The sequence below is a fragment of the Eleginops maclovinus genome, chromosome 6, assembly GCF_036324505.1.
Source record: "Eleginops maclovinus isolate JMC-PN-2008 ecotype Puerto Natales chromosome 6, JC_Emac_rtc_rv5, whole genome shotgun sequence".
Lineage (NCBI taxonomy): Eukaryota > Metazoa > Chordata > Actinopteri > Perciformes > Eleginopidae > Eleginops > Eleginops maclovinus.
This window is the reverse complement of record NC_086354.1, coordinates 17,312,246-17,452,005: the sequence shown is the minus strand read 5'-3', so window position 1 is coordinate 17,452,005 and position 139,760 is coordinate 17,312,246. Positions and strand designations below refer to the sequence as shown.

Genomic DNA, 139,760 nt, shown 5'->3' with positions numbered 1-139,760 from the left:
AATTGAGTGATTCAGAACAGGGCTCAGACACGCCGCCCCTGCGACTCTATCTGACTGGGATATTATCGGAGTGGCTGTCAGACGAGGGTCCAGAGCGGCTTGGGAGGAATGCAGGCTACAACTGTGGGCCAGCAACAGACCCTCTGCACACTGCAGAGCCTCAATTCTCCCCCTCCTTATTCCCCCAAACCACCTCAGGCCAATCAGTCAACAGGACCCCAGGGGCCATTTTCAAAAACAATCACTCTCTCTAAGTAGTCAAGAGGTGCCAGGGCTAATTATAAACAAACTATTGATGTTCTAGCAAAGGATTGTGCTAGACTGTGCCAGTGCAGTAAATGTTTGTGTGTGTGTGTGTGTGTGTGTGTGTGTGTGTGTGTGTGTGTGTGTGTGTGTGTGTGTGTGTGTGTGTGTGTGTGTGTGTGTGTGTGTGTGTTAGGGTCACATGAAGGTTCTGCTTGACAGAACGTTCAATTGGCCATTTAACAGACCTCACCCGAAGTGAACGTGCCGTGAAGACGGCGATGGACTCTAAATGACAAGTGCATGGGTTTCTCGAAAACAAATAGCAAGAAACTGTAAATGTCCTGAGCATGATCAATACATTTTTGTTATTGTTCAGGAAACAAATCCAATATTTTAATGCACTTGAAACTAAGTACATTGAGTAATTAGTGTAAGGTACGGTCACATTTTTCAAACTTAAAAAAGGGACAGCAACGCTCAGTATGGAAGTATTCCTAATAATAATAGTGGAAATAAATCCTGAAATTATAGATTTTCAGAATGAATCAAGAAAAATAGTGCATCGTTCAAATATCTGCCTTCTGACAAAGCTACGTGTTTACAGCCTTGCTTGCTCCTCCTTGAGGCTGGATTCGACAAAGTGAAGTTTGAGTGTAAATACTAAGTAGCATGGCAACATGTTCACATTAACAATGATAACACAATGACAAATTTAATGTGTTGTTCCCAGCTTCATGAAAATATGGCCAGCATGTCTTTATTTAATGTTGTTGGCAAAAAGACAAGCACAAAAACTCACAAACAAACAAAACACATCAGTTCTAATGGGTTTTTTTACCTTCAGCAATATTGGTCATAAGCAAGATTTGACATGAATGTGGCCCTATAGATGAAAAGTTCAACTAGAGGAACAAGAAGGGTACCAGATTTCACAGCAATCCATGACTAAAAACATGTATCACTCACATGGTGGCAAAACAGGAAAAGTCATAGAGCCTCCGAAGACATTTGGACACATCCTCTGGGTACCATGAATGTTTGTGCAACATTTTATACAATCCGTCTACAAATTGTTCAGATAAATCAGTATGCAGCAAAGTGATGGACTGACAGATGTTGCCTCTGAACTATGCTGCTGTTAAGGCTATAAAGTTGTGTTAAATAATAAAAAAAATCTAACCTTAATCTTATCCTCTGTCTCAGGACATTAACTTCAGAGTGACACCGAGTGAATCTGGTTTCACCGCTGAGTGTTACCTACTTTAAAATAATGTATTTAGGTCTAAATCCTGTGATAAGGCTGCATGCTGCTGTTCTGTGTGACGGAGACAGAGAGCAGAGTGACGGACGCTCTGCAGAGCCAGAGAGTTCCATCCTCCTCCGGTTAAAATAACAGCCTTTCCCTAGGAGCTATCGCACTATGACACATGGTCTGATCCAAGAGAGCCGTATTTATTTTCGTTTGGGCTACATTTCTTTCCTTTAAGTAATGAATTAAGAAAACACAGGGCCTGGCGCTGCGATGTGGAGATGTGTGGGAGAGAGCTTTGTGCACTGTCTCACTGCAAACGGGAAAGGAATTGAGTTGAGCGTGAGGTTTCCAGGGATAGCAGCATTCCCATCATCCTTTCATCCTCTCATCCTTTCCTTTCTTGACCCTACAACCTTTCTCTCTACTGAAGCCATGTTTTCAGTCCTCCGTCTCACAGCAAAACTTGGGAGGACTGGATAAAGTGGGAGACGGAGAGATGTGGTGTTCAAGTGAGTGGGGGGGGAGCAGTCTGAAACACTTAATGGTAAAGAGAAGACAGCAATTGTGTGTCTCTACATGATATTATATGAAACTGCATGGGCTTTTATGTGTGTGTTTAGGATATCGGCTAAGGTTGGCAACAGGTCAGCCGAACACCCTCTACAGAACACCTTCTGCAGAAGGGTTAAATAAATGTTAGTGATGTGATAACCAGGCTGTTTATTGAGGGGCCTCTAGCAGGACAGCTAGTAGGCCCACTTCGGTTTCCTCTTTGATGATGTCATACCGCCAGTCCACCAAATCCGGCACGTCTTTGTTTCGGTCTTATTTTTTTATCCGTCCTCATAGATTGCTTCAGAGTTTGACAGAATCAAAGAAGCACCCAGCAGAGAGACACTCTGAGGTTTTTTTTTACTTGTTAAGTTAAAAAGCCAAATACTCTGCACTAGAAGTGTCAGCTGTTAAGACCTGTGAAGTGTCCAGTTTTGCAGAAACACTTTGTGACAATTGCTTTAGAATGACTGTAATTCAACACTTGACTTGCTCTGAATCCAAGGCCAGGATCCTCTTAATCTTGCCAAATAAGTCATAAGTCAGTTGGCCTGTTTCCTCTCTGTTTAAATGAACAAATTACAAGTATATTTTCTTTCTCTTCAGACCCTGAAGGATGACAGGAATTCAGCCACTTGGGGAAAAATGTTAACCAACACCTTTCAGCTGCGATATCTTTTGTCAATGTTACATTGCAATTACCACAAGGAAATCAAATGGCAGCAATAAAAATGATTTAATAAACCCCACCAATTGGGACTCGTGACAAGTCAGAGTTTGCCATCTTAAGCCGCATTTCCAACACATGGTAAGATACAACTGACACAACTCTTCTTTTATATTCCACTGCGGATAGAAACCCCTTGAGTATAGGTGGATTGACCCGGTTTTCTCGCCGTAGCAATTGAAAGTGCCTTTTAGTTCTCCCGTAGTATCAATACACCCTAATATAAGAAACAAATCCTTCACATTAAATGATCCTTGCCATTAACCCTCATCTTGTATACCTGTACATGATTCAATCATCAGTCAAAATATGTTACAGAGAAGCCTTTATCCATAATAAGTACAGATAAAGAAATACTGATATAATAATGTCCATACAATATTTTTCATGTAAGTTGTTGATTTATTTTTTGATGGGTCACACCCACAGTAGATTCACTTTCCACATCACTGATCTGACTCAGAGATACCACAGCAGAGAACAATAGATGGCATTCACCTGAAATGCTAATAAAACAATTTGTCACTTCCCACTGTACTTCATTCTTAAATAGGTTTTCCTAAAGAAACGCTCCACAGAAATACCCCCCTTAAAAAATGTGCCAGTCCTGGTTTATGAGTCACTGTATGTCTTCACTTTCTCCTCCTTTTTCCTGTTTCCCAGTGAAAAACACAGAGGGGTGAGGCCTGGAGGTGAGATGCAGTTCAAAGTTTAAAAGGGCAACACTGAGAAAAACTGGCAGGTGTTCAACAACTGTGGTACATTTATGATAACACTCAAGTTTACTTGGTGCTCTTGAACACTGCCTGCAGATTTAGCATAACAGAGAAAGAAAGGCAGAGAGAGATATGAAGTGTGTCGGCTGTCAAGGTCAGTTTGTCAGTTTGTGTTCTGACTCCTTTTACTCTGCTAACGTGACAATAACAAAGTCATACAGTGAAGCTGCAGCAAACAGCACAATGTCTGTGTGTGGACTGGGTCCGGCCAGTTGGATTGTGCAGTGTAAGTGAAAGCTTGACCTCATAACTGCTTAGTGTTAATACTGCAGGAATTCACTGGAATTTTGTTTTCATAAATGAGGACAGGAAAGGGTAACAGTGGAGGCATAAATCAGGGTATTTTTTTTCTCTCTCCTCAGAATAAGTGACTGCATGAGTGTAATAATAAACATATCAGGCAGAGATTGATGTTGGATGGGCCTGACTCAGGGCACGTAGTGGATAATCCACGCACGGGCTGTGCCCACGTTGGACACCAACCCGCCTCACAATTCCCACATTAATCGGGGGCGAAGCAGGAAGAAATGACAGACATAATTTCCCTGTGATCAAACATGTACATTAACACTGTTGATGCAATCTGGCACAAAATAATTGAATGTGGTGAAATTGGAAACTATTTTGAGGTATTTCCTCTCTTCAGAGTGCCAGGGCCGATTAGCTTAATTAAAGAGGGAAAAACAGGAAGTTTTAAAGTCACGTCTATAATTAATTGGTCGCCTCAGCCAAAAGGTCTGCCTGGTCAGGGCAGCCTGAGGAAGCAGCTCTGTTGTTGTGCTCAGTTACTGGGTTCACATACGACTTAATACAGTTTACGCTTCTGGGAATGTTTCGAAAATGGAAAGCTTCAGTTTATTTTAACATGGATATTATTTTTGTAGTTCCGGCCATTACTTAAAAATATTTGCTGACAACTAGGAATGCATTAACATTGTTAAAGTAATTCCAAAGAGTTAAGAAACACGAGTAATAAGGCAATCTAAATAAATCTAATAAACTGGTTAAAGTATGCCTAGTGTTGCTAATCATTCCTAATTGCTCAGGAAAAGAGGAGTGTGCACAAGTCTGACAACGTAATCGTTGTAGTAGCCTTATTAGCTATTGTAGTTTTACTGTCAGAAGATGATCAGTTGAGGAACAAAAAACTAAAATCAAGTTTTTGTTCAATATATTCGCTTCACTCACCGTTGTGATGGCTTTATGTTGCACGGCTCGTGTGGTTAAAAAAGTTGTTTCCACATGCATTAGACAAAGAAAAAGTGCCTTAACAAGAGTCAAATGGATATTAACAAACTCAAATAAAATGAGAAGCCTGGTCTAGACGTTTATGTTACAAACTTGTGTTAGATGTCTTCTGTGTGTAAAGTTTATTGTCAGAGCTGGCTGAAAGATATATAGAAAATGTGTCGTTTTTTATAGAGTAAAAGAAAAAAACATGGGTTGAAAAGAATCTGACTTCAACGTCTGGTGGGATTTTAATGAGCTGCTGTATCTTCTGTTTGGGAGCCTGCCATGTGTCAGACTGTTATTTATGTTAGATGCTCATTTGGTTATCTAGTGTTCGTAAGAAGTGTCAGTGAAGAGATGCCCAATCAGCGGGAAGGAGAGGAGCCTCACTGGTTGGCTTCACTGCACGGCTGTGCTGCTATCTTGAGCTTGAGATGAACATTTATTACATTCAAGGTCTTCAGAAAGCCAAATGGTGTTTACACAAGCATGCCTCATTCTAAGATCCAAACCTCTAAGATGCGGAGTTGCATTCTGGGTAGGATGGGGCTGGTAAAATCCCATCAAAGTTTTGGTTGACATGAATGACTAACGCAATGACTGCAAGCAAATTCTCAAGAAGTCTGGAGACTTTGAGCTGAATAACTGATATAAGTCGGGAAGTTCCCCCCCTACCTCTTTATCCAAATCAAACACAGACACACAAACATACAAGAGCATCATGGAGAAAAGACAGAAATCACCAGTCCGTGGCACTTTCTGTTGTTTTGCCCTTTTCACACTAGACCAAACAAAAGAGATAATGGCAATAAAAAATGAAGAAAGATTTATACTCAAAAAATGTATTCAACACAGTATATCTCTCATCCATCTTAAAACTGATCTTTTGTCTGCGAGTTCTCTCACAATCAGGATTGACTTCTGATCATACATCATCAGGAGAGAATTTGCTCTCCCTGTCACCATAATGATTAGCATATTACTTGTTGACATATGTTTAATTGATTAAAACAGTCCTGCTGTGATTTCACTTCGTTTTGTTTTCAAAGGCCGAGGTTCTGACAGAAATACTCCGGGAAGTATTGCATTTGGCGGCGAGCTCGGGTTCCCATACGCAAGAGTGCTGAACTTAATTCAAAACGCCTTGGACACAAGGCTGACTGCTAGTAGGAGAGGAGAGATAGCTGTAACCTTGCGTTGAACCCCCACAATCTCAGCATATTCTTTGGATCACGGCAGCAGAAAAAGAAACCTACACGAGTTACATGATTTAGTGGCTGAGTTTCAAAGCCCAGACCCCTATAGACAGAGGCTTGGTAATTACATAACATTTCCATAGAGAGCATAGCTTTTACTTGACAAAAATAGCACAGCTTTTTCTAAAAATGGAGATTGTTTTGATAGTAAAATTGTGCCGAGCTTGTCCCACACATTACCTAGTTTACTTTGTTGTGAATACTCTGAGCATTAAAGAAATGTTTTGTTAAAAGATAATTTAGTGAAAAGTGAGGAGAGAAGAGTATTAGAAACATCTCCATAATATCAGCCATTTTGTGGTTAAATGTTTAATATTAAGGATTTCTTTAGAGGTCAGTTTCAATCCACATGCCACTGCCATCAACAGTCAGATGTTTGTTTTCTTATAACATTAAACATCAAATTTTCTGTTTTTCTTCAACAACCTGTCATCAGCTCATAAACGCAGCAACAACATGGCATATGTATACCAGCAATGCATGGATTGATTTCCACAACGCTTTTTTGTGCAGAAATTCCTGTTCCATATTTACTTCACTTTGGTGACACCCTGACTTTTCCACTTGCACCACACGGACGTTTTTTATTTAACAACCATTTCAGGAATTTCACACAATCATGTTGGATCATCATCAGGAGGATTTGTAATCATTTCGGCAATCCTGTAACTTTTTTCCTCAGGTGCAGTGAAAAGGTCAGTATTTAAAGCTTTTTACTTTATAGTTGTACTTTGTTTCCACAACTTCTTTAGATGTGCAGCTAGCATGGCTGTAAATAAGAGCTCGGTGGTTAGCATTAGCAGCTTTAGCTGAGTGAAAACACAGAAAAGAGTAAAACCCACAGAAATCCCAACCACACAGACAGGAAAACAAACGAGGTGTCTGTGAGGTGCAGTGCAGACAGGAACATCCCCCATAAAATATACAGCCTTACCTTTTGCCCATTAGAGCATTTTATCCAAGGCATTGTGGCTATGGTTTTGTGAAATGCCTCTAAACACCCAAACAGGTGTTTTGATGGGAATTTATTAGGTCACATATCTTCATCTAATAGGAATGATAAGGGTGTGATTTGGCCCACTCAAAGAGGTGCCACAAAGCTAACAGGAGGCTCAGGGAGATGTCAATCAATTAGTCTGTACACGCCCACACAGTCCTGAAAAGAGGTCTAATCAGCCGTGTTAAATCAAAACACCTGTGTGGATGTTTGAGTTGCTGTCACTGAATCATTACTTAACCAAAAACAGTCCTAAAATCATTCTGGAATAATACTTTTATGCAAAATCTGAAAGTTTTGGGTTCAAATCCAACAAATGTAAGTAATACTTTTTTGTCTTGTTGTTTGTTTTATGATACAAAAAACGTTGTATTTAGTCTCTACTCCTTTTTTATTCAAATTGGATTTTGTTAGGAATTTATGATCTAACAGAAATGTTCCACGCTGCCGTCATTCTAAAACAAAATGTCTACAACTCTCCATAACAATGCCCTCCTGTTTGTGTGTTTGTGAGTGCCCATTTGGCACACTAGTCATAGCAGAAAGTCCCTGGCCGTCTGCACCTCTAGGAGGAACAACAGATTAAACAAACACAAAACTTGACCAGCTTATTCACTGGCAGGCCAGGCATTTAATCCCTTTATTTGCACATCAGAATGGAGCTATATTTACTGTGCAACAGATGCTAACATATTAAAGGGGGAAATATACATGGGTGTTATTTCTCTGCAGCACCTTTTTGGGACTCATCCACATTTAATATAGTTTACACTATAAGGTACAAAATTCAATCATGGTGGCTCACAAGTCAGTATTTTTTCAGCATTTACAGCAATCCCTGCATTCATGTTATCCTAAATTAGATTAAGTCCAGTAGGTTTTAGAGTGGGAGGTGTACAGTTTTTAAAGTTGGGACAAAGGTATCACTTGACAAATTGACATTATACTTCCAATTATAATAGTCGAATGTTATGAAAAGCAAAGTACACTTTTTACTACAATTATTTTAATAATAAACTATTGCTCTTAATATTTCTTTAATCCTGACTGTAATATATACATTTTTTGCAGTTATGGACATTTTTGTTCGCTTTTTGTTGCCAGCTTTCTAGTGACTTTTCCTTTTTAAATAATAATTAAGCTCTTGAGTTTTGTATGTTCATGTACATTCAGCCCTCTCCTCCTATTAGGCCCTATTTCTATTACAACTTCCTGACATTCTTGACACCATACTCACTCACAGACAAGTAAAGCACTTTACTCATCCAGATGTGTCACTTGTTCCAACACCCAACCTTCCCTGAACCCACTCCAACTGTTTCTGTATGTAATGCTGGCGACACATAGTGATGCAATCTCCACATGTCAGTGTCTTTTAGTGTTTAGCTGCTGTATTCTTACTAGAGAGAGAAGGAGGGGCTGAGTGTCTCATTATTAGTTTTTATTTTGCATTGACAGGGGAGATTATTTCACGCCTGTGTTTGCAACAAACTTCCTGTGATTCAACTGTAAGATATATTTATGACCGGGTGGAGGAGTGCCTTTATTCTTTCCTCTATAGTCATGGATATGTTTGCTAACTGAGAAGGCTGTATGTACATAGCATTGAGAGCACATTTTAGCTTTCTATGAATCTGACAAGGCAGTTTAATAAAAGAATAATAACCAAGACCAGTAAATGATTTATAAACATGTCACATTAGAGATCTTTTGATGGTACTACAAATCTTGAGAAGTCTCAACAAGCAGGACAGCTATCATGATGTTAAGTGTTTTTTCTCCCAGAATGTGCCCCTGTGTCTGTCGAGGAAACCCAAAAGGGCTGAGTCAGAGATCCCATCTCTTCCGGAGGCAGGGCCAGCCTTTGAAAGGCAGCATGGAAAGATCAACGGGCATCTCCTGGGGGAGCCACCGGGCTTCACTGTGCTGCTGCCCCATGGCCAAACAGCCCTGGGGCCTATAGCGTGCTGCTGCTGCTGCTGCTGCTGCTGCTGCTGCTGCTGCTTGGTTAGCTTGTGTTGTTTACTTTGGGAGGACTTTCAACCCTGTGCAGCTATCTAGATCTATGCTCTTTCCCTCTTTGTCTGTCTATGTCTAACTCAAACTGCCTTTTCCCCTTCTTCCAGTTTTTAATGGCATATTATTCCCAATCTCATAGATATTGTCCCAACCCTGTGATAACATTCACAGTTACTTTCCATCATTTTACAGTTACTTACTGTAAGCTTGCCCTTTGCATCACTCTGTGCGAACGTGGCGGTTGATGTGACCCTCAGCTCTGCGAACATCCATCCACATAAGAGCGCAGGGAGGATTTCTGCACTGTTGTGTTTATATTTCCTCCCTCGCAGCACCATGGATACCAGTCAGACAGTGCCAAGGTAGGACCACCTCATAAATTCAGAAACCTTTAAATATTTGCCCGTGTTTTGAGTTCAACACCAGTTTGCATTTACATATCTGAAGGTGGTTTAGTAATTTATCTGTGTAGAAGCTTAAGGTCTTAATGCTTGGTGGTCTCAGTGTGTGAATAGGGTTTTAAATAACACCCGGCAGCCAATAAACACATGCAAAACATTTCCATTTGCCATATGCAGCCAAATTCAACAATGAAACAGAAAAATAAACCTTTATGGTGGATGATCTTTAGCTAAAACAAATGGCCCCAGGAGTATTGTTTTGAAAAAATGTCAAAAAGTTTAATCTTTTGCAAAAGTGAAAAAATAGTCAAACTACAATGTCCATCCCCAAACTGTGACGTGGCTGTTGTGTTGTGTAGCACATTCCTCTACACTCAATAAAGTCAACTAAATCAATGTGTCAAAGAGCAGACAGATAACGCTAAGCCCAGACATAAATCTTAACCATCTCTGAAATCTTTTCATGTGGTATTACTCACAGGCCATATTCGCTTAAGTACAGTAAACATTGTGACAGGTACTTTGAGCTGCTGGTTCAAGAGGACACAGGAAAGTTGATTGTGCTTTGAGCTTTCAGGGGCCGGCAGAGAAAAAAAAACTCTTAAGTAAAAAGCTGTCCGGAAGAATAAAGGCTTGCTTTAATGAAACATAAGCAGAGTGTGGAAGCAAACCCAGAAAAAGCTGGAAATCCAAACCTGCAACAATCATTTTTGGTCAGAGATGAAGCTCTCTTTTTGTCCCAATAAATCCTCACCTTACATTAGCTAGTCTTGATTTTTTCTTTCTTTGTGTGCATCACTCCCAATCATGAAAACATCTGAGAAAATAAAGCCAGTTTTGGTTCCACCAGGGAGAGAAAGGGAGTTAAAGCATGTCTCTGATTGCCTCACAAAAGTATGCCTGAGTAATATTAATATTATGCAAGAACAGGATTTCTTCCACAGCTTTAAAAAGTACTGATTATTTTTCTTTTAAACACAGGCTAACTGTAAATCATTTGCATAACGAGAACAATTTATTGGACTGAAATTTAAATATTATAATTTGTTATAAAAAATAAAAACAACAGCAAAACAGGATGCTAAAAATAAACATGATATTTTCCAAGAAATAAAAATAAATCCAGAAGAACGAAATGAATGACATGCCCTTTTTGGATGAAGCAAGTTTTGATGTAAAAAAAAAAAGAGAAGGAATAAACCTCTTTACGCCAAGTTTCACATGTAACTCAGATTGCCTTTAGGTTTAAATAGATTCATGATTGTGTTGTTTTTAACTCCTCACGCAACACAGCTGGAGAAAATCAATGTGGAAAATGAAACACAACCTCTTGAATTTTGATTTTACATGTGACCCATGCATCTGTGTTTAAAATCAATACCAAACTGAGCTTCTATTCTGCTGAAAATATTGCATTGTAATATAACTCACTAGCTTCACTTTCTTAAAACTGTCCACCTCAATACGTTAACCTACTGGGTCATTGCACTCCATTATTTCCTCAGGGGAATTAGTCAAAGTCTTCAGAGTAACATGAATTTGTTCAGAAAGGACCTCATGCTCCGCTTCGGTCTAATTTTAGTATAAAATGATGCAATTGTACATGCTTGCATTGTGAAAGGAACACAGTTTATAGTGAGTCAGGTAGTGCAGCCATTAGTCTTCTTTTGCAGTTTATGTCTTGTAACATAAAGGTAGGTAGGCCCACAGCTCTTCTGGGTGTGCTTTGTTCAAACAAGCCATCCAACTGCTTTACATGTAAAATCATTTGTGTAGCTTTGCTTTCAGAATAGTACCTTAATGCTACCTAACAGCTGACAACATTTCAGTATCAGAAATTAGTCTGAAAGAGTTGATTATTTGCATTTTTTTCAGTTAATAATCAAACAAAACCACTTGACGACATAGTCATTTATACCCTGTTTAAACCAAACTAGTTTCAGTCAAATACAGTAAGAGCTTTCAGTGGAAAACATGTGCAACACTACTGTACTACAAACAACCACTTATGAAGAAAACAAAATTAGAAAAAAGACATCAGAATGGTTTAACTTCTACTCTATATTGATATCTTTATTAACAATCATAGCCATGTTTTTAACAATGGAAGATTTTATAAATATTTTTTTTGCTTTTGATTCATAAAAGTTGTCTTGGAACTTGTGGCATGATTCCAGTTTTGGAAAGAAAACAAAAAAAATAATCTAAATGTCCTTAAAGAATATAGCGCTTTACGAAGCAATGGTATCCAATCAATAGCTTTTTCTTCAGAGAGGAAATCCAGTATGTACATGATGGCTTTATTTTAAGAAACGAGAGCTGGTGTGCCATGGTGTGCCATGGTGGATGGAGAGATACGAGTGCATGGCAGGTCCAGAGAGCATCCGAAGCAGGCCATCTGATTGATCATCTGGCCTGGTGATTCCCTTTGTTTTGTTAAGGCAACAAGATCCCCAAAACCAACCTGGAAAACAATCCCAGCTATTCCACGCTCGGTTCAAGCTTGCAGTGTGACTGAAGGTCGCTTCTCCCTTCTTTTCCCTTCTGTCCGACTCCTTACATCAGCGAGGAAAAAAACTTTGCCCCCCGAATACTTCCACACTACATAGCATCCAGACAGAGGAACCGGGGAAGGCTGTCCTCCCAAAGATTTAGATGTTCAAGCTAAGGCCATGGGGCACCAGGGTTCCCCCCTCACTGAAGCTACATCTGAGGACTGGGACAGACCCACGCTGGTGTACAGGCTGTCCTGTCCCGGGTACTTCCCCGCTGAGCCGGAGCCGGGTCCCTCCCCTGAGCTGGATAGCACAGATGAACTGACCTGCAACAAAGCAAATATGCAATATTAGCCTAATTGTATTTTCAAAGCAGACATCAGTTACCAAGAAAAGGCTTAATTTGGAATGTGATTCATGTTTCCAAAAAAGCACCAGATTCTGAGCATTGTGAAGCTCATCTCATTATAATATCATGGTGACATAGCAGTAGTCAGCTCTACCAAACAGTCTTTCTAGCAATCTTATTAACAAAACACCTGCTCTAGCAAATGCTTTAGATTTTATTCATTTCAAAATATTCAACCCAGAAGATGCATCAAGAACAATGTATTTAGGTTAGCTGAAGTATACATAGTGTAGTGTTATACAGTATAATACAATATAGTATAATTATGGTATATTTGAAATGATTTGTTTATTAATAAAATATCATGCCACATCACACGTGTCCAATAAAAAAACGTGATTCTTTAAATTGAAATGGAGCAGGTTATATTTAATTAAAATGTATCAAAATAAAGAGAATAAATTCAAGTGTTACCCCTGACACCTGTCCGGGGGGAGAGCTGGTTTTCGAGCAATCTTCAGAATTAGATGAAGATGTGGATGTGGGAGTCATAGAGACAGCGTTGTTATTTCCTAAAAGAATAGATGACACATAAATTGTTAAGATCATGTTTCAAATGGCAATTTTTTTGATGAATATCCAGGAAACATATATATGAGCAATCATTATATTTGACTTACCAGAGGATCCCTTAGATTTATTCAAGGTCTTCGGTTTTCTTTTTCTCGTCTGGATTCCCTCTTTTTTCATGGCAAGAGGCCGAGGTACCTGCAGATAGATAATTTTTGGAAATAAATGATTATTTTGGTTGTGGATGCTTTGATTAATTAAAGTGCGTAATAATACGTTTTAAAGAAATGTGAAAGTAAATCTGGACTCACCCCGTGTAATTTTGTGTAGAGCCCACACGCGTTACACACCGGCTCTCCCTCCGCGTTCCTCCGCCACAAAGTGGTCGTGCTGGTTTGACAGTTGGCACAGGACAGGCCGATTCTTCTGGACGTTGACTGATGATAAATCGTAACATCCAATTAATTATTATACTCAATCCCAGAGATAATCCTGATTATTAATAGACCTGTAAAGACTTGGAGTGTGTTTGAACTAAACGTTTAAAGTGTGTTTTAAATGAAAGCCACACTCAATTAGATCATCAGCATCATGTTTCCTAAAAATAATACAGGCCCGCCATTTAAATTCCATATACGCACGGCTTTTTACAGGTTTCTTTATTTTCAAGGAGTCTTACGAGACATCAGACTTCCTTGTAAAACTGTGCGTAATGTAGGTAATGGCACCAGGAAACGATTAGCCCTTTTCGTCACCCATTCAGATTAATTTACCAAACAGAAGCAATGTGACAGACTGAATAATATGTTAACAAATATCTCCAAATAGCTATAGGTGGTTTCAATACAAATAAATCAGCTCTTTCAATTCATTTAAAAATAAATGATGGGGACATTTTACTTATATATTCAAATCAATGAATGGTTGACTGTTGACTGAAAAATGTATATACCAAAATGTTTCTTTTTTTTTTTTTTCATCTGATTTTTCATGCTCTGTCACACATATAATATTACCAAATTTAAAAGAGAAGGTTCGAATATCACATAAAGATCAGACACTATGGCGATAAACTCCAGCCATTGTTTGAACGATTAGGCAGGAAATTGAGCGGTTAAGTGCTTACCGTCCGTTTCTGTGGTTTAATTAATGGCCGGCTCAGCCCATTCATTTTGCTGTAAAGGCCGCAGGCGTTGCAGAGAAAGTGGCCCGTGCCGTCGCGCCTCCACAGCGGCGTGGAGATGGAGCCGCAGTTTACGCACTCTCTGCTCTCCCCCATGTCGTCCAGAATATCTGTAATTTAACAGAAGGCTTAAATCAGAAAAACGTTTTAACATGAAAATTGCACACAGAATCTTCCTAAGGGACTGTGTGACTCGGACATGTATAATCACATTTAAGCTAATTAAATCAGATCCATGGATGTTACATTTATGTTTTTAAGAATTTTAGATGTTTTTGTTTCTATTTTTATTCTTTGGTTATACAAATGGCAGTTATGGCTCTAGGCAAACAAAAATGCCTATTTTTCATTTGCGTATACTCATGCACATGCCTGTTTTGGATCAATTCCTGTACAATTTTACACACAGTTGGGGTAGAATATTGTTTTAATCTCATGACCTCTGGCCTCTACAATGCGATCTGGTTGTGTGTGTACAGGAGTTTCAGTTATTTTCCTAAAAACACATGAGCACATCTGAAATTAAATCATTATCTCTGTCGTTACTCCATTACATTTGTCCCAGTCTATTCTTACCTCCATTTGGTCCTCGGATCAGGGGCGCACCTCTGCTCTGCAGAGTGTGCAGCATGGTGTTATCAAAAGGTCCCCCGGTCCAAGGCGAGGGCAGCTGGGTCAGCTGCGGTGCAACATAAGGAGAGTATGGACTCGCGTAGGTCCCACTGAGGGGCCGAGAGAGGCCGTACTGATCCCTGCTGCTCACATTCAGCGTGTTACTGTAGCCAGTGTCCCTGGGTGTCCCGTTATTCATGGGCGGGCTTGGAGGGTAGTGGAACCGACTGGAAGTGTGCGGGCTCCCGGTGCTGTATGATGGACTCTCCGGGGCAGACTGCGACCAGACCGAGTGGCTGGAGACGGCGTGGCTGGGCTGCGCAGAGCCGCTGGCCTGCAGGTAAGAGAGGCTGGGTATCATGGAGCCCACCCGGGAGCTGGGCACATACACCGGGGAGTTGGGGTTGGAGTGCATATAACCACCAGAGGAGGAATCATATCCAGTCTGGCTCTGCGCCGCGGCGATTGCCAGTGTTTGGTACATGTCGCTCGGGTCCACCAGCAAGCTCGCCTTGTGCGCTCCGCTGGAGAGGACGAGTTTGCTACCCTGGTCTAAATCCGTAAACAGCGGGATGTCCTCCACAGTGGTTAGGGTGTTGTTATGGTGTCCGAAGTGAACGTAGGAGTGTAGTGATCTGCCGTCGGAGCGGCGGTGCCCCAGTGCGTCAAGGTCGATCGGAGGTGTCCTCAGCTCGTCCCTCCTGTCCCCGGGCAGGTAGGTCTGCTCAGCCGGCGACCCTGGGCTGCTGGATACTTCTCGCTTGACCATGGACCAGCTGTTTTCGCCCAGGTCCATCCAGGAGCACTTTCCATACACCGTAGTGGTTAATAAAAATCGTAAGGGAGTAGTCTACCCTGGAACAAAAAAAGAGTTGGAACCGTTAGGATTGTGAGAAAATAGAAGAACATGAAAAGTTATGGACAACAACTTTAAAGCTGTAAACACCAGGATATAAACTGGCCAAGTTCTATAGCTCTGACGCTCAGCTTGTTTTCATCTTTTAAAGTCCAGCTTACATTTCCACAGTTTAAAGTAAAAAATACTATCCGACTACACACTTGACGGCACGTTCACTGACTCTGTATCATCTCCAATAAAACACATCCAATCCCATCAAGCGCTTTAAGAGGCACTGGATCCGTCAAATCTCAGTCCTCCCACACACGCACACAACTACACACACAGACACACACATATAACAGATAGGAAACAAAACGCAATATGTCTTCACAGCAAAAGAGATAACTGTTTGATAAGACCCAAAAGAGATAAGGGCCGAGAGGCAGGCTGGAGCGATAAAACAATACCCCACAATGATGATAGGTCCTGTGCGTAAAATGTGTAAGCAGCTCTGTGGCATATGGGAGAAAATACAGTAAAAAGGGGAAATAAAGAGGCATTAGTCGCTTTCCACCACATACCTGCTATTTTTGTGCCATAGGTCGCACTCAAAGTTCCTAATAGTGAGCTGCTGCTTCTCCTGGAAGTAATGGGAAACGTTAGTGCGGTCTGACGAGGTTTATGAGAGGAGGCGCTTCTGCTGGCTGAGGCTACAGGAGGAGGACCAATCAAGAGAAGAGAGAGGCTGAAAACACGATGGGGGTGCCAGCCTATAACTCCTCCAATCAATCACACCGAGGAACAGAGAGGAAAGAAAAGAGACTTGATCATGTCTGAAAGCTATAATAATTTGCAAATGTAATCAGGTTTAAGAAAGTTTTAGACAGCTTTGTTTTGGACCGATGAAGCTCCACCCACATCCCTTTTTTGTCTTGCTTTTATTTCATCAACCATGTTTATTATAAATAACCAAAGGGCTATCGGTCCCAAGTCTATTATATTTGTATTTCATCTTCCAGCATTATAAGCTTTTATTTTTCTCTACAATGCTAGTTGAATAAGTTACTGCCATTTTTTTCAAAACCATCTGCTGATTTAAATAGTGAAATCTTACTAAATGAATGTACTTAATTACAGTTTGGTTGTATACAATTGCATTGTACTTTTACCTTACTTCAATCAATTGTATTGTACCATAGTTTGACTTTCCTAAATGTGTACAATTTACTGCACTATATTTACGTTTCACTTTCCCAATTATTATTTTAAATAAAAACCATATGGCTATTATTTAAACAGAACAAATTATTACACTTTTAATTAAAGTTTGACAGTTAAAATCCCCCCTAGCAGGATCAACTACATCAATAAAACTACAAATACAATTTAACAATACAATATATATGGGTTTAAAATATAACAATTTGGGTTTATCTGCATAACACATGGTTACATTGTCATATCACAATAGCTCTATATTTTTTTATAAAGCAGAATTCGGCAGGAGTTTTACTTTTAATTGAGTATTTTTACACTCTTTATTTTCTACTTTTATCTTTGGTTTTATTACTTCTTCCACCACTAGCTGACAATTACAACTGTATTGGGCTGTTAACACAATTTAAAAAATGTTTGATTGTAAACTGCTGGCTTAATTTACAATTATGAATGGATAGGTTTTTTTTTTGTGTACAGCCGTTTATGAATATTAATCTATAATTAGTTTTCTTAAGGAGTTTTGTGAATCCAAGCCTCATTCATGTGTATAGCCTATTTTTTATTTCCTCTCCCATTCTGATCTTTATTCAAAATGAATATCTTGTTTCCGGCGAATGTCTTCCTCTTTGTTTATTCTCATATGTTCACCACAGTGATCAATAAATCCCCTGGCTAATTAGTTTATTTAAGTCAGACGCTTTCATTCAGGATTAAATGGCTTGAGCTGTGTAGAAGCACAAACTCTCCAGCTCGCTTTGAACCGCGATGATTCGTTCAGCCAGAATATACATAGTGCTGAGTGAAGCGATCAAAAGTAGCGCGAGGTGTCAATTGAATCATTCACTCATTTAAAGGGCGTCCTCGTGCGTGTTCACAGAGGTTAACAAATAGTTTATCACACTCGCGACCATTCAGCAGGTATGTGTGTGTGTTTACATTTTGTCTGGATGGGAGATAGCTGAGCAGTAGAGAGATCTGAGGAACACAGCATTTAATGAATATTACTAATACTACTACGACTACTGAGTGCTCCATCTTTACTGTGTTCTTTTATACTAAGCCAATGGGCCAGTACAGTCTGCAGGGGAGCGTCATGGCTCCTGTAAATAATATTGAATGACACATGCTATCAGAGTCTGCACTGGAAGCAGAGACAGTTGAACTCATCGAGAAATCGCTATTTAACTCCTATATTTTAAATATGCAGTACTGTATTTACTATATTATATACCCTTGCATAAACGACAAAAATGCAAACTGCATGGGGAACTAGGCCTACTTTTTTTTTTACCAAGTCGGTAATTGAAGCTGCAGAACTGCACTCAACATTTAATACTAAGTATTTCTTATGTTATTACAGTGTTTCTCATGGTCTTTCTATTTTTCTCAAATAAAAACTATTTTTGACGAATCTAAAATTATTTGTATTACCGCTACAACTGCTTATATTACAACTTTTATTTTTGTTATTATTTTGCTGCTTTAAATTCTGCTATGCTTTTGGATCCATATGTTACATGATATTGTGATTAGCCTTCTGTCGCTGCTTCTTTTTTATACCATACCACTGATCCTATTATCATTTATTATCACAAATACAAAGAACTACACAAACTATTGCAATTGCATTCAGTATTACATGTCATATTGCTGCTATTATATGTGTTGTACTGGAGGCTGCTGAGGCTTGCACTACACTAACTATATTTTTTAATTTTGCACATGTGTCATCCATATAAATTACTGAGGGGTCATTGTGGAGGGAAGCATAATACGGCAGCTGCTGTTGACACATGTATGCAGTACTACTACAGTGAAACACACCGACACATGGCATTGTCTCTAGTGTGAATATTTCTGGTGCTCTGGGTGTCTACATTTAGATACAACAATGTTTTGAAGATGTGTGCTTGTGTATGGAAATCAATATAAATACATGCATCTGATTTTGGGATGCATTTCCAAGTCCCTACATTACTTTAATATTATATTTACGCATGCTGCAACAGTGCACTGTTCTGCAGGTCTGATGGCCACTGCATGCTCTTAGTTTTAGCAGTACAAACTCCTGACAGCCAGAGAGATTCTGGAGATGCGGTTTTATCAGAGGGAGTAACCAAACCATGCGCTACTGTCTCCCATCCTATCGTCTCAGTGAGTTGTCAGAGAGGTGCGAGAATACAAAATCCTGTTGTTTTTACTTCTCTTTTCTCCCCCCACCCTCGACTCCTCTCAGTTCTTACTCATGGCTCCGGAGCCTCGAGTTGATAAATGAGGTGTTTTCGCAGTGATGTCAAAGTGTGCTGCTCTGACACACGGAGCCTGTGGGGAGAAGTGGCAGGACGCCGCCCTGTCTCCACATTTATCCGCAGACGGTCAAACACTGCGGGCCTGCCCCACTGTCAGCCACGGTAAAGAGACGCAGGCCAGTAATCTAATTATCTTTACCATAAATTAACTGGGAAAAAAGAAATGTAGCAATGTTTGTAATTATAGGCTTACAGAACTCCCGTTCATGCTGCCCAAAAAAATATAAATAATTATTATAATAAAACAGTCAAGTATAATTAAATTAGATTAACATATTGGATTTTAATTCGATTAATAATGGAGGAATATACAATATTCAACCCGGAATTAGTTGAGGTAGAACACAAAAATAAAAAAAAACAACAATAAAACATGATAATAAAAATAGTAATAGTAATAATAATCCTAATAATTATTATTATTTAAAATCTTTGTTTCCAAAATGATTTTATTTTTTTTATATTGATTTTTTTTTACCGAGAAAACCATGGCCACAGTTTTATCTGAATGATGTGTGTTTCTTTCAGGAGGGTTGCAATGTAATGGCCGACCCTCTTCAGGTGTCAGTGCCTTATGTACCGACTTGATAATGATTATCTCCAACACTCCAGCTCTTGTAATGGCCTGCTCCTGATTAGCCAATTCTGCTGCTATATGCATGATGTTATGGAGATAACAAGGAGCAGGGGGGTACGCTGAGATTTGGTTTTATGCACTTAAACAAGGATAAATATCACCTGATTGCCCATATGAATAATTAAGGATTGTGAAGTAGTGCTAACTCTTTTTTATTTTAAAACTAGTCTGATTGCTGACTAATGTATTTGTGACAAAAACACAGTTCTGATTTTCCTTCTCTGTAGTGTAATAAAGGCTTTGTGGACATTTTACACGCCCTAAACACACGGATTCTCTGATGTCTCGATTGTGATTAATGAGAAGCGACTATAGCCACATGTAAAACATGCAGGAAAGAGACTCATTTCATCATTTTAATTACCACTCAGCTGATATACCGTATTTTATTTTATGTTTTACACAATGCTTGTATTTAGGATCATACATGGTGTAATAGGCTCTTAATTAAAATGCCAGGTTCATTTTAATTGTAGATTAGGGACATTTGTTTAATAAAAGGGTATTTTTGTTTCCATCAAAATGAAATTGAAAATTATTTATCCAAATTATAGTTTGGTTTTATTTATCTGCTGATAAAACAAAATCTGTTTTTTAAAAACAAAACCATTTAGATGTTATTTAAATATCTGGTACACACTGATTGTATTCTATTTTATTTGGTGTCTGCTGTGATTATTATGGACAATATGAGGTAGCTGGTGAAGTTTGATAACGCCAAAATATTTGTATTTATTATTCAAAACATTATTTTAATCTTTGGGATTGACATGAGGTTACACACGTTCTTAATTCATCCTGATTCAATTTGAGTGGGTTTTAAGGAGATATTCATCCTAAAAAATGTCCAAACAAAATATTCATGCTATAATTAAATAAATAGCTAATATATTAGGGGAAATAAACTAACAAATGTGATGGGTTGTGAAATTGGTAATCTTAAAACAAAAAGCTTATTTTTCAAACACTAAACTTATGAACAAAGCTCAATGCAAGATACATCAAACCAATTCAATAACTTCACAAGGAAATCTCTGAATTTCTGCAGTTCTTAAATGAGCAAAAGTAAATATGAAAGTAATTGCCTGTATTTACTACCCCCATGTCTAGCTGCTGAACCTTTAAATCATTGACCTATTTGCTCTTATTTTATGGAAGATACAGTTAAGTTTTTATACCTGGACAGGTCTGTTTCTCTCTGGCCTTCTACTGCATGGCAGCCTGACAAGTGCTGCTGGAGCAAAGGCTGCTGGGAGGCCGGAGTGTCAGACTTTCCTGTTTGAAGTGGTAGATGATTAAACGGGCCATGACAGGTGTAAAAGCAACCTTTGTCATCTCGGACATGTACCGTCCTTGCTTCCTCGGCTCGCCCACAACGGAACGCCCTGCTCACCTGCTGTGTGTGTGTGTGTGTCTGTCTGTGTGTGTGTCTGTGTGTGTGTGTGTGGGGAAGTCAGTGTCAGAAGTGTATTTTCTGGGGTGATATGGTGAATAACAAACATATTCCTGATCATTTGAATAGTATAAGCTTGCTGTTTTTGGGGTTTAAGTGTTAAAGGAAAATCATGAGCTCCCCCATATGATGGTAAACACTCCTGGGGAACCGATGTAATCATATCTGTGTATTGAGAGAGATGGAGGTACATCTATCTGTTGTTATGGGTTATCATTCATGTCTCATCAGCAGCTCCAGTTTATCGCTTCAGTGTTATGATATCACATCAGACTTAAGGGTTCATCTGACCTTTTCTCTTAACTCTAGCTCTAATCGTACATCAGCTATAGCATTTGTTATTGTTTTATGAACTTTTTCTATCGTTTGTGCTTCTCTCATCCTCAAGGACCATGGATATCAGCGGTAATACTCCAGATTAAAAAAAAATAATACTGGGGTTGTAAGCACAAATAATTCAGTCTAAGATTTGATATGAAATATAGGGATACTGTTTTCTGTTATTCCCTTGAGTTAAATTCAAGAAAGCTTTGATAGGACAAACAGAGGCTAAGCACATTTTGCTGTAATATTAGGGATTAAGTGGATTAGTAGAGCAAAGTCTTTCTGCATGTAATTATAATATTAATTTGCACACTCTTCAGGTTGTGCTTAGTCATATTGGATGTGGGATTAAGCTGATAAAGAGAAGGAGCTCCTGCCACAAAGGATTATAAAATAAATTTGAACGCTTTTAAAGCTGTGCTATATTTTAGATGTGGATTCTACTATCAGCAGCAAGTTTCTGGCAAAAGCCAGAGTCCATACACTATTTTTAGATGTTTTATAATCTGGATGATAGACAGAGAGCTCGACTCATGCTTTTATTTTTGACAATATATTCTTACGGGAAAAAGAGGTTTGCTGTATTTCTGAATGAACAGACCTTGAAGTTCAAGAAAAAACTGTTCTGCACTTAACTTTTATCTTATTTTTTTACATTTTCATAAAAGCCAGATTCTGACTCATAATTTTGGTAGCAGTATTCTCAGTGTTTCTGGGTCTTCAGGGAGCTGTGATCTGCCACTTTCAGGTCCATGTCAGAAGGATCCTCGCCTGGAAAGAGCCAGTAGTCAGATAACCCCCCTCATCCTTCACCTATAAAATGTAAGTGTTTAAAAAGCTATTAAAAGAAGATAAGGGTAGAGGTGTACAATTCAACACGCTTAGCCACTAATTGAATTTACAATGTGATCACCACAGTGGAGCTATATTATGTGTTAAAGGCAAGAAAAACACCTCAAGAGAAGCATCTCTGGGCCACAGTTGCAGAGAACCGGAAAAAACCAGACACTGTAACAAAACAAATACAGATTAGACTCTTTGTGCCCAGGAAAATTAACAATCTGATAGCTCAATATTAAGCAACGTTAGACTTGTATACATATTATCATCTTACTTTAGGCAAAAGTTAAATAAGTGTATTTTCCAAAATGTCTAACTATTTCTTTTAAACTCCTTATGACCCATCAGATTTGTCAAGGTTTGGGACACCGGGACCCAGAATAAAATACACTGAATCTCAAACACCAAATAATTTCAACTGGGATAAACTTTATACCTTAGAGACGTATATGAAATGTTTGGAAAAAACCTTGTAAAGAAGGGAAAAGTTGTTATTGATTAGAAAAGGAAAGTTTGGAAACCACTACACAATGAATGATTCGAGATGAAAGAGGGATCAAGTGTTGACGTAGAGTTTCATCTATGACGCCCGGCTGCCTGTCTTTCTGTCTCTGGAAAACAGAGCCTCATCTCATGTGTAGATTCAGAGGCTGTGTTATTGTTTCCACGCTAACGTCTCCATCCTGTGGAGCCAGGCCCTCTCTATGTGTTTTGTCTCATGAGAGAAGGTCATCTCTCCAGTACACTTTGTGACTTTCCCTGAATCAGCTGTTTGGAGCCTCAGCTCAAGAGAAAACAGCCTTGGGTAGAGGTGACGTCACTGATAGCAAAACACAGACAATTTGGATGTGAGGGGCTGGTAGTGGTGGTGGGAATGGGGGTACAAAGGGTTGGGTACTTGGGCCTGGTACTGTAGTGGATTATGTACAGAGCAGCTGGCGGACCTTGCAGGTCTACTTCTGCTTTCAAGGTCTTATGAGGCTCAGCTGCTTGTTAGGAAGATATGAGAGGAGTAAGTGGTGCACTGAAACAATCACCAATTGTCAGAATCTAAATCATGAGAAGATGCAGTAATATAGGTGCCAATTTTGGATGTTGATCAAGCATAGAGAAGGTTAACATAATACAAATAATTATGTGAGTTTCAAGGTCCTGGTATGGTGTCTCGCTGTCAGACTATTGTGGTTTACTGGGACAATTGAAGAGAACAGTGCCCTTGTTGGAGTTATTAGTAATACCATGTGTTGTGACAAGTCAAATGCACATCAATTCTCCAACTTCTGTATTTTCTGTATACTTGCTATTCTGAATGCATAATCGCGTTCAAACTAAACACTCTGAACTCTGAGTTCTGAATAATATGTGGAATGCTGGACAGTTCACATCCTCAGAGATTGCCATTGTGCCTCCTAGCTAGCTAGCCATCTAGCAGTGGTGATCGTCATTCCAGTTAGGGCAAAAAGCATCCTTGTGCCGTTTGAGACAAAGAGGTCTCAAGAATCCAAATGGAGACACAGTAAACATTTCTGCTGTGAAAAATGCCTTTGCAAAAAAGTTCAAAGCCAGACATAATTTGCTGTAAAGTTTCCTGACCTTCTTCTTCTTTCTGAGTGGATAGCATTTCTGTCATTTTAAAATGCCACAACAAAACAAAATTAGACATATTTTTCACTATCCTTTGGTCGTGTCTCATCCGGTTGAGGTATTACTGTATCTGAGATTATTGCCTTGACCTCACACAATTAGGGTAAATTGATTTTTTCGCCTACTTGCAAGATTACAGAATTTATCTGCTTATGTATCGAGATATCACTAGAGGTATAAAGCGATAAACGTTGTTGGGTAATTTGGGTTAACCAACTTTCTAAATGTATGCAGAAACATCAGCAAGATTCTAAACATTGTTTCAAAGAGACTGGCTCTCGAAGCAGGAAGTGTCACAGTTCGGCCTTGAACTTTCTGTAAATACACTTTCTTCCAGGTGAAAATGTGTTTAAATGTGTCTATAGCTTTTCAGTCAGAAGTACAAATAGGCCCACTGAGATCTGATAAGATTTGAGCTTCACTCAAAGAGGTCTGGAGCTCCACCAGACATGGCCGACTTTGCATTGCGGTTGTCCTTCTATGACCGTACAACCTCGCCTCCCACAGTTAACACAAACGCAGACTAAAACACACACTCACACATTTCCCCTTCCGCACACATTAAACACACTCAGACTGACATAGAGGTTTCTGTCGCCCTCTCCTCCACTTTAGTCAGTTGCCAGACAATGAAAACATTGAGTGGCAGTTTCTATGGCGTGACTGAGGCTTTTGTTTGACTAAAAAACATATGCATTCTACATGCTCCAATTATGGTTTTATCAGATCGCTGTCAAACACACCAATCATGCGCCTTCATTGTGCCCTCTCTTGCGGTGTGTACTGTACCAAGCGGTGCAGTGGCTCGCTGTGTTTGCCTGTTTGTCCATGGTGGGAGTATAATATCTCAGACGGGTTTGAGTCCCCGTTGGCGGAAAACACGTAGTCAAAAAACAATGTGTCACAAACCCTCTACTTCACAGTAACAGATTGGTTTCGAATGCAGAACTACCTTGTGTGAATATTTCCGCAAATTTCAACAGCAGCAGTGTGGACATTTTCCCGTAGCCAACAAACATAGAGTTTCTGCTTTGACCGCCATATCAGGGTGATCTGCAGCACGTACAATTAAATCCCTCATTGTGACTTGCACTGTACGCCTCAACAAAAGAAGCCAAGAAAGACATGGCTGATCTTTCTTACCATTGGCTCAAATCTCACTTCCGTTCACTATCAAAATCACGTCCACATTGCCAGTTAGTTATATCACAAGAATGCTGTTATCTTGACTTGAGTTATTTACCATAACATGTGACTATATGGCACACATGTAGCTAGTTGGTAGATATATATGAACTACAGAAAGAAACAAAAATGTATTTTTGAACTTCAAAAGGAGAAGTCTTTTTTGACCTCAGCCCTTTGACACAAAGACAAACCCTGCCCAATCTGTGTAGTTTGTTTAATAGACACCGTTAGCAGCTTAGGTGCTTAGGCTCCACTAAATCCAGTGTTTACAGCTCTGCTAGAACGCAGCCTTCTATGATGCATCCAGACAGACGTTGCTGAGGTCTGGACCAGCTGATATTATCCATGAAACAAGATTAACATAACATGATAATGCTGCAGAATCAAGGCGAGGATGGAGCGGCTGTCAGAGCCGTTATCTTTAGTGTGACTGCATGACACAATACAAATTGGTAAAACTACATCTGTGCTGCAGCAATAAATATGACAACAGCATGATAGCCAGCTTTTTGTCCATTGTACTCTACTGCTTGATTTGGAAGCTGCAACATGAAAGACCAGCTGCCTAGGTTTTGACTTCTCCGTCTCTAAGATTTCTACCTTCTTTCCAATACATTGGAGGTAAATGGGATTTCCTTTGTAGTTGTCCGAGTATTAACATGTTCATTTAAAAAAAAGTAGACAGCAACATCTCTTTCCAGAATTTTTGCCCCCATTGATTTAATAATTGATCAGTTAGGAAATAATATAGCTATATTCACCAACAAAAAAAACAAAAACATTATCCAAACCTATTTATTTAAACATTGTTCCTGATCTGGAAAACTGTGCAGAACTGTCTCTTTCTGCAAAGTTTAATAAGACTGATTTTTGAGGTTTGCCTATATTGACACATAATAAATTGTTTTCATTAAATCTTATTGGCTTTCTGAAATGTTAAGATGTAACATTCTATGGGGGGTTAAATGCAGTAAGCTTATTAAACACACAAGATAACACATCAAATAGGTGAGAGAGCCTAGGGGTGTTTGTTAACACGTTTCTAAAGAAAGGCTAGCTGTTTGCCACTGATTCACATGTTGTATGCTATGCTCGGCTAGTTACATCCTGGGTCTAGCTCTAAACTAAAACACACAGACTTCAGACTGGTGTCAATCTTCTCATCTAAGTCGAAAAAAGAAAATACATGTGTGTCACAAAATGTTGAGCAATTCTTTTTTTAAACGATACGAATGTTCTGAAAGCTAGTGGCTACTGACAGTGGCTAAAACAATATAGAAAACCAAACCCTTTTCAAACCAGCACATCTCAATACAGACCTGTGAGGATGTTCTAAGGGACTCAAGAAGCATTTATAACTTGCTTATGCGTCTTTATCTTCCTGCACTATATTGGAGATACAGTATAACTCAGCATTGTAGCATTAGCTCTTATCACAGTGTCATTTCCTCATCTCTCAGCAACATGCTTTGCTGTACATGTGCTGTGAGTCATTCATCAGTGTCCTCTACACCTTAGACTTTTGCCCTACAGTAAAGTACCTGCGGCAATACATGTCAAACATCTTAACTTTGTACAAGACATCTTTACGTCTTGTGTTTTATGGCGGAGAGGATAAAGGTCGTCGTTAAGGAAGTTGAGAAGATCCAGTGAGGGAGAGGACGAAACTGCGTGAACACGTCTCCGTAGGAGAGAAGGAAGCAAAGAGGGGTGAAACAGAGGGAGGGAGAGGAAGAAAGAAGAAAGAATTATGACCTTAAGGGAGGCCGCTTTCCAACACCAAGCACGGTGAAGGCCGGTGTGTAAAAGCCACACCGCAAGAGCGTGCGCACATGCAAATACACACCTAGAGGGATTCCTACCTGTGACTCAGGTCAGTGGGAGTCTCATGAGCGAGAGGTGGTAATCAGTAACAGTGTTATATGGCTTTGTTAATAGTTAACATGGCCCCTACAGACTGTGCCCCTGGCCCAAGCACCTGCAGCCCCTTTTTACAGGCATCATCCATGGAAAGAACAAATAGTCTGAATGCTTGTTGGGCACATCGACTTTACATGAACCGTCTCCTCCGACATGCCAACAGGTGTTTGGTGCGAAACACTCCCGAAACAGGTTTGGTTTGCAGAGCTGGGTTAATTATTGGAAGTCAAACTTTGTTATTAGCTCCATAAAGCATCGGCATGCTCTGTACAGCTTTATTGCACAGTTTTTATTTTCCTGTTCTCCTCTTTTCTTCTCTCCCCATCCACTATCCTTCCAGGGTCATAGTAGCAGGAGTGAGTGTTATCTGTTTGAGTCGACTCCTCCACATGGCCTTCTGGCTTCACACACACAAATGAATATTTGACAAACACCTTTGTGAAAATAGCAGGAGTTGATTCAAAATTAGCCCTTGCTTTCCAGCCGGCGGCGGCGTCACCACACACACACACACACACACACACACACACACACACACACACACACACACACACACACACACACACACACACACACACACACACACACACACACACACACACACACACACACACACACACACACACACACACACACACACACACACACACACACACACACACACACATTCATAAATAGAGTCAGCATAAAATCAGGCTCAGGTCGGGATAACCTCATAGTGACCCAGCAGCTCCATCTCCTATAGTGACCTCTCTCAACAGCTGCCGAGTGTGGCCTATTCGTCCCTTTCCCGCTGCCATGTGAACCTCACACACCCAACACGTGTGCATAAATGTACATTCACACCATTACTTCCATATACTTCAAGCTTCAACATCTCCTCTCTTTGTTTTACATTTGCTTTGCGATACCTCTTTTCAGTATTCCACATCCGAGCAGAAATGATCAAGTCTCAAAGTCCAAGAGTTTGATGCGAACGTAATGGCAGTGACATCAAGAGAGCACTAAGGCAATGTTAATGCTTCTCTGTGCGGGCAGATGGAGGTGTGTGTGCACAGTGCAAACAGACCCTTGTACCGAGGAGGCTAAGCTGGAGCACTCTGCAGTGTAAAAAAATCTGGGCTAATGTCTGTTTCTCCCACTAAATTGTTTTTTGATAAGAGAATATCTAGAGATAAGTGTTCTCACTATCCTATCGGAGAACCGGAAGCCCTTTCGATAAATCTCCTCTGTAATCTAATAGGAGTCATGGGTAGTAGCTGCCATCCAGGGAATACCCTCTGCGGAGTTCAAGCTGAAGGGAAGAACTACTCTGAATAAAGAACAGGGCAGAAGTTTGCCAACACTGTCTGCTTGTAAAACACGATAACATCTTTACATTAAACAATCACTACTCATTCAAGAATACTTTGGATTTGTTGACATATTAAAGCAATACTGATAGCGTTTGTCAGTTGCCTAGTGCAGCATAACGTGCAAAAAGTGAAAAAAAGTCGACTAATGTGGTATTTGTAATAAATTCCTGAGGCAGGACCGAGATGCTGACCTATTTTTCGATTTTAGAATTAGAAATACCTTCATGATAACTACCTACACAGAAGATGGTGTATGTAACATAACTCATAAAAGTCATTTTCCAGAATGCCATAACAACAAATACGTGATTAAAGAAGACATACTTTAAACAGAAATATCAACATTACTACAGCACATTTTAATACTGAAATAATTACAGATAATGGTTTTGGATGGGACCTTGACCAGTCTCTTGTTCGAGTGTTTCTGGAAAAACATTTTATTTCATTATTGTTTTCATCTTAGAAGTGTCAAAGTTACACAGAGTTCATTCTAAGCAGTGCTTTGCTCTACAGTCCCACTATTACACAGCGTTGTGTAGCCAAAGCTCGCTCATTTGTTCCTTTGTGCCATAGGCCTCATTGTTGAAAAACACTATGTATATGATGCCTTGTAACCATAAATGTGTGCACTGTTGAACATTTGAAGTCAGTACCACAAACACTGTCCTGCTGTTGTGTTTGAATGTATCCGCAGTTAAAAAAAGTCCTCAATACATTTAGTAGTTACTCCTGTTTGAGAAACATCTGCAGAAAACAACAGTGCCTATCCATGATACAAAATGTGTTGCCTTTTTTTTTATATAATGAACTTATACATTTATGAACCGTTTTTAAATTTACAGCTTCAATTTGAACACAGCTTCAGGTAAGTGCTGTACCCCCGACCCCCCCAGTGTAAGTACATTTGATTTGTTGACCATACAAGCAGTGGTGGACTCAACCTGTTTGAGGGCAGTGCCGAAAAAATAAGAATGAGATGTGATGAGGCACCAGGGAGCATAGATTTTCTAGCAAGTTGGGCGGCCGATATGGCATTTGTCATGTTTTATTTTCTAGAAGGAAATCCTAAAGGGCACTTAATCAAATTTTATCTACCAAGAGCACACTTGTCTTTTTTCTTTTCAAACATGGAAATTGACCCTTGCATCCAGCCAGAGAATTAGAATAATGACGGTTGCCTTTATGGGTTTAAAAAAAGAATCTGAAAAGAAATGAACAATATGCTCCCTTGTTGTAAAAACTACAAAAAAGAGGTCCTTACTCATTCTACTTCCTCACTGTTCTCCAAACATATTTTCTGTGACAACAATCTCAAACTCTAAGCTGGAGGGGAACAGGACCCCCCCCCCCCCCCGGTGACCCGAGCTTCCAGGGGTTGTTGGTGTTAAGTAAACTTTGTCAGCCACGCAACGATCTCCAGCAGAGAGCTGTCTCTGCACTCATCAGGAGACCTTCTCCATGACCCCCACCTCTCTGCCTTGGCATTCCTCTGCCACACCACCTCCCTGACCCACCTTGTCTCCCTTTCTCCCTCCCTCCCTCCCTCCCCCGTCAGCCCCGCCATCCGTCCATCGCCTCGGGTCCTGCTCTCTGTCCCAGCAGCCCGTGCGGCCGGCTGGTGTCTCCTCTGTTGGAGACAGCCTATCAGGGGCCTCACGTCATCTGTCTCCAAGACCTGACTGACATGGCGACCTCGGAGATTACCAGCTATCAGAAAAAAGGGGGGGGGGGGGGGTGCTCCTTAAGTGGATGCTCCTTTCTCTCACCATAACACTGTTTGGGAACAGGAACCTGCTTTAGGCCTCTGAAACTCTGATGTGGCATTTTATCTGTCTGGGAGCTGCTCTGTTGATTTGCTACAAGGTCTGCGGGGACGGCGTGCCAGACAGCGACAGATATCAACTATCATGGTCAGTGTAGATGCATAGAGGAGAGAAAACTTCAAGCTTGTGGGTCTTTGCTGTAAACATCTAGTGAGTTTCTGCTCTCCATTCAAAGGGGTTTGTAATAACAGCACGGAAAATGTGGCCGTCCGCTATCAAGGTCCAGATGCTGCATTCCCAGGCTGCATGCTGAACCCTTTAACCCGAATATTAACAGGCTGGGTTTTATTCCGTGTGAAAAATCTTCCAGTGTAGGTTGAAAATATATAAGGGAAATCAATATTAGTTTTGTCTTTAGTCAGACAAAGCAAAAAAAAACACCTAATCATTACAAATTAAACGGAAACAGCATACCAGCACCTCTGAATCTCGCTTAATAACACATATCTGTTTTTTTAAATGTACAAAGAACGATTTGTGTTAACGGGCCTTGTTTTCCAGAGTGTTTCTTAGCCACCACACGTTTTTCCAAACGTTAGTCCTATGCTAACTAACTGGCTTCTGGCTATGCCTTCATAAAAAGGTATTGATATCCCTGTCTAACTCTCAGCAAGAAAGTGAATAAGGTTATTTCCCAAAAGGTCAAACTACTCTTTTTACTTTTGTTTTCCTGCCATTATCCAAGTACAAAGTAAAAACATGACTTGATAAAGTCTTGCTTGCCACAGGAGGTCTGGCATATAATCTAGCCTCCCATTTTCTACATTGACACTATAGCACAAGCTTCTGGGCTTTGGTAAAAAAAACAAAAAAAACCCTCCTTTCTGCCAGGTGGTATGAAGCTGGGTAACTCTCAAGCTCTTGTCATTGCTCTCTGTCTAGAACATGGAGCCCTGGGATATTTGTGTATCATGTATTGATTTGGAGGTACAACCCTTGGCTGTAAAACAAAGATAAAGAAGTTAGCCATTAACTATTTTCTTTCCAGGGGTCACTCTGAGAACGTTTCACATTGCTGGAAACAAAAAAGACACCAAAATGCCTGCCTGTGTGATGGACTCTGGAATATTGATTTTTCTCTCTCAACAAAAAAAGGCTTTGCAGTCAGTATTTCCCTCTGCGCTCAGATAGGGCTGCTACATTCCTGTTTTCTCCCTCCAAGGTTACTGCCTGCTCAGCGGAGGCGAGCACCTGTCAGATGTACGCTTGTTTTGTTATACAACGTGTCTTTGTAGCATTAGCTGTTTCCATAGAACCACCCTTATTTTTCAGAAAGAAATTGTAGGACACACAAAAAAAGGGTTGCTCTGGGGAATTCAGTAAACTATGGCTTGGGGAGTTTCGTTGTTGTCTTTCTCGGAGTTCACAAGGATTAAACAAAGTTGAACTCTCTACTCACATGTGGCTTGAATACTGATCCCAAAGCTAACCTTAGTTAGAAATCCTCACCTGGCCCCATGCAGGACAGCAGTGTCGTCAACACAGCCTTGTTTGCTTGGTTAGGAGTTAAATGTGATGAGGTTTGCACTTGTTGATTAAGTATGTCTACCCCATTGTTCTATAGCTGCAAACGTGTGAAATGAAGCACATCTAAACAGAGCTCTAGTGCTACATTATTTAAAGAATGTACTTGTTGATTTGGTGCAACTGGTAGGTTTAAAAACAATACATCTAAATTATGAGCATACTAATAGTTATATACAAGGTATGCTTTATCTGATCCATTTAACCATGAATTATTTATGTATTTTAAACCATTTTACGTGACTGGAAATTACTGTTGTGTTAGTGTTTGTAATCTTCCTCATAAAATTAATAGGTTTCAGCATTTCTAACCCCGTCAGGAAATCTTTTCAATCTCAGCATCAAAAGCAATTGACAGTTTACTGCCCAGGCAAAGGTTGCACCTCCACCGTTTTATAGAATTATTAAGTAAGCAATTATGATAACCCACTGTTTTAAAGATAATAGGATGATAAGGTTCTGCCAAACTCACACTGTAGTTTGCCCTTACACTGCTCTTCATGAGGAGGAAATCAATATCTTTTGCACTTAGGCCACTTAGTCCTCTTGACTTGTAGAGTGTTTATTTTACTTGTTGAGCATTAAAAGTTCCAGATGATCCACGTGGAATAAGAATAAGAATCTAAAAATGTGTCTCCTATCTGCACATTGTAATGACCCTGCATGGCTAGTGGTGTTTTATCAAAGCTCATAAACCTTGAATGACTATATATTGATAAAGACTGTTTAAAGTGTCATTGGAACGATAACATTTGCACTGTAAATGTGGCTCGCAGGCTCCAGCCTGCAATCGTGCTGGATGATAAGGATGGCACTGAGTGGGGCTTCAAGCAACAGGTCAAAAGCCATGCAATATGTGGATGTCGTAAGCGAAGTTTTCCTTTGCCTTTCAGTAAAGATGTTTAAATCAACACTGTGGGCCTCAAAGGAATGAACTGTGATAACTCCAGGAAAACAATTACATTTGATGCAATTTCTCCTTAAACAAAGGAATAGAAATAATTTGTGTAAGGAATACTGAATATGGAAAACTACCCTGTTGTTATTCAACTATTTTCAAATGTTTTGGATAGGACAAACATTTAATTAGAAATATGTTTTAAACATACATGTTATTACTAAAAGAGGTATGTGCTTCTTATTTGTGTTCATTGTTTTAATATTATACCCACATATGCAGGACTTTACTGAGTGTTGTTTGTGTAAACGTTCTCCCTCTGCATGCATAAATAACAATTACCCAGCACTAAGGGAGAGATGGACGAGTAGTTTGACACTTTGCCCTGATCAATATCAATAAAGCAATCAGCATGTGAGGGGCCTACATGTTGTAAGGAGGGATCTGTGGGAGAGGATTACTGAGTTTATGGCTTAACTGGAGGTGGGGCTGCTGTTGCTTTCAGGTACACTAACCTACCCTACCAAACTCACAAACACATGTGACCATGTGACGTTTAGGGACATTGAGTGACTTTACCTAATCCCCCTAAGATTTGAGAAAAGCCAATTAGGTCCCAAGTTTGACAAATTTCCCAAGTCAACGCCCATAAAGACTAAAACTTGGTCCCAAAATCAAATCGTGTGGCCCTTCCTTTCTTCTCTGGTAGTCAGAGTCCAGACATCCAGATTGTACTTTGCTCAGTCAGACAATAAACTGAGACAATAAATTCAACCAGACTTCTGAACTGCATGACATGATGGAGAAAGAGAGGGAGAGGACCTTCAGACAGCCAGCAATCAATTCCTTACAACATGGAAGGAAAGCCCAAGCGGCCAAAATAGATAGAAGTATGTCTCCCATTCTCTTTATCCGTGGGGTCTAACTTAATCAGGGGAAGCTGCAGGTGTAGGTTTTTAAAAAGAAAAACAGCCCTAATATTGAGAATTTGAAGTTAGGAAATGTGTTGCAGACGGCAAGGATTTAAGTTCTAATAACTTTGCCCTTTTTGTGGTTGTTGTATGCCTGACGTATAATTCATTTTCCACTGAAACCTCATAAATCCATACAGTGATACTGAGACCCTAAATTACCGTCTAATACAGTTACAAGTCACACCTAGGATCAAAAATATGTTTAATCTAAGTTATATATCAAGCTGGGTAGTGCATTTAAGCTGCTGTATTTCCTGTTTCCAGCCAAGGTGAGGATTAACAACTCTTTCAAACTGAGCTTACTGCTCTGAAACAATAACCTCCAGATGAATGATGGCGTATATAACTAGCGGTCAGACAAAAATAGAATGTGTCTAGCGTGACTTATTGTAAATCTTGTTGATTTGTCCTCTGCCTCGCACGTAAAAGTGCATCTATGACAGCAGGGACCTACAATATTTAGTCGTTGGGAGTACTGCCACCTTGTGATGTGCTCTGAAACCTGCATGTCAAACCTCTGTTGTCAGAGCTTCATTCTACAGTAAATGTGAATATATTATATATTTATTTATATATATTTTTGTCAGGTCATAACTTCAGAACCAGCACCAAGGGCAAAGCCTGAGGGGAGACGCAGACTTCCTCTCCCCGTGGCATGCTGGGTCCACCGGCAGATGGATCTCACTGACCCTTCTCAGTGATCACAGCAGAGACTTGAAGCAGGGTGACAGTCATTTTCCTCATCGTGGTTGCCTGCTCTCCTCTCCAGGGGTCCAATTCATCTCTATCTGCTGCTCAATGAAGCCTGCAGTGCCGAGCCACCATCAGTCACACACTGCAGGGCAGCCGGTGGATTAGCTGCCCCCCCGGTGTTGGAGTAACAACCCCTGCAGTCCAGTCAGCAAACACTGCAGTCCCCCAGCAGCAAGAGCGTCAGGCGTGGCGGTCAAGGATCCTCCCCAGGACCAGGCCGAGGCCGGAGGGGGGGGAGATAGCAGCGTCTCCAGCACCCTGCCTGTCAGTCAGCGTGCGGGGCGGGTCCGTCTGCAGGCTCGTGAGATTCATGAATGGTTTCTATGATTCTTAACGGGATTGTCACAATTAAACATATAAAACAGCCTATTGATATCATGTTAATAATACACACGTGATAATATCATGCTTGTTGACCAGAGCCTCTTAAATCATTTCCGTTTCGTTCCAGTCTCGCTTTGTCTGCCTGCCTCAATGGCCCACTCAACAATTATTGTAATGATGGTGTAAAAAAAGAGATAAAAGAAATCAAAAATACATTTATCTACAAAATATAGAGTAAATTCTTCAATAACGGAGGTGAAAATCTGATATTGTGACGAATTGTTGATTGCCATAAGTATATAGACGTAATAGATAGATGTAAAACGGGAATAAATATGCTGTTTACCGCTCTCCACTCATCAATAAAGGATTTCCAACAACATTTTGGAGCCCAGGATTTTCTTCTATTTAGACACAAAAAAAGCAGACACATTGATAATAAAAACACTCCTTAGTTGCAACCATAGATTAGGTCGTAGCCCAGCTTCTGCAGGGTAATTTACACATCCCTGTGTTATGGCGTGCCAAGCCATACAACTACTAACACTACAGGCGTTTGTCAAGCATTACGTAGTTCCTAGTCTTAAGAGTAGAAAAGGGGAGAGATTATTGGTATTATATAGTTTTGAATTTATTGTATAACTTCAATAATTGCATTAAAGACTGAATAGCATCTTTTTAATGTGGTTAGTTTGAAACTGAAATTCAGTTTCAAACCTTCCACAAAAATTGCAAAATGTATAAATAAAAGAATAACTCATTTAAAAAAGTAATGGTTATAAACCAAACAATATTTGGAAAGAACTTAATTGGTGAATGGGTTGTTTATATAATTATTAGTGTGATGGAGAACATGTAATGTTTTGCAGATAGATAATCTTCTCTTTTGTTTTGAAGGTGTCATATTCATATTCTGTACAAACTGTAAAGTCCACTGAGAGAAATGTATGGTTTTTTCATGTATGGTCTCTGAGTAAAATAAAGTCTAAGTATAGGTGTTATAAAAATAGCAACATGAATGACCTTTTACCTTTTAACTGACATAACTTAGTAAAACAAACATGTCCAGTTATTTCAGTGTTACATTCTGGGTAGACAAAGTTTCTTTAGCTTATTTTTTTAGCGATGCATATTTGGTGTGTGTTTTTGATATGATGATAAAGGGTATCGTTAAGACCTATAGGGTCCTTGTGAATCCGTAACAAATTTCATAATGCAGGTTGGAAATGTGTTGTGTTGTTTTGCCTTGCCTAGTCCACCTGTTTTTGTGTTTAACCCTTTTAGATTTATTTCATTAAAAATGTCACTTTGTGCTAAGTGTAACAGTACGAACAGACCACTCTCAAAGTTTGTCAAGGCAGGAAAACAAAGAGTCATGAAGTAAACCAAGATAGAAGAAAATACATTGAGAAATAAAATAAAAAATATATATAAATACATATATATGTATAAATGGAATGGAGGAACTTTGAGTGGAACTTCCAGTTGAAATTCAGAGAAAACAAGGATATTCTAGAACCTCAGAATGCAGAGAAACACCAAAGGTACCAACTCAGAATCCACTTTGATCACAACTGACAACCAGCCTTTCAAAGAGCAAGACATAAGTACAGCAGTAAAACAGCAGTTAAAAGATCATTTCCCGCAAGAAACAAATATGGAATTGATTGATTTCAACTCTAGTGAGGACGAGCCTCCTGTTAATTTCTTCCTGAGTTCCCTTGAGGAGCAAATCCATGTTGAACTGAAGGATAGCGATGCAAGGCTCACCCAGAGTAAGTCTGAGGGCAGAGTCCTCCTCGAAATACAAGAGGACTTGCTGGCAAACTTCCTCGATGGTCTCCAAGAGCGTAGAGAGGATGTCAAATGCAGACCTGAGCATCAGAGCATGCAGCAGGAGATATGTAGCCTAAAGGCTCAGCTGACTAAAAGTGTCAGTGAGGTGAAGTTCCTCAACGACAAGCTGACAAAGATCTGCCCAATGTTGCGTAACGCACAGAAAGATCTCGTGGAGCAGACCTCCACCATCACAAACCAGCAGATCGCATTTGAGAGCATGAAGGCAGACAAAGAGGCCCTTCAAAGTGAGCTCCAAATAACAAAACCAATGGTGGGTTTGTACAAAACGAACGTGGAGTTGGAGTTGGAGAGTCTTCTTGAATTGGAGAGATTGGAGACCGGGCAGATCTCAGCAGCCCTCAAAAAGACGGAAGATCTCCTGGCAAATGAGCGTCTCAGATTCCAGCAAGAGATCAACACCCTCCAGGATCTCGTGGTGCAGACCTCCACCATCACAGACCAGCAGATCGCATTTGAGAACATGAAGGCAGACAAAGAGGCCCTTCAAAGTGAGCTCCAAATAATAAAACCAATGGTGGGTTTGTACAAAATGAACGTGGAGTTGGAGTTGGAGAGTCTTCTTGAATTGGAGAGAGCGGAGACCGGGCAGATCTCAGCAGCCCTCAAAAAGACGGAAGATCTCCTGGCGAATGAGCGCCTCAGATTCCAGCAAGAGATCAACACCCTCCAGGATCTCGTGAAGCAGACCTCAATAAAGAGAGACCAGCATCTGAAATTGGAGCAAGAGAAGGCAGAAAATTATGCCCTTCAAAGGGAGCTCCAGGATATAAGACAGATGCACACAAAGGTATATATATGTTCATTAATTCCTATTTTGATTTAACAGTTTGTTTCAACAGTTACTTACCTCTACATCATTTTAATTTAATTGTATGTTATTATCCTGTAGGAAACCATACTTCATTCTCACTCTGTTGCTGCTTGAACTCCTGAATTAATACAAATATCTTATCTTATCAAAGACCAAGCTGGAGTTGGAGAGCCATCTTGAATCGGAGAGATCCGAGACCAGGAAGATAACCACAGCCCTGAAAAAGGTGGAAGATCTCCTGGCGACTGAGCGCCTCAAATTCCAGAAAGAGACCACGACCCTCGAGGATCTCGTGCGGCAGACCTCCATGAACAGAGACCAGCAGAAGGCAGACAAAGAGGTCCTTAAAAGTGAGCTCCAAATAATAAAACCAATGGTGGGTTTGTACAAAACAAACGTGGAGTTGGAGTTGGAGAGTCTTCTTGAATTGGAGAGAGCAGAGACCGGGCAGATCTCAGCAGCCCTCAAAAAGGCGGAAGATCTCCTGGCGAATGAGCGCCTCAGATTCCAGCAAGAGATCAACACCCTCCAGGATCTCGTGAAGCAGACCTCAATGAAAAGAGACCAGCAACTGAAATTGGAGCAAGAGACGGCAGAAAATGATGCCCTTCAAAGGGAGCTCCAGGCTATAAGACAGATGCACACAAAGGTATATACAGTATATGTTCATTAATTCCTATTTTGATTTAACAGTTTGTTTCAACAGTTACTTACCTCTACATCATTTTAATTTAATTGTATGTTATTATCCTGTGTGAAACCATACTGTCCTGTTTTTCATTCTCACTCTGTTGCTGCTTGAACTCCTGAATTAATAAAAATATCTTATCTTATCAAAGACCAAGCTGGAGTTGGAGAGCCATCTTGAATCGGAGAGATCCGAGACCAGGAAGATAACCACAGCCCTGAAAAAGGCGAAAGATCTCCTGGTGACTGAGCGCCTCAAATTCCAGAAAGAGACCACGACCTTCCAGGATCTTGTGCGGCAGACCTCAATGAACAGAGACCAGCAGAAGGCAGACAAAGAGGTCCTACAAAGTGAGCTCCGTGCCATTAAACCTATGCTGGCTTTGTCAAAAGCCAACCTGGAGTTAGAGTTAGATAGACATCTTGCAGAGACCAGGAAGATTTCAGCAGCTCTAAAAAAGGCAGAAGATAACCTGCAGACTGAGCGCCTCAGATTCGAGCGAGAGATCACTGACCTCCAGGAGACAGAGAAGTCTAAATTGACCTCTCTCGCTCAACTGGAAGCAAAATGTATTAAGCTCATGGACGCTCTGAATGAAGCTGAGCAGGATCTGCAGACCAATAATCTCCAGTGGCAGGAGGAGAAAACTTTTCTCACTGCAAAGCTGGAGGCATCGCATGTGATCCATCTTGCCCAGCTCAAGGGTCAAGAATCTGAAAATGAGACAATCATCTCTGCGCTTCAGAAGAAAGCTGAAGATCAGCTTAAGAGTGATCGTTTTCTTTGGCAGCAGGAGAAAAAGTCCTTGCTGGAGAAGGCTGTGAAAACCAAGACCTCCTACATGGCCCAGCTCGAGGAGCAGAAACGGGCTACTACAAAGTGTGTGGACAATCTGAAAGAGGCTGTTCAGAAGATGCAGAGTTACTGCACCCAGCTGGACGAGGAAAGGTTGACCATCCTGCGGGACAAAAACACGCTTAAATATGATCAGCTGAAAAAAAGGCAGGAGTGGCAGAAAGCTGAGAGTCACTTAAAGTCTCAGATTGAAAGCCAAGTCCTCCCAACGAAGCAAAAGAAGCACTGGTTCAAGTGGCAGCAGGACAGGCCAACCTTCCCCCAGCCCTCAAACCACATATTGCAGACCCTGCAAAAGAAAGAGCAGCAGTGGAAGAGCTGCAAGTCAACCCTCCTCCAGGCCTCACTAAGGCTTGAAAGGCATATGCAGGAGAAGGAGCAAGAGTGCCAAGAGGAGAATTTATCTGCTTCAGACCACAGACGTGCTGAAATCTCATCTTCAGATGAAAGAACAGGAATGGCAGAGAGCAGAATCCTCCTTGAAGTCCCAGCTGACAGACCTTCAAAGCCAGATCTCAAAGAAGAAGAAGAAGGAGAAACCCTGGTTTAAGGGCTTCTTCTAATTCTAAAATCCTGCAAGTGTTTCTGCTGGGTCTATAAGGCCAGAGCAAAACCTACAGCATTAATAAATTGCAAACAGCATGTTAGGTTTATTTGTCGGTTGATGTTGAACATACATTTTGAATTGCATTTCAGTCAAGTGTACATTAAATTTGAAATCAGTGTAAAAGCATTGACCTGAACAAAAGTATACCCAATTTTTCAAGATTTGAAGTTGGTCCAAATATAAGGATTATTGTCTCACGACACATTTAACACTTGGCTTCTTACTTTCTACACCAAGAAAGGTTCATGACCTCATTCAAAATAAAAAGCAAACTTTGAAATAAAACTGAAACAGATTTGAAGTGTTAAGTAGTGAGTAATGGAGGTCCATGTAAATAGGTTTAGCTATTAAACAAAAACATGGACATTTCCAACAGTTAAGCACACATATTTAACAAATTGGTAAAATTAGGCAATCTTATATCAAACAAACCAAAAACAGTATATCATTGAATGCTGTAGTAATAATATGTGTGAAATTTGAAACGTGTAAGCTACTGCTGTCCAGATTGGTCACAAAGAAGCCAGCAGCGGCTGCCGTTCACTTCCCTGTCTATCACTTTAACAGGTAAACCCATTGTTTTAAAGACAGGTACTTGACTTTAAAATGACACCATAGACATAACACCAGACCACAGCCGAGTGTGCCAAGTCGCAGAGATCTGAGAAGAAATAAAAAGGTGTCAGAGTCTCCCCTGCAGTCACTGATGGAGCGAGAGGGGGACAGCATGATGGATGTCTTGTTATGAGCGGTTGCAAACTGCTGCTGCACGTGAGCCGGCCCAAAGATGTCCAGGTTATGAATGGACTAGTCAGTGAGCGAGAACATAAGCGGCCTTTGGTCATAATTTCTTGAGATGAGAGGGGGGTTGTCACCGCTCACTGGAGAAGATGCATTGCTCTATTTGGGTGTTTCTCATCTTTCCTGGGGTTTTCTTTAACTCCTCTTTGATTAGCATAGCTGACCTATCACACGCTGGTGCTGGGTCATTATTAGGTGTTAGTATTTTCAATTACCTCACACCTCCCATCTCTGCCACCCTGTCTCCTCTGTGAGGCAGACGCTGCACAGCAGGAGAAAAGCTACAAAATGCTAATGTGCTGCTTATAAAAAAGCTAACTACATCTGAGCTCGACGTGGAAAGAAAAGAAAAAACAAGCGAATGACAAAGCGGTAGAAGCTAGAGAAACAAACAGCCCTTATAATGTCCCGTGGTTCATGTAGAACTTTATTTCAGCTATATGATTGTTTTTAAAAGCACTTAATTAGCAATACAGACTGAACGGTTTCCATGATACATGTCGTACTGCATATGTCAAACATTCATGCCAAAGGAAATACTACTGATACATAATCAACAGGACAGTTACAGGTATTGAAAATAAAGTACAAAATAGGCTTTTTCATAACAACCATAACAAGACAACACTACCATAAAGCGTATTAGTGCTTCTAGCTTAAAGTGTTATCATGAAAAATGAAAGGAATCAAAACTGTCCTCAAAAAAGTAACTTTCAGTCGTAAAAGAGGGGGGGGGGGAAATGCTTGTATGCGTTTGCAAATTCCCACATAGCGGAGCAAGCTAGCAATCTTGCTGAGTCTCCACATGGGCAACTGCCTTTTAAAAGAGGTAAGGCAAGTTCTGTCTTTAAAAAATCATTAGCTTTCCTCCCAAATAAAACACTGGTGAAAAGATACTTGACACTTTTGACAACAAAATGTCTTTTTTTCTGTTTCACAAAGAACGAGATAGGCTTACAGAGACCTATTTTAGAGAAAAATGCTTCTACGGATGATTGCTAGAAAGCTATTGCCAACAAAAAGCAAACAGAAAAAACATCAAAAATGTGTCTCAACATTAATATCAAAGCAGAATGTTAGAGAGGTTTTGAGGCTACATATTAGGAAGGCAGAGAAACCTATAAATCCTATCTTTTTGGGCAACAATACAAAATAATTTATTCTATATTTTCATCTTAGTGTTCTAATAGATTGCACTCTCTAGCTTAATAAATGTCCATTTGAGATCAAGGAAATACACTTAAATTAAAAACATAATACAAGATAAAGAGCACCTTATCCCCATACAAGTACTTTAAGATTTTTGGAAGCAAATGGCACAGAGTCGTCAATGGTAAATTAGCAATGCTCGTTGAATTGTGCATTTTTTGTCAGACAATACCGCCAAGTCTTAACAGTTTAACATCAAGTTGTGACGAGATAGAGCAGTGTTTGCACCGTGTGGAGCTGTGTGTACAACAAACACGTACAACAGGGGCAGATCACTGGACAGAAGCTCTGTGTGTGTGTGTGTGTGTGTGTGTGTGTGTGTGTGTGTGTGTGTGTGTGTGTGTGTGTGTGTGTGTGTTTACACCGCAGCGGTCCGTCTTGGTACACCTCTGTAAACAAAGTACAGGTGTGGTGTGCTCCCTAGCAGTTACTCTACCTGTGTTTTAACACTGAGCAGAAGAGGACCTCTAGAGTCAGTGCAGCAAAGAGCTTTTACCCTGACTCAGCTTTTCTTGAGCAAAACTGCCACGACTGGTCTTTAACTGCGAGGACAGTCGGCCTACAGCGTGTCACAACAGCCAAACTGAACACAGACATGAAGCGAAAACACTCACTGAACCTTAAAGTGGAGCAAATAGTAATGTGTAAAAAAAAAACTTGCCATACTGTTGTGAAAAATTAAGTACTTAAAATCCACATCTGGAGCTTCCGATACCAATACACGTGCATAAAGATTTAAAAATACAATAAAAGTCGAGGGCAGCTGGCAATGACTGGGACAGATGCGTGAGACTTTACATCAAAGGTAACAAGCTGACCTCTGCATCACCTCCTCTACACTGACGAATTTGCTCAGAGCTGTTCCAGAAACAGTTCATATCCAGGACTAAGAGGCCAAAGAAGCCAACATAGACTAAAGGAGAGAAAAATAACTTTCAAGTAAAAACTGAGAAAATGACACAGAAAAAAGAACGAGAAGGGGGAAAGATAGGTATAGAAAAAAACCGAGAGCAAGCATCTTCCTTGTTGCAGTGCGGACACACGACAGAACAGCAAAAACTGATGAGAGTCAATCTGTATTTTTTTTCCTTGTAACAGAAATTCCATCTGAAGACAATCAAACCATTAAGAGAGCATTTGCTGTGTCCAATAAGACATTTGAGGACGCCCTTAGCTGGCTGACCCGGTGCTGTGTGGATGGCGGAGCAGCGGCAGCAGCTGGTGTGATTGTGGCTTTGCGGGCGTGGACGCTGTGAGCTTTAAGAGAAGAGAAAAAAAGTCTGTGGGGGGTGAGGGTGTTGGGGTGGGGGGGTCTAGTAAAGAAGGATGCGTCGCTCGATGGCCTTGCGGCAGATGGGGCACTCGCTCATCCGGTCCCCACACAGCTGGCAGGTGCCGTGGCCGCACATGAAGATCATGTTCTTCAGCCGGTCCAGACACACCGGACACATCGTCTGCAATCACAGATCACGTGTGTTGTGATAAAGTCAGTTTAACTTTCAGAAATACAATACATCGGTTTCATTACATATGATATTTTACTCCCTCCTAATGGTTCACGAGCCACAGCTGGGGTGTGTCCCAATATTTCTAATGCAGCATGCCATATATACCAGGGTGTCCTACTGAATCCGAATGCTTTACTGGCTATATGACTCAAAATGCTCAGCTCATAGGAAACCAGTCGACTGAGACGCAGAGACATTGAAATTCCAAAATACGGACTCATATCAACAAGAGGGTCAAGGTGGGATGTTATTACGAATAAGTATATCCCAATTGTATAAATAAAAGCAGCTGCAGTAAGAACTATGTGATTTTGACCTGGATCTTACGTCTCTTTATGGTTAAACAATGTTTTAACAGCTTTAGATTTAAGTGTCATAAATGTGAGGATTTGCCTTGTGTGTGAGTTTAATACAAAAAAAAGGGATATGGGAAATAGCATTGGGCATTGATCTTCTTCTTTTATGATCAAAGAATCAATCCAGTATTTCGGATTTCAAAATGAAAACTAAAGTCAGTTGTGTTTTACTAGCCGCCCTCTGATCTACAGTACCTGCTCCTTGATGTCTTGCAGCTGCTGCTGTAGCTTCTGTACGTCGGCGTTGACGTTGGTGTTGTCCTTGTCTCTCTGCAAGGCGGGGATGTTTCCGCTGGCTGTTTGGACGCAACAGCACAGCGACATGTTGAGGGAGAAATGGAAGTCAGTGACCAGCCAAGAGACTGAACAAATAAGAAGGTTGCGCCGTGGCCACATCAAACTTTAACTCCGCATAATGATAAACTATATGGTCAATTGAACTGAAATGAAGCCACACCGACTATCCAATCTGAATGAGCTGGGGATAAATTCTATTTAAACATGTGATTTGTAAACAAGAATAGATCACAAAAGCATAAACTTTTGAAGGCAGATCGAACTATGTTGGCATTGAATCCATCTTTAAAAGGACTTTCATTCAGAAATGCATACTTTATTATTATCTGAAATATAAACAGGCTCAGGATAAAGTATAGTGTAGGAGCACGGGATGCATGACAGGATAGTCCAACTGCCTGAATAAATTATAAGAGCATTCAACAAAAATTAGCTGGCCTGAGGAGCTGTAAGCACTACTGCATCATACAGACATCAGCATATACTGTGTGTGTGTGTGTGTGTGTGTGTGTGTGTGTGTGTGTGTGTGTGTGTGTGTCACTGAAAGAGAGAGGGAGGGGGATTGAGGGAGAGGGGGAGAGGGGCCAGGGCAGCACTGGGGGAGTTCTTTAAAGGGAGGGGATCATAGAGGTATACTTACACCAACTTAGAGCCAGATTGTTGGGCTGGACAAGATCCTGCGATCCCCCTGCCATAGAGTTAGAGCTCCCTGCTGGGAATAACCAGTCACATTGTTATAGTAGGGGCCGTCCTCACCAGCTCAACAGCTGGCCTAGGGACTGAAACTACTCACTACAGCCTCAAAGGGAGGTCCAGAGAAAGAATTTAAAGAGAAAGCTAGCAGTTGGAAACAGTAATCAGGGAAATAAAGGGAAATAGAGTTTGTTTTGTGTGGAATCAATATTAAAAAGCATAGCGGCACGTGGTTCTTTCTCTTGTTGCCATCAGCCAATGCTAAAGCATGAGTCTAATGCCTGCGCTACATCAGAGAAGTAGGGAGTCAACATAATCAAAGTGGCGGATGATTTTTTCGTGCAATAGACTGGCTTTTTGTAGCAGACATCAACGGTCAGTGTTACTGGGATGAAGGGAGTGGAGATAAACAATCAATGCTGCCCCTTGCATGAGTGTATGCCTGTTCGGACTGCAAGTAAAGATTTGCATGCCAACACAAGCTGACACATGGAGGGATGTGTAATAATTAATACAGGGGTAAACATGAAGTTAGTGAACTTACAACAGTTTCCCTTTTAACTCAACATAAAAATGTGGAAGACACGGAGTAACCACTGGTGAGATGCACCGCTAAAAGAACGTCATGGGCAATAAAACACTGTGTTCGACTTGGAGACAAGAAGATGGGAGTGTGACTTAACTAAAAATAAATACATTTAGACTCTACATTACATTTCATCGGACAGTTTAGGGCTTTGTGTGCAACTGAAAAGCATAAGTCAGGTGTTCTTAAAAAAATGCATCATTCCAAAACTCAAATGATCTGCAAGGAAGGCATTATAATTCAGTGTGGTTATTAATATTCATATATATCATTATGAGAACATATGCTCACAAATTGTGATTAGTCAAACTTTTAGAGGCCACAGGAATAGAACAATGTTTTCAGCTTGTCTGTGTTTATGATTTTAAATGTACCATTAAGTGAAGCTCTGCAAGATTTAGTGTTTCCTTTCAGAAATATTATGATCTGAAACACAAAATCTCTCCTTTTGGAGGATCTTTTTAGCCAATTTTAGACAAGGTAGGCAAGCACTGGCTTCAGACACTGTCGTATCAGACTAGACGCTACAAAAGATGATATGATCACAATGGAGACAATGATTGAAACATGCCAGATCCAGAAGTGGAAAACAGTTTGGAAAATAAGATTAACTGAATCAAACATATGACTTAATTTACACATATGGACTTAATTTACACATTTCTAACACTACAGTCAAAACAAAACAATGTATCAATGATGCAAACAAAGGACTAAAATACATAAGCAAGGCAGCGACAAAGCAAAACATAAACACGGCTAAAGCAGATATTTTGAAAAGAAAAGTGGAAAAATAGAAAAGAAAGAAGGAAAAATAAAAAAGGGAATTAAAAGGGAACGTGTGGAAGATTCACTCACTAAGGTCATCATCATCATCATCATCATCATCATTTTCATCATCATCATCATCATCATCATCATCATCAGCGGCATCATCCTCCATACCTTTCCCACCACAGCACAGAACGAAAGGGGTGCGGCGTTCTACAACAGCCCGGCACTGTACGCACTTCTTCATGAGGCTGGCACAATCTGGGGAAATCAAGAAGAAATACGGTTAAAACATGAACGGGAACGTCCGCTCTTTACAAGTTTTGTTCTGCTAAAATATAGCGGGGAACTTACTCTCACAAGCGCACATGTGACCGCAGGGCTGGAACAATACGGCTGCTTTTTTGTCAGAGCACACTACGCACTCTTCAATCTGTGGAGGGACAAATTCACCAAAGAAACGGTAAAAAGTATCCGCCCTAGATGGTGTATCAATTCCTTGGACTGGTGATAGTCGTTCTGATACCTTAGTTCTCGACTGGACCTGATCCTTGCAGATGAGACACTTTTTGACCCGAGGCGAGCACAAGGAGCATGTGGCGATGTGTCCGCAGGGCCCGAACAGAGTGTCTCTCTTCAGGTCTGAACACACCATACACTCATCGAGCGTCTCGATGTTGCTGTTCTGAGACGGGCTGCGGGTGCCCACCTGGCCACTGGAACATCAAGAGAAAAAACCGTGTGTGAGAGCAGACGAGACTACGAGCATGGGGAAGGGTATATAGGTGGAGACAGAGAGACTGAGAGGAGAACAGAGGCAGAACACGGCAGAGCAGAGGAAACACGGCCCTACATGAAACATGTTTCGCAAAGAAAGGAAATCAATAAGGTCGTTTGATGATTTTTTTTCTGAGATGGAGCTTCTTTCTATTGCTCAGCAGGTGTTACAGGTACTGTTTGTACATGAATATACTTAGAAACAACAAATAATTCCTATGAAATCATCAGTTTTTAGTACCTCTGTGTGACAAAGATTGATTCAAGTTGGAATGTCAGTGTGCTATTCGGCATTCAATCTGAAAATACTAACTAAATAAAAACACATTAAACAGGTTTCATAATCTTATATAGTCTTAGCTATTGCATGAATAAGCAGCATTAGCAAATAACCCCCTCTAAGCTTCAGGCATGCCAGTTGGTGGATTACTTTTCAACCCACAAACAAGCCATCACCTTACATTAGAAAAGTTTTTTTCCCCTTCCTGTTTCCAGTCTATACACTAAGCTCAGCCCACGGCCTCCCGGCTCCAGCTTCGTATTTAACAGACAGACATTAGAGTGCTATCGATCTTCCCGTATAACTCCCGGCAAGAGAAAGCAAATAGGTGTATTTCCTAAAATGTCAAAGCATTCCTTTGAGGGATGTTTACCTGCTCTTCTCTTTGTGACATTTGGCCAGAGCTTTGCAGAGGCTGGGGTCTGGACACAGGTCCAGAGGGGACTGGCCCTTCTTGTTACGAATGGTCAGGTCTGCTCCGTTGGCTGCCAGGAAGCAGGCGATGGATGCTGCGCTCTTCTTCTCCGCTCCCTGGGTGCCCAGGCCCATGATTAACTGCAGAAAGACAGACAGACACACCCTTCAGGCACTTTTTACATGAAATATTGTTCTTCAAGTTGATCCAGTGGGTACACAGTTTCGTCTTAACCTCCCACAGTGGCCTTTAAAACCATTCCAGAGCAAGAGGAGCAGGGAGTCCTGATATTGATATTATTCAGATGGACCGTGCCAAAGTACTATCATTAATTAGCCAATCAAAGACATGCCTTAAGATGGCTGTCAGGCAGTGTAACCACCTCACCCTCACCCAAAATCCCATTAACTGTCCCGCCTCTCCCTCCCTCCTCCAGCGCCTCGCCTCACTCCGCCTACCCCAGCTTCAAACCCGTCTCTCTCCAGCAATTTGGGCCCTCCATGTATGATCGTCTTCAACCAGTAGCTTTTACATCCCTGCTGATGGAGCCACCGGGCCGGCTAATTCAATTCTCATCCTGAAAGGTGGGGGGGGGGGGAGAGAGCTATGGGAGGGTGACCAAACCGCACATATCTCAATTAGGCCTGCTGTCTGTCTGTTCCGCTCCTCCGCGGGGAACCAGGGAGGGCAGGAAGGCGGACAGGAGAGAGGAGGCGGAGGAGACGAGGAGAGAGTGGGAGGCAGACAGAAGGTGACAGGTAAGGGAAGTGTGCAGCGAGACCCTGCAGCCTGAAACCCATCCCTGCAGGGATTAGTGATGTGGTGTTAACATGGAGACGGTTCAGGTCTGACATGGCCCTGTTGGCCCTACGGGGAGACAGAGTCATTCAGGCCGGTCGAGAGGCTGCAGCGAGCTGGTTGGCTGCTTCGCGCTCGTGCTGAATGATGCGCCAGATTAAAGAACAGTGAGGTCCTGTCTAACAGTAAAGTGTCATACGGTTTCAAACATCAGGCACGTACTGATCTTCATACAGTTCCTGCAAAATGCTGCCAGGACAACCCTAAATCATAAGCATCACATGATAATACTCTCAGCACTGGTTGTGTATTAAGTCTTAATCACGTACTTAAAGGTCTCCTGTTATGCTATATTTGAACAATATATTGTAGGGCCATATCTATACAAAACTTGTCTGTAAGGGGTTTTGCTCAAAGTGCTGATTCTGTGACTGTCGCTTTAAATGTGTGCTGAGCTGAAGCCGGCCACGCCCCTTTGCAGCATCACGCAGCTCTCGCTCCTCTGTGATAGTTTTCTACCGGGAGAAGATACTCAGCTAAACTCTGCCGTGATTAAACCCCATATGATGTTCAAAACCACATCACCAAGCATTATTTCTGAAACACTTCTCAGTGTTTACCACTAGAACAGTGACATTATATGTATTATATATACACACAACAACTCTAAGTCCCTCCTGCAGACATCCCGCTCAGAGACACGGAGGTACTGCGAAGGCGATTCAGCTCGCGACTGTATATTGCGGACGATAGGTTGGGACGTGTCATGTGGGCGGGACGTTGCCAGGAGTTTAATGTAAAGCCAGCCCACATTTCGATTATGACGAAGCGAATCTGGATCAGCTCGTTTGTAGCCCCGTTTTTAGAGATGTGGGTAAGGAGGAAAACAGAGAGGGTTGTATTTTCTGACACTGTGAGTGTCCTTACACACCCGAGACACATATTTATGTATAAAAAGCATCAAAAAGTGCATTTTGCATAATAGGGGACCTTTAAGATGCTTATTGCAAACTCATTCTCATGCTATATTTGAAATGTTTCTCGGTCTAGCTTGTGTGTTCTGTATACGTTTCGACAGGTCGTCTCTGCAACATTTGGTACGTTGTTAAAGTTGCATTATTCTGTCCTACACACAGGGTTAGGGTGGAAACGGCAAACATATTCACACCAGTTTTATTTCTCATTTGCCTCAGGGTGATTCATAGTGTACTGCCTATGTCTGGTTAGACCCTCAATAGGAAAAAGCAGGTATAGAAGAGTAATAGAACGAGTTTATAAGATGTATACTCAGCATTTTAAAGAGCCTTTAAGGACAGTAGATCAATAGCAGCTAGACTGAAGTTCTTCCAACACGCTGCATTAGGGTGCAAATGTTAACTGAATCACGTCAACCTATTGGATAACGAGATGTTAATCCCTGACCTCGATGTTTTCAGTTTCTTGTGATAACTGCATCCACGTACACAAGGCTGTTTGATTCAGTGCTGTGATGCCGTATGACACCTGAAGGAACCTTGACCTGGGTAAACGACTGATCATGGAGGAACCGCGAGCCTAATAATGGATGTATACGCACTGTGTTCTTGGAAGGTTCCCAGGGCTCCACTTTGCTGACATCTTGCATATCCTGGAGTTGTCGCAGTTGAGACAGTGTGTGGTGACGCAGTGCCTCGTGAAGTGGTGTGTCCCCGTCCTTGTCCTGCACATCAAGCTTGGCCTCTGCACGCACCAGCAGCTGTGAAGAAAAAGAACACATAAATAAAACACAAAGTGCCAGTCAAACAGGAACTGTAGCAATAACTGTAAAACAACTTTCATTTTATGCTACAATGCAAATGCCACAGTAATGATTTATTAGTCTGCTGATGGCCTGGAACTACCTGAGTGTTTCGCGGCCCCCAATTATGGAGTGCATTTTTTCTTGAGTCCACAAGATGGCAACGTGGCAATCTCAATCCAATACTACGCCAAAAGACTCTAACCAAGACACTGCCTCGGAGAGCGGGTTCCCTACACAGCATCAATCTGAGGAAGGACTTCATTCCACTGCAGGACACCCAGCGGTGTGAATTAAATATGAACTGCACTGATGTTGCTCTACTCCGCTTTGTGTGTAGTCCACATTGAGGGACTGGTAGAGGGATTACCAGAGACAGAACCTTCAGACTGAAGTAAAATTGAGAGGAGAAAAAACTAAAGAAGCATATGGGGGAAAAAAAGGCCCTACTAACCCGGACAATCTGGGTGTGTTGACGCTCCACTGCCAGGTGTAAGGCTGTCTGCTGGTTGACATTCTGGATGTCTAAGCTGGCACTTCCCTTGGAGGTGTGAAGAGGAGAGAAGGAAAACAAATGTGTATATGTTAAAAACCAACAAAATGAATCACACATACAGCCCCCGGAAACCACTTCAGCAGTTTTATTAGTTATAGGTATGTCTTTCAGTGAAATGATTTTTTTAATTGTATTCTATAAACTACTGAGAATTGTTCTCTGTGTTGGAATTCAACAGACACTGGACTGCCATACATGTAGAGATAAAGGTTTAAGAAACATTTGGAGTGTTCTCTTCATTTTTTTCCGGAGCTGTATGTGCTCATAAATACACAGGCAAGTGATCAACGCAGACAAACAAGAGAAAATATTTCAGTGAAAAGGGAATTGTGCAGCACATGGGAAATTGTAACATACTCTGACAATATGTAGCATGACAGAGTCTTCCTTTTGTCTCACCTACAGCGTAGAAACAAAAAAACTCATCCTACAATAACGCTGCACTTGATTGTCATTTCCAATTGCGAACACCTCAGCTGAGGAGATGTGGAGGGGAGATAGGCATTGTGATCAGGCACTGTGTGAAATCCCCAAGTAATAAGACTGGCTGGCTGACTGGCTGGCAGGGAATCTGCAGTGCACCTTCTAGTGTGGTGCAATTTCTGAATAGAAAGCTGAGCCATCACTGCAATCCAGCCCATTGCAGGGACCTGGGAGAAAAAGGCCGCCCCTGCTGCAAGGAAAGCCTGAACGAGCGTTCATGCGTTGGAATGTTGCAGCAACGTGGCTGCCTTGCACCATATCCTAATTAACCCAGTTCTCGCTTGGACAGGTGACTTTGCTGTACACTCCCGTCCCTTCAGAGAGCTAAACCTGCAATCTCAGAAGGGAAAAGACCATGAACCTATGATTGCAGGAGGAGGGGGGATATGATGGCCCAACAGCACTAAAGAATCCCCCTGGAGGCTCTGTGAACCGTATGGATTCAATAAAAAGAAATGGCACTTATAGCAGTTTAAATTGCTCTACAGCTTGCTGGCTGCAGGGAGAGCAGGGGAAGCTGCTCTTAATGTTCTGTAGTCAGGGAGAGCCAGGACTGCGGGCTGAGCTGGTGCAGGCTACGCTTTGGGCTAATAAAGAAAAATAGTCTCTAATAGAGTCAATCTGTTGTAGCATGCACTAAAAAGCTTGAATACATGTATGTGTATGTGTGTGTGTGTGTGTGTGTGTGTATGTGTGTGTGTGTGTCGTTACCTGGTGCACCAACAGCTCAGCCACCTCCACATGGTTGTTGAGGGCAGCCAGGTGCAGTGCGGTGTAACCGTCGTCCTTCTTCTCGTCTACGATCCAAGGCCTCGGCAGTTTAGATAGCAGCACACGCATGGCACTGCAGAGGAGACGGGGAACAGAGTGAGTGTTTGAGCTGAGAAGCATGACAGAATAAAGCTCGATGAAGGTACAGGAAGGGTAGTCAATGTGGTAGTTTAAGATGTAAACTGTCAGAATGAATCTGTGTGTGATAGCTGGGGGCCAGACACAAACTGCTAAACACATGGCAATGTGTGTACCGCTGAGACGCAGCATTTTCCAACACACTTTTACAGCAGAGCATATCCCATTTTCACACATGGGGACAAGAATACTAAATCAACTTAGGGAGGAGCTGCTTTCCAAAGGAGAGTGTTTTTTACATCAAGCTTTGAGCGGTACAAGAGCAGCGTGTTATTTTAGAGAAGCCGCCCCCCCTACCATCTCCTCCGTTTAAAAACAGAAGCCTCTTCTTTCACCTCACAGATGCACAGAAGCGCCCATCATAGGGAGGCAACATGGTAATTACACAAGATCTAGCTGCATAACCTCCCGGGGTAGAACCAGGCAGAGTGGGGGGGGGGGGGGGGGGGGAATCTATTGTTTTAACAGTGCTGTTTAACAGAAGTAGCCTGGTGTGGTGAAAAGAGCCCGTCAGTTCTGTGCCATTGAAGGTCATTTAGAGGATGCCACAGAGAGAAGAGGCTGCTGAGACTACTGTACAGGCTGAGAGGGAGTCACAGTGGGGAGGAGGGGGGCTGACTGTCACCTTTCACAGCGTCATTGACAAATACACTGTTTTACTATTAAAAAATCATTATAATGTATCCAAAAATCCCCTAAAACAACGAATAAGCAGGGAGTAAAAAATAAAAACGGATTGGTTTTATGTAATACTGTTGTAATTAAAATAGATGTGAGGTAACACCCTTTCGCCTAAGCTTCAGCGTTTGACTTTTATTTTACACCCTACTCTTTCTGCTTTAGCCCCCGGACACACATCCAGGCATATGGCACATACTGAAATGAGATGCATCTGTAATTTAGTGTATGAACAGTGCATCATCCTGGGCTATATGAGGGAACACAACTCTTCAATTTGTGGAAATGCTATGGAATACAAAACAAGACCGTCCCTGAACCGTCTTCTTCTTCTGTAGTTAGTACACAGTGTACCTTCAATAAGCTCTAAAGCAGCATGGCTGGAGGGAACACTTCTGACCTTGATTAACCCTGAATAATCATGCAGGGCATATCTTTGAACTGCGACAAAAGGAGGAGGCAGCCGACTCTAACTTTGATATGGCTGAGCAGCCCCCCATGCGAGCACTGGAGTGTTAACCAACACCAGAGAGGTAAGTCTGAGACAGTACGGGGAGGAAATGGGCTCAAGCAAAGAGCACGAAGGCCACAGTCTGCAGGATCAATGGAAACTGTGAACTATTAAGACTTGGGAAAGACAGAAATGCAAAGCAACGCGCTGGCAAGCGAAGGTAATCAGGACGGCTGGTTCCCTGCGGGTTTTTGCTAAACCTACAGCTTGTCTCCCTCCTCCTTGGGTAATGAAAGAGAGCATCATCAGCACACTCTCTTGAGGAAGGCAGAAAAAGGGCCAGAGAAGCAGGGGGGGGCAGTCAGCACCTCTGCATGGACAGAGATCCAGGCTGGTGTACTGCTGCAGTGATGAACAGCGCAGCACACTGATCCCAGGCTCCCTCGCTCTCTTCGCTCTACCTCTCAGTGAGCACACACACACACACACACACACCTGCATTGCTTGCAGCCATCTTCAACCACTTAATGCAGAGGAGCACTGCTTAAATGTGATAGCAACCGCACCCTCTCCGCCTAATCTCACATTCAGAATGTGTCGCCTTTGTTACGAAAGAGCTATTTGCGTGCGCACTGTACATTTTACATCTCAGGGGGGACTTTTGAGTAATTTCATCAGGGGCTCTCCCACCGGGCTGGAGTTGAGACTTAAACAAGCAAATTATTCAAGAAAAGACCTTGCCACATCAGACTCCTGCCTGAAGCTGTAACATTAAACTTATTCCCAGTGGTTAAACACAGCTTTCTGATAGACAGTGCAGGAATGCAGTTTCCTTTCTTTACTAACAGTATCCATTACGTCCCACATAAAGCCTTTGTTCTTTCTGTGCCTATTTCTTCCTCCAATTGGTGCAATGTATAACAGTTGTGCAATCTGGATTGGCTGGGAATATCTCCTATATGTTGAACAACGGGCCAATAACTGCAGGCCTGCAACACTACAGGCGCTCAGTGGCGCCTTCTGCTGTAGGAAGCAGGCACTGGAGAGCTCGGCAGGTGTTTGCTGGTGTAAGGAGCCTTCAATAAAAGTTTTGATTGACAGGCTCCCTGCCACGCTGGGCAAAATGGGCGGACATTAATATTAATGCCCAATACTGGCAATGCTGCATTGCAGTTCAGCTATCTGCTGTTAAGGCAGAAAAAAATAGGGTGAATTAAGGAACTGAGGGATAAATCCCAGTTGTTGTTTTTTTAATCTCTTCGGTAAATGATGTTACCAGTGACCGAGGGGGGAATGAGAGGAACTGCATGTTGGCTCTTAATAGAGCTTGTAGAGTGGGCGATAGAGAGAGTCTGCTGCAGACCTTTCACTCAGCTCTGACTCGACCCGGGAGATAACATTGAGACACTGCAATGAGAAGTGAACAACCCAACTATAAAACCCATGCAGGGTCCGTGTGAATGCAGCAGGACTACGGAAAAGGGAATGGTAAAGGAGAGAGGGAGAAGGGGGAGACGTGATGGAACTGGGTCACCCTGTGAGAGATCTCAAGAGTCCCTCAGGAGTGCTACGCCGGGGCCTGTTGTCTTGGGCTGCAATTTGTCATTGAACAGGACGCTCTCCGACGCCCTCCGCTCTGTGTGTGTTGGCGTTTGTCATTGTGTGGAAGACAGAGGAAGTGTGTGTTCGTTTAGTTGTGTGTGTGGGTGTAGGGGTCGACAGGTCCCTTCTGCTGGCCTCGCCTGGCTGACAGCCATCTGTGTGGTGGTCAGCAGCCGTTATTACAACAGGAAGTGAGAGGAGCGGGATAATAAGTTGGGTAGGACAGGGCAAAACGGGAACAGTCAACATCCAGCCTGAGATTAATGGCTGTGCACAACCATATGGTTACTCTGATGCCGGAGACGTGTTTGGCATACCGTCATAACTCAGGCTTCAAGCTCAAGAGAAGGGATTCAGCTTTGGAGATGCCAAAAAAAGGCGCCACCTTCTTGGGAAAATAAAGTGCTTAATGAAGCCGCTCATGACAATTATCAGTCTTTTATCTTTGAGAGTGCTAATATAATACCAGTTAAATACTCCATACCCCAATACATTACAGTGAAGTTGTGACCTTGGAAAGCAATCCCAACACAAGGTCGACCTACAGCTTTACCGGGGCTTTAAAGTACAATACGCCATCTTCATCAGCAGGTGAACATATATTTGGATGAACCACTTTTTGAACCTTTGGAAAAAGCATTTAAATAATTAGAAAAGATCAGATCAGTCCTAAAATTGTAGAGCATTAAATTGTAAAAAGATCTCTATGACGACAGCGTCTGATATGGTTGTAAGGCTTTGGAAGAAAGCAGGTGAGTTAGCCTTTGGTCTAAATTACTTTGGTAAGAATTGGCTTTAAAAGCATATCTATACTCCCTCTGTCTATATATTCCCTTCCTAACACGATAGGGTTTGTCCCTGATGCAGAGCTCTTATTGGAACAGCCTTTCAAGAGGAGACGACTTCAGGCGATACACGAGGTGTCAGCTCATCGGGGACAGGATCGATGCATTCAGGTCCTTTGAAATAGTGAGGCCTGTTCCTAACAAATCATTCACAAATGCAACACACCAACTCCAACTGAATCCCCCTCCCCCTTCCCTCTTTTCACTGTGGGCAGGGAGGCACTGTTCATCATGTGTGAAAGCTTTTGGAAGTCCTTTAGTTGGAGACATAAAACTTTTCCGGATTTCCCTGATGCAAAACCATATTGCTTGGAATGTGATTGCTGGCTTACATATAGCTTTTTTTATGCCCGTGTAAAAATTGAAACAAGCATTACTTTACACTCCAATGGGAAACTGTCGATCCCAATTACCTCACCAAAAACACAAAACGGATACAGGACATGCCAAATCCTTTAAGAAGCATCTTATCGAAACACAATGATACCTGATTGAATTTCAAATTCCTGGCTTTTACCCCAACCTGACAAGCAATGAGTTACCAGCTCACTTTGTCAGGGCCGTCCCAGAGCTGCCGGCCGCCCTGCTGCGGACGGTGTAAATAAACACAGATATCGTCCCAGCAGTGCAGCAGAGAGCGGAGGACCAGAAACTAGCTGGCTCGCCTTAAAAAAAAAAAAAAAGGCTTTCATTACCATGCCGTGAAGAGAATAATTTCCCCTACAATGTGACCTTCCCATGCCTGCCTGTACCTGAGGCCCCTGAGTGAGCATGCTTTTATTAAAGACTATTTGCATAAACTGGGAAGGGGGGGAAGATGGGCAAAAAGGGCACATTTCTAAGATGTTTTGGTTATCACTATAGCGATTGCCTCTGCATTGAAGGTTGTTTGGGAGATGCCAGGTGCATTTCAAAACATCTCAGGTACAGTTGTCTGTCCATTTAGGAAGTAGGCGGGGACTTTAATTAGCCTTACAGCACCTAGTATTATGGGCTGTCCTGATTCATAGCAATTTATGGAGAAGGAGGCAGCAAGACAGTCAGAGAAGCCCAATGGCGCATTCATGTCCCATTGGTTTGAAATGACCCAATTATCATCTCTTGCTTCTCTCCCTTTCAACTTTATTCTCCGCAGCACCTTGAAAAATACTCATTCCCATCCCCGCACAGGCCATAATACGTCATAATATACATAATTCTCCCTGAAAAGCTCAAACTGACATAAAAGATAAAGCAAAGACATGCAGATTATACTAGAACAAAGAGACACCTAAATCATTGCATCATTACCTGTAAAACAACCGTGTAATAATTGAACACCACGTTTGGCACAGGCTTGGAGCGTAACCGAATAGGTTGTGCATTCATCTTTTCTAAGAGAAAATCTGGAGATAGTTGAACAAATATTAATATACATAAATTGAAAATAACCTTCTGAATGAAAACGACTAAAGTACTTATAGACTGACAGAGGAGTGAATGTGCAAATAACACATTTGCAAAGTGACAAAACCACACGTAGTAGCATCGTGAACGGTTGACTTGACGTAGGACAAAGCTGACAAACCGAGACACCGAAAAAGACAGTTGTAGCTCAAATCACTTATCAGCAAAATGAAACAAACAGACTCGAGTACGCTGTCATCGGGGCCTCCACACTCTCAATGTAATGACAGAAAGAGCTGTCAAACAGAGCAAGGAAAATCATCTCTTAACCATGATCGTTCCATTTTCTACAAACTATAGTTTCTGACTAATACAGAAAACAAATTGTTTTCATGCTGTTGTTTTTTATTGACGGGTGTGTCTCCTGTGAGATACTGAATTCATCAACATGCTGTAACCAAAGCCAGTCAAAAAAAATCTAATCTCCCCTTGTAAGGTCCCTTCCTGGCCTCAGGTTGAGCTTTAGAAAACCCTGAGTTTTAAATTCAATATTTGCCAGGCAGTCTATTTGAGGAGCCACCATCCCATGTGAATCATTTTCTGGCTCACCAGCCCAAGAGCATCAAAATGACTTCTTATCTGTGAAGCAAATGTTTCATTTCTGACCGACAACCACTTTTTAATTGCGAGACACTGGCCATTCTGCTGATTATAAAGTTCCTCTTAGTTTCTATGAAATCAGACTCGCTCCTCGCTAACTGCGAGTGCCTCCAGACAGAGGTCCAAAGCAGTAAATAGAACGGAGGGATTGACTTTGGGTTTTGCAGAGCGGAGGGGAATTCAGGCCAAGCTGAAGGTCCTTTCGATCGACAGCCACTCAGCGGCATGCCACGCTATCCCCGTACGGTCTGAGAGGCTCCCATGATCTACAGTCTCCCCGCAAATCTACCACTTTAAATCACCCCTCACTCCCTGCCTGCCGTCCACCTTTTTATGCCCCCACGGACACCCCTCCTCCCCCTGAAATGCTCATTTCTGTACGGTGTAACCTGCGAGGGTCCCTTTGCACACAGCAGTAACAGCATCGCCCTTTAAACAGGACGGAAAAGTGAGGATAACGACCATCAGATTGTCTACGGTGGTAATTGGCAGACGGTTCCAAAGTGACACAAACAAGCCGCCACGCTGAAGCTGATGACTCTGACTTTTTCAGCAGTTTCACTTCTTGGCATGCAAAGGAAGAAGCGGTGGCTGAAAGAGCCGTTTGGTAATTAAAATCCATTGTTTGCAGAGGGAAATAACAGGGATCAAAGGGGCCTTGTATCAGCGAGAGCCTCCACCCCAAGCAGAGAGACAATAGGCCATATACCCCAGAGCAGAGCAGCAGCCAATATTTTGGATGCTTGTATGAGTCGACTAAACATTTAAAGATAAGGCTCCTTAAAAGCACCCATGTATTCCACACTGATGAAAGTTTCCCCAACAGTTTAGTATATAAGCTACTCTGCAAATCCAAACAACGTCGTGCTTTTTTCAAAAAGGATGAGCTCGGCCATGGTCGATTGTCTTCAGTATTCTTTGCATGTTCGGACACAAGGCTCCACACAAACAAACACAAACCCTTATCCTCTCGGACCTGTCATACTGCATTTACATGGGAGCCGCTGACTTCAGTGTCCGTACGAGGTTACCAAGGTAACATGGTCTGCATTATTCAACAGATAAGCTTGGTTTAGCTGTGAGCGTCGGCCTGAATGTGTCCCTCAGAGTACATTAGGGTTACTAATACCCCATCCGCTGACAAAGATCGTATACGTCTGGACGTGCAATTCTGAACATACGTTTTCTGACACATCACAGGTAAACACCAAACTGAAGGCTCATTGCTTCTCTTTTACAATGAAAGGATCGGGTGTTTAGCCAGCAAACCTTAAATTATTTAGTTATTTTATAAAAATGATATCCTTAAAATCAGTTGATCTCAAATACATTTAAACACATCTATATTATAAGACATGACTATATGATATATTCAATTACTTGTGTTTTTGTATATATTGAGTTCTTTTTTTTCAGCTTTTTATGTTTATGTATATATACTATAATACTATATCTTTGTATATTTTTTATTTAATACCTCGGGACTGTGGGAAACAGCATTTCGATCTTTCTGTCTGTACACACAAATTGAAAGATCGACAATAAAGTTGATTTTGACTTTGATATTTCTACAGTCTGGATTGATACTCCTTTTAAAAATTAAATACAGGGTAAATAAAGATAAATAATCAAATACAAATGTTTAATCAGACAAGGTGCTGGTTGAAACTGTATTCAGTGACATGTTGTCTTGAGTTGTGTATTATGTAAAAGCATATTTACTACAGGGTCAGAAACATGCAGTGTTTAATAAGAAGAGCTGTCACTGATGTTAAGGGAGCGTCAAATACAAAAATGCATTCTATTACTTATTACAATACATCAAGTACATCGATAAACTACATTTGTTTTTAAATGAGGGGGGTTATTAAAGCTGCCTGACAGCTGTGCTGTGGAAATATATCACCTGGCTCTGTCATATTTATTACCTGCTTTGCTGATGCACTTAAAGTGCCACGGATAAATCCTGCTCTTTCTAGGTTTGGCGAGTGGGCAAACACCGTCCCATCAGAGCTCACAGAGCACTCACAATGCAGGCTCTACTCTCTGCGTGCTATACTCACTTTCCCAAAAGCTCTTTATGTCCTTGAGTCCGTTCAGTAGGAGATGCACCCCTCCCTATCCCTCCCTCCATCCATCCCTTGATCCCTGGTTTCCTCTCTTTCCCCTCTATCCATCCACCCCTCCCTCTCCAGACATGTGCTATAGCAACATAGCAGCAGCCGGGACTCAATTTTTCAGCATGCCACAGGACAGACAGAGCATTATAGCATGGCAGAGCTTATTGGCTCAGAGCCACCGTTGGCCCGGCCCTAGGAGGAAGTGTGGGCGTTCTGATTGGTCACAGGGGGATTGGGGCTTGTATCAGCTTGTCCTCTGGCTGATCTGTTGGACCAGTCCCAGCACAGACAGAGGTGGACACTGGTAGGGCATCACGGATTGGGCGACTTTTCAATTAAATCACCCTGCGTGCTGCAGCCCAACGGCTCTGCACTACAGCTTTAATAAATACACTCAAGCCACAGCAACATCATGAGTCTAACTGAACAACTGGAGATAATTACAGATATTACTAAGGAGACATGTGTGAATGCAAATTATAAACCAGCAGGATCCTTCTCTCTAGACTACACAGAGGATGTTATGGTTTAATTGTCCAACATAAAGATATTACCTCCCAACGTGGACTACAAGAGTGCAGTTCATCTGGATTCAAAGGTTACTTCCACATATCTCCGCGATCAGTTATCTTTTAATGAGTTACAGCCGGGGACCCTGACCAAGTTTATCACCTTCACCCTCATGCTATCAGGAAGGAGCATAAATAACTCTGCAAAAACGGTGAGATCATGCACACGGCAAATAAAAACAACACTTATAGCACAATCAGTTTGCCTAAGTGACATCCCGCCTCCGTTTACACAGTAAAAACAACATATTCTACCATTGTGAATTGTGTTAATGTGGGTGGAAATTCACTTTTGTGTGAACATCTACAAGCCACTGACAGATAAATGTTCAAAGTCACTAGCAAATCAAGGATGAATCATTTGTGTATGAAATGTTGCCAACAATATATTATAGCAGATTTGGTTTGTGTGGCTGCTCCCAATTGTCCTGCATATGGTGACAAAGAGGAACTCCTACATTGTCCTGAGCAGCTACAACACCTTCCCCGTCACCTCTATTCTAGAGTCCATGGATAAGGTTGTTGGCTGCTGCATCAAACTGTCTGCACCTGTAATCCCTTATAAAATCTTAACACACTTACGGTCCTGGGTAAACATAACAATATAACCTGTGCACCAATATTTACGCATCTTTTTGAGTGACCGACTGCCAAATAAACATAAATTGTAAGCGGTGCACTGTGGGTGTGCCTCGGAGATAATGGCCTTACACATGATGCACCCCTGCAGGGAAGTATTTGTGCAGTTTGTGAGTCACTTAACGGCAACATGTGGCGCCAGGAAGGCAAGGGAAAAAGATCAGAGGCAGCAGAGGCAGAGGAGCTTCCCCTGCAGTGAGGCTGGAGGGAACAATGGGCTGCTGGATCAGAGACTGACTGCCACTGGCTTCCCCCCCACCCCTTCAAGCACGCAGGTAGGCTGGCCCATTCATAAATCACTTTTATTCCTCCAAGCGTTCAACAGCCTCACCTCTTCAAATGATGCACTGTGTAAAGGGATGAGGAGGGAGGGGCAGCACGGGAGGTGTGGGGGAGGGAGAGGAGAGGAACTGACGAGAGAGATAAAGTGAGCACGAGGAAGAGGCAGGCAGATGGAAGAGGAGCGTGGCGATGTACTCAAAAAAAGGCACAAACTGGACTCATTAGAAATAGCTTTAATCCGTCTGTGATGTTGACTGGTGGGCCGGCACACAGAGTGGAGGAATTATGACGAGCTGAATGAACGACAACACTTCACTTGCAGGCTTGAATAGAATTAAATAAGTCATCACTGACTGTTCAATCTGAGAGGAGACCAGTGTCACTTTTTGTGAGGTTTTTCAACTTCAAAATAACTGTAAAAGCAATCAAACTTTCTTAAATTGATCCAGAAAAAGACAATTTTACTTAAAGGTAAGTAAGTGTTTACCCCTGCAAGTTAATATTTAGTAGATATACAACTGGTGGAAAATAAAGCCTTGATTCTACAACCTCCTATCTCAGTTACGTTGCATAACATCTGTCACAAATTCTCGATCAAAATCCTGCTGCAGAAAATCATCCTCCCAGCACACTGCTGCCACTATGCTTCATGGGAGGGACTGTGGAATTCTGCCAGTGGGCCGTGTTGGACTTAACTAAACACAGTTACCAGTGAGGGCTGGGATAGACTCTGTTCTAAAAAGTAAACAACAAAAAAACAGAGGATTTGGAAACAAAATCAAGACATACGGTCAAGTGAAATTGAATACGACTGCAATTATTATTATTTTATACTTGATTTTGATGACTAAATATAACAAACAGCTTCAAATATAAAAGTTTCTGGAAGAGAAGTATTTTCCATCCACAAAACATCTTCTGAACAATACCCAAAAAGTTGATCTCACACCGATCTGTTGTCTTATTAATATTGGAGGAGAGATACTGTAAGTCTAGAGCGGTAGAACAATACGCCCGTTCATCCAGTGAAAGAAAACACATCCATTAGTCGACCCTTTTCTTATTGATCGATTAACTGCTCAGCTAAACATCCAGCCCCGCGCTATTCATCACGGTGGAAAGATGTAAGCCATGCTGCTTAGTTTCGGATGCAGATGGGATGCTGGGATGTAATTGAGATTAAACTGGTGGGTTGGGTGGCTGGAACAGGCAGGGTGTAGACCCACTGAGGGGGGGATACACAAAAACACACAAGGGCCTATTTGGTGGAGATAAATAAAAGGGGATTAATGTGCACCGTCAAGTTGAAATGAACATGTACAGTAAGCAGGGTGTGTGAATTAACAGGGAGTAGAAGGAAAGCTCCCTATGGACGCTCAATTTGGAGTGGTGTGTAAACATAGGGCAGTAACAGGTGGACGGGCACAGTTGCCATTCATAAAGCTGCAATTCTGCATTTTAAATTGGCCGTGTAAGGTCAAGTTCTGAGCAGACACATTAGCTCGGGAATCCATTTTGACTCGCAAAATGGTCAATTCTTGTAACAGCCGTAAAGATAATGTAATCGAAAAGCTATAATTGCAGTGACAATACATTAATTAAATTGCACACTTAAATCTATGCGGTATTATCTACACCGAGAAAAGGGAGATATAACTGAGTGACTGGGAGCCTGGTAAAAGGCTTATCAAATAAAAAAGGAGCAGGAGAATCGCATGACATTTCTCTGGCTCAAGAAAAAATACACTTGACGAATGATCATGGTGTATTGAGGGTGTTTTCACAATCGCATTCATTTCAAGTGCAATGCCACAGTCTGGTTTCCATACGATTACATTGAAGAAAAAAAAACATAAGCTCACACCTCTTGGGGCACTCTGCAGTTAAAATGCAGGGGGGGTGAGTAAGCGTGTGTGCTGTCATTGAGGTATAAGAGGAGAGAAGACGAGTCTGGAAAAGATAGGAGGGCACAGAGGACATCGCTTGCGTACGGTATAGATGTGCCCCGTGATGAGACCAGCTAATTAAACAGATTCTTCAGCGGACGCGCCTCGGGAAAGCTTGAAAAAGACACTTGAAAATTAATGGGAGCTCAGAAAAGGAGAGGAGGGAGAGCAGGACAAACTTTTCAGTGCGTCAGAGGTGAAGTCGCCACTTGTCCTGCATTGCCAAACGCAGTATAAATAAATGAATAAATAAACAGGGAAAACACAACAATATTTCCTGCCGTCTAACACGCTCTCCCTTTCCCTCTCCCTCTCCTCCATTACTTGCTTATTCTAAGTATAGAGGGGAGCAGACGGGAGCTCTACCATAAGCAGTGTGTTGCAGCTCTATTTTAGAAGAAGAATGATAGGGACTACTGGGGGGGGGGGGGTCAAAGGGACACAGGGAGTGAAGGGGTGGTATCAGAGGAGGCGGTGGAGTTGGTGGTGAAGGATGTAAAGCAGGGGAAGGTGGTGGTGGTGGTGGGGGGTCAAGAATATACAAGTGGAAGCACGAGAGACCACTTTATTTGGAGCTACTAAAAATAGCGCAGCAAATGGTAGCGGGGGGGCTAGCCGGCCTAACGCTGCTCTCTCCTTGCAGGCCCTGGTGGAATCGATAGGCAGGGGAGGCTTCCCGGAGACGGTAGCCAACAGTTGCTGAGGGGGTGGGAAGAGAGAGGTGGGGTGAGGCAAGGAGAGGAGCAGAGTGTAGCGGGGGAACTATTTTTTGCACTGCTTGACTAAATATGGTCAGGGAGGTGGTGAGACAAGACACAGGAGCAGCCCGGCAACAGGGGCCGAGGCGTGCTTCAAATGCTTGGCTGTCTACAAAGTGCTAACCGTTGAGCTCCTCTCTGCAGGGTGGGTGGGGGGACGGGGCGTTTGACCTCGTGTCCCTAATTTGCTGCCACCGTGTTCTACCTGTGCTCTCTGCCCTCTTAACCATGGCAGCATCTCGACCCGATCACAAAAAAAACTCCCGTCACAATATCAGTCTTCAGTCCCCGACAGAGGCAAGTAATCACATCTGCATGTCTCGCAGGGGACTATTAAAAAGTACAGCTGTCTTCTAGCACACAGCCACCTTCATTTTTTAAATACCTCAATCACAATCCTGCTCTAAAACATTTAGTAAAGTCCCTCTTCTTAAAGTTCCACTGAATAATAAAAGCGCATTTCAGGAGCAGGATGAAGCTCTGGGTCTGTGTCGATGGAACAGGAAGAAGGCAGGGTGGGAGGACGGCTGGTACACTTTCTGCCTCCTCCACCGACCAGGGCATCCTCCCAGCTCTCTCCCTCAGAATGATGGAGAAGAGAGTGCTGCAGTTTTTTCCCCCCACCCCCCTTCTCTCTCTGCCTCCCCCTTTTTTTTCTTCAAATGGCAGCTCTTCATGTCAGCCCCGCATCTTCCTCTTCTAAAAGGTATGACTTGTGGTTGTATGGGAATGTGTGTGCATGTGTGTGTCTCCTTTCCCCCCCTCCTCCCCTCACTGACTCTGGCACTCAACCCGCCCGCCACCCCCCCCCCCCCCTCCTCCTCCTCCCCCCAATCATAGAAGCTGATTCAGCGAGTCAGGCATGCACCCGGCACACACGATGGCTGCAGCAGCTGGAGCGCTCTCTAGGTCATTATGGCTCTCCTCACTACGGGAAGAGGAGGAGAGGAGGGAAAGGGAGAAGGATCAGCTCAGATAAGAAACTGGTCTGACAGGTAATATATGCTTCTTCCTTCGCATTCGGACGGAGTTTACCCCTGACGGGCCTCGATGTCTCCTGTCCTGCCTCTTCCCTCTCTCTTCTCTGGATGCGATCAGTTATTAGCCGCATGGTTCGCCTCAGAGTCGCGTAGTCGTAAGGGGGATTGGAATGCAGCAGCACTGGGACAGAACTTAACCAGAGACCACCTTTGGGCTTTTTTTTCGCCTCTCTTGTCTTAAAACAAGGAAAGAAATTATTTAAAAAAGGGTAAGAAAAGTATGGAGGATACAGGAGGAGGGAAAAGGAGGCTGGGGAGTTGCAATGGTCCACATGGATTTTAGCCCTTTTTTTTGCACTCTCCACTCTATCTCTCTCATCTTGTTCTTTCTCCCTCCCTCCCTCCCTCTTGTCTTGCACCCTCTCCCTCCCTCTCTCTCTTGTGTTCCTGGCACTGGCCGGACATGCTGCAGCAGCAGAGCTCTGTGGCTCATTAGGCTTCATGGTTGCAGCCCTGCCGCTATCTAATGACGGACTCGTTAACTCTGGACCGGTGTGGAGAGAGATTCCCTCACGCACAATTCGCCCTCTGCGTCCGACACCTTCCAAGACGCTTCTGTCACCATCAAGGATACTATAATTACCAGGACTTTTTTAATGCACAATATTTTGTCTTTTTTTAAATAGCTTTTATTGTGGTGGTCTTAGCAGATCACTTTTTAATTTACTAGCGGGGCGGGGGGGGTCACTGGCGTTCTTGATTGATTGGGAGGTAAGTTTGAGGACGCGTCACACTTTTTGAGTCCATGGTTGGCCGATTGGGGCGGAAGGATGGAAATGTGGCGACCAGAGGGATGACGAAGCATCAGAATGATGAGCAGCGGGCAGGTCAGGAGTGCTGATCGGGGAGAAAAGCCGATTGACAGCAAACAGCTGTGAGGAGTGTATTAACACAGATGTGAGGGGGGGGGGGTTGAGGTGAGGATGAGCAGGAGGGGATATTAGGCAGCGACGGTTGGTTGAGTAGATGTGTGTCACCGGCTGATCCCACAGCACTAAGGGTAGTAACCCAGTTTCTTGTCTCCCTGGGTAACGGATGGCTATAGGCTCGGCGGGGCATGCAGGGCACAGTGCTGCAGTGCTATCGGGCGCACCAGAACAAAACACCCAGCGGCTGATTCACGCTCCCCAACCTTCACCCCGCTGTGTGTAGGAAGGAATTTCACCCCCTCCTATTTGCTCACCCTCTCGGGTGGCTGTGACATTTCCTAAACAGGACGTCACACCTTTAGGGCCGGGCACTTCAGCCTATTTAAAAACCCTTCTCCTGCAAATACACTGCAGCAGTTTGCCCATTCACCCAGTTGTCGTCCAGTCTCCAAAAGTGTCCAATCTGAAATAGTCTCCCCTAATCTGTTTTCTGTTTTACACCCGTTGCCTCAGCACCTTTCCTGCCGGCCTGCTCAGTGTGGTTGCAGTGCAGTGTCAACTTGTGGAATGTGTTGGTCTGGGGCAAAGATTCATTAGAGACTCGCTGAACAATTCTCGTGACCATGCAAATCTTTATTGATCTGTGTCCCCCCCCCCCCCCCCGCTGCAACAGAACAGCAGGTCTGTAAAAACACAGATAGGTGAGGTTGGATCAGAGGAAATGGGAAGATGACGATAAAAACAGTGATCTGTGTGAGAGAACACGGTACAGAGAGAAAGGGGGGCTGTGGGTGGGGGTATAGCCAGGACCAATCCACAAGTGCTGAGTGGGCATTAGCGCCTTCATGTGACCTATGGCCTGCCTCTGCGCCTAAAGCCCAAATCCCGCTCACAATAGCTTCCTGTTCCACTTGGATCACCCTCGTTTTCAAACCTCAGCAGGCGCTACGGCTAGCCACTGGGGACGTTGCTGACACAAGAGGGACGGGGACGGGGGGGTACAGGGAAGAGCCACATATTGGTCAAAGTGAGAGGTAGGAGAGGAGAGTGGATATAGAAAGTGGGGGTTGAAATAGGAGAACGAGATGGCGGTGAGGGAGGCAGGCTGAAAAGAGGAGTGGGAGGAGAGAAGGGAAAATGTTTAGTGTGTCAGCGGGGCCAATCAGCTTATAGGTGCACCCCTGCTCCCAGGACACACGGTCCCCAGCAGATGATCATCGTACAGGACGAGGCACCTTCCACAATGGACTGTCTATCAAGGGAAAACTCGTCCTATCTTTGCTGCCGTTCTACCTCCTCTACATTTTTTCCTGGAGAGAGAAAAAGACCACCTTCAAACTGCAGTAAAAAAAAAAAAAGGGGAGCTGTATTCCACCCCCTTTAATCCTCATGGATTCTCACAATTTTCTGGAGGACAGCGGGGGTCACCGGGACAGTCTGCTATGGTATGGACTGCAAAACTTCTGTTACGTTGAGGGGCGGGGGGGAACGGCAGCTCAGCCTTACATGGCATCCAGAGGAAAGCCTTGAACTGAATTTACACTCAAAGTCACCTTACAGTGCACACTACCATACTTGGGAGAGAACACGGTGAGGAAAATGTTCTGCTCATAACTTCCTGACCTTGGCGAAAGGTGAGACAATTTCCTACCTAAGATTACCTCCTGGGTGTACATACTTCTTTATGTACCCATATGAACATATGATAGCTATGGAATGTAAAGAAGTATGTATTCTTGGCGGGGTGCTTGTCCTCGATCTGGGAAAAATGACGTTGGACAGCAGTGTCTGAGGATTTGTTTGTGCTTTCCAGCTTTTTCATACGACTGTGATCGTAGTGTGAGAGGAAACAGCAGGCGGGGAGAGGGGGAGAGAAAGAGAGTATGGATGTGAGTGGTAAGGCTCATACATTAGCTATACTGTCTCTGGGCAGTCTCACTGCAGCAATATTCGCTGTAGGGAACTTGCTGCCTTCTAAAACTGGCTCACTTGGCCAATAAAAACCTCTCATCCAAGATATACCAACAGTTCATTGGACAGATTCAGAGGACAGCATTTACTTATAGCAGTCATGTTTTGAGCTTTCTCTGTTCAGTAATTTAGTCGCCAACACCAACTATGGGCAAAAAGTCGCCTTGTGACATGGCCATATGAACAGGGCCTCCTTTCATTATTGGCCGATTTTACTGCATTACAGCCCTTGAAATTCAGCCAGCTGCAACTTAGAACGAACTTTGGCGAGCAATGAGAGGTAAGCTGGAGCTGCTCCTGCCCATTAATACCATAATCTTATCCAGTTACAGGGCTCTAGAGGAAAAAGAGGGGTATAGGATCAAAACTCCGCCATTGTTGCAGGCGTTTTTTTTTACTATGCAACTAAAAAAGGGCAGGAAAGAGTTGCTGAGGAGGCAGAATGAGGAGGGACTGACACTGCCGGCTCTGTCCTGCTGCTGTATCATATGGCTTCCGTGTTAACAACATTGTGTGTTTAACTATGACGGCCCTCCCTTTATGCCACTGCCCTTATCCGCACCCCCACCCCACATCAACCCGGCTGCCCTGCGCTCCCCTCCCTCCCTCCGATGCCTGCTCTCATTGTTCACGTTTGCTATGCTTGCCAAATGCTTTGCCGGGCTGCGTGGCAGTCAGATTAGACCATCAGAAAGTGACAATGCAGGATCAGAGTCAACTCTGGCCTGTCAGCTGATTCCAATTGTGATCCGCTTCAAACAAATAAAAGGCAACAGAATATGGACAGAGAGAGATGCAGCGAGGGGGGAGGTGGGGGAGTCGTTTGCATGGAGAGCTATTCATATCTAGCACTTTCACCTATTCTGACCCCCTCTCTGGCCTGTGCTCGGATCATAGACCATCCCTGTGCCAGATTTAGCACAGGTTTACCTCTCTTTAAACTGCATGATGTAAATACAAAGTAAATGTATTTTTTCCACTGCATTTTGGCTCTAGCTTAATAAAACATACAAAAAAGTTATAAATTAGATAAACACGGAAGAAACTATAACAGCAACTCTAACTGCAGCTATTTAAATCAGAAGTGTGATAATGACTGGCTCCACAAAACTTAATATAATATACAAATAGTACACTTGTGAACCAGTAAATAGCTGCATATTGAAATGGCTTCAAATGAAATTTATTTTACTATATCATAATGTTATTAGATGCAGCAGGCTGGGAAGTATCAGTTCTTACAACATTTCTCCCGCAGTGGAGCAGTGAAAAGGTGTACGTATGGCTGTGTAGTACGACAGCTCTGTTCTAATGAAATACAACGCACTTCATCTGAGATGATTAATATGCCGAGCAGAGGGCTGACTTACTCTTTTTCCCTTCAACCACGGAAACATCTGAGCCGATTTGACACAACAAAATCTTTTTTTACCAAGTTTACTGACAATGGTTAAAACATAAAACAAGTAGTGCCCTATTAGTCTTTTCTGACGTTTCTTTTTTGATGGATAAAACCTATTTGAATGTACAAAGAAGGCCATCTCAGTCCAGATCTAATGTAAAAAAACATCAGAATGTATTTTTAACCCTAATTCTTTAAATGTATTTCCACTCTTCAGGCCCATCTGGATGTCATGATATTCTGTCTAGCTCTATTTTCTGTCAAGACATCCGAGGCGTGTCAGGGTGCGTGGCTTTGCACTGCGTGTTTCTCCCAGGCCCTCGATAGCAGCGACCTGCTGTCTGAGTGACAAACACAGCAGATGCTGACATTATCAAATGCTGAGTGCCTGTCGTCCCCCCTGCTTTTGCCCTGTTATGGCCCTCAGACGAGGTGAGCTGCCTGGCCACCTGACTCTGAGTGACTGAGGCAATGCGTGTGTAAGCGAGCGAGCATGAATGTGTATGTTACAAATAGACCTGCCTCTGGTGTGCCATATCAAGCTGGCCCTGCATTGACCTCCATCCTGTCTACAAGCAGGGCCGTATATCACTCAGCTGTCAGTGGCACTCTGAGAAGCTCATTCGGGCCTGGACAGAAAAGTCAATAATTATAACAGCTGACCTATGTTTTATATTCCTCTTGCAAAATAGTGTCAAAGGAACACTTATTGCGATTAATAATAATGAAAGCTGAAAAAAAAGTCACTTCTCTGCAACTTACTGCAACGATTAAGCTACAAATAATGTGAAAATGAGATTAAAAACAAGAAGAAATGAATAAAATATGGAAAATGTTTGATGTTGCTCTAATAGGAGAAATTGATATTGAGCTAATGATTGATTACAACTACCTTAAGCTTGAGGAACACTGACATAAAAAAATATAATCAAAGTGCTCTGTGCGAAAATACTGTCCTACTGTAGAGGCGTGAAAGAAAAAAAATAATCTGCCCTGAGTTTCTGTTCAAACAGAACCCTCTTCACCACAAATCAGTCTGGAGGACTTAAAATGACTACTTTAAATTAATGTTGTGACTTGACACCCCAGAGTGCTGCTGTAAGAGCATGTGTGTGTGTGTGTGTGTGTGGTTATGCTTCTGCATTTGTCTGTTGGCCGTCTTGGTGACCGCAGCGGCAGCGTGCGCCGAGCCGGGCCCATCTGTCAGAGCCTGTAATTGCTTCATGACTCCAGGACATTTGACTCAAGTGCACTGCCACAGATTATTATTATCCTTTTCTCAGGGAACAATTTTTCTCACTCTCTGGGAGGAGGGGGGGGAGGGGGAGCATAAAAGTTAAAAAGATATCGAGGAGGATAAATAGACTGCCCGGGAGGCAGAAAAAGGAGGAAGTTAGGTAAGGGTGATCAACTGTAGCTGTGTTATTGGTGTGGTGTGCTGAATGTAATGTATGTCACACAGAGTGGGTGAAGGTGAATGAGATTGAGAATGAGCGCTGTGTTTTTCAACCAGTGGGTGGACATGATGTGATCACCCTAATCTCAGGTTTTAATAACATGTTCAAATGCAACATAGCCTTTGAGACACTTCCCTCCACAGCACTTCCCATGCCCATCCCTGAGACAGTGATTCCACAATGCTTTGCTAAAGCTGGTAAAATGGAACCAAATCACCTCTTGAATGGATTTGGTCCCCTTCAACCAGCTGTAGCTATGCTTTGATGACTACAGGAGCTCCTTCTGCTGTGACGCCTTCAGCGCAATCACTGTAATGGCAGCGAGCCACTTCCTGCTGAGGACTCTCTTCTACCAACTACAGTAATTGTCGTGTTCAATGTCTTGTTTTCCAATAATAAAGAAACCAATACCAGCTTCAAAACTTTGCTATGGTCCACTTTCCTTTCTGAGTGTTTCCTCTCTGTCTCCTGCCTGGGGGATTGATATTCTGACCACACTATCAATGGCGGCTTCAAAAATAGCAGGGGGTGGATGTTTAAGAAACACAGCACTCGCATGTTCGTACAGCTGTCTGTGCGAAGACGTATCCTAAACGGACTGTCTGACAGTCAATTACATTGTGGGTGGGAATGGGCAAAAGAGAAGAAATAAAAGGGGAAAACAAATGCAGGGATACAATGGCGAGTACAAGGGGAAAATAGAGTTGTTTGAGACAATAGACACATGTAAAACGCTTGGCCTCTTTCCCCCTGAAGTGTCCTGCAGTGATGTTGGAAAAGCTGGTGTAGATGAGAGCCAGATGCTCAGAGGACAAGGACTAAACGCACAAGTCACAGAGCGCTCACAAACAGTTACAGTCTCACACACTCAGCCGCTGTTACTGCAGATCTAACCCCAAATCCCGTCCCACCGTATCCCTCCCTTTATTTTCCCTCTTATATCCTTTCCATTCCTAATTTGGTGCTTAAAGCTATGTCAAACAGACCTTTTTCTTAAACTCAGAAAAGATAAAACATTACCCAAAAAAAAGAGTTTAGTTAGAGAATTGATGTGAACGCTTTAATTTGTCTCCGATTTGAGAATATGGGTAAAGCACTAACAAATTATTCATTTAATTCAAAGTAAATAGCACTCTATTCTCCATTTCTTTAGAATTTAAAGTGTTCTCCATTGGACCAATAACCATAAAATCTATTTGGGTAATGTAAAAGACACTAGCATACTCAATTACGGTGGTCTGACTTGATTAGCCGAGTCTGAAATGAGCAAAAGAAAGGGTGAAGACTCCTAATTCAATCAATGGCAGCAATGTGCATGAAGCGGCGAGCCACTAGAAATGCAAACATTTGACCCGTTTCGCAGATTTGTCTCCGCGGACCAACAAAACTATTTTCTTTCTAATTGCAATCTCGGTGACAATATAGCCCTTATGCTGCCGCCTATTAGCACCGCCATTATATTGGGAATACTGCAATTTGGAGCACAGTGTGAATGATTACAGAGCGCTCGATTACCATATGGGGCTTTCCTATACGTTGCCATTATTGAAGAAAAGCCGAGCGCTGTATTTGAGAAGGAGGAGGACGGATACTACAGGGAGGTGACACGTTAAAGGGTACAGACCGCCGCTGCAGGGCTTGTTTGGAGTCCGTTTATGAGTCATGGGCTATTAATCGTATTGTTTACAGTATTGTAGCAGCTACTGGCATCTAGCAGCCCGGGGGAAAGACACAGAGACGAGCCAGGCTCCCCTTGCAGGCTCTCTGCTGCAGTAAACACACACAGGGTGAAAACACAATGTGGAAGTCCGAGGGGGAAAATCGACACGTTACCGGTTATAACAGCGCTTTCATTTTAGTAGCAATTGTAAAAAAAAAACGTTACAACTACGTCTAATTTATGAGGAAACGCCTTTACCTTCTGTAGTGGTGTGTGTGTGTGTGTGTGTGTGTGTGTGTGTGTGTGTGTGTGTGTGTGTGTGTGTGTGTGTGTGTGTGTGTGTGTGTGTGTGTGTGTGAGTAATGAACAAGGTGAAATATGGTTAAACTCCCAAGCTCCTGCAGTGCCCCTGTTGGTACTCTTGATTTGTTTCTGTATTTGGGAATCCAGGTTGAAAGATTAATCGATCCCCCGCAGGGTTCTTCATATGTGTCTTCCTCAATCTTACGTCCACCGCTGGAAGACCCAACAGCGCTCTTAAAACACTCACATAAGACACATTATACAAACACACACACACACCAGGGACTGTGACGCACTATTTCGTCCTGTATTAGTTCTGATTTGAAATGTATAGATTCGAACGGTTTAAGCAGTGAAAGCCAGAGCCTCCTGTTCAGAGCTCAATCTAAGGGGGCGGGGGGAGAGTGGACCTTCTATCTGGAAGCAATAATACCATCAATCATTTACTAGAGGGGCTTCATATAAAATCCCTCACTCGATGGCCTTCCGATCAACTTCCAACTCCAAGCACCTCCTCATGGCCGTCGTCAAATGCACGTTTTTGAAATATGATTATACGTTAGGATTTCTTTAAGCACTCAATCGAAACAACGGCCTTTCCACTAAAAAAACACCCCTGACAAGGTGCTTTCATTCCAACCTAGGGAGAGATTTTTCGAGGGCTTTAGGACTTGTGGACTGTCTCCCCGATATCGCAGGAGCTCGAGCGTGAAATAAAAGTAAATGGGCAGGCTGGATAAGGCGACATACATCTTCGTTTCTCTGAAGGCAAGGGGACAGAGCGTGGACCCGAGCGAGCGACGCACACACAAATACAACAGGAGCCCTGATACAGAAAATGCTGTGCTTCTGCACTTTTTTCCCGCCGCTAAATCAATGAGTCCCACAGCGGAGCAGCTCGCTGCTCCTCTACATTCTGACTGCTGGTTTACATATACACATTACACACCCATTGCATTTTAATATTTGCACTGCAAGCTATTTTGTTTACACTTTGCCAGTCTCTGACCCTTCATAAATAAGTTTACTATTATTCATTAAAGTTTAAAAGCTTTGCAATAAAAGACAGCACATCAGTCTTGTAATATGTTTTCTCTCACGGACTACAAAGTCAGACTGCAGACCATAAGCTGTTGTGTGTGGGTTTATGTTGTCATTTGTCAGGTATAATTTGAAAAAGATTTAAGATATGGATACATCAGATAAACCCTTATCTATATAATTACATTTAATTATACAATTTCAAGGATCATCAACTCTAGATTGAGCTGCTGAGGGGACAGCAAGCTAGTTCTGTATCTTTTATACAATAAAAACATGATATGGACCAACGTTTTCTGTTCAAACTTTGTGCATTTGATCTACTTTGGTTGCTGATTATTTATTTTAAGCGCCCTTTTATTAGATATGTATTCGCCTCAATTACTGTGATAAAAACAAACATTTTGATCCTGTGCTTATCAGAGGAAATATATCCTCCCTTTAAACTGTATTTATGCGTACACAAAAGTTTTCAATAGACTTTAAGAAAGATCAACCCATAGACAACTGATTTTAAGCCTTCATAAGCAATATCTTGCTTTATATAGTTTGTATTTGACCTATTTAATCAGATGTCCCACAGCCCTCTGACCACCGTTTGTCCTCATGCCAAACAAATGAACTCCAGTGGAGGGGAGTGACATTTAGTCTGGGATAACCACGCTCAGATGCAACCAGAACACACCGAAAGCGTTGAGCACGGGACACAGCTGTTAACTTTCCCTAGAAAACCGCTCCAGTTTATAACTCTGACCCTGTCGCGTCCATCAATTTAAGAGACCCTGCCTGATCGACCTGATCCACACCGCCATCTCGCTGAGCCATCTTTAATATGCTCATGGTTGAGAGATAAGAATAAAGCAGCCAAAGAGTGGAGCCCTAAGCTCCTTCAGCCAGAAACATGGACAGCCAAGGACGAGGTGAACCGCTTCGGGCAAGCCTCCGGTCCCAACACACGGTAACGGACCGGCATTACAGTAAAAAGAAACAACAAATGAACTTCAAGGGCTATTAACTACACAAAGACAAAAAAAAGCAAGCTCAAGACAGATGCTTTCAAGGCCTCAAAGGTAGTCTAATGTCAATTTGAGACCATACCATCTGTTGGGGAGTTGGAGGAAGCCTATAGGCCTGCTTCAAACCTCGATCAATGTCGGACTAAATTGAAATCCCAGAGTACATTTCAAAGTAGGGTAAAATGTGATCAGTGAGGCGGGAGTATTACATTTCATTTAGTTTTAATGGCTTTAAACTACTTTTAAATTAAAGTGGAATCTGTGGAAGAATTTAAATGATCCCCATAAACTGGTGAATTTATTTTAGATTTACTACGGTAATAGACCATTGGGGAATTTTAGGAAGAACATCACACATGAATGAAGTATTACATAACATGTTCAGTAATACTGACACTTTCATTTCTATGCTATGTTATGCCTTGGAAGACAAGCGATAACAAAAAAAAAGGATCTTTTTATAAACAAATCTATGTTTACGCTGATGTCTCATTATGACCATATGCCAGTTAATCTTCATGTGTCTGTTTACGTCGATGACTGGACCTAGACTGTCTCCTTGATTAAACCTGAGAGTCCTCATCTTTCATACCAACAGAGGATGATTAAGTAACGGATTAGTCGTTACAGATTAGAGGTTCTGTCACTTTCTCTGTCCTGTGGCTGGTGAGGGAATAAACAGGACAGGTCTTGTGAATGTAGTTTAAAATCATATCTTCAAAAAGGTTTAATATTGTTTGAGATAAAAGCGGAGAGTTTAGGGATTCTGTATCTAATCTACTGGGCGCATTAAGCAGCCATTTATTGAGATCTTTAGGATAATGTTTCCACAGATTCCACATGTCCCTGTCCCTCATAGACTCCCAATAGGTGTGACGAGCAGCGGGAGTCAGTGTCTCATACCTGGGGTTTCCTCGAAGTGCAGCGTGATGCAGAGCATTGAAGCCGTTATTGTTGGTGATGGTGACGTCGGCCCCAGCCTCCAGCAGCACAGACAGCATGTCATCTCTCTTCTTGCTTATGGCATCGTGCAGGGGTGTGTCCCCCTCTGAATCCTAAAAAAAAAAAAATGGGAAACTTGTGTTACTTACTACTCCAGAACTAATCTGTGATTCAAACCCACCCCACACGACCTCTCTTCTCTCTACTGTGTCACAAAGAGATGTCTTCTCATACGTAAATGAGCTGCAGTGAAAGGTACCTGAAGGCTCGGGTGGCAGCCAAAGTCCAGCAGGGTTTTGACCACCTGCAGGTGTCCCTTGTTGACGGCTATGTGTAACGGTGTCTGCCTTCGCTTGTTCCTGGCATTCAGGTCAGCACCGCCCCTCTGCAGCACCTCAATGACAGAGCCCTCATCACCAAAGGCTGCGTGGTGCACTGCCCGGTCTCCATCTTTGTCCTGAGAACAGTGACACATCCGCATAATGACTCAGTCTTTTGTCCGTGAGTTGATTTCCCCTGCATAGTGGGCTAAGATGCTATTATGGCAATTAGGATTATGTATGAGAGGAGAGAGGAGACGTGTATTTTAATTATACAAACCTCAGCTTCCAGGTCAACGTTGTGTTTGAGCAGCAGCTTCAGCACATCCACGTGCCCGTTCTGACTGGCTGCCTGCATCGCAGTGTGTCCCGCACACTGCCCGTTCACCTGTCAACACATCGAGAGACAATACGGCTGCGTGTCAATGTCATGTTTAGGTAAGCATCTACTCAATTAGCCGTTCAACTGGGGGGGGGGGGCTCAGAGACTGACGGAGGCGTGTGTGTGTGTGTAGCGCGTGTACGTGTGGAGGTGCATGCGCAGCTGTGTGTGTGCATGTTTCATCAGCAACTGCAGCACTGCAAAAACTCCAATCATAAATATTAATGCGGGCTCCTTTGGGAGTGTCGAGACGTCTCTTGTCCTGGCAGGCGGATCACTTGGTCGAGCTCAGTGTGCTCAGCTTTAAGCAAATAATTCCACTGAAAGGCAGTAGGGCATGTGGCCAGCCTTCGCCACACACACACACACACACACACACACACACACACACACACACACACACACACACACACACACACACACACACACACACACACACACACACACACACACACACACACACACACACACACACACACACACACACACACACACACACACACACACACACACACACACACACACACACACACACACACATACACACACACTCTTTGAGTGAGGACAGGATGGCAGACCTGACGTAACCACTCCTGATAACCCATACAGGGCACAAGCTTCGGCCCTGTGGCTGATGGGAGTTTTCCCTGGCTTGTAGCCTGTGTCAGAACACAATCTGCAACCATATGGGGTTTGTAGATCTAATCTTGATTTTTAAGAGTGAATAGGGTCTGTGCTGCAGTGCACACCAATGCTCCACGGTGCCTCCTCTGGGCCCAGCCTTAATGCTTTTCAGATAGAGAGAGGAGCAGGAGTGGGAGGATCTCAGAACCCTTTCCTGGGAGACTCTAAGCCTCCTCAATATACTGAGAGCAGAGCAGAGCAAAGCTGGGGGTATTCCAGCTTCAATTATAAATGTCCATCACATCTTTTGAAAATATTCAATGGCAAAAAGGCCTTGTTCATCAAAAACCCATCTAGAAATTCAGCAGCTGCTCATCCCAAAATATAGAACACTTACGTCCACTTCGGGTCTCTTAAGGATGTCCTCCACCTTGGCTAAGTCACCATTGGCTGCTGCCTTGACCAGCTCCTCGTTGATGTCTCCGGACTCCTGTGTCTCAAAAAGTTTCTTCAGCAACTGAGACAGGCGCTCTGCTCGAACAGGGGGGAACAACAGAAAAAATATTGCGTGCAGGTGTCAGAGAATAGGGAGCGGTGATGACAAAGAACGAAGATGACACTCTCTCTATGTCAGCAGTGCTTGTTCACACTTGCCTCCAGAGGCGTTGCTGACAGCAGAGCCGGAGGGGGCGATCTTGGTGACGGCGGCGGGATTGTACGTCCAAGAAGTCCCACAAACCTCAACCTTCAGGTCACTGTCGGAGTAGATCTGCTGCACACGGCCCACCTTGCCGAGGGTCTGTTGGTAAATGTTGCGACAAACTCATTAGTACATGGAGGGCGGCTGTCTTTGGGCTATGCTCTGTGTAACGGAGCCTGTAAGTGGCAGAGCGACGATAGAGGGGGATTGTTAGGAAGAGCAATAAATGAGAGGATGGGGCGAAAAGGATAAAGAGGACTCAACAAAGCAATTGTAAGAAGCAGTGCAGAAACAAAGCATTTATCAAGAATAAAACCTGACAGAAACAAATAAATATTCCAGATTTAGCTGCGTTTCAATATTGAGAGTACATGTACTCGCACAGGAATGAACAAGATGAATGGAAGAGAGAGAGACCCTTCCACTGGCTCGCCTATCCGTCATCTATATAGGCAATACAGAGAGGACAGCACAAAATGCTTTCCAATTTTGAATCATATCATCTCGATCTGGGCTATATGAGAAAGAGGCACTTTGAGTCTGTGGAGCGGGGGTCTGTCCTGGAGGATGCCATCAATAACGGGGACTGCTGCAGTAGGAGCAGCAGCGGGCGACAAACAGCCATGGTTAGTGATCAAAGCTACAACCCATCTCAGGGTTTTTAAGGCTCATTAGCTGCCGAGGGGGGCCTGCTGGCAGGGACGAGTGGCATATTGGGGTAGACTGCCGTTACATAACCTGAGGCGTGCTGAGCAGCAATGAACAAACTTCATAAAAAAGGAAAAATAAAGTCAAGTCAAGACCAAAAAAAAAGATAAATACAAAATAACTGGATTTTAGCACCTTGGCAGGTTAGAAATACTACAGCATGTCTTTAAATAAGAGTGCAAGGGAAACAGCAGAAAAATAAACAAATTGAATAGACAAATTGTACTCTTGTGATTCCAAGTTAAAATTCTGACGTAAAAAAAAGACACAAAAATGTGTGGTGCCGATACTAACAGCATTGATTTCCTCATTTTTTAAAATACTATTTTTATGATCAGTTTTATACGAAACTGTCCACTGGAGAGCATTTTTTGATTTGTTCTGTCACTCACACCACTCTACAGCGAGTCGATGGTTTGATTTGACGCTGTGCCCCCTGTGAGGGTGGTTATATCTGCACCAATGTGTGTGAAAATCCTTCGGACTCTTACAGGGAGCATGGCCTCAGCCCACTCTCCGTGGCCTCTCTGCAGCAGCTTGATGCGGTCGATGTCGTAGCAGATCTGCACTAGGTCTCCCACTAGGAACTGGGAGGTGCCCCCCTCCGCCCCGGCTGCTACATCGCCGCTGCGCACCACATTGGCCTTTGTCAGCACTGCTGGGTTGAATGTCCACCTGAGGATAGACAGGGTAATGCATTTTAACCACACATCCATCAATGATGAAGTATGGATTCAGAGCGGTCACTCGGAATAGTTGGGGATTTGCAAGCTACGATTAAGTAATAAAGAAAATTACGTGATAAAGGAAAAAAACGTTTTACATTATAGATGTGATCTGAATACAAAAAGGAGATTGAAAATGAATCCACTTAATATTTCCTTCTCTCTAGGGTCCAAACCATTTTGTACCTTTCAGTGATATACAAGTCTTTCATTCTAAATGGCTTTTATAAAACTTTCATGGCAGCCAATATATAAAAGCCAGTAGATCTAGAGCCTCACCTGTTCCCACTGGGGTACTGAACGACGATATCGTGGTCTTCATCGATGCCACAGACGGTGCCGGTGGTGGTGAGTGTCTCGAACATGCCGTCGGTCCATCCTCCGTGGCCGTGTTGCAGGGACTGAACAATCTCCAGGTCTAAGTCGATGTTGACCAAATCTCCAATCTGCAGACCGCCTGGATTTCTGTTGCCATTCTGCTCACCTGGTGAAGATGAAGGAAAAGGTTAGGAGTACTAAAAAATAACATTTGGAGTACTGAAAGTGTATTAAAAAACTGTATAAGTCTTGTACTTCAATCATTTTGAATCAAAAAGGGGCTAAGAGCAGAAGTATGGATAGAAAATGACACACACTTTGGAGGAAAACATTTACAAATAAGCCCATATGTAGAAGCATATTGTTAAAGACAACACAGAGATAAAGACAAACATTACACATCAAATGATTCACATAATTATCTGTGAACATGGACACTATTGGATCCAATGAAGGTCTGTTTCTGCAGTGTTGAATCCACTCTGGAATTCCAGGAATGCTGAAGCTGCATGACCTGAGCCCCTTGCTTTTCTTTGTGATTATGTGGTGCTGCCATCTAGCGGCTGAACACATTCAACCTCATGTGAATCTCCCCTAATGCCCTTGAATTCACTGCACCAGAACGATAGGTGAGAGAATTGGTGCAATAATGACGGTGGACACAGATCAGGGTGGGAAAACTCACCTAAAACGGGGCAGTGGTCTCTGTAGAAAGAGCCGCCTTTGGCATCCTGGACGCATTTCAAATCCGACTGTGGGAGAACAAAAAAGGGACCAAAGTTAGATAATAATTAGCCAGGATAATTCCATTAGAGGAGGTGGAACAAAGATCATGCATACTGAAACGGAGACACACTTGATGGTGTTGTGTCAGTGCAGATGTCTGGAATACCAACACAATCAGCGCCCTGAGGGTGATGCAGGACAATAAAGCACTACACTGCTACAGAGGGAGAAGTCGTATCATTTGTGATGACTCAGATGTGCAGCCACTGTGGCAGAGTTAGAGGGCAGGGAAGATTATAAGCTAACATTCCTCAGAAGTGATGGAACACTGAAGGAAAACGTGTCCTGACAAATGAAGTCTACCTTCCTGTATCCATCCAGCAAGACCCTTTGGATTTCATGATGCACAAAGCATACATTACTGAACAGGAAGAGGTGTTGGCCTCGGCACGTGGAACAACAACCCTCACCACTAACCGCGTAAATGCTCGCCGGAATGTCTTCATAAGGAACTTAAAACTCAATGTCAAGATGGGGGGTCGAATCCATGATTTACTTAATCCAGAGGCAGATGCTTTTTTTTCTTTCCTCTCAGCCTATTAAAATAACAAAAGGACAAATCTGTTATGCAACCGAGAAACCCGATTGGCCTCTTTTGTAAAAAAAAAAAGGAGAGGGCTGTCTCCACCAATGAGAAGGATGCCTTTCATTTGAGACGCGTGTGGAGCAGTGCCTGCAACCACCCCAGAGAGAATGGCCCCCTCCTCTAAAGTTGACCTCCATGTTCACTCTCTTCCCCCTAAAAAGCAGAAGGAACAGCTTGCCTTTATCATGCAGATACCTTCCCTTTCCAGCTGCCTGTACAATGGTTACTCCTGCTGGCTGCGTGGCTCACACAAAAGCCTGGCGGGGAGAGAAAGAGCCCCGGCCCTGCGGTCAGACACAAAGGCCACCTGACAGCTGATCCTTTGTGAGTCTCTGTGTGTGTGTGTGTGAGCGAGGGACAGAGCAGGAGGGTCAGCCTGGAAGTTTGCTCACCATTCCCTCAAAGCCAACTCTGTACAGGTTCTTGGCCCCATTGTCCCACAGAACGTAGGCGGCGCTGTGCGGGCTGGCGGCGCTCCAGTCCTGGATCTCCGTCACCTGGGGAGGAAGGAGGAAGAGATGAAAAAGACAGATAGGAAAACATTGAAAAGCATTTGGTTTTTGAGTTTTATTTGTCACCTTCTGCTCATTTTAGAGTGAAAAGTATTTTTTTGTTGCCTACTGTATGTGAAAATATGGGAATTTGTCTTTAGTAGGAGCTTTTTTTTTAATCATCTTTAAACCTCTTACTCATAGCAAATATGCTACTTTCTTTTTTCCTTTAGAGATTTTTTTTTTTTAAATGAAGGTCAGAGTTTATGTTGAACTACAGAACCCTAAAGTCATGATGTGGCAAGCTCAAAGACATGTCTGCTAACACGTGCTGAACTTGGGCTCCTCTAGTTGAAGGGTCCAGCGTCATCTGGCCATGCACAGAGCCCCAACTCTCACGTATGGGGGAGAAATGTTGTTTTGTGTACCACTGTTTTTCCAAAATTGTGATAGAGGAGAGCAACAGTCAACGTAGTAAATCTACAAACCATCATACAACTTCAAGTTAACTTTAATTCCCTCGCGGAGAAATATGAGGTGTGGGATTCTTCATGAGATCATACGATCAGGCGGTTTGATCTTTGGGGTTTCAATTAGATTATGTTTTAATTCTCCCAACATTGCAATCTTACAGTCAATACTAACCCTCCTATGGTCTTTGATGTCATCCGCTGGGAATAGTTGGGAAAACACTTAAAATGTTTTGAATTCAACTTTTGCAACCATGAGTGTGTATACTTTCCAAAGACAACACACAGCACATCCAAGTCAAGTTCAGCCAGAGCACAAGTAATCATCAGAACAAGAAACTTTAGACATGATTTACTATCCAAAAATGATCCTACATGTTTCATCAGAGTCTTTGATCAAAGGGAAATAGATGCAGCTGTTATTCCACAGATACATACTTACTGACTCGGTACTCAAATCTGGTTAGATGCTTCATCTTTAATGATTAAAAGGAAGGTCTTAGACTTCACTTTCCATATGTGTTTCTATTCCTTAGCATTCTGGGGGGGGGGGGGGGGGGGGGGATTTCAGGCTCCGATTTTATTCACAGAACTTGGAAACACTGCAGAAAGCAAAGTGCTGATCGACGTCAGAGAGTACTGCACGATGGGGAGATGAAGCCGGGGAAGAAAGGTATCTCCCTGAATCCTGAGCAGTGGAACCAACTGAAGGAACAGATTTCAGATATTGGTGGCGCCATTAAGAGATCATTCCTTCGATGTTCTGTGTTAACTCGCTATGTTAGCTGCCTAAGCATTTTTGTAAAAAGCCTGTTGGTGTTTTCTAATTGGCTCGTTAAGATTAAAGCTGTGTAGATCTAGTGGTGTCTGTGGGAACTTGTTTTATATGAGTTGAAGTAAAGGGTGGGCGGGTGAGTAGGTGTGTGAGGCTGGTGGTAGAGTTGTTGAGTAGTGATGGTTTTGTATTGAATAAACAAACGAGGCACTAGCTAATCATTCCTCAATGTGTACGTTGCTGGCCACAGTTTGAATATCATGAACCAAATATAGAAGAAAAGAACTATTGCTTGGCCCAGAACCATTTTCAAAGCATAATTTCCATCTAGAATACACGTTTATGAATTAATCTTGCAGCGTCGTGATGCCATTTCAGCATTTTCAATCAGCCCGAACAGAAATATAAATGGCTCCTGAGGTAGTTCCAGCAACAGTAGCCTCCAGGAAAACTGTTTGCCATGACTCACAAGCTGTGAACCATACTGTGGCTGCTATTACCGCCATTATTACTCGAGTAAGTACTTGATGTATTACATTATGACTGATGCTGCACCCGACTACTGCAGCAAGAACGAGCTTCTGGCAGAAAAATATTGAAGGGCACTGTAAGCCAAGTAAATGCTGTGTTATAGGCATAAATAAGCAATGAGCTATGAAAGGGGGGAAATCAATTCAAATTTGGAAGATAGTGTTAGGAGCTTCATACAAGATCACTCTCTCTCCATCACAAGCACATCGGGAAAGTGTCAAGAGAAGAGCGGTATTGGAGCAAATTAACTCTTTAATTAAAAGTTGTGCCTAAAGTTAATACAGAAATCAGATCGTTAAATTATTTTCAGGCCCCCTTGCAGAGGTAATTGATTAACGAGCCTCAGGAGGTAATATCCATGCTAAACTAACGGAACATCTGAGCTGCAGGACATGCAATAGCAGTTTTGTGGAGAGCATATTGCTTACAGCATCATAAAACTGTAATGAGATATGCCATTAAATAACACAGCAAAATGAAGTCTTAAATGGCCTGAAGGGACTCTTAAATTGAATACTCAGGGGTCTGGACTAGAGTCAAAAAACAAGCACTTTAGAGCACGGTTACAGTATAAATCTGAATAGACTCGGCTAAACAAATGCAACCTCATCAGACGTTGCATTACTTTCTAATATGTATTTAAGCCTGGGATGACCTGCAGCAAGGAGATGTATTTATCGCCTCTGTGAAGATAAATAGCAATCACTCGACTCAAACCGAGCAGTGGTGCAATCTACAAATGATTTTCACTCCTTATATACAAATTGAATATACCCCTTTGATGATTTCCAATCACATTATGCACCTCTTGCCAACATGAGTTTAGAAAGGATCTTCATCAGCTTTTACTCTGCACTAAATCTGGATGAATGGCTTTAGCGTTTAAGAGTAAAAACAGAATGCTGAATCTTCACTCTTAGTTGTAGCTATGTACTCTAGCTGTTGGCTGATGTCAGTGTTTTACTGATACAGTATGAGACAATTAGGGCTGCCCTCGACTAAAGATTTTTCTACTCAACTGATAGTCGTCAATTCAGAGTTAGGCGACTAATCGTCTCACGTATACGATATATTATGATTTATGGAAAAAGACAAATCATAATAAACATTTATTTGTCTTCTCCCAAAACGGTTTCAGTTTCAAAGGCGGATAAAGAACGTTATTATAACCGGATGGTACGTTGCGCTTCACATGAAATATAAAATACAACTGTAATAATTAACCGTTGAAATATAACTTAAATTGTAGATGTAGAAAGCGCATGAGAGTCACGGCACACCGCACGGATGGAGCAGTCCGCCCCAACAGCGGTACAAACAGCAGAAGCTCCGGTAAGGATTGTTAATGTGTGTGTGAACAATCAGCCAGCACACACACTGAGCATTTAGTTTCTATAATTCATATCTGAATATAACAACCCAATAAATAGTACACAGGAAAGGGATAGAGCGACAAATATGCTCGTTGGCAAAAATCCCTCCGCACTTTACACCCAGATCATGAAATTAAAGCTTGGATTGGTCGTTTTCTGAGCTTAGAATGATTCCGAATTACAGGTTTATATATGATACAAAGCTAGGCTGCTGCCTGACTCACTGCTGCTGTTTTCCTCCGAGTCTGAGGAAGGAACACACGTTGTCGGGGATAATAAAGCTCTGTGTTTTGTTATGATGGCGTGGATACGGAGGCACCTTTTTTCCAGCGGAGTTTGCATGTCATCTTTTGGGGCTCGTCCCTAAAAATCTCAGAAGGATCGCACACTTTGGATATCCTGCCCGACACAATAACTTAAGGCCCAGGCACAGCTCTGAATGAAGTTTGAGGGGGTTTCTGACGCGTCATAGCACATGCAGCACGCAGATGGACCTTTTTTTTTTGACTAATCGGCTAATGAACAATTCGTCTGAAACAGCTGCAGAACAATGACAAACAGTAGCTATCTTCAACTTCACCTTCAGCGTAATGATGACACCTAGTTGGCACCAGAGGATTTACTTGTTTTGTTGTCACTTCCGTGTAGCATGTTCATGCCACAAACATATCGTGTCAGGCAGTGCACTTCCTGTTTCAGTTGAGCGTCCTGCACATTTCAAATTAAATCACATCCTGGGACGCAACTTTGTTTTTTCCTCTCTAAGGTTGTTTAGGGGCAAGAGATCCTGGTTCCTTTGTGCAGCGCTTTAGGGGTGGTCATGCTACATTTAGTGGCACACATGTGCAGTTTCTCCCACAGGGGTTTGTGAGACTATTGTTGGTGGACCAGAATCCTTTATTGGGGGTGTGGGGCCGGAAGAAAACTTTCAACCAATAAATGCATCTCGCTTTTCCAGATGAAAATTAAGAGTTTAGATCTATAAAGAACTGCTTTTGTAAACAATTTCTGGTTAAAAATGTTATTCTCTATGAAGAATTTAATCATAAACACATTGGTCGTGGGGTTTTACACATTGAATCCACTGCCCTTGGCGCACAGATTTTCTCTGTTCAGTATATTGTATCTAAAAGTAGTTTAGTGGCCTTTAGTCATTTTATTGTATTTATGTCTTCATACATTCAGCATGGAAGGCAAATTAAGAATTTAATTGTACTGGGAACCACTTCAGCATTATCATTTTCTCTTGTTTTATTATTTATAGGTATGCCTTTTTAATTATTATTTTTTATTGTATTACATAAACTACTGACAATTTGTCTCAGGGTTGGAATTCGGCAGACACTGGAATGGCTGCCATACATGTAGAGATAAAGATTTAAGAAAAATGTGCAGTGGTCTCTCTGCTGTATATATTAAAAGGTCAGACCTGTAAGCTCGCGGCCTTACCTTTCCTCTCCTTCCGTTGCCTCCATCCTGGTCTTCCCACTGCCAGTCCACTCCTCTCACCACTCGGCCACCGGTGAAAATCCCTCTGGCTGTGATTTTCTTTGACTTTCGACGCGACTCCAAAAGTACTCTGCCCAGATAAAAACAGAGACAAGTTATACATTTGGATTCAGCTTTAAACAATCACGTGACTGTCAGGTTTCTCAGTTAGCATGCTCTCTTTGCAATTTCAAGTCAAATTTGTATTCAGTTACCACCAAATGTGTATTGCAGGGGATGTCAGGGCCTACTTCTTGCTACCTCGTATCCTGAATTGCCCTTCTCTGTGTGCCTCCTGCTTTGGTGTCATGCTGTAAATTACTCTCAGCAAATGAGACATGGCTACGGATGAAAATCTTACGGTGAGCGTTTGGCCTTAGCATCCTCTAATCTGCTAAACCAATGAGGAAGTCCCTGACAATCCTCACCTGTCTCTAAGAAGGGGAACTGATGTTTGATGATAACCACACAAATTAAACCAGAAATATGTGTTAGCAAGACATTAAGACTGACCTTTCAGTCTTAAGTTATTCGATATTACACACACACCATTTCACGGCGGCTGAAGAAAAGTGAGCTTTCTGAAGATGAATGACTTTAAAATGTTGAGGCTGTGAAATTCCAGGCTGCGTGTAAATGAGTGGCAGGTATGTGTCATGTTGTAACTTTATAAATAACAATCCTTTTTTTATGATAGCCTGGCATTTACACCTCATTGACAATTCCTTCCCTTTTCATCCATACCCAGCAATCAGGCCACATCCAGTGGTTAGTTCCAGCTAACAGGCTAGCCAATGAAAAGGTGGTAGCAGTTAATAGCTGAGCAATAACCATCAAACAAGTGGGAGCCCTGATGGTAGAGTTGGCATCTGGACGGTGTAGATCTAACCAATGCAAACAGCTTGGGGCCCAACCACTCCCTCTCCTGCAGTTAGTGACAGGGTCTAATGTGGTGTAACAAAACACCCCTCTACGGTGTCTGAGCGTCTGAGCTGGGGAGACCTCCAGCACCCATTGTGCATTATGCAACGCCTGTCTCGGGGGAAATAAATTCGTACTCAGTTGAAAAGGCTGCCAGCTGTTGGGCCATGTGTTCGTTTAGTATAGTATTTGGGTGAAATAGGCCTGAAATGGATGAAGCATCATCCCAGTACTGACAGGGTATGCAATATTAAATTTAAGTTGGATTTAGTTATTGTGCATGACTAACGGGGTTCATTTATATCATTAAAGGCTGGATTAAATCAGTGACTGGATTGCTTGATTTTTCCCATAAAACATGAGGTACATTTGCATCTTTGAATGAACCGTGGAAAGCAGCCTCAACTATTTTGCTTGATCTTGTCTGAACACGAGTTAATAGGCTACTAATGGGTGTTTCCATTTTCCACACACCACGCCTGAAACATTGTTTCCACAAGAAACTTTTAAGATCTTGTAAAAATAAGGCCTGAGGGTAAATACACTTCACATACACCTACACACAAAGTGGGATCCGTTTGTCTGATTACTACTTACGATCATGACATAGTTTGAAGTTTCCCCAAAGCGGAAAAGCAGCCGTGGCAACTTCCAAAATCCTGACCAAGACTTTAATTAATTTCATTTTTAGGTAGATTTTCAGTTTGTCAGCTTTTGACATCATTTTCTGAGGAGTGTTTTACAGTTAACCCATGACTGTCTTCACTGCAAAACACCTTCACACTTAAATGCATTGATTGTCAGATACATGCAAAAGTGGTAAGCTCATATAAATGATATTACTACAAATCAAAATAAAGAGAAAGAGAAAACAAAGCAGGTCTCGCTGTGAGACAAACATTTCAGTGACAGAATAACTGCAGACAAATAGAGATTAATGAAGCACAAGGGACTGCAGTAACACCCTGCTGTTCATGCCTGATGTTATACCTCATGATATTATATATGATAAGTAACTTCTGGGACTGTTATTACACATTTCAAAATATGTTGTATTTAAGAGGAAGCTATCTTCCATAGTAAAATAGTGAGAAATGTACATACATATCACATATGCAACTACAACGCTTTCTGGAGAATCAAAGCGCTGATGTTTTTGCATCTACAAATTCAGCTGCAAAATCAACTGTCAATCAAACCGCATTTTGAAGTTATACAACTAAAACAAAACTGATAATTGGCCTCATAAATAGGAAGTGCTGCATTAATATCATTTTCAGAAAAGGTATGACCGGATCTTAAAATGAGGCTCTGTTGTTGCCTGGCAACTGAGGGCTGGGAGCATAGAGATAGATGCTGTTTGCCTGAGAGGCATGGTGCACAAAAGGCTTCTCAAATGTCACACAGACATAAAGCCAAACTAAGGGAGTGAAAGCCAACGCCAACCAATCAAAATCGAGTGCAGGGATTACCTGGCCACCTTGTGTCCATTTTATGGAGGGTGGGGGTCAAAGGTGGGGAACATTACTAGCAAATACTGCTTGGTTAACTCACCTCTCACTGCCTGGGGTGGTGATCCTGTAGAACCGGTGTCTCAGGTGATGCTTGTCTCCATGGTAACAGGTTGTGCAAAGGTCGTAATTGGTGCACTCAGCACATTTCCAGCGAATACCAATGATGGGCTGTTGACGGCAGGTGTCACACATGGTTCCATCATGCTTGATGCCTGAGGGGGGGCAGGATGAGACCACATTAAAAGACTGGGATTATATGGTGTGCTGGCATGTGTGTATATTGTGCATCAGTAATACTACTTGAATAGCTGTTTAACATCAACAATGTTTAACGTCTGCGCAAGAAAATAATATTCTGTAGGCAACCTGAGCTTCAAATAGCCCAATTGAAATAGTTTGAGACTATTGTGTGCAGTACAAAACTTGTCTTAATTACCCAATATCTCTAATCTGACATCTGTTAACAGCTAGACCCATTTTTATGCTTTTTTGAATCTCTTTTTAGGGTGGGGATGATGAAAAAAACTTCTTCTCCTCCCATGACTGCATCATCGGGTAAAAATATATAGGAAAATGAATGGAGCCAGTCAATGGGAAACATGCTGAAAGTGTAACTGTGCTGGCATGTACAGGGTGATGGATTTAAACAATGGGTAAGTAGTCCATCCTGCTGACATACTTTCATTCAATGTTGGAAAATGTTTGCCTTTAAAATGCCTTGTTATAAAATCACAAGCCATTATAGTGTCCTATATTAAACTCTGAAAGTGTATCTTGTCCCACAGCTTATTAGCATATCTTTAACAGTAATATCTGTGACACACATCTGTTCATTTGAATACTTATTTATATTTTTTCACACATAAATAATAAACTATCTAGAAATAATTAGCTAATTCCTCAAATGTAAGACGAAGACTATTTTTAAATGGCAAAGACTTTAGATCGTATGTTTTCAATACTTTTTCTTAAATGAATCTCAGAGTGCTGAAAAACAAAACCAACGGATGTAAAGTTACCTGTTGGAGCACTGTCTAATATCCTCACGTCGTAAGCCCCAGAGCAGCGGTAGTTAGCAGCCGTCCCGTTATCCCAGACAACAACCACCTCCTCTGGACTTTCAAAACTCCTGACGGTGCCAACATGTCCCTCTCCACCATCCTGCTTCCCCCACTTCCAGTCGGGTCCGCGGACCACTCTCGCCCCAACTCCCTCCATCATCGCTCGGTTATTCCTGCCGGTAGTCATTTTCAAAAAAGGACGCGCAGTACCACAACTGTTTCTAACAAGTTTGCAAGCTAGCAGTGTTTGCTAGCGATCGGTGGACAGTTTCCAACTGCAAGTGCGAGCAGGTCCTAACAGGAAAGAGACTGGAACAATTCCTAAAGCTAGCCTGTTAGCTTAGTAGCTAAGTTAGCTAACTAAGGAGTCTGTCTCACAAAACTATTCCCAACAGCTAACGTTAATTGCAAGCTCCTCTGTTTGCCTCTGAGAATAAGACACGAATCACCCCAACAGCCTATTGAGAAGCAACATTGCTAGCTTAGACAGATATGAGTACCCAGCAAGCTGGCTATGTCTCTCCTCCACTCCACACACCAGAATGCCACCTCTCCAACTTAGCAAGCTAGCGAGCTGAGTTGCTATGCTATCGCAATGCTAGCAAGACAAAACCTCTCCTGGCTAGCAAGTCCTTTTCGTTGAGGTAAATGTAGTCCGTTTGGTCGCTGCTTATCCTTGTTGTTGTTGTGTATGGTGCTAAAAATCCATCCAAGATGTTCCCTTTTTCAGCCAGAGATGGTTCCCTGGAGTCAACTCAGAATAAACGCGTCGCCATTATTGTCAATCATTGCTCAGACCTCAGACGAGCAACAACTAGCTACGGAGGTGAACGACAAAGCCCGAAGACGAGAGGCTAGAAAACAAGTACGAGTCCGGTCCATGGCACGCATGCGCATCTAGATGTCCAAGCCCATTCTCTGTTTCTGTGTGGTAAGGACAAAAAACATAAACTCTGTATTTTATCCCATTTTAATATGGAGATGAAGCAGATGCTTTTTAATCTTATGTCAAATGATTTCCAAATCATACCAGTAATTTGAAACCAACCGATCCCTTTTAAAAGTCTGTGGCTACAAAAAAAAAAAACAGTTAATAAAAACAATGAAAAAATGGATGTTTTAGTTTATATTTTTTAACCAAATCTTGTTTGGTTTTTTTTACATATAAATGCGTGTTTAGGTGCAGGAACTACTGTATAAACTAACATTCATAAAATAATTAATTTAAACCCTGCCAAGTACATCAGGAGAAAAAAAACATTTGGCATACAGTAAATGCATCCACATACTAGACTAGATAAACTGCCTGCAGTGGATTTATAATGGTATCATTTAAGCTGTATAAGATAATGGAAGCTGACAATAATTCAAATTAAATTAAATAAGATCCAGCAGACACAGAAGCAAAAGTGCAGACAGCAGAAAGAGTGTGTTCGAGAAAAACCAGCTGGTATTTTGAAATGGAATGGGTTTTGTTTTCTATTTCAAGGACATGTAAAAACTTTACTTTACTGAATGCAGTTATAAATTGTATTAATGAATCAACTAAGGTAGTGAATAACCATTCTATTTGTTTTGTATGTTAAATATTTATTGACTGATAATAATCAACACATTTCTAAGTTGAAATGTTATTCAGACCCACCAGATGCTGTACATGTGTCTGATAACACCAAAATAGAGTACTTTCAAAGACAAACAACAAAAATCTCCGGCCTCTTTTGACAATTTTTCCGATCTTGTTGCCTATGTAAGGATTAATCAGAAATGCACCTTGTTAAATCTACTAAGCTCAACATAAACTGAATAAAGTGCTTTAACAGTCCTTCAATACGGAATGGGCCCCCAAATTAGGCAATATGTTGCCTTAAGGCGCCTGTCATAATGTGCTTTAGTGGTGCATACAGTAGTCCTATTAACAAACACATTCTCAGTTAATTAAATTACCACCATCTAATTGCCCCATCATGAACCTTGAGTCTTGGCCCCCTGTGGGCCTCTAGCCCCTGGGGTAGCTGCCTTCTTTTCTAGGTTGTTAATGCAGTAGTAATGCAGATTAGCGCTGCAGCAAACGCATACTATTTTATTAGAAGTTGAAGAAGGTAATGCTGTCAGTGGTGGAAGAAGAATTCAGATGCTTTACTTGAGTAAAAGTACCAACACATTGTTGTCAAATACTTCCCTAGAAGTTAAAGTCCCGCATTCAAAATCTTACTTAAGTAAAAGTACAAAAGTATCATCAGCAAAATGTACTTAAAGTATATAATTATATTTATATATATATATGACATTTGTTGTTTGTATGTTACTTATTGTTGCATTTTAATGTTTTGGACAAAAACTGTTCTGATTAACTTTTTGTAAAATATTTTAATAATTTGAATCTTTAGTCTTAAAGAGTTGGTCCACTAGTTTAATTGTTAGATGTACATTTTTTTTAAAGTAGCTAAAGGTGGTACATAAATGTAGAGGAGTAAAATAACATGTTTTTCCCTTTTAAAGAGTAGAAGTACCTCACAATTGTACTTAACTACAGTACTTGAGTAAATGTACTTAGTTACTTCCCACTTCTGAATGCTGTCATTGCAGATAACAGTTTGTCTTTTGGCTGTTATATCAAGGGAAGGCTTGTGCAGGGCCGCATGGTGCACTGTTGAGCTGCAGGGGGCGACTGTGTGACTGCCTGTCTGTCTGGCTGACTGTAAATAGCTGGTCATAGAGCGCCACCGCTCGCTGCTGCACACAGCGTTATATATCTCGCCTCATCTGGTCCCCTTGACTGTCTCCTTCACAGCGGGCTCGCAGGCAGACACAGCTGACTTTCACCAGAGCTGGTCGCTGTCCTTGCAGTACGAGGGTAAACAGGAGACCTTGCAATGATCTCGCTGGACTTCAATTTCAATATTTTAACTAGGGACCTATCACATTATCTGGAAAATCAAGTGAAAGTTGGGCTTTTCGGATCGGGGGTAGGACTGTCTCTGGTTCTGGGCTTTAGCGCAGCGTACACCTGCTATTATTTGCTCTCGGTAGCAAAGGTAAGTCATGTTTTATAACCCGCTTTGGAGGGACTATTATCTATCATGATTGAGCATCACTTCCCGGGCGGGTGATGATGTTGACCGGTGCTCCTGCTGATGGTTTTGACTATGTTGCATTTGTGCACCGGTATGCAAATGTTACACATGTGGGATGGATCCCAGGCAGATAAAACACGCTTGGATGCGCCCATGTATCTAAGATGAATGCTATCTACGTCCATGTGCAGCACTTAACTACATTAAATCAATCCCTTGCAAACAGTTGGATGTCGGCATTGACAATGCTAGGCTAACGTTACTGTATGTTAGCTAGACATGCCGGTTGAAGGCTTCCATCACTGCGTATTGAGTTGCAGTCATTAATTTCCTAGCTAGCAGACTCACAGTGTTGGTTTTATGTAATAACAAATCCCCAGTTACATACGATTATTATGCACGAGTTCAACATTGAAATATTAATTTAAAAATTGTTTAATAGAAATATATATATATCTGATTAAACATATTAGATAATCACTTTGATTTGTCAATTAGATTGCTGGATTTATTACCAACCATCCTACAATTTCTCCAGTGGAATGACCTTAATGAAAAAAGGAAGTTATTGTAATAGAAGATGCAACAACCTGTATTAATTGTTGTTATACAAGACTAATGCTAATGTTTAATATGCTATTTTAAAGCGTAACAGAGGCCATAAATGCAGGCTCATGCAGATGTGTTTTAGTTGCTTGCTGAAATGTACTACAACGTATCTCTTCTGTAATTAACAAAAAAAAAGTTGGCTTTTTAAAAGTATTTATGTGAGGGTCAGAGACCAAAATGCAATTTTTAATGCAATTTACAAAACATTTCTAAGAGCTAAGCTTTATAACATTGAAGGATCTGCTGTAACTTAATGAAAAGTCAAATTAATTAATCCCTGGGGCAAAAGGGAAAAAATAACTTGTATTTTAACGCTTACTTCCCCTGTGTGTTGCAGAAGCCACAACTCATCTCTGGGGGCAAAAAGTTCTACCACTTTCTGAGGGAGCAATGTCCGGTAGTGTCAGAGACCTATTACCCCACCTTTTGGTGCTGGGAAAGCCGCATCCAGACTTTACTGAGACCGTTTGTCACGGCCAAACCGGGGGTTGTCTACAGAAAGTAAGTCCTCACCATGACTGATCTATCACACTAGTTGTATTTTCCCCACGCTCAGAAATGTATCTTTCCTTGCAAGTAGACACGCTTAACTAGTTTAATATGTGTATTTGAACTCATTAAGAGAATGTGACGCATACAAGAGCTAAAGTTCAGGTTTGCAATAGTACAGTGCATGTGCTTTTAGAGTGACAGCTTGCTTGTTCTGGCATTTTAGAATATTTAAATGACACTGCAGAATGTTCCATGCCCACAGCAAAAAGCTTTACAAAATAATCTTTGTCACCAAGAAACTGCCATTGTGTATTTCTTGATGTCTTTGTGAGCAGTTTCACAACTGGAAACAAATCCTAGTGTTGTTCTTAGCAGAGTTTCAAAGGCTCAGAGGAAAAAGAAATCTTTTGTGCCACGATGCTGGCTTAGGCCGCTCTGCGTGCCCGTTGATAATGTACACCCTGTTCAAGATTAATTGCAACTGCATTCCTTGCCCCCTTTGCACATACTGTACAGGAGATTAAACTGAATTAGGAGAGACTTATTTCCATTATTACTATACATTACCTATTTATTCAGACATATTCTCACATAATGTATAATGTATTCACTCCCTGTTTTCCATGGCTTCTTTGCCTATACAGTTTGAATATATTATGTGATGAGGTTGTCAGCCAGGTACCAGTGAGTTGATCAACCCAAATTGTCCATATTAACTTTTGTCCATAGCCAGAATAAATGTGTTTTGGATCTGTTAAAAATCTACCTTTTTATTTTTGCTGCAATTTGTATCTATTCAGTTGAATTAATATACTCATTTTTATCTGTCCCAGGGTAGGGCTGCAAGGGTTTTGCAAGTGCAATATCCAAATTAGCGACATATTTGAAAATAGGCAACATATATTTCAAAATATGTAGTTGTAGTGCTGCAGATGTCCTGGCCTACAAATTATATTTTACCAATTGCAATTGGATATTTTTCTTCAAATAAGTCAGCCTTATCCCAAGGACATGTTGGGTCACACTTTATTGATTGTCTCTTTTGTCAAGGTGACAAATCTTCACATAATGCACACGGACTCATCAGTAGAACTGATAACAGACAGTACGAGTATTCACAAAAGTTATTATCGTGTTTCCTCTGGGGACAACAGGACGTCCCCCCATCCCATAATGAAGTTACCCAAGGAGGACCCAAGGACCGACACCGTGCAAAATGTCCTTTAGTCGTTGTCTGTCAGGATGAAATTCCAGTCTTCTCATTGTCCGATCAGAGGATTAGAATCACTCCCACTTCATGCGCTGGTCACTCTGGATTGGCCCTGGCTGAGTTTAAGGTCTAACTTCATGTGCATATTTCATGGCGCTTCTGTAATTTCATTCTGATGTCTTTACCGCCAAGTTGGCTCACTTGCTGCGGTGTGTGTGCAGTGCAGGATTTAAAACGCTGGTACTGAATGACCTCATCTGCCAGGCTAGGGTTGTATAGCAAAGAAATTGATTGACTACAAGAACCTCCTGGTGCAATGCCCTCATCCTTATCTTAACTTGCTGTGCCTTGCATAGCGCACTGACAAGATAATCCCGAGGGAAATGAGGCAGCTGTAAGTGAGTGCTCTGCTCACATATCCAATTCCCCTTTGGGATAGCTTGTGATGAATACAATAAAGGAGTCACTTCACCTAGAACTAACCAGAAATTATGAATTGTGTGAAGAATGTTAGTGTGCTTGAGTGTTTGCATGTGTTGGAATGAGACAAATTAATACTTGTCGTGGCTGATTTGTTGTGTCCCGCTCGTCTCTGCAGTGAGCTTATTAAGGCAGCAGATGGAGGACAGATCTCTTTGGATTGGTTTGATAACGATGACAGCCTCTCTCATCCCGACCCTGCCACCAGGCCCACGGTCCTCCTTCTCCCCGGGCTGACCGGCACCAGCCGAGAGTCCTACATCCTGCACATGGTCCAGCAGAGCCGGGATCTGGGCTATAGGTGGGTGGTCTTGGCTGGATACCCTGGCAGAGGTCCAGGGCTTGAACGGCACTGAATCACACAACTGACACTCTCTGTACCTTGTGCTCTAATTTTCCATTCATCTACACCTATTTTGGCCAATCAAATTAGAATGTCTTGATAATGTTTCAGCAAAAAGGTAAATGTGACACCCACTGTTACACTGATTTTGTTACTATTACATAATAGGAGACTGAGTGCCAGAGCCTTGGGGTTATGTCAGGTGAAGTGCACAAATTAAGTGAGCAGCTAAGCTTTTGTGTCAAGAGCAGCCTTTTGTAAATAGCCAAATGAAGCAAAAGCTAGAAGAGTTGCAGATGGAGTTACTTTTTTCCTCCCTTCTTCCTCTCCAAAAGAATCTTTCTCTCTGTGCTCTCTGCACTCATACTTTCACCCAGATTTTGGAAGGCAAGGCAAACTCAGCATCTTCCAGCCCTCACCCCTGTCTGTGTAGCTTAATGAATTACAGCTTATCCCGGTACAAGCTTTGCAGCTTAGCCCAGTCCTAGCTTCTGTGTCTATGCTGCAGTATGTGTTTGAGCACACACACACACACACACACACACACACACACACACACACACACACACACACACACACACACACCTAGTCCCGCCCTGCTGCTAAGTTACACCAACCAAAACAGCAGGACTGACTCCAGATAATGGATGAGAGGAGGGATGCTGATGTCTTTACTTTACAGTACAAACAGAATGCTCTTCACGCAGCTGTGCCTCTCTGCACATCTCATCTTGTTCAGTTCAGTTTGTTAAAGACATTTGGGCCACCTTGTTTCTTTGAACATGGAAGTCTGTAACTTTTAGCAACAGCAAAAAAGCTATTATAAGCTTATTAGAGCCTGTACGTGTGTTTCGACCTTTGTATACATGCTTTTGATTAAAAGGCAAACCCTATTAATGAATGTATTAATATTTTTGCCTTTTAAATTACAAGAAATTCTAAAAACTGACCCAGGTGACACAGGTAAATGACTCTGATTAACTCCCCATGTGTCAAAACCCAAAGATATTTTATATTTTATTAATGCTGTGACCAGCAAGTAGTTAGTATTTATTTTCTGTTGATTGGCCCCTTAACTTATCTTTGCAACTCTATTCAAACTTTTTTTAGGAGACTATGATAATTTTTAAGAGAATCATTTTGTGTATTTCAGATGCGTGGTATTCAACAACAGAGGGGTTTCCGGTGAGACACTGCTGGTAAGAACATGTACCATAGTTATCAACCCATCCTTCTTTGTTTTTTTTATTTCTTCATTTGTCTTGTCCAATTTGAGAAACACTGATGTGCAGATGTGATAAAAACAAGCTTTTTGAAAACAGTTGGTTATCCCTTTGGCAGTAGAGTTGTCCTTTTCATCGCTTTGACCAGAACAGAGCATTTGTATTCCACACGTGTCACAGAGGGAGCTCTTAGCAGCTGCTGGACAGACAATGTTGTTGCATATAAAGGATTAAGATGCAGGCAGATTCTGTATTTGAAGTCCGATACACAGAAGTATGACCTCATTCAGCACGTGCTGTTCTGACACCTGGCTAAATCTGTCCTCATACACATGCGTATATTTAGCCAACAAAAAGCATGAGCTATGAATGCATAGCATGCCCACTGTGTTTTATGTCTCCCCCTCTCTGTCTGAACATCTTTGGAACAGAAGAGCATTCTTCATTGACAACTGTATCACCCTGATACCATCACTTCGATACAGAGATTTCATTCATAAACAAATGCTGTTTTATTTACATGCCGGGATTGCCCAAAAGCAATCTAATGTTCATCTTTGTTGGTGTACATTTTGAATCAGGGGCTGATCTATGACCTGCTGTTGTCTTTTTCATATTCTGTCTCAGCTGTAGAAAAGGGGGTAAAACTGTCAAAAAAGCTAAGTGTCTAGTTTCAGTTGGATTTAAACTGTATTCTAGGTCATAGCCAGCATTTAGTTGTCTCAGCTGTCCTCGGATTGGAAAAAAAAGTGTAAACCCAATGACCTTGGCACTGTATCAAGTGCCGGCAGTAAGGCATACATTTTTCTCCCTCATTTCAGACATTGTGCTATATTCTTTGCAAATGATGTAGCATTTGCATGCTCCTGTGAGTGTTTTCTCTGTGTCCAGTTAGTGTGAATATCGTCCATTGTTTAAATAGGCCAGCGCTTTGGTTTAGAATGACCCGCTGTGTGATAGATGCCTCCCGCCTCTAAGACTTTCCTGAGTGCTTGTGCCCTATTTCGAGACTTGTAAAAAGCCTTTTGCATTACTCTTTCCCGTTGAGTAGCTTTGCAGTGGAAACATTTCCCCAAGTGATTGGTATTATATAATATATTTTAATCAGTATTCTTAGAATTTGGACTTGTTAAATAGGCTTCTTGGAGTTTGAGCTGGTATTTTTTTACTTTGGTAAAGGACCTGCCCTGCCTGTCAAGGTTTTTCAAGTTGAAAGGGAATTTTAACCCTTTCCCCGAAATAAATAACAGAGTTCATGTCTATCCTATCCTGAAGAAATACTAATGATAATGTAGTATTTTTCAAGATAAAGTATAGCTTTTAAACATTGGATAAAGACCTTTATTACTTTCACCCTTTATAGGCATGGACAATCAACAATTGAATTGATATACAGTGTGTTTTAGAGATAAAACATCTGTTAACACATTTACTCATTTCTGGACTCACCTCTGGAATGGATTTCCAGACAGATGCCTTACACATACTGAAACTTGAAGAAAAACACAGCAAATTTATGGTAAAAGCAATGACCAATTACTGCATTTTAAAGTCGGTTTAGTGAGTGGGGCTGTGGCTAATGATATTGTTCATTGGTGTTCAGTATCTCTGTAAAACTTTCAACATTTCATGTGATAGTATCCATCAATCGACCTAGTGGTTATAGACCCAGCATACTTCCGCTGCTTCCCTCTGCTACACACTCCTGATGGGACTTGAGCTTATCATAGGAGGCCAGTGCTTCATCCATTAGGCCACTGGTGCAGCTGCTGGGGAGCGCACGGCAGTGTTCAGTGGTAGTATCAATGACATCGTAATACTTTTTATGTGCTGTTGTCCATTATTGCCTACACTACAGACATACAGCTTGGTTTATCAAACATTACACAAAAGGAGAAAATGCCAGTTTAATTTTGAAGACAAATATTGTGCCTTTTTGATAAAAAAAATCCTGAGCACTATTATATTAAGGATTTTAATAAGTTAACTAATACTTTCAGCTCTAGCTTGATCTGCCTTTTGGTTCATATGTATTGATTTATGTCACAGTATCTTATGTTAGGTTATTTTATAGCTAATTCCTATCTATTAGTATATATACAGTGCATATATTCAAACCTTAATTATTTGGATCCTACACTGTCCTTCTCATGTTAGGAATCATTTGAATAAGCCTTAGGTTACATATAATCACATGTTAAATCTTCTCTGGTATGAGTTAAAACGGGGCCAATGCCATGCAAGGTCAGGGAGAAAAGAAAGTCTATAGATTTTCGCCATAGAGAGATGATATGGCAGTCATGCATATCATGTGTTGACTAGGAGGCACCATCAATATGTTCCATCTTTAAAAAACAAGTTCCTGCCCGCCCTATTTAAGATAAATATCAAAAAAGAATAGCTTTGCTTGAGAGATGATGGTGGCATACAATGGGACTGCATCTCCGTGTTTGCTTGTATTTTTCCTTACTAGATCCGATACTGCTGCAAGCTTCTTTGATGATATTACTATGCTCATTAAGATTTTCTTAACGTGTTGTACTGTATTGTAGAGCACAAGCAGATAACAAAAACCTATCTACCCTAAAGATAGAAAAATACCATGTGCAGCTTGACAGTGATAGACCCAGGTCAACTTACTGCTATCTCTCCCTGTAAATAACAAATGTCCTGATGTCGCCCTGGGAGACTGTGTCTGCTACATATTAATCTGTAAGCTCTTTGTGTCCACGTGGCTACTGTCTTTATCTACTGTGTCTGCCACGTATGTATGTCCCACACATGACTACAGTCTATGATGTCACGCGAGTTAAATACAAATACAGTGCATTAACAGAAACATGAATAAAAGAGTGTTGTCTTTTGGTCTTACACAGACGCCGAGGACATACTGTGCAGCCAACACCGAGGATCTAGAGACTGTTATTGAGCACATCCAGAGGACGAATGAAGCTGCTCCGATCATGGCTGCTGGAGTATCTATGGGCGGGTAATGAAGCCACTCTATGAACTACAATACCTAGAAGTCACCTGATGTAACACAATCCAGTAAAGTATTTACTCTAGATCTCACTCACATTAACTTATCCAGTTACTCGGCTGTGGTATATTTCTCTCTGTGCTTCAGACAGTTTGTGTTTTGCTTTAATTTGACTTTTCCAATTCTCATAGAGTGAAATAAGTGATACTGGTATTTCTTATTGCCATTCCCTTAATATAATTATTAGATATCCGCATTATACTAAGTGCTTTATTATGGTCCCAGTCGTCTTTGTAGCATGCCAAAAAAGGTGCATTTTACTGCACAGCACTAATCCATTGAAGTGAAGGATTGGTCAAAAATGTTCCAATACCTGTTTTATTTTATCTGTCCCTTCCTCTCACCCTCTCTCCATTTTGTCAGGATGATGCTGGCCAACTACTTGGGGCGCAAAGGCCGGAAGACCTGTCTGAAAGGGGTGGTAGTCTTCTCAGCAGGCTGGGATGTATTTGAGTGCACCGCTTCACTAGAAAAACCCCTGGACCGCTTCCTCTTCAACTCTTACCTCACCAGCTGCCTACAAGCCTCTGTGGACAGGTCAGCCTGAGCAGGAATACTGCAGCCGCTATCTTGCTGCTAACGCTAAGAGCTAAATGTTTAGGGATCTTAAAAAATGCCCTTATTACGTATCAAAGGTTTGCATTTCAGATTCACAATTTTTACAATTCAATTTTACAGGCAAAAATGCTGCTGTGTTTTTGATTTGTTAGCTGAGGAACAAAGCATTCTAACAAAAAGTCTGAAAAAATGTAGCAATCCTCATACACTCAATATATGTCTTAAAATGGGCATGATATTAATGCACAATAATGCTGTTTCTGGTATTACTTTGAAAGTTGAGCTTGATTGTTGTGTCATCGTGCTGTTTTAACCTTGTCAACATTTTTGAGGGACATTTTCAGCTGCAATTCATTTCACCTCACAGTAGTCGGTGACAGTTTTATTTTTAATCTCCCCTGCAGACACAGACCAGTTCTTGAAAAGTGTTACGACATCGATCATGTCATGAAGGTGAGATTATTTTTTGTAGAATTTTGTCACAAAATTAAACAAAGTCGCCACATTTTAATGACTGTACCTGATCCCTACAGGCAAAGACCATCCGAGAGTTTGACGAGAGGTTCACCTCCATTATGTTTGGTTATTCCACCAATGATGACTACTACCTTGATGCCAGTCCCGTCCACAGGCTGAAATCTGTGCAGGTGCCAATGCTGTGTCTGAATGCTGCTGATGATGTCTTTTCACCGTCGCATGGTGAGTCCCAGCCCCCTCACCAGATTTTTTGCACAGCATCCTGTTAGTATGGATTGAATGCATTTGGAAAGTCGGTTTAACACTGTAGGTTAATATGCCATTGCGTATATGTCAGCATGAAGAATGAAAATAAAATAAATGCTTTGTTCCCTTTGCAGCCATTCCAGTGGAAGCCGTGAAGCAGAATCCTAACCTGGCCCTGCTCATTACCTGTCATGGCGGCCATATCGGTTTCCTCGAGGGCGTGTGGCCTCGACGGAGCACTTACATGGACCGAGTCTTCAAGCAGTTTGCCAAGGCGGTTATTGAACAAGGCATCGGACTCCAAGACCTGTCTTGTTGAGAGATCTGAACAAAGTGTTCCTTTAGTTGTACTTCCTCTCTCGTATACCTTACTTTCCTTCCTTCCTTCCTTCCTTCCTTTTTTCCCATCCATCTTTACTTGCTCATTCCGTTCTTTATTACTTCCATTTGTATTCCATTCTTGTTTTATTCATAATGTACCTCCTTGACCTTTTTTTTAACCTCTTTAACCCTTTATCCCTTCTCTCTCTACCCAACCCTATTCTACTTATTTCCTTTCTTCCATGGACTTTATCTTCATCTTTCCCCTCCATCATTCCGTCCTTTTCTTCCTCCTGCCACAAGCAAAAAAATGTTTTTCTTATTTGAAGGGCACATCTAATTGGATGCAACATCTGTGTTGCATTCAACATTAATTTATTTATTCCGTACAGTTACAAGTAATTGTATGTAACGCTCTTAGTGGTATGCTTATAAAAAAACAAAACAAGCAAAGCTGTTCGTCACTGTAGAAAAGCTGAATCTTTGCCCATCTTGTTTAGTTGCATTAGCTAGCTAACGAATTCTGCGTTAACCTTGTGCAATCAAAATATTTGTAAGATAACACAAGTACTGTATATCAAAATCCAATCATCTTTGTTCGTGAACCTTTAGTGATTATGTCAGTAGGATTTTAGCCCTCAGGGATTTTATTTATTTATTCATACACATTATGTCAATCATTCTCCTTAAATTTGTATTTCCCTTTTAAAAAAGTAGATGTGTACGTTATTTCTTAATTAATAGTTTAATATCTTTGGAAATGTGCTTATTGTCTTTCTTGCAGAGAGTTAGGTGAGAAGATAGATGCCAAGTCAATTCATTAAAGCTAAGCTACAACTAGCAGCTGATTAGCTTAGCATAAAGACTTGAAGCAGGGGGAAACAGCTAAGCTGGTTGTATGTAATGCAACAAAATTACAAGCACTTGTTTTATACCTTAGTAGGACCCAGGCTAGCAGTTTCCTACAGCTTCCTGACTTCATGCTAAGCTAAGCTAAACTTAACTTATCAGCTGTCTCATGTTTAGAGTACATAATTATGAGAAAGGTGTCAATCTTCAAATCAAACTCTCTGCAAGAAAGCACATTGGCATATTGCCCACAATGTCGATGTTCTCTTCCTTTAACCTTCTGTATGCACTTTTATTTTCACACATTCTACCTTTACGCACACCAAAAATAGTTCTAGAAATGTATAACATGGAAAATAATTCATTAATGACAAGGAATGGGAAATTGCACTATATTAGTTGATGTTATCATGCCTCTAACTCCTTAACACAAGGCACATAATTTCCTTTGATATTTGAAAGTATATCCCAAAGGCCGAACAGAGCGGTATATGAAATCCATGAGGTTTTCTTTGTGAAAATGTTGGTGGTCAGTTCTGTAAATGAGTCTAGGCTACTAGAAGCAGTGGTGTGAAGAAACTAATGCACATTGGGAGACTGGGAGTGTACATATTGGCTGTCTGAAGTGGTGGATGTTCCTTTACAAGATGCAAAGTATTGTTAATGGAACCTGGTTGTCAGTCGTTTATTGATTTTGTTTCGCCAACAATGATCAAGGGGCTGGTTACCGCGTATGAGTTGGCATTGATGAAACGATCAGATCTGACAGGCGGCCAGACTTTCAGTAATGCACTGCATGAGGGAATTTGACTTCCTGTTCCTGTGGAATTTTTGGTGTCTTTGTTTTGCCAACTTGTCCATTGAGTAGCATGTGTCTCCTCATCATCATGTCCTTAACCTTTACATCACTTCCGTAGCACAAAGGACATGTTTGTTTTCATAGAATGCTGCATTTCATTTTGTACACTACATAAATAGCAGACGAAAAAAAACTAAATTACGTGTGTGCAGCAATAAGATTTTAAATTAAGAAATAGTCTTGATAGTATAATGCAAGTATATGCACATTATCACCATGAGTGTAATATGCTGTATTTAATAAATTATTAAACAGTATAGGTGCATTTGTCTGCTGTCTTGTTTCTGCTTGTAATGCATTTTCTCAATAGAGTATATTGGAACTGGCCATGTACTTCAGGTTAAAATATTGACTGCCTTTTTTCAGCAATTCTCTTTCAACCCTCTCCTACTTTTACTCTGTCTGCCTACAACAATAGGGCTTTACACCTGTGACTCAATACTGACAATATCAGGTCTGCTCGGTCAAAAGCTCAACAGTCACATAAGGGTGTCAAGCTGACACTGGACGTCACAGACTTGTCCTCTGAAGTCAAGGCATTTGACAGTCGACCACTTGAGCTGGCTTACTGCATGAGCAACGTGTCACTGCAGGGTCACACTCCCTCTCCTTGTTACATCACATTGTAGGGGTTTTGCTCCCTGGAATTGACTCACTCACTCACACACTCACAGGCTTAGCTGCTGATAGGATATGCATAGCCGCAGTAGTGGATGTGATCCACCAAAGGCAAACTGTAATCCCCCGGCACTCCACTTACCTTCACCCCAACCCCCCAATAAGCCCGCAGACAGATGAGCTTTGGTTTTAGCTGCATGGTTTATGGAAGCCAGAGAGTAATTAGAGTAGACTGCCAAGAGGGATGAGTGATTTGCTGTTGCTTACCCAGAATGAAAATTGATATTATGTGGCAGAAATCCTCCTGTCATAAATACTGTTGATATCTCATGGCATAATTATATAGTGATAGATCCATACACAAGCAATGTTCTTAATGTTAACAATTAATTAGAAGGATTTTTGGTTTGGTACAGTGATACTTTTAATCACATCATTGTTTGAACGTCGATAATAGTAGTTACTGCAATGCCTAAGGATTTATTAATTGAAAAAACGATGTCAGAATTATCAAGGGAAGGCAATTTTATCATTTTCTTTCAAAGGGTTTGTTTAAATAACAGCTAAAGGAACACATCACACAGGAAATTGAAGTAGGAAACTACACCACTTGTACAATTGCAGCATATTTGAACCAAAGGTCAATCTGTACATGTTGTATTGTTGCAGTTATGAAACAGTCAATTACCCTTTGCCCTCTTTTGAAACATGGGAATTCTCCAGTTTCTCAAAAATGAATCACATTGGGACATTTAAAATCCCTTCATGCACCACATCTTTATGCTTTTCTTAAAAGAGCAATAATGAGGCGCAAGAATCAGCATGCCTGCAGCTCTGACTTGCCCTCACTTCCTTATCCTGTCCTGCCGGCAGCAGGCTGAAAATAGACCTGTATTATATCACACAGGGGTTGTAGGTTGATGGAAAGTGTGCTCTAATATTACTTAGCAAGAGCTGAAATAGTCCCGTCCCTGGACCAACAATGTCCCTGTGCCCTTACAGTGAAGATCCTAGCCTCCATTATGAAGCCATTTTGTGATAACTAGAGTCACTGTGCGGAGGTGTTCAGTTAAAACAGAAATTACACAACTACACAATTACACATGTCAAATACAGGGCTGCATATTCAGTATGTTCTTATATGCACTTCAACAACATGCTTTCGATGTGAATGAATTCACTTGCAGCCTACTAGATCATTCAGCAGTATTGGGAACCGTAACAAAGTCTTCTAAGATAATATAAAATAAAAATCATGCAGCTTTGGTTGCACAGCTTCGGTTTTTGTCTGAACATATAAAAAAAGAGACCTATATGAATTTAGAAGCCATTTTATTACATTGATACATTTTCAACAACAATAGCCTTAAATGTCATATGTTCTCAGCCCACAACCACAATGATAAACATGAGGTAGATCACCTAGACACCAAGGCTAACACGGGGCTGCACATGGTTTTCAAACACTTTTCAGTGAAGATTGTGTGAGCAAGTTGCATATAAAGTGTTAAATTATTAAAAAGATATACACATTCTACGGACCATTGGAGTTTAATTTAAAGTTTGGATCACCAGTCTTATATTTGGACAAATTTAGGGGCGTGAAATTAACAGTGGGAAATATATATTTTCTGCTGGCAACTTGTATAGTGCAAGTTTATATTTCCTCGCCCCATTCACATTCAATAGTTCTAAGAATCGTTCTTTGGGTCGTGTGCAAAGCCTTCGTGGATGGTTTTGAAGAGGACACACTGCCTCATTTTAAGCGAGCTAAGCATGCAATCAAATATTACACTTCAATATGATTATCAGTCCAAAATGCTTGTCAAATAAATAAGAATCCCTCATGGACCTGATTTTCATTTTCAATAAAAATCCAACACAAGAACAGGACGGGATACAGACATATGGTTAAGGACACATCTAGGTAGATTCTTTTTGCCGTTGCAACATAAAATAAAATGCAGAAAGACGTCATGACTGAAACAGACTGGCAAAAGTTACACAAGACTAAAAAAACATCAGTAACCCTCAGTGGTTCGGGGAATGATATAATATATTAATAATGTAAACAAACCTTTAAACAGTACAGTAGTACGAAATCCAATTATTTCAATTTGCTTCAATCAGACAAACAACACTTCTTCGCCTCACCGTTAAATGGTTTCTTCATTCTTATTGGTCCAAAAAAATTGTGACTCAAGCAGTGACTTTATGAAACATCACTTAAGGCACATTCTTTGGACAACCCTGCACATTAACATACAAAAACATTCTTCTTTCAAGTATATGAAATGATCTGGTCAGCTGCTTTCCACCGTTTATAACCCTTTCCTTGATTTTCCTTTGTTGTGGGGACAAAAAGTTGTCAGACTGTGAGTGTGGATGGTAGCCAAAACCATCTACTTACAATAAACCTCATTGTAACAGGAAGTGAAATCCCAGGCACAGTCAGTAGCAGGATATTTGGCAGTGAAGAGGCTTGCTTATTATATGGTATTTACTGACTTTATGTGATTATGCTAAAATACCCAGTATTCAAATCAGTAGATGCCTTACCAAAACATATGTAATTTAAAACATACCAGCAAACTAGTCCCACTTCCATGTTGCTCAACCTGATTGGCATAGAATATATAAAGATACGTTGTAAAAGTAAAACAACTCTGTTCTGGACGACACACCTGCTTCAAAGTTGTGTATTTAAACCAATAAACAACTATATACACCCCTTAAAAATCCACAATTTGTACTTTTCTGTAGTTGTAATGAATGTGTCAGTCATTTACAGACTAAACCACACTCATACAGCTCCCAGTCAGAAGGATTATCAATGCCACATAAATATTTTTCGAGGCACAAGACAGAGTGAGTCCCTATTTGCATTCGTGTTATGATTCAAATAGGCTACAGGGCATATGTTAAAATGTCTTTCATGTAGTGATCTGACTTGTCAATGAGCTTTGTTTGAGAGGCAGAGCAGACAAGGAGGGACAAGCAAAGCGAAGGGAAAAGGTAAGGTACAGCTGAGATATCTTTAGTGCCAACATAAGTTAATGTCAACAATACACGGTGAGAACAGCTTCAGCAACCTTCCCTTTAGATCTCCCTTTAAAACCCTGAGATAAACAGTAAGTCCAGAAAAGGACATACTGTTTAAAGTACATATGTATGTATGTACAGATACAATCTTCAAATAGTCACATCATTGATCTGGGATCGTCCATTTATGCAAACATCAAAACAAATAAAGTTCAGTTTCCGCTGGGCTTTGGTTTTTTCCACATTAGACTTTTTTTTTGTAGAACACAAGCTCAAGTTGAGACTAGCCCAGCTTCAGGCAAAAGTTAAAACAAGCACCGACCCTCTTCAGAGCCAGGCATAGTGCACATGTGTCCACATGACAGCTTATCCCCTCTGCCCTTCCATTGGAAAGGCAGGAATTATGATCGCTGGCTCGTTTGGGATCAAATATTTTCTCCTTTCCTACAGTGTTTCTGCAGCAGAGCAGTGGATCCAGTATGTGTCAGGTTCATACATGGCGGCCAGTCAGAAAGTAGAGGGGCCGGTCCTCACTGCAGTTGGCTGTCTGAAACTCGTCCCGCAGGCGGAATTGCCACTCATCCTCCAGCTCGAGTCGGACGATGGTCTGACGCAGGGAGCTCCGGTCTTGACAGATCACACAGAGAGTGGCGCCTTCGTAGATGAACAAGGTAAAAAATAAATTAGCCCCAGAGAGTAAAAGCCCTGTTATAAACATGTATACACTTTGCTGATTATGTAATCTCCCCAGGCTAGTGATATATTTATTAATCAATCTGCTAATGAGCATTAACTTATAAGCAAAATAAGGACAGGTTGACAATCATACGCATGCTCCATACAGTTGTGTCAAATACTACGGATATGTTATTGAGGATTCACAATATTATCTCAGCAAAATTCCAAACAATATTTAAACTCTTAGAATTTATAGAATAAAGAATACTGCAATGACTTTAACTAACGTTTTGTTAGCAAAGAAAATCATATGGTTCCCCTGCATTAATAAAGTTTACTCTAAATGAAATGAATCTTTCTTACATTATAATTACTTTATTTTAAAATCAACTTATTGTGAGGGTTGTTTTTCTCACATGACACAATTCTGTGTCTTCCTTTCCCTACCACAAAAAACAGTGTGGTGTGAGGTGACTTAAAGTAGAGGATATAAACACAGAGTCAAAAACTACAGAAGCAGCGGAAAATACAGAAGCAGCGGAAAACAACAAATATACTGATATGTCACCTTTGAGGAAGTGGAATTTCTTGAGGAGTCCAGAAACGACGAAGGAGTCACAGAGGTAAAGCAGCAGGCCGCTGAACAGCACGCCCTGATGGCTCAGGTTGGTGGAGTGTGGACGAGAGTTGATGTAGCACACAGAAATCTGTGACAAAAGAAATAACCGTCAACAACTGATTAATTCCACTAAATCAAACTTAACGTTACATCAAGTTACATTATAGCACATAATTCATCTAAATACCAGTATAAAATGTATATAATGAGCTATTGGAGCTACTGTATAGGAAGAATTGTGTGGAACATGATTTATTTCCCTTACAGGAGAAAATACAAATGCAGGATCTGTGTTGTGCCCTTAGGTCACCTTACGTGCAGAAATCTACATCAAAACTTTGCACTGCTAGCATTCATTGTTCACACATGTGCGTTTATGCAGGTCAGAATGTTCTCAGCAAAACAGATGGTAAAATGATGCAACACACTATTCTCTGTGGATTAGGAAAATTATACAAACTTTAGGCTTATAAAACCTATGAGCTAAACTCAGTCAGCATGTTTTTTAAATTTTCTCAGCAAAAGCTTTAGAGATTCTCCTGAAATAGGAGTTAAATATGTACAAAGCTTTACAATAGTTTGGTCTTCCTATAGGGTGAAGTGGAAAGAACAATGCTAATAGTCTTCTTCCTGTTTCAGTTAAAACCTCCTGGGAGCTCTCACCTCCGGGCTGATGTTGAGGTAGCTGTCGATGGACAGAACTGGGTTGTTTCTGTTCTGAACGGCCTTTGGAAACAGTCTGTGGCTGCAGCTTTGCAGGAACTTTTCAAGCAGGAACTGGGCCGGGGCGTCCAGGAGGGTCTGCTCGCTGTCTGGGGCGCAGACATACTGCGAGGGGCTGATTGTGGTGGGGTTATCTATTTCCTGGGGATAGAAAGAAGCAGTTTAGCTTTAGAAAGTGTTTCATACTAATAGGTTCCCTGGAAACCTAATTATAAATGGGCATACGACACCTACCATGAGTTTCGGTTTGACCAGGAAGTCTTTGTTCCCCCCAACTGGAATGTGTTTCTTCATGAGGCTGAAGTAGTTGAAGCGACACAGCAGCAGCCCACTGCTGTTCACTCTTAGATTAAAGTCCACCTCCTCACAGCTGTACCTGCACATGGACAAACAGCAACACAAGAGGATTAGGCCACTGCACAAACCACTAAATGTGTGACAGATAAACACAGTCCTCTGCGAACTTACCGATTAAGGTCATATTGAACATTCTGCGTCAGGTCCACGTTTAGCATGACGCAGTCGTGGAGGTGACAGCGGCTAAAGGGTTGGCTGGGAGACCTGCGAGCTAGGCTGCTGCTCCACCTGCGAGTGCCGCACATTGCATACAGGGAGATCTTCGGTGTGGTTTCCATATGCTGCAGCACCCTCTTTAGAGACACGTTGGTTCCCTCTGTTGTCTCACTGGGAGAGAAAAAGCAGGACAGGGCACACATTAATATGTTTTTGTATTTGAAGGAACACTGTTTAGAAATCACATACCTTCTTCGTTTTTTCCTATAACAACAGTGTGTAAATATTAGTATATACACATTCATGGTGAAGCTTGGAGTGAAATATAATCAATGTGAACAACTCAGTAGCTCCTTCTCTGCAAATTTTACAAATCAGAAACAATAACTACCTGCTGTCTGCCGGCTGGTGTGTGTTCCACAGCACGCAGGAGTCGTCCATCATGACAATGAAAGGCCATACATCTTGCCTCCTGACGCCTTGCTCCTCAAGTCGGTTTCTCTCGAGCTCCAGGTTATGATACGACAGCTCTTTGATCATGAAGCGTGCAGCACCTTGAAAAGACAGGAGCATGTGTCAATGTTTCCATTTATACTCACAAAACTGTCAAACTGTCAAAGCACCTTAACCGAAAACACAGTGCTACATGAGATCATCATTTAGAAGATGAACACAAAATTGGCAAGGTGTGTATGCTTTATATATTTATCTGAAAAATAATTCAGACCTTTGTTCAGCACAAAGTTTATAGGGTTTAAACCTTAAACAGAAATGTTGGCAGGCAGCAAACATTGATACTCAGGGTCATGGAAAGACAAAATTTGTAAAAGAGTGACTCCTGTTGGCCATGCACCCAATTGGCTAACTTGCAAATCAGACAATAGATCTGCAGATATCTTGAACACACGATGGTCATACTGCTAGTGGTTACAACTATTAAACTTTCACCTACTTTAAACAAACATGCTTACAGTAGTAAAAACCCTCATTATCAGCTGAGAGATAATATGCGAAGTGGCGTCAAGTTAAAGGTACAGTGTGGAGTTTTGGTCCACTAGTAGTGCTAAAAAGCTATGTTTTTGAGTGGGTCCCTGTTTGGTTTGTATCGTGCACACACATGAGGATGTAGATCTCCTGCTGTTTGGGGAGAAACACTGACTATAAACACAACATAACATGAAATAACATGTTTGTTTACAGACCCACAGTGCATTTTTACTACATCTTTGTAGATCAGTAAAACATTTGGGGGGGGGAGGTTATTTTATATTGTTTGTGTGATCAAATGCTTGAATCTAATTTGATTGTGGTCAGTATTTGAGTTATAGTGATTCTTTTACACAGCTTTGTTGATTACCTGATCTGATTTAAGGCATGCTGCAGTCTTTATAATGATAAACCCTTGTGGACCAATTAATGTAAATGTAAATAACACAAATATTTTTTAATCAATATTTAGAGTCAAATTATGGATTTCTTTTGTAAGTAGCTACAATGAATCCTATGAGCGGGGATTATCGGAAAATCTTCATGGTGATTCATTACACTTGCATCATCCTGTCGAGGTTAATTGAACAATAATGACCCGCTTAGTGTACAATATCCATTACATAGCATATTTCAAATGATGCTGATGACAATTTGTTGTGTCAAATAAGAATATTTTTGAGAAAAAGTAAAGAAATCTTAGTTCAATTAAGCCAGTAATCTGCTCACCAATTCCCGAACTGTTGAACATAGCCGGCAAGACGAGCAGGATGTGGTTGGGCCAGTACTTCCTGTAGTGGGGCATCTCAAACTGCTTAACCACGAGAATGTGCAGATGAGCAGCACCCTCCATGGCATGGTAAATGTTGAGAAGGCCGTGCTCTTGGCGTCCTGTAGTCGGCGTGAAGATTGGACTCTTTAACAAATTAGGGTCCTAGAGACAGAAGCCAAGGAAAGAAAAAAAAGAGTTAGAACAAAAGAATAAAGTTGTGGCAAGAAAAATAAACTTGTGAAGCTTTTGAGTTTAAGCAGAAAAAGATGCCTGTAGTCTCCTTTCATTTTTCTACACTCAAACACAATTACTCCCACATGTGTTAAGTAGGTTTACCTTGGTGGAGACCAGAGGCAGGCGCATGCTCTCCAAGTGGCTGCCCTGCTGACTGAAAACAAAGTGCTGCTCTTTGGCTTTGGGAATGACGAACTGGAGCTGGACCTCCTCCCCCAGCATAGACGAGCAGAAGGTGAAAGCATGGAAGGTGCACTCTGACAGCTACAACACAAAAAAGCACACACAGATACATTAGTAACAAAACCATCACCAAGTATGACTTAAAAATATGGTTAAAAAAAAACTCTCAAGCGTTCAAGTGTCAAAGTATTTAGACAGGTTGGGATTTCTGTATGTGCATGTTTAAGTCAGCAGTGTGTTTTAGATGTTTGAGGTAAGGCACTGACCTGTGTGGCGGGGCCTGCTTCACAGTAGCTGTGACACTGTTCACAGTGATGAAAGGCATTGTGGGCGGCAAACCTGCTCAGGCGTATGGACTTGGTCTCTCGTTTGGCTGGTGTTTGGCTCTCGCCTTCTTGCTTAAAATCTGCAAAAATCAAACATGTTCACACGCTTAGTTTTAGATAAGTTTGTTTAAGCTGATAGTAAAGTAACATCCATGTAGTGTTTAAAGTGGCAGTCTATCTCAGAGACCCCCCCTGCTGTGAGTTAGCATATTTCTGCTGACCTTTAAAGTACTTTGGCATCTTGTCAGTGTAAACAGGACTGGCCTTCTTGAACTTAGGGTCCCGGGGGTAGGGTTCAAAGGGCAGCTTTCTCACATCCTCAATGTCAGGCAGCTGGGTATTTATGAGTGTTGTAACCTCTGATGTTTCTAGAGATGGAAAAAAACAAAACACAAATCACCACAATGCACATCCGAAGTTGCTTTCCTCATTATATTTTTGGTGTTTTAAACCGATAAAAGGACAGTATAAAGAAGTCAGTGAAGTCCAAACGATATTTACCTTCTTCCTCCTCCTCTTCCTCATCATACACATCCACCTCCAACAATCTGATGAGCATCCGAAACAGGATACGGAGAAACTGAAGATAGGCACCGGTTTTTCCCACCTAAAAAAATAAAAATAAAAATCCTTTTATTTAACAATGACACTTAAATCCAGATGCATAGTTAATATGAAACACATATTAGTAGTGCTTAAATGCACCTACAGGGAGGGCCAGCTTCCGTTTTATTACCTGTGGGGGTCCGCTGAGCAGAAGGCGCCGTGGATGTGGCACAGATGGAGCCTCGTAATCGGCGTGATGCTGCCTGGCGATGGTCCACTGGCGGTAGTAGCTGCTCTGCTCTGCCCCCTGCAGGTTGTGAGTGATAAGCGGCCTCAGCGGGCTGCTCCACGCCACATCGGCATGAGGCAGCAGGGAGAAGGAGCTCAGCTGACTCCCGGACTCCCCCGCCAGAAGATTATACGCCGCCCGCGACATGATGACTGTCCGGGGCGACACCCGAGCGGGCTTAGGCCCTCGACCACACTGTGTGGACTGGCTCGGCCTCTGGGTGGAGGAGGACGATGGGGAGGGCGAGGACGAGGCAGAGCTGGAGTAAAGAGAGGGAGGGGCTTTGGAGGTTTTTGAGGGGTTGGAGGAGAACTGGCTTCCCACGGAATCACACTCTTGCTTGAAGCCTTGTGTTGCCGTGCCGATGTCTGAGGTGATGCCGCTTTCAGGCGGGCAGGTGGAGGTGGATGGCTTCTGGAAATGGTCTGCGACGTCTGATGAACTGACTCCGTTTTCTACCAAAGAGCCTGAGTGTACAGAGGAGAGTTGTTGAATGTGAAATTCTTGCTTTTGGTTGTTTGGATCTCTATTTATAGAAGTATATGTCAGTGAGTTCAGGGACTCACCGGAGGTTCTGGTCGCAGCGCTGCCGTTGCTCTGAGGCCTTTCCAGCTCATCTCCATCATTCATGCTGGTGGTGGCCTTCTCAGAGTCTGACTCACGAGGGGCAATGGCTTTCTTTGGCTCCTGGACCACGCCACTGGAGACATAGGTACAGGCCAGACCCACCTCCTGCTCCAGGGCTGTACGAGTCAGGTAGCTGGAGTCTATCAGACGCAGGTCGCTGTATTTCAGAGATCTGGTGAGGAAAAATGGTTATGGTTGAGAAAAGCTAATACATTTCTGGATTTTCTTTTTCATTGAATAAATATGTCTATGTTCCCTCAAACAGGCTTTTTGAGTATTCATTTCAAGTCAAAATTTATTTATTTTGAAACAGTATACAATCAGATTACCCAAATTATATTGAACATTTGATTTAATCACTGAGTTAAAAATGGTATATATCTCAGATGGGTTAATTATACCTATTAAACACAGATACACAATCCAAGACTAGCACACTGAGTGCAGGACAAAATGTAACTGGAGCTCTTAGAGAGAAGTCAACCTGCACTGTGTGTATGCAGATGTGTAATGTAAGACTCAAAGTGTTATGTCGAGGCAACGGCACACGGAGAAATTATAGATGAGCTAAAAGGAAACGTACTGTACTCTCCATGACTGACAATCAGGTGTTGGGGTATTGTGACTAGAGCTTACCTGGGGAAGGTTTCTCCAAGAGGGTCCTTCCCCGTCAGGATGACGATGCAGGGCAGCCCCTCCAGATCCTCATAAGTGTGCGGTACCCAGTCTTCATTCTCACAACCTCTCCATGCCTACAGCACAGCACAAATATTACATAATGATTACGGAAGGCCTGGATTGTGACTGGACTTATATATGAAATTGAAATTGTGAGGAAGAGTATTTCATTTCATTTATTACCAATATTATGTACGTTTAATTATGTTATTGTCACAGGTCATGTATTTAGTAAAAAGGTTAATGTATCGAAATGTTACAACAAGCTAAGAATGAAGTCTAAAAATATCCACTGACTGAGTTTTCAGGGAGATATTTGGCAGTTTACGTAAATGCGGTTTCACAATAATCCCAATGTTCTAAGATTAAAAGTCTCAGAGAAAGAGATAAGTGAATTCTGGGAATTAAGTAAATTCTGGAATAATCACTGCAGTCTTTTATGTAAAACCCAATTTCAGTCAAATATGTATCAACTTTGGGGTTTCACTCATGGATCTGATATTGGCAGCACATCTTGCTTGCATAAAGCACAGAAACTTTGTATGAATATTTGAACGTTTTGGTAGAAATGTGACTCTGCTTGCATGGCATTCTTACCCTGAGGCGACTGGTGAAGTTTTTGTGCAGGTTGAGCTCAGAGGCGGGGCTTCCCAGCAGCACAGCGAAGCACAGCTGCAGCCCCAGTTTGTCCCTCACGTCCTCTAGTCGTTCCCGGGCCAGCATCGCCAGCTGCAGGGAGGGGACTCGAACAAGCAGCATGTGGCCCCGGCCCTTAGAGCCCTCTCTGCTTGGAGCGTTGATAAGGTCCTCTACCATGGCCAGGGTCTCTGGGGTTATGTGGTCTCTCAGCGAGGGCGAAGAGGTCAGAGCCATCATGGCCTCAGTGTACTGCTGAATCAGCAGGTAGCTGCGGATCACCATGCTGTGCAGGTGCGGATGTCTGAGACACAAACAAGGGAGATCATTAGGGGACACAATTTAGAGGTCTCTGTTTAATGAACCCACTCACTGCCAGTAAATGACAGTGGTGGAATGAAAATAATTGCATTTACTCAAGAATTGTACTTTATTACTACTTTTCATAGCACTTTTTTTTTTATCACTTCACTGGGGGGGAAATATATGTATATGTCAGCGATGTGCAGTGAGGTAAATAGATGGGAAGGCACTGGCTAGTAGTTTTAGTAGATTTTGTAAAAATGAAAATACCCAACAAAAAATACATGTTCATCTGAAATTATTAATCAATAAGCTTATTAGACAAACTTATTTGCTTCTTTATTGCTCATACATAACAGAGATTTTCTGTCTGTAAAAAAGAAATGTGTCTAGAAAAAGAATGTATGGTTCCGGCTTCACGTACGTGAGGATTTGCGTTTCTATTTAAAATCATTTTGAGATAAAGTCAGTGTTTTGCTTTACATTTCACTGTATTTTATTTGGAATACTTTGCGGACATCATCCTGATATACTCACATACGTTTATTAAAGTCCGATTTGCAATGTACTTATTTTATTTGTAACAGAGTATTTTATCACTGTATTATTTTTTATTTTACTTAACTAAATGATCAACATACATCCCTCCATCACTGCTGAATGCCATTTCAAAATGAAAAAAAACAACACACATCTGTTACAATTATTACATCACAGTATGTAACGTTTGACACCTCACTGACCTCTCCAGCAGTGTGTGGACCATCTTCTCAAAGGCATCATCACAGCGCAGGATGGGGCTGGCCACGCCCCACTGCAGGGAGCTGCTGTAGTCCCGCAGGCCAAAGTAGAGCAACTCATTGTGAGACTGCTCCCCCTGCTGGAAAAACAATATAGTACCATAAGAACATAGAATAGTGTTTATTCCGTTTACACAAGCATTATACTGCACCAAATCCAGCGTTGACGAGCAAAACATGTGACTTAACATGATGCTTGAACTGAAAGCATGAAACATCAGGTTCCTTTTTAGGCTCATGACCCTTCAAAACGTGGCAAAGTCTACTTGCAACTATTAACACCACTAGCCTATGTGTCGGGGTTATGAGAAAGACCTAGGTATTATTCCGGAATTGATAAAAAATGAAAAGAAGAATATCTTAAAATGAAAGTTTTAAGCTATCTCAGTTTGGAACTACTGCTTTAAACAATTTAATCCAGACCACACATAAATTATTTCCATATCATTTAGTACTAAGCTCTGAGACCTTGAATTACATTAATTTGAATAAATAATTAACAGTACAAGCTCAAATCATTCAGACAAACATAACCCTTATATGAAATTAGTGCAAAAAGAATTACAACCTAACCCACAATGATAGGAAATCTGAAGTCTTTTTTTAAGACTGGATGAACTGGAGGAATCACAAACAGAAATAACAACAAAATATCTTGAGGCTCCTCGGTAACCTATGCTTCTCCCCATGTTTCCTGTCTACCTCTATAGATTAATGCAAACTAACCCCCAAAAGAAGGATCTAGTATCGTCTCTTGTTAGTGTATGTGCACTTTATGTCCACCAGGAGGAGTAACTGAACCACAGCTGTTCCAAACTGGCCCCTGCAAGCTACCATAACGCAATTTAACAATTTAACAACATTTAGAAAAACATTTTACATTTCAAAAAAGCACCTGCATGACTTCTCCTAAAGTATGACTTTCTACAATAATGTCGTCATGGATGCATTACATCGATTTTTCTATACTTTGGAGCATTTAAAATATTACTCACCAGACTTTCGTTGGTGGGCCAGTGAACTTCGTTGTGGATGCTGATGCGGGACTGGTGGGTCTGCAGTGTGTGTGGGAAGCAACTGACCTGCAGCACCAGGAGGTTCATGGCATCCAAAACCTCCTGGCAGTTCACCACACGGTCAGCCAAACCCTGCAGCTCGCCGTGGCACACAGAGCCGGACAGAGCACTGCAGAGGGAGTGGGGCAAAGTGTTTGAAACCATAGAGGGATATTTTTAAATTCATACCATTTAATATTGATGCAAATAGCTCCAGAGGGGGCTCAAGAGGGGTTTTATATTTGCTGTGCTAACTGCCCAGTATGTCGTGGGTCATTCCCAAGAATATGCTTCTGGAAAACAGGAAGTGATCTATTTTCAGTTCCTGGCAGTGACAATAGCAGAATGCTTAGAATAAGATCTGAGCAACACAAGCAATTACCTCCGAAAAGTAGAGTAAAACTGCATTAACACAAAATCAAACGTTGTTGATCAAATATCAATTCCAACCTGGCTTAAATTTACCAAAGTTCAAGGTTAAACAGACTTTGGTTGTATTTGCTTTTACTTGCTTTTCTCATCTCTTCACTTGAACAGTTTATAAAAAGGACAAGGTTGGATTTTCAGCCATAACAACCAGCCGACAAGGACAAAAGCGCCCAAACCCAAAACATTTTCTTCAGGAGGAATACACTGCAGCTTTGGAAACAATGATAATTTGTGAAGAGAGGAAAATCCAAAACAATTACAACAAAATGCAACAGAAATAACTGCATATCAATTCAAAACAAAAGTCTGCTGCTTCTGTGTGCTGTCAACCAGTTGTTTACATCACATTAAATTTCACTTAGCTGACACTTTTACTCAAATCTTCTTACAATAAGTGCAAAAGCAACCAAATTAAAAGCAAGAATCCTGCAGGTTAATTTTGTCTGTTGTTTCTTGACATTGTTTCTAAAGCTGCAGCACGTTTCTATCTATGCAAATGTCTACGGTCTTTGAAAGCAGCTGTCTTCCACAATATTTGGATTATTAACAATGCAAACTAGTGTTAGTGGTTACCTTGTGAGGTCGACGTGTGAGTTGTCGTGAATGAGGACGAACAGAGTGTAGGGGTTCTGCTTGACTTTCTTCATGAAGGCTTCCATCTTAACATGAACATCAGCGTCCAGACGCACCACATATTTGTCTGATTTCTGGTAGGCTGAGCAGACATCTTCAACTCCCAGGTCAACAAGCACTCCTGAGCAAAAAAAGAAATCAGTGTTTAATAATCATCTCGTCAACAACGCTAAAACATTAAGTCTTTAGCAATAAGAGTTGAACGTTTGTGCGGCCCAATTGTCGTCCTTGAACTTTTATTATGTTGTTATTTCTGATGTTGCCATTGGAAACAAACCTGATTGTCGGATGCGCTGTGCCGTCTGGTGTACCAGAATGTGAGATGGAGGAACCAAAACAAGGAAGTCCACTTTACAAAAACGGCCTAAGTCGAGGTTTTGGGTTCCCGAGTCGGCGATGGAGCAGACTTGAGAGAGCAGGCTCCGAGCCACGCTCAGCTGTTTCGGATGGATCTGGAAGACCTTGCATAACATCTCTGCTACAGGAAGATAAAGAGATGGAAAGTATACATATTAGTATGGTTACCAAATTGAATGTGCAACAAAATAGGACAGACCTCAAGAAAAACAAACACGGAGAATATTGCTTTTAATAAAAAGCATTGCTATGAATTTATTGTGATTTATTAACAGAGAAAATGTGGTTATTTGCTGCAAAATGATTGGGAATATTATTAATTTCAGATTATTTTATTGACAAACAGTTCACAATACAAGTATAACCATAAGACTAAATGGAAATGTGTACAATGGGACACTCAAATAAAATATCCAGAGGTTGAGAATACTAAACAGAAAGTTTTTACAATATATCTTACTAACACATATAGAATTGGAGATGATTAAAGTATTAAGCAGAAACATTTATAAGCTAAAAAAAAACCACATAACACTAAAAAATCTACTCTGAACTAATACAACCCAAATTACAAAATGGTCCCAAAATGTATTCCATCACTCATACTGCTAGGATAATATAATTAAATTCTATGCATATTTATGTTTATTGTTTTGGCTTGTAAAAAAGCGTACTAATCAAATGCCAGGGAGAGCCAAGCAGTTCAGTGAGTGGGGGAGAGAGCATTCTAACCTCTGTCTGAGGGCGGTGACATGCTGGCAGACTCCTGCGAGTGGATGTAATCATTGACATCGCCCTGGAAGGGCTGGATGACCTGTCCCTTCCGTCGGCGCTGGTATCGCACCAGCTGCTTGTCCAGATTGTCCCCTAAAAAAAAACAACATTCACCATAGTCACAAAAAGAGACAGAGCCGGGGATACAAGCTGCTACAACACGAATACACTCTTTGATATGCAGCACAGTCACTGAAAACATAGATACAGAAATGCATGTTATCTTATGAATGATAATAAATGTAATGACGCAATGTTTAATTGTAGTGCTTATCTCTTTACCAAATATCCATACAAACATCAAGTTGTCAGACAGGTAGCTGCCTTTAAAAATAGCCATACTCATTCATTATGTAGCATTAATTAATTAATGAATTAATTGTGTTTCTTTTAAATTAAGACTCAAGTGTTTTTAAAACGTTTTGATATACCTGTATTGGACCACAAAACAAGTATCAATAAGCACATGTTGTATGGATGCATTGCTCACCTAGTGACGTGGTTTTGAAGTGAGACGCCAAGATGCTGACTTTCCCTGTGATGAGTTCATAGCTGATCTCCTTCAGAAACTCATTTGTTGTCAGCATGCCTTCAGCTAAGGCCCGTGCTTGGTACTTTCCTGTATCAAACAGATTATTCAAGATTGGATTAATATTATTGTTACAATAATATTTTGCAGAGATTGTGGTAATACTGTTGCAATCAAGATAAATGATTTCCACTCACCCAATACGAGCACACAGAACTCGTTGCCGCTAATTTTAGAGGCACATATAATGACTACATAGGTGGGCAGGCACTTCTGCTGGTGGGGACCCTCAGTGAGCGAACGAAGGGACTCCGAAATGCCCTCTCCCAAGGAATTATGGGTAACTACGACATGTACGCTGCCTCCTGAGACGCTGGCTTCCAGCCGAGCCAACCAGGGCAGCTGGGACGGGGAGATGGCCGTACCCCTGGGACAGCACAGCATGGCCTTCAAAACGATCTGCTCCAACTCCTCCCTGAGAGGAATCTGCACCGAGCCTGTCAAAAAGTAAATAATACGATAAGAGAGAACCCCTGGCATAGAAGCGGGCATGTAACTTAATTTACAACAAAGTTAGATATTGGTTTTGCCATTAGCACATCAGCACCGGTCATCCACCCCACTACCTTGTGTGTTAACAGCAAACGTGGAACATGTGAGTAAAAGTACCAGCAACAGCACTGCTTTTTGGGGATTTTATTTGCTGCTTACCTAAACGTGCAAGATACTGTAAAGTGAGCAGAATCATTGTCTCCACACAGAGAAGCTGGCTGCTGTTGAGGCCCAACGTCTCCAGACTCTTCTCCGTCAGCTGGCTGCTCTTATAGCAGCTGACCAGGAGGGGGCTGACCACTATGTCCCCAACATTCCCATAGAAATAAGGTAAAGTGCCATGCCCTGAAAAGAAAGGGTATTATTAGACAAAACGGAAAATGTTTCTTCCTGCTGACTTGTATAATTCTTATATACACTCAAACTGTTATGATAATACATGTCATACAATAAACATGTCAATAATAGAACACATATTGGAACATTTATTAGAAAATCACAAAAATAAAACTCCTACCGATGAGGATGACAGGGCGAACTCCTGAAGAGTTGAGCAGGTTGTCTGGGACGATGACCGTCTCTCCCACAGTGACAGGTTGGGGCTGAATGATTCCTGCTACCGGTGGCTGAGCAGAGGACACTCCTAACACAGAGCCTGGAAAGGAAATAAACAACTTACATACCAATACTAGGATTGATCAACTTTAGGTGAACATATAAGTCTTTTACATTATCCAGAAAAAACTATGCATGAATATAAACGGCCGTAGTCCTGTGAGCAGAGAAATAATATATAGGAAAAAACATCTGAGTAGAAAATGTATTTGGAATGATGCTTGTATAACAGCCACAATTACAGACTGTGGCAGACATCTCCCTCAATCATGCTTTTTTAAAAACAATTTCTGAACTAAACTCTCCAGCTCTATCTCCATGGAGATGAATCATCCCTGACAACCAGAGAACGTCAGGGAGGTTGCGGACTCATCCAAAACACAGAGGGAGAGGGCTAGGGGGCTTATAAACAACAGTGTGTTGTAAGGGCATAGAAAACCCACTTCTGCACTAACTGGAAATTAGCTCAAAAGAAGACACAAGACCGAATATGGTCAACTTACAGAACCCATCTGACAGTGACTCACAAAGAAGACATAACAGCTCAGAGAGCCTGACTGACCTGGAGAACAAACTATGGGTCGGATGGGGGGCACAGGGGCGGCTGTCGGTGGGACGGTTACCAACGAGTTGGGATGCCAGCTCCTGTGGCGCTTCTTTGGAGGACCCGAGTTCATGGCAGTGGATACTGAACATCCAAAAAAGACACAAAGAACAACGTCAAAAACAGACAACAAACATGATTGTAAATGTATAACAAATTAGCTTATTATTTAAAAAAGGGACAGCACACATTAATCATGTGGCAGATTTGGCTACTAAGTAAATTTATTTTTCAGTCGTGGGCAAGTTATGGAAAAATGTTGACCTTATATTATCAAAACAAAGCTTCAGCAACCCGATATGACACAACGGAATATATAAAAACACTGCAGGTATGTAAAAACAAGCAGAGGAGGTAATGGCAGTGACAGAGACAAAGTAGTTTGAATGCAGGTTTGGTTTACTTGAAGCGATCTATTCAGTTCATGTTTAAAGGTTAGGTAAAGGTGCTCTCTTTTAATTCAATAGACAAACTATTTCAGTAGTGGGTGGGTCTGAATGGGAGGAATTCCTGCCTTAACCTGTTGCGCCTGTATCGGCAACACAGTCCCCTCTGGTAGTTGCCCTGCACCTACTAACCTTCAGCATTATGAACTGACTCAGGTTGTGTGGTGCAAGCACATAGGAAACATTAAAGATAAGGCAAGCCGTTGAAAAAATTGTGCAGCCTATTGTTTGTAAAATATGGGATGTTATTTTCTCTTCAAAAGGAAGTACTTACCAGGACTGTCTCCTAAGTCAGCAGTGCGGTACCCCTGAATCTGAGGCCCTAAAGAGACCTGCGAGGGGCTCAGTAAGGGAGGACGCCCATCAACACCCAGGCCATTTGTTGGCATGTTCACCCTCAGAGCTGTGGGTACTAAAGTCAAACACACATGCAGTTGATTACACACTAAAGTAATTGTGGAAACAAGAAAAGCATGTGTTAGCATGGCAGTCCCTGTGTGAGGCTGTGTAAAGGCACAGCAGGGCTTTAAACTAAATGCTAACGCTAGCATGCTAAAACAGTGACAGTGACAGACACTGACGATATTAATAGTGTCGTTTTTTAAATGTCTTTATGTACAAAAATCTCACTTGATTTAGCTACTAGCTAATTATTTCATGTTGATTGTGAGGCATAATGCTTCCACTAAGAGTGGTAGCACGGTTAACAATTGCTAATTAGCACAAAACACAAAGTATAGTTAATTCTGATCATTTGGACAAGTCATTAAATCTGCATCATAAATGTGATCCATTCTCTGGGCAAAATGAATATCCATAATAGTTAAGGCAATTGTTGCTGAGGTTATAATATAGCAAAGGTTTTCGCAGCTCTAACTAGCTGTTGAGCAATACATAAGAATGTGTCAGTACTAACAGTGGCTTATGGATTTGCTATGCATGAACATCTATTGCCAATAACCAGATTGGCCGTTCTGCAATCTCATATTCCCTTTGTTTGCTATGGTCTAAAACATTGATTGGTGTGTGTAGCCTTTGCTTGTCAATATCACAACCTTGTGAAGGAGCTAATGGATAGAAAAGCCTTAAAAAAGTCATTACAGCATTCCTCCCTTCAGTATTGATTGGTGTGTAAATGCAAGTGCACACACATGCATCAGTGTGTGTACATGTGTGTGTCTTAGCCAGCCATAGCAGAGGTTGATCTTTGGGCTACGGTAAGTCCATCTGCCTTGTGCTGAACCACGTAGCTAAGCAACGTTTTCCAGCATAAGTACAAGGCCATCTAAGTGTCACTCACATAAAGGTAAAGGCTTATTAGCATCTAAATCCTTGCAAATGCCACTGTCAGATCCAGGATCCAACTAGGAAAGTGGGAGAGAGGTGAAATGTTTGTGGTGTATGTTATAGTGTGTGTGTCTGTTGTATTATCTATATAGTAAAGGAGGCCAATACATACACATGGCTGATAAAATAATAATACATTACAGGTGTACTGAGAATAAAGACCTCACCTATTGGTAGAGTCTTGTTTCCAGGTATGGATGACAGAGGTTTGATGAAACTGCAGTCTCTGAGGTCCTGACTCCCAAAAAAGACGGAGGACATTTGCGTTGTTCTGGTGGGGGGAGAATCTGGAGATAAAAACGAGAGGATAAATTATCATTACAACAAATTCAGCAACTCCCACTGTTCTCCTGACTATTTATTTGTCTTCATAATCGTAATCAAAGAGACTCTGCTGTGTATGTGTCCAATGTCCACTGCACAATACAAACAAACCATTTTTTTTTACATTTCACCTATCATTTCTGGATGAAAATGAATGTAGAGAAGAGGTGGCGAAGTGCACGTAACTGTGTTTAACCTCTTGACTCGCTAAGACTGAGCGACCTCTTTGGGAACAGGATGAACCTTGAGGCAGTCAGGAGATTTCAGGCAAAGGTTGAGTGAGCAACAATCCCCACTGCTCTGAGATCTCTGTTGACAGGCAGCTGCAGAACAAATCAATACCAAAAGCCCAAGAGCTTTTTTTAATCAAAGAGGGAACAGGAGCTCCTGTTGTGAGAGGTGAGAGAAGAAACATCACCTTAAAGCCAGGCAGAATCTTCCTCATTGGACATTTAGCGGTCAGCTAACCTGAAACTACTCAGGCCTTTATTTTATCATGTCGACATGACCTCATTTGATAAACAATCACAAGATTAAAAAGTGTTATGTAAAGATGTATGCCTCAAGGATATATTCAATTTCCCTTTCGCCCTAAAACTAGTACAAATAGGCAACTGACATCAACAATGATAATAGTCATTTTTATTTGTAATTATTTACTATTGATGAAATGTCAGTATGACAAAAGAAAATACACCAAAGCGTCCCAAGAAACTGATGAAACCGACAGAGCCACCTCTTCGCTAACTGATAAACAACCGGGTACAAACTTTGCTCATCCTAATACATTTCAGGGCTTAGCCACTACCATCTGTCTCTATGGCAACAACAGAAACCTATCAGCATAGACCAAACAACAAAATAACTCAGATTGTCATTTTAGGGTGAGACAATAAATGTTTTTACAGAAAAACACTGGATAAATGTTGGTATAATCACCATGAAGCATGTGAAAGGATCCATGTTAGCCCTAAGTTTTACAATGCTTTACGTAATCTGTGCTTTGTGCGTTCTCACCTGACATGGAGAAGGGAGAGGAGCTGTGTCCACTGGCACCTCCATTTTCTTTGCTGCTGAGAGAGGAGGACGAGCTGGGTTTTGACGTCGATGCGCTGTTCGAGAACTGACGGGATTTACTGTCTGAGGTAGAGGAGAGAGAAATCACAAAACCTGTGACAAACAGTTCTTAACAGCACATCATTTTAAATAAAAAATGTGTTTGAAAAGGTCAGCTCTCTACCTTTCCAGCAGATGAGGGGTCCTTTGCACAGAGCACCCTGAGAATTCTTCACCAGGTAGTTTTTTAAGTGCTTCTGCTTCTTTGGCTGGGTGGATAACTTCAGGTTGATGTGGTTTGAAAACTCAGTGAAGTATCTGAAACCCTTTTCTCCGCAGCCCACACAGTTCCCTGAAAAACCTGGAAGAACAAAAATGGAAATATTGTATTATATCAATTCAGTCTGTTGTTTGATATGACAACAACAAAGTTTAATCATTCTAACAGGAACTTCAAATGAGGCTGATATCTGACCGGGAGAACAGACTGACCTAAAAGTGCATTTTTCCCATTATCATCAGGTAAAAAGCGGCGGTCCACGGCACACACCAGGATGTGCTCGGGCACACCGGGGGACCGGGCGCCGACCAGCTCGAAGCCCCCAGGGACTTCAATGGGCTCGGTTGCTATGGAGACCAGGCGGAGGTCCTTGCCGGCCTGGCAGAAACCTGAAGAGGAAGGAATAGACAGATGTGACATTTGAAAAAATAAAGAAGATTTCAGGGTAGATTGGATAGTGATGAAAAACTAAATTGAGCCCTTTAAAGTTACCGTCCAGTGTGCAGCAGCCGTCTGGTGCAGCGGTCTGAAGGTAGGGGAGTGGAGGGCTGCTGCTGTCAGAGTCGTCATCGTCCTCCATCTCCTCCAGATCGTTGGAAGAGTTTCCGTTCATAAGCTCGGGGCCTGGCTCCACACCATGGATGTCTGCTTTTGACTTCATGTCTGATGAACATTTTAAATGTGATTATTTTCATCAAGCCTAGATTAAAAGTATAGGTAACATTGGATTTTCAATTGCTAAAACAATTCTAATGGATTTACTCAAAGGAATTTAATTGTGATTTAATACTAATCATAGGAAAGTATAGCGAATTAAAGAACAGTAACATGAAGAGTCTTTGAAGTCAATGCACAGCAGTTAGCCTCAACAGGAAATAGTTAGATATTCGTTGTAGGTTCTAATAACACATGTATGATTTTTTACATGATTTTAAATGAATCTGTCCAAAGAAATTCTAATTTTCCTTAAAATAAGAACCAACTAGTAGTAAACTTTCTAAGAAATTATTAGGAAATACACAACCAACAATCGACAGCTTTGACTCAATAAGTCAATATTGATATCATGTCAGTACTTTTTAGGAAAAATTTGACACATGAATTTGACATATTATATATTTTAACAAAAAGGGCATGCCAACTAACTCATTAGTGATAACCGGGCGGACTTGTGCTTTTCCTACCTTCCATGTTACCAGGATACTGCTCCGGCTCAAGGTAGAGCTGTGTGAAGATGGGCTGTGGATCTCCACTGCTTGAGCGCAGCGACGCCTCGATAGAGTTGTGGAGAGCCTCTTCAAATCGAGCTGACTTCAGCTGCCCAGCATACGAATTCCCCATTATCTGTGAGAGCAAAGAGAGGAAGGATGATGAGCAAAGATGCACAGTCATGGTGCTGCTTATCTCCATTCATTGATTAGCTCCTTACATAAGAATAGAAAGCTCTGCAGATGGCAAACCAGCAGCAGGTTTCTCCTATGAGCACAGCTGTATCCTTCTGAGAGTTAGGACAGAGTACAGCTTTTTTATTTAAAATAAGACCACTGCTTTCGCTATATTTTATTTTTACTCATTGATCCCTCTGGGATTGTTGGGGGAATCTTTCATTTTGAAAATGTATAAACCAAAATACTGATTGGTCTATCAACAACCAAAAAAATCATCAAATTAATCCATGGTGAAAATATGCCTCAGTTGCAGAAGTGCCAGAAAATCCTTCTAAGAATAATAACACACACATGCTCTTTTAGAAAAAATATTTATACACACACACACACACACACACACACACACACACACACACACACACACACACACACACACACACACACACACACACACACACACACACACACACACACACACACACACACACACCACACACACACACACACACACACACACACACACACAGTTTCTCTATGTCAGCCCAAACATAATGGCCAAGGCCAGTGGCTTTTTGCTGTCTTTTTTTGGGGGGGGTCTTTCTCCTTCTGTCTGTTGTGTCACCCTGCCTGCTCTGCCCCTGTGCCCCCTCCACCCCAGTGTCCACTCAGGGACATCTGCCGGGGTCGGGTGTATGGAACCCATGTTGGCTGCAGCTCTGGTGGCAGGTGGCAGCTTGACAGAGGGCTGACCATGCAGTCTCGAAGAAGAGAGCACAAGAAAGAGACAGAGCGGGGGAAGAAAGAGAACCAGAAAGCACTCGAATGTGGGGTAAAAAAAGCAGCACTGAACAAAGGTACCCCATCATTGCACATGGGAGCATCCAACTCCCTTTTTCCGGTTGTCATAACATTTCACTCGGACTGTTTTTATACCTTACAAGTCGTCAAGAGCGTTGAAACTTTGTGTTGAAAAAGCAAAAAGGGAGTTTTGGCTGCTTTCCTGACACATGAGTTTGACCTGAGGTGCCTCCCTTTTCTGTCCTTGGACTACATTTGTCTGCCATAGAACAGTTTGGTGGTTCATTTCCACTAGAGCAGCCAAGAAGAGGGCTGGGTTAAAGATTTCAGCTGTTTGGAGGAAGCTCAAAGTCTTCATTCAGAAGATCCTGTGCAGCTGTTCAAACACTTACATGACAAAGTTTGTTTTAAAAGTAGTCCGTTAAAAGTGATCTAATTTTAAGCTTAGAAATGAATAATGAGAACTAACTTTTTAAACCCTAACCACCAAAACGAAACCAAAAATAGCCTTATTTTGTAGATATTTATATGCATGTGATGCTATGAAGCATCTTTTTAAAACTGTATACATTTCTCTTTAGGGGTAAAGGCTAGGCTGGATTTAAAATGTAGTTGCAGGAATTTCGCTTAATAAAAATGATAATTCAAACAGTTTTGCACTAAACATGGACATTACATGTGTAGATAGGAATCTGATTAAAGAAAACTGCTCTTTAAAATTCATTGGGGTTGCAACAATTGTTTTCATTACTGATAAGTTATTTTCTCAAGTAATCGACACGTTGTTAATCTATAAATGTCAGAAAGTAGAAGAGCAAATATCCATCCAAGATTCTAATAGATGGTCTTCAAATGTGCAACCAACAGTCTCCACAACATATTACGTTTTCTATTCTGGACATCAATGGTTTCTATGTGAGTTTTTCTGTTCATCAGTAGCACACACTGAGTAAATGTTTGTCGGAAGATCAATATCTACCAGATAAACAGTGCTTTTTAGCCCCACAGAAACCCTGAACCTTTTTGTTTTGTCAATAATGTGCAGGGTGGGAATCAAGTTGGATCTGCCTTTCTCCTCCAGGTCTCAGTTTGCCTATGCCTGAACAGGTTCCAGACCCCTTGTTTACCTTCCTGGCGAGGAATCTGACCAACCCAGACAAAAGACAAGATTAACAGTGCCTGACTGTGCTGAAAAAGAGATAAGCAGCTTAACAGAATGAAGCTACAGTATTTCTTGCTTAACTGATGAAGGAAGGTGGCTGCACAGAGAGACAAAGACAGAGGGGGTTAACTGAGTGCCTGAGGGCGTTTTTAAGCAGTGGCTGCCTGTTCAATTGAGAAGTCAAAGGAGGCTCCGGAGTCCTCTTTGGCTGCCTGACCCTCAAGCCTCAGCGGACATATTCGTCATTAACCTCACACATGCCGGAGGTGAACACAGAGAATGACCTTTTATCACCTGCACAACCTAGAACAAAGCGTGACTGTTCAAAAGGTCGCTGAACGGATGTTTCTGGGGTGGTATTCAGGTCGTTGCTAAGGTCAGTTGTAGTGACAGGGGGGTATTTCAGGTGAGTCAGCGGCTGCAGTTTACTTGACTGATGGCCAAACATAATGAGAGGACTCATAGCTGTGGAGAAGCAGTTTAATGTTAAGAGGACTAATGGCTTAAAAAGGGGTTTTTATTGTCACTGGGTGTTGAGTTCAAAACTGCCTCTCAGGCGGTCAGATGGTTAGTCAAGGCCAATCCTCAGCTCCTGGGTGGCATCAACAGATTGCATGAATGTGACCCCAGGTCAAAGTAAGGTAATCTTCACTCAGTGGATTTGAGAAGACCAGGACAGAGAAAATATGAGCTCACAGACACTCTGAAACTCATTATTTACAAATGAGCAGTGAATTTACAATAAAAAAAGGGCACTTACGTTGTTGGATTGTTCCCAGACGTGAAGGGACTTGTTCAGCTCTGCTACATGCTGGATCTCTACTACTCAGCGGAAACCTTCAGCAAAGATATTTCACTCAGTGATCGAGACCTGAGGGAAAGCAGGGAGATCTGTAGTTAGCTCAGAGTATAACTGTGCTAATGATAAAGCGAAACACAAATTTAAACATGTTATACCTCCTGAAAGATATGCAGCAGCAGACTGAAATTAGATGTACTATAGTAGCCAGTGTTCATTGTATCATTGAGTTAATCTTTATTTATTAAAAACCGAACAAACAGGGGCCAAGGAAATATTTTTAAGCTTCAAATTTAAAGCTGAACCCCAAAAACAACAAGTAATTTATTGTCTGATTCAGTTTTTAAGAGTTACTTTTCCTAAAATGTGAAAATAAAAACTGTTTATTAGCCAACTTTTTCCCATTAATGGAATCTTTGAAAGAATCCTTCTATTTTGGACTACACAACACTATTTTCTTTAAAAGACACCCTCAAAACATGATGTCAAACAACAGATTAAGGCAGATTATTGAATTATATCCCAATAATTACAATTTATACTGGAAAAATGTAAAATATTTAGTTGTACTGCTTCTGCCATACTCCTGAAACCTCCTTAAGAGGTTTTGTAGATTACGTACAGTGTCGAGGTAGCACTGCATGAAAGGCCAATAACATGCTACCGAAAGTGTGGGGGTGCAGGTCACCACGGTCCAAGGAACGTGTCCATTCACAAAATAAATTGGTGCACTTATGGCCCCTCAAACATCAACGGCAGCTCAAACCATGACATATTTACTTACTATGAGGCAAAAAGGGCGTTATGTGACACCACGGCCCTGGGGCTATTTTCATAAAACACAATTGGGTGTTTTAGTTGTAGCTGCCCTCACTACACACAGTCACTCAACTCTAAATTGATTTTTCAGCTACTTTGACCCATTGACAAGTATTGTTTAGCCACTCAGGCTCTGATACAACATAAGCAATGTTCCATTCAAAACACTGACTGTCACAATCTACCCTTTCATCAGTTCTGACTGCATATTGGTCCGGGGTCCAAATCCTCCAAAAAGCAAGTGTACATAGGATGGTTCAACTTGCATTTAGTGACCACAATCTGGCTTATTATGCGAATGATTAGCTAATGTGATATAGCTGATCAAGTTAAAGAGTTACAAATGTCCATATGACTAAGAGCTATGCTCCTTTAGCTTCTAGGCAACTCAAATGCATTTAACACAATTTTGAATCAGAAGTTAATCTAGCATTGGTCATAAGAAAAGTATGATTCTTGCTAAAGTATCATAGCACAAGTTCAGGCTTTACCCTCCACTGGGTGTTCGCACCACCCCCTCACACTCTGCTAATTACTCAGGGAGCAGAGTCTTGAAATATTTTGATGCTTATCTAGTTGTGTAGGGTAGACGACACAGAAGGAGACGCAGATGGCTCCCCAGATGAAGACGAAGGAGCCGTAAATCTAGAGACCGACACGAGTCCAGCCTGAGGTGCTTATTAAGATTCTGTCTTTAATGACATTTGAGGGAATGTTAAGGCCAGCACGCCGGGTCTGTTTCAGCCAGACTGGATTGCAGGAAAATGTTGGACACACACATTTCTAAAATGCTCTTTTGTAATGCAAATGCATGCGTGTGCAGGCACACCCACCATGTGTGATCCACCTCTAATACAGTACAGTGTATATCGAAGGCTTGGAAGCAAATATACCACACTGCAGTTGAAGATGATCTAATTTTAGTGTTTTGTCATATTGATTATATTATTAACATACGTCCATTAAAGAACGTATGTATACAAATGCAACTTTTATAAATTGGCAACCCCACATTGTATTTTATCAATAACTTCATCTGTAAACCTACTGTGCATTGCCCCTTTAGGTAGAAAGACTTACACTAAGGTTTATTTGCGATTAATGAAGAGTGGAAAGACAAAAAGCATTGTTGCGAATGTTGTAGGTAAGATTTTGATCTCTGTAGAGGTATGAAGTGTAAAATATGGTAAAATGATGGCACATAAGATTTACAAATATATAATGAATCTAGCATGAATGTTCATTTCCTTCAAATGTTTTGTAATGAGTATGGTTTGTGTACATTGTCATCATTTCGTATTGGGAAGAGTGATCATTTAACCATTTTACTTTTAAATCCTGTCTTTTTTTTCTCTCCAGTCCTTCTTTTGTTTCTTTCCCAACTGCATAATTACATTACAGTGTTTACAAAAGAGGGAGAAAAGCAGGATTTACTTCCCCTCTTGATCTGGTTTGATCACATTCTGACTCAGCAGATCCTTCAAGTCTAAGCCAACACAACTTCTAGTTAATGTCCAGATATTCTTCTACTTCTTATTTTATTTTCAAATAGAATAACTGAGAAATAGAGGTAGGATGATGTATATACTGTCCATAAAGTTGAACGTGATTTGTGTTTCAAATGTGCTTTTAAAAAAATACATGTAAGTAAAAGAAAGTTAACCCAGGATTAATTTAGTAAAAACAACATACTGACTTAATTCTCTTTTCACCTCATCCACAAAAAAACAGGGATGTGGGTCAAATGTTAACTAAAATGTGATAAACATCTTAATTGTTTACACCTCATTGTTAAACATTTCAATTCCATGCCAATAGTTGAAATGCAGGAATGAGCTCAGCACACTGTTAACATTAGAAAAGCTGTGGTGAAAGGACACTGCCCATCAGACATGAGAGAAAGGGGGATGGGGTAAGAAATGAAGAAAAAACACTAACAACAAACATCTATCCTTGCTCTCTAAATTAGGTGCTAAAAGTCCATCTCATTAATGCTACCTCGGTCACATGTGACACACAGCAAGCAGTTAAAACAAAAAGCTTCTCCTGTACCTTCCATGATTACTCGACCAGTGGGTGAACCCTCAAAAATCCAAATCAAAAGCAGTAAATTCCAAATGTGACGACAGTGTTTCTCAGTCCATTTTAGACAATAAATCCCAGTGGAAAGAATTTGTTGATATCCAGGCAGCATATGGAGTTTCAATCTTCTCTGGTATGTCTCAAGTCACCTTCGTCATGATACGCTACAGAGAGAAATGGGAATCCCACTCTTTCCCTCAGAAAAGCAGAAAACCCTCCCTCTTTTTCTCGCCCCTTCTCTCTCTCACTTGCATGCAAACAAAAACACACACACACACACACACACACACACACACACACACACACACACACACACACACACACACACACACACACACACACACACACACACACACACACACACAGACCCCTCCCCCTAGTCCCCTATGCCCTCCTCTGTCCTGTGCCATTTGCCAAGGAGGGGGGGGAATCCACCGGGGGCTCATTCATCTTGGCCCTGCTGACCCCCTGTGGTGACAGATGCTCTTGGAGGCCTGCAGAGCTGGATGGGGAAACAAAGAGGAAGATCCCGCATTTCCCCTCTGCCACACGGCCCCGGCGCCCTGCCACGCGTGACCCCCAGCACGCCAAGAAACTGACACTGTGTCAGATGGAAATCTTAATTTCCTGTAATGAGGGGCCCGGGTAGGATCCTGAAATCAAACTTTCACTCTCACGCTCAGATCGGTGTCTTGCCGACACACCCAACTTTTTTATTGGGGGCCAATTTAAGTGACAGGAGAATCCGCAAAATGGGGACAAGAATGTCAGGTCAGCTTGAGCATTTTGTCTTCATAGCCTTGCCTGGGATTGACCCCACACTGGGCTTTTACTCCTGCTATAAATACCAGGGGCTCATCTGGTCAAAATAAATAAACGGAAATGCACCACAAATCAACAGTCGCTGGCAGATGTTAGGGTTTCTATGACATTAAAGTCAAGTGATCAGGGCTAACACCTTATGAAATTGTGTTGATTTTCTAAAAGGAGAGGGGCTCTAGATTTATCACACTGTATGTAAGTAAAGTAAGGTATGTGTGACATTACAAAATACAGCAAAATGTGGAACTTCCTCATAGTGTATGTTATATTTGATTACATTAAGGACTCACAATCCAAAACAGATTACTACATTTCTAATCTTTAATCCATATCTATTAAAGATGGTTTAATTGCCGTAACACTTTACTTCATAATTTATTTTGTTCTCAAACGTCTTCATTTACAGCAGTATGCTCTTAGACCCCTGTGTCTGTTTTCTTGCAGACTAAATAAAGCCAAGTAAAGTCAGCAAGAATGTGTCAGGTAAATAGTAGATCTGAGTAAACTCTCATCTACTTGATGGCCAGTGTGATGCACTCACAATTTACCATGACACAGCAGTTTTAGGTCTCTCTTTTATATGATTTCCCCCTCAGATGAACTGATCTGATTCATGAAGGGTTACAAGGCATTTAATTAGATGAGAGAGTGTAAAATGTTGACTGTCTAGAAATGTGTTTTTTGTATTAACTTCATCAGAAAGTTGCTACATTAAACTCAAATAAAAGTAGCAATTAATGATTACAATAAATGCTGGTTACATTTCTGTCTTCATAAATTCTCATCCACATTTCCAACAGCTTTAAGCTTAGCTGAGCTGTGTGACTGCTGTTCCAGTTCATTACCACAGACACGGTCAACAGTTGTTTTAATCAAGTCGTGTGCAGCTCTTCGCACCTCCTCTCCAATGGTTATATTAGGGCCACAGTCAGCACTATGGCTGCTGTAAACCTCCACGCCAGCCAATCAGGGCCTCCATTAGTCCTTATGGGGCTTTCTCCCACTCTTTTCTCTCAATCAGCCACATTTGTTCAAACATTGGGCTTGAGTTTGACTGTGAAATTTGTCTGGTTCATGCTTAATTTAGACCAAACGTGAAAATATTGCGGTACGCCTCAAATAGTGCCTCAGGTTATAATTGACATTTTAAGTAAGGGAGATAATGAGAATTAACTTAAAAAACTCAAAATAACAAAAGTCATTTCTCAACAATGACTCATCTGATACAATTGAGCCACAAGTTCAACAGGGGGAAAAGAGCTGTCAGCGTGATTTATGTCTAAGCCCCTGACTTTGACGTGGCCTGTCTTAAATGGCCCATTTAGAACAGAGATAATGAGTAAACCCGGCATTTTTTTTGGCCTCAATAGACACTGTGCAAAAAAACAAAAGAGTGTGGATTGAATGGCTGCCCGCCCACTAAACCCATCCTTCACCGCTGCATTGAGCTCTTGCTAAAGTCCCTGACAAAGGGGAAGTATCCCTGCCACTGCCACCTGAGGAAAGACGAGTCACATGATCAGCTGTGGGGGGTTCTGGGAGATCTTGGGCTTGATGCTCTTAAATGTGGAGGGTGTAGGGGGAGAGGGGTCTGCTTCTCTTAGGATTCCCATAGGAGCGCCACAGCTTTGTGTTTGCTGACTCAGCATACATGACTAACTTTGGACATTAGGATGGCCTCTATTGATTTCTTAACGTGGCAGGTTGAGGCTTGGCTGTAAATGTAAATTTCCCTGTTTTAGGACGAATAACGGATTTCTGATTCTGATACACAAGGATGAGGTTCAACTGACAAATCAAGCCATGAGAGATGAGTATCAGGTGGGGAGGAAGTACAGCAACAGAGGTGCTAGTTAGCACGTCTGACTCTTATAATAAGAAAACAAACCTGGTGCTCAAATGTCAAAAAACAAAACATGACAACAAAACTGCCACCATGTGAAAATTCCCGCAACAGAATTCCCTTTTTCTACCTGCCTGCCGTGTTATACCTGACGCCAAAGGTGTGAGGACTCGCACGGGTGTTTACTAGCCGGGTGGCAATCACAGCTCTAATTTCCTTATAAAAGCCCCTCAACCTTCTCCGAAGCCCCCCTCCTCCCGCTCCTCGGGACTGCCTGCTGGGCACTGAAGTGCAAATCGGTGCTAGTGAGGATAGCAGATGAGCTAAGGTCATTCATGGTTTTGCAGTGGGCCACACAAACAAAGGCAAACATTCCAGCTGAATGCCATTGCTGAAGAAGGCAGCAACAAGAGAAAGAGAGGGAGAAGGAGAGACAGAGCAGGGCTCAGTAGAGATAATAGCCTGAGGGTGCATGTGTGTGTGCACATGCATATGAGTTTGTGTGTGGTGGCAGAGGGGATGGAGGAGGGTGGGGTGTGTGTGTGTGTGTGTGTGTGTGTGTGTGTGTGTGTGTGTGTGTGTGTGTGTGTGTGTGTGTGTGTGTGTGTGTGTGTGTGTGTGTATGTGTTCTAGGGGATTATCTGTGGAACTATAAAGTGGGGTGAACCAGGGTTTAAGGCCTGTAGTGACCAGAGGGAGCGGGGGCAGGGTACAGGGCCTGAGGAGGGGCAGACAAAAGGAGCATTTGGGCAGATGAAGAAGTCATCATCATTAAGCCACTGGAAGTTTACAGTCCAGTTATAAAACTCATTTCAAAATTAGGGACAAGGGGGTGCGTGTGAAAGGCTAGCAGGGCTGTGAAGGCCTGCGAGGGGCTGGAGGGCGGTGTGGAGCTCCGCTGAGGAACTGTAGCGCTAATTCATTAGGGAACAAGCGGCCTTTGTATTAACACTAGCCTGATTGGAGCGGTGACCTTGCCACACACTCTGGCCCAGCGGATGAGTTTAAGGGCAAGGTATTTAACCTTAAACTAAATCTCAGCCACAAACAAAGGACAGCATCCTTTAATGGCACAGCAAACAGATAAGTCATGCAGCACAAATGGCAAACAAGCCTTATTAAAAGTATCCGAGTCATGGATAACACTTCCTTACACTGGTTTGAAATTGAATTAAAGTAATCATTATAATAAACATTTATTGTTGTTATTGCTTGATTACATTTGTTTATTGTTTTGTTAAATAGGCGGCCATTTACTGATTGTGTTTACTTTTTCATTCATTAAGTTTCAATGGATACGGATTAAAAAGAAATAGTTTAAGTCTGACTATGAAACATAAAAAAACAAGAATAAAATTATATTTTTGTAAAGGAAAACAGGAGTGCAACTATTAATAATTGTATGATTAATAGTTGAGTTGTATTTTTATTATGAATGGATTTGTTGACAAATGAATTCATTGTGTCTATAAAGTTTGTCAAAGCAGTGCAAATTGCCCATTATAACTGCTTTTTATGTCCAACCAGTCTAATCAAACTGGAACTGGAGGATGTTTTGCTTGAATGATTAATCCATCCATCCATCCATCCATCTTCTCCCACTTTCTGTCAGGGTCGCGGATGTAACAGCTCCAGCATTGTTTAAACTGAACTCAAAATAAGGCCAAAAGTCTTTGACACGGTCAACCAAAACAAATCAATCGGCAACTTGAAATGTTTTCTTTTATTGCTGCAATTACAAATTCCTTTTTCCATTAGTAAAGAACACATTCATACATATCTTGCCTGCTAGGACAGTTTTCTACCAATTGCATCCTTTGGGCAAACCTTATATCTTCAATCTTTACACACAAGCTCAAATTCCACCATGCCATGCTAAAACCGTCAGCTCTTTCTTAATGTGACCAGTGAGCAGAGAGGTCAGTTCTCATGGCAGTATTCTCCGATAGAATAAGTGAATGAAAGTGAAGGACGAGTGACAGTTTACAACGCTGTTCATGACTGTGTAATAAAATAGAAGGCCTGTCAGTGAACCCAATCTGCATTTTACAATGCTGCCGGGTTGAACGTCAGTTCACCTAAGTCAGAACAACAGGCAGAGACACAGGACCCTAATGCATTTATGGACTTATTCAGCCAAGCCATATTGAATAAGACAACAATGAGTGCTATTTCATACTGTAAAGCTGTCACCGGCACTGGTCAAACCCCGGTCAATGGTAAAGGGCAAGAGGAGGGAAGGAGAACAAAAATAAAAACATGAACAGCTGCTTGATTTCTCTAAGGTACAAATGCATTCACATACATTCCCATGCAAGACTGGAAAAAGAAGGTAAAAAATAAGCGCATTACACATGCACCCACTCATTCACCATTTCCTTAATTACAGCCAGATCCTATTCAGAGACAGAAATTGATCCTCCGCCATTGCCAGTGCTTCTTCTAACATCTGGTACACACCTAATGACTCATCCCAGAGCAGATCTTTGATGATGGTTGACCAGGCCTTGTCCTGGCCATAAACTGTTGTTTAGACAGCCCTGTTTGTTATGGGGTGTAAAAGGAGAGTCATGCATCACGTTGAGAGGGCCACCACTATCAAAACACTGGCTCTTATCAGATGACAGAACTAGCTAAGGGGTCAGGTTTTGTTTCCAGGGGCTGGCTAGAGCTGCATTCAGATCTGCCTCTACATCTCATGTCACACAGAACGAGGTGCTGAAGACGTGATAATAAAGGGGAGTTTCAGAGAGGATCACCACATAAGCTAACTATACAAAAAAAACAACAATACAATTGAAAGTTGTTGTGTTGCTTAACCTCAGTTGTGGTACCAATACCAGCAAATACTGTATGTGTGTCAAAATCATCTCAAATAAACAGCATTTTACAATCTATGCTATATTTAATTCTGGAAAATGTTCCTGAAAATTCACGAGAAGGCTTATGGGGAAAGAACAGTGTAATTTAGTTCTTTTGCAGAAGAAATTGGGATTTTAGTTATTTTCGAAACTTTAAACATCACTATTATCAATTTGTTGAATCGCAAGCTTGCCTGTAGACAAAACACTTATAGGAGAAACAAATAATCCTTAATGAGTAAATACCTTTACACATTGTTCTGAATAAGATGATGATTATGATAGCTTTTGGTTCTTTACATTTTTTGATGGTCAATGCAAAACCTTTTATTTGGGAGTATACGAGTTCTAGAGCTGAAACAAGTAGTTGATTAATCCAATTAACTGATCAACAGGTGATTCATTGCAAACTACTAATCAGCTAATAAAAGCTTTTTACAAGAGGAGAAAAGTGAAACAATAGTTCTTGAATACAAGCGATTGCTGCTTTGGATTGTCTTATGCAATAGCTAGCTTTAGAAAACTTTGATTTTTCACTTTCATCTCACATTTTATAGATGAATCGGATAATTTAAGAACTAACAAGCAAATAAATCGATTAGGAAAATAGCAATTACACAGCCCTTCCCCCATCTACTCATTGGTAATGTTAAATAGATATAAAAGATTAATATGTAAACTGTTTGTGTGTAAGGATCTTCCCTCAACATCTTGGAAATCTTTTCCCCCTCCAAATAAAGGATATACATAAAAGGAAGAGATACAAAAGACAGGCGGTGCTCTCAAAGTTCTTCCCTGAAAAGTTCACATGACTGACACACTAACTCAATTTAGCCACGCAGGAGCCCTGAGCACTCATGGAGAGGACATAAGAAAGAGTCTGTTGTGTTGAGCAGGCGTCCAGAGAGAGACCCACCTTTCACAATAGGACCTCTCCTTTCTTTTCCTTCCTGAAAAAAGTCTCAGCCACCTTGAATCCATTTGAGTGACACTGTGACAAAGAGGCATCTCAATGTCCCGACGAAGGGCGCCTCCTCCCCTTTCCCTCTAAACTTCCTTACCGGGCGATCAGCTGGATCCATCATGTCCCTCTTCCTGACCCCAGGCGGTATTGCTGCATCAGTACAACCCACCCCCGTTACCCCCCTCAATCTCTTGCCACATCCCCTCCATTACCCCCCACTCTCCCGATTAATAAGCACCAGGTTGCCCTCGGTTACAGAACCCACACTTAAACCCCATCAGTCCTCCTTACAGCAGCAAGAGCAACGACATCAGCAGGACTCTTTTTTTGTTTTAACGGGACAATGGAAGCTGAGCCACCCTTTGTTGAGAGCTTGACCCCACAGACAAACCTTGCTGATGAGAAAAAAGTGACAGTAAACCTATTCAGGCCTGGTGCACTTCATCCTGCTCTGATCCCTCTGAGGGATGAGATACTTTACCAACTGGCAGATGTGACAATTAAGACATGGGCTCATGTGGACAATGTTGTGTACCAGGCACAAATAACAGTTAAAGAAGTGGAAAGTTACATAAAAAAGAATAAAAAGAAGAAATAAAATGTTGACTTCAACTGCATTACTTCAGCCACGATATCCTTAAAACATCTAGGATGCTCAAGTTAATGGATGAGCGGGGCATTTGAAAAGGGTTTCACAATGTTCCTACCTTCAGTCTTGCACCAAAACATTCGTAATGGCCGTGTAAAAGTATTATTTATCATACTAAGCACTGAGCAAGTTCTACCAAAGCAGACGGCTTACTTGCCTATCATATAGGCTTCGGCTTCGGTTTGTCTTCAACTAATGTCCATGAATCAATGCTAGTGCAGCAAGAAAGTAAACACAACTTAACACCAGAGTCCCAAAACTGTTAAAACCATTGCCCTTCTTAATAAGTGCTGATAGAATTCTGCAATAGTCCAAAGGGGGGACACAATTATATATAATGCACCACAGATGTTTATGCTGCAACATAAATGTGAATTCTAAGGAATAGATTGACATTTGGGGAAGTGTGCTTATTCGTGTTTTTGCAGACCAATTGACAAGAAGATAAATACCACTCTCCTATATGTCCACTCAATATAAGGCTATAGCAGGCAGCGGATTAGCTTAGTTTAGCAAAAGGAATTGAAACAGCTAACCTGGTTCTGGTTAGAAAGAGCAGATGTTTCACTATGGTGACAAAAGTTGCATTTTGTATTGTTAAGTCCATAGAACAGGGACACAAACAGCATAAACACAGTAGAAATAGGATTACCACCAGCGTAGCGTTCCTGTGTTAGCCCTGCTTATCTTGTCATAGGAGACAAAGATACAGAGAAAAGCTATTGCAGCTAAAATGTGTTCTATATATATGGAACACATTTAAGTTAAGTTTTGATATATAGATTTTGCACCATTCAACACTTAACTAAAGTGGATCTGTGTTTGTTATGACTCCTTACTCATTCACTGATGGGTTTCCTGTGTTTTGTCATCTGTCTGTACAAAGATTTAAAGGATAAAAATATATTTTTGCTTTTGCATTATGAAGCGAATGTTAATTACACAATATAACGCTGTAAAATAATTACGCCAACTGACAGATTGATTCCCTAAAATCATTGTTTTAAAATTCAGCCAGTGTGTAGAAATCCCCTTTCACAATAAAAGCCCTGGACATATTCTGCATTAAAGCCG

General features: G+C 41.7%; 4 protein-coding genes across 17 annotated transcripts; 1 reads left to right on the top strand and 3 right to left on the bottom strand.

Annotated features, from left to right (window-relative positions):
* Positions 1 to 10,449: 10,449 nt before the first annotated feature.
* Positions 10,450 to 16,324, bottom strand: gata6 (GATA binding protein 6). 4 transcript variants are annotated; one of them, XM_063886355.1, is made up of 7 exons: positions 16,088 to 16,324; positions 14,630 to 15,520; positions 13,997 to 14,163; positions 13,182 to 13,307; positions 12,981 to 13,068; positions 12,775 to 12,872; positions 10,450 to 12,277 (listed from the first exon to the last, which is right to left on the bottom strand). In XM_063886355.1, exons 2-7 carry the CDS (start codon positions 15,459 to 15,461, stop codon positions 12,116 to 12,118), a joined length of 1,473 nt encoding a protein of 490 aa, XP_063742425.1. In that variant the 5' UTR covers positions 15,462 to 15,520; positions 16,088 to 16,324; the 3' UTR covers positions 10,450 to 12,115. The 4 variants fall into 4 exon arrangements, with proteins under 4 accessions (XP_063742425.1, XP_063742424.1, XP_063742426.1 ...); XM_063886354.1 differs by lacking the exon at positions 16,088 to 16,324 and adding an exon at positions 15,683 to 15,875; XM_063886356.1 differs by lacking the exon at positions 16,088 to 16,324 and adding an exon at positions 15,725 to 15,834.
* Positions 16,325 to 39,533: 23,209 nt separating this feature from the next.
* mib1 (MIB E3 ubiquitin protein ligase 1) lies at positions 39,534 to 89,991 on the bottom strand. 8 transcript variants are annotated; one of them, XM_063885979.1, is made up of 22 exons: positions 89,099 to 89,990; positions 88,120 to 88,291; positions 85,606 to 85,735; positions 80,909 to 81,013; positions 79,830 to 79,896; positions 79,106 to 79,310; positions 78,593 to 78,776; positions 77,348 to 77,492; positions 77,091 to 77,224; positions 75,968 to 76,075; positions 75,627 to 75,824; positions 75,329 to 75,480; positions 51,533 to 51,665; positions 50,237 to 50,323; positions 49,582 to 49,740; positions 47,166 to 47,347; positions 46,262 to 46,451; positions 46,090 to 46,168; positions 45,823 to 45,996; positions 44,326 to 44,397; positions 43,584 to 43,684; positions 39,534 to 42,978 (listed from the first exon to the last, which is right to left on the bottom strand). In XM_063885979.1, exons 1-22 carry the CDS (start codon positions 89,325 to 89,327, stop codon positions 42,838 to 42,840), a joined length of 3,147 nt encoding a protein of 1,048 aa, XP_063742049.1. In that variant the 5' UTR covers positions 89,328 to 89,990; the 3' UTR covers positions 39,534 to 42,837. The 8 variants fall into 8 exon arrangements, with proteins under 8 accessions (XP_063742049.1, XP_063742050.1, XP_063742051.1 ...); XM_063885980.1 differs by having other exon boundaries at positions 45,910 to 45,996; XM_063885981.1 differs by having other exon boundaries at positions 44,326 to 44,394; positions 45,910 to 45,996.
* Positions 89,992 to 91,872: 1,881 nt separating this feature from the next.
* On the top strand, positions 91,873 to 101,289 carry abhd3 (abhydrolase domain containing 3, phospholipase). The gene is made up of 9 exons (XM_063885243.1): positions 91,873 to 92,178; positions 93,164 to 93,327; positions 95,127 to 95,309; positions 96,505 to 96,550; positions 99,451 to 99,563; positions 99,978 to 100,151; positions 100,577 to 100,625; positions 100,706 to 100,871; positions 101,030 to 101,289. Exons 1-9 carry the CDS (start codon positions 92,017 to 92,019, stop codon positions 101,212 to 101,214), a joined length of 1,242 nt encoding a protein of 413 aa, XP_063741313.1. The 5' UTR covers positions 91,873 to 92,016; the 3' UTR covers positions 101,215 to 101,289.
* Positions 101,290 to 104,857: 3,568 nt separating this feature from the next.
* Positions 104,858 to 128,713, bottom strand: greb1l (GREB1 like retinoic acid receptor coactivator). Of its 4 annotated transcripts, none has more exons than XM_063886462.1 (33): positions 128,608 to 128,713; positions 125,684 to 125,843; positions 124,992 to 125,162; positions 124,712 to 124,888; positions 124,404 to 124,580; positions 124,181 to 124,303; positions 123,007 to 123,126; positions 121,767 to 121,904; positions 121,005 to 121,130; positions 120,345 to 120,482; positions 119,987 to 120,172; positions 119,473 to 119,772; positions 119,237 to 119,365; positions 118,705 to 118,839; positions 117,893 to 118,093; positions 117,556 to 117,736; positions 116,494 to 116,683; positions 115,442 to 115,578; positions 114,357 to 114,699; positions 113,718 to 113,833; positions 113,021 to 113,253; positions 112,356 to 112,921; positions 112,121 to 112,226; positions 111,841 to 111,987; positions 111,560 to 111,699; positions 111,213 to 111,374; positions 110,834 to 111,038; positions 109,509 to 109,671; positions 109,073 to 109,288; positions 108,839 to 108,980; positions 108,545 to 108,745; positions 107,831 to 107,969; positions 104,858 to 107,238 (listed from the first exon to the last, which is right to left on the bottom strand). In XM_063886462.1, exons 2-33 carry the CDS (start codon positions 125,838 to 125,840, stop codon positions 107,075 to 107,077), a joined length of 5,829 nt encoding a protein of 1,942 aa, XP_063742532.1. In that variant the 5' UTR covers positions 125,841 to 125,843; positions 128,608 to 128,713; the 3' UTR covers positions 104,858 to 107,074. The 4 variants fall into 4 exon arrangements, with proteins under 4 accessions (XP_063742532.1, XP_063742535.1, XP_063742534.1 ...); XM_063886465.1 differs by having other exon boundaries at positions 115,442 to 115,575; XM_063886464.1 differs by having other exon boundaries at positions 117,893 to 118,090.
* Between the last annotated feature and the right edge of the window lie 11,047 nt (positions 128,714 to 139,760).

Bases quoted from the DNA above. Each gene is read 5' to 3' on its own strand.
- gata6 (XM_063886355.1), bottom strand. From the start codon at position 15,461: ATGGACCTGGGCGAAAACAGCTGGTCCATGGTCAAGCGAGAAGTATCC. The intron at 14,164-14,629 runs GTAAGAATAGAC...GTTAAATTACAG, and splicing joins GATCCGAGGACCAAATGGAG to ATATTCTGGACGACATGGGG. The intron at 13,308-13,996 runs GTAAGCACTTAA...ATTTATCATCAG, and splicing joins TTAAACCACAGAAACGGACG to TCAACGTCCAGAAGAATCGG.
- greb1l (XM_063886462.1), bottom strand. From the start codon at position 125,840: ATGGGGAATTCGTATGCTGGGCAGCTGAAGTCAGCTCGATTTGAAGAG. The intron at 123,127-124,180 runs GTGAGAACGCAC...TTTTATCTCCAG, and splicing joins CTCTCCCTTCTCCATGTCAG to ATTCTCCCCCCACCAGAACA. The intron at 121,131-121,766 runs GTAAGTACTTCC...TTGGATGTTCAG, and splicing joins TGACTTAGGAGACAGTCCTG to TATCCACTGCCATGAACTCG.
- abhd3 (XM_063885243.1), top strand. From the start codon at position 92,017: ATGATCTCGCTGGACTTCAATTTCAATATTTTAACTAGGGACCTATCA. The intron at 92,179-93,163 runs GTAAGTCATGTT...TGTGTGTTGCAG, and splicing joins ATTTGCTCTCGGTAGCAAAG to AAGCCACAACTCATCTCTGG. The intron at 100,152-100,576 runs GTCAGCCTGAGC...TCTCCCCTGCAG, and splicing joins CTACAAGCCTCTGTGGACAG to ACACAGACCAGTTCTTGAAA.
- mib1 (XM_063885975.1), bottom strand. From the start codon at position 89,327: ATGACTACCGGCAGGAATAACCGAGCGATGATGGAGGGAGTTGGGGCG. The intron at 88,292-89,098 runs GTAACTTTACAT...GCCCCCCCTCAG, and splicing joins ATTAGACAGTGCTCCAACAG to GCATCAAGCATGATGGAACC. The intron at 77,225-77,347 runs GCAAGTGTGAAC...CTGTTCGAGCAG, and splicing joins TGTCAGCAACGCCTCTGGAG to AGCGCCTGTCTCAGTTGCTG.